Source organism: Coenobita brevimanus, chromosome 77, assembly GCF_032717465.1.
Source record: "Coenobita brevimanus isolate Jiangsu-jjx chromosome 77, ASM3271746v2, whole genome shotgun sequence".
In the NCBI taxonomy this organism is placed as follows: Eukaryota; Metazoa; Arthropoda; class Malacostraca; order Decapoda; family Coenobitidae; genus Coenobita; species Coenobita brevimanus.
In genome coordinates, this window is record NC_137030.1 from 2,241,812 (window position 1) to 2,385,990 (window position 144,179).

The window sequence follows — 144,179 nt, forward strand, 5'->3', positions numbered from 1 at the left end:
TTTATTGATCAGTCTTTACACTGAACCACTGTATGACTGTGGGGTGGGTTAATAAATTATAGCAGGGAGACAGTGATTACTAAATCCAATACAGAGAAGGTGGTTCTATGAATACTGGTATACAGTTGCTGGTAATGATACAAAATTCCAATTTTCAGTTTTAAAAAAAATCAAAATCTGAACACACTTTCTGATCCTTTCCCAGTTTAGGGTGACTGCACTGTACAAATTTACCCAATATAAATCCCATGGCTAATATAAAAATTCTCATACTCTGCAGATAATAACCCTGGTGTAAATGGCTCAACAGATACATCATAAAGCCGACGTGTATCATTCCGCACTGAATGACTCACTGATATTCCCTGAAGCATCATTCATGACTTATCTAGTGGGTTCTACCGGTACTTCTTTAATCATGGGCATGACAGTGAGGCATAAAACCTATAACAAATACGATCTAATTTCCATAATAACCGGAAATAACTATTTTTAAGCACAGATTTAGACATTCCAATAACAGTCAACAGTGATCCGCCCAATGGGTGATTTTTAGGAAGCATGATACTTGACATTTTTGAAGCTCTTTCGACAATTCGACGAAGACGAAGATTATGCTTACCTCAATAGCCCCACCGGTATGTTGATGAGCCATAGCCAGGAACATACCGTCAAACTTTTCTTCATTGTCGGTCATTTTGCAGATTTCTCTGGAAATTCTTGCCCTGACCACTCAATCACCCACCGCAGACGTAAACAAACACTGTATCCACGTGATCAAAAACAAAAAGTCACGAACATGTAAGGATAGTTCATACATTTATAGTTATGAAAACTAGTTCATTGTCAATTCTACTTGAATTAGTTACATTCCTTTTGCATTTACATTTTTTTAAATCACAGAAGCAACAATCTAACTATTGATGCGCATAGGCGCCTTCAAATGAACCATATGGGTTACGAGCGCAATATCTTGCCAAACTTTGATTATCTTCTACTGTATTATTTTCTTTTATCAAATTGGGATGGTTGATAAGAAAATTGTTAAGCAGCTATGCCAGCTATGAAAATATGAGCAATAACCACTACCATGACGTAACTATGGACGCGTTGCTAGGGATTCTTAGCGGGAAATTTGAACACGTTACAGCTTCTGTACCACCTACGTTCATATTGCAGTTACTGTTTTTAAGAAAATTTGAACAAGAAAATACAATCTACCAATAGTATGACTTAGCTTATTATCTCTTTGATACTATATTTCCTCTGTTGGCTATAATTCCATATCTAGATGGCATAGTTTCAAAACACCTCATCCTTAGTGAACTGTTCGCAAATCACACATTAACATTCTCTTCCATGCTAATTATATCATTTTAATATTGACAATTTGCATCAGTAACATGCATGAGGATAATGAGGTATGATGTGTGAAACAAACTGCAAAGAAAGAGGTGTTAGCAAAACTCTGGACACTTACAACATAACCATAATTCAGCTGCTAGATGGCTGGCTACATAGTGTGCATTATATCTTGGACTCTTGCAGAATCCCCCCACACCTCAAGGCTGTGTGATAGGGTGTGTTGCCAGGGATAAGGGAAAGAATGAGAAGTTGCTACAGACTGAGCAGCATGAAGAACCACCAGCAAATAACAATGATCAAAGCATGCATGTTGGAACCTTTATAAACAATATAGTACAATATACAACCCAACCACTGTGTTGTTTTGTGGTGCTCTTGGTATCATGTTGTACTATCACAGGCAAAGTTCCCTAACATCCTATCAACATTGTTATATCTTCCACATATCTCATTCTTCCCCAAATATCAGGGTGTACTGTATTCCTCCTGCTCATACCTTTTTGTTGTACATGTTATATCATTACCTATCATCTATCTATAGCCAGACGTCTAAATCCCACTAGGGGTGGCCACAAGCAAATCACTTTCATATTGCACTATCCTGTGCCATTTGTATCACGAGGATATTAGGTTTCATGTAACACTTTCCATCATCAAAGTTGGGAGGATGCATTGGTGAACTCTTGACCTTCACAGTACAAGTAAAATGGTAACAGCCAGTCCTATTTTACCCATATATAGGTGTTGAGGCCTGAGATTAGGCTAAGTAATCAAGTACATTTAAGGGCAGATGACCAACCTACCCTCCTTGGTGGCATTACATATTCGGAAAACCCCAGTCACCTCTTGGGATCAATTTGCACAGTTGTCACTCCAGCTGGGGCAGTCTCACCAATAAACCACCAGGCATGATTGTACCATATTTTAATCCGGAAATAATACAGATCAAATTGCTTACATACATGTATTTTGAACATGTAATGTACACGATATTCACTAAAGGTAAATTTTGCTTTCAACCCTGCACATCATAAAAAAAGGAAACTGATATCTGTATATATCATGTCAAAAATATGTACACAACTTCCTTGGCTCTGACAGGATAAAATCATGTACCAGAAACTGCCAAATAACAAATGGCCTCATGCTGACAGAAATTTAATCCATTCACCCTGATGACATACTTTTTGTTCTTAGCATTCTGAGATGACTTTAATCCCTTTAAGACATATTTTTTGAACCACAGAGGTCAGAAATACCCATTACTAACCCGTGGAGTACAATCCACTTCTTCAGCTGTGTTTATGGGCAGGTACGAGCAATAGTTCAGGCTGTGCCCTTGACAGCTGCACTCACAAATTTTCCTGCCACAGCTGAGAAAAACATGGGTTGTGTGATCTTGCAGCAGAAGCCTTCCACTTGTCACAACACTACCCACCAGTGTTTCAATTTCACTCTTGATGCCAAGGAGGGCAAGAACACTCCACCCCTTGTCTGATGATGTCACACCTACTCGTGAAACCTTACTCATGCTCCTACACCCATACAAAACTTTACATTTTTTTTTTTAACTCTCATACAGTATTCTTCTATGTACAGCATACCTTTCACTGAGTTTTTTTTCTTTTACTATCATGCTGTATGTTTCACACGTACAGAACATCTATCACTGCAATGACACAATACCAAAGTATAGAAACGTTAACTTTCAGTCACTTTCTGTGGACTGGGGTGGGTTTTGAGAAGGTAACAGGATCCATAACAAATTCATGTCTTCACCGATGACATGTTCTCTATTTAATTTTGCTATCTCCACACTATTTCTTTACAGTTAGACATTTCTGAATGGATGGTTTAAATTAATACATATTTATACCTGCATTTTTAAAACTTATAAAATATACTTTCTACTTAAACTACTTGGGTTATTTACTTATTCACAGAATAAATACCCACTTAAATCTACCAGGCAAATCTCTTCACCAACACAGGTACTGTACTTGAAAATCATTTTCCCGTTTGATATGATGGCAACTTTCTTTTTTTTTTAATCTTATTCTGGCTAACTGCAAGACAATTTTTAACCCATCTTGGTAGAAACCACAAAGGGTTAGAAAACAAACTCCATTAACCTCACCAATATAATATCAAATATACACTTTATTCTTGTTAATGTCAGTGAAATATAGACATCTTAGGAAAGACCCTTCACAGTCAATTTCAATCAACCACTTTTGCCTTAATCCAGTGAAACAACACTCAAACTGTATGAAAAAAAATCATCACACCACATAGTAGAACAGCACTATATACACGCACCTTTACTGGTATACATAGTCATGATCTACTGTTTCTGCCCACCTTCTCCCCCTATCCACAGCTGGAGGAAGTTACAATCAGGCTTTAACACCAAATGAAGACCTGTTGTTCACGAGGCAGTAGTTTGAAGCATTACCAAACTACACAAGGAACAGTTTGCAGTAACACATAGCTGCTCATGGCATGTGGAAAAGCTTATAACTACTGGCAACAGGTATTTGTTTGATATGCAGGTATGGTAGTACAATAGCAATTGTAGCCCCAGGTTCATCTCAACTCAGTGAACTGCAGGCTGCAGAAGCCCTTCTCCTGCAGTCCATCCTCCTCCTTTTGGGAGACACAAGGGAAATTAGAGACATTTGTATAACTGGGCAGCTTCACTACCTTGTTATACTGGTGCCACCACATGAAGGCATCCTTCTCTTTTCAGCAAGAAACAGAAGAGGATGAGCAGAAACCATACCTCATGACTGTACAACTGTGAAACAATGAACACCAGAAGCCTTGTGAATAAAGTGTTTTCTCTGAGTCCCATTATCTGAATTATCTACACAACTACTTCCTAATATCAATCACATCTGAAAGCACATACTTCATAATCTTTGTTGCAACATTTTCCTGATGTGATATTTCCCTGATAAAGCTATTAGCTAAATAAATAAACTTCTGAACCACATATTTCACACTGTTTGTTGCAACATTTTCCTGAAGTGATGTTTCCCTGATAAAGCTGATAACTATATAAATTAATGTATACTGTATTATATTGTATTTAGCAGCATACAAGTTGAAGTGGAGGTCACTGTGAAAGTTTTAGAGTTTGGAAGCATTTATAAAACAATTATACAAAATGTCATTTTATATTAATATATTACAGTTATCTGTAAAAACTGTTGCAAGCAAATCCACCATTATACCAGCAAGACCATCTAATTCTTTCAGTTCACTTTTTTGTTCACACAGGTTTGCAGTTCTGGCTTAGAGATCCACTGGGTTGATGGAATTAGAACACCTCCACTAACCCACCCAGAGTGAGGCTGTCTCTTCACCTATGGTATGACATTAACCCACTAATATAACACTCATTACCCTTGTGGTGTGATACAGTATGACATAGAGACCTAAGATTCTGAACAACTACCAGTACCAAATGAGCATAGTTTCATTTTTACAAACCATTTCAGAGTTCATCACACCCAGGGTGTAACAAATATTTTTTTTTTGTGGGTGTACACTGAATTTTATTTTTTGCTACTTCCCGACAACTGTGTTATGCTTTGGGGAGACCATACATAATAAGGGTTAGAAACAGTCCATTAACCTCTTCATACCTTGATGTCTCTCCCTAAGTTTAATACAACTGTCTGAAGGCACCACGATTACTATCCTCTCAAACTTCAACTTACAGCAGCTCATGTCCAACTGTTATAGATTTTTTATGAACAGAGGACACCTATAATCTGGTGTATGGATTTTTTTTTTTTTCTTTTTCCTTCCTCTGTTCATCTTCTGTTTATAATAATAATAATAATAATAATAATAATATATGACATAATGGCTCTGATGGGGTTAAATGTTACTTTGGCAACTGTTAATTTTTCCTGCTTAAGAACAAACCCTTGAGTTGATGGGGTCAGTTAGTTATTAACATACAAATAGTTTAGTATGAGACAGAGATTAAATAAATTCCTTATGACATGGTAAACAGTCTAAAATAGTTTCATTTCTGCCAGGTAAAATAAGTCTGTATCACAAGAATATCTGCCTAATTACATTTAAGTACCTGTGAAAATACAGACACATGGACAAAATATGAATGATTCCTATTAATGTGTATGAGAAAAAGGGAGGAGGTGGTGGCAGTAAGTTGGCAAAGGCTTTATGGTAAAAACTCACAACTTAAATATCTAAAAACTAAATGAAGTGCAATACAATGAACTACAATAAGCAAATTCCAAAATAATATCTGGATATATCCTCAAAAGGTGAATTAAAAAGGAGATAAGAATACATGGCATAGAGAGAGGGAAGGAGAAAAAAGAAAATGTCAAGACGGAAATGAGATAAGAGAAAGGAAATAAAAATAAAGACATGACATCTGTGCATAATATACCATCTTTCTCATGATATAAAACAGAGATACACTGACTGTAAAACTGAGGAAATACCAACCGTTCTCACAATACCAACCGGGGCAGCAATGTCATCTGTAAAACTGAAAACATGCCGCTACTCTTAACAACAAAACCAGGAGGCATGACTTGTGTAAATCTGAAAACATAATACTACTTCTCTCAGATACAGTGGCAAATTGGTGCTTAAACAGCAGGCACATCTATTTCACTCAGCCAAAAACTGGAGAGCATAAAAGGGAAACTTCATCATCCCAACCTCTTTTCCCACTCAAGGATGGGGTGAGGAAAAAAAAAGAAGCCATTATTTCTTCCATGCTTCTGGGATGCATTCCAAGACCCGGCAAATGGGAAGTCCTATCTTACATGGGCAACTTAGTAATGAAGTGGTAAGGCATAACTGTAAAACTGAAAGCATACCACCCAAGTTTTGACAGAAAACAGAGAAATGTCATTCATAACAAGAAAACATGCCACTTCATCTCCCTCTCATCCATGAACCTAACTGTGATTTATTGCACTTCTGACTTTGAGCATTTGTGGCGATTCTACAATAGGGTGAGCTTTAGAAGGCAGAACAATAGTATATAAGAAGCATCAAGAAAAATAGTACAGCTGTAACCCCTTCAATACGATGACATCTACATTATACCATACTTTCTTTACCATCAGATATTTTTATACAGTTTAGGGGAGACCTTACAATGCAAGAGGGTTAGCAACTGCCTCCACTAACTCCTTCCACACAATTAAATTACTGCATGAACTTTGTTCTTCCTACCAGTACATGGTTTCCTTCAGCTTAAGGAAACACTCCTGTACTGGAGGTACATACCATTAAACTCTTCAGCACAAGGATGTCATATCTATTTTATTCTTGCTTCCTTCATGCATTTCAAATCAGCTTAAGTGGGAGGGGAAGGATCTCCAATTACCTCTTCAGTATGAGTAGTCTCTCTCATGCAGCTACAAAATAAACTGGAGCCAAAAAGATAACATAAATAATGTGTAACTGACACAGTCCAGTGCGATTAAGAACAGTGCTATACTGCAAGTTTGAAGTGAGTTTAAAAAGCTGCTGCATCATCATTACTATCATCCTAATCCAACCACTACCTACTTCTGTGGGGTGCAGAAGAGAACGCTCAACTGAAATGGTGGTACCTAGAGTACATGTGGATTATCATCTCAGATATACCACACAGTTCATTCCAATATGGACTTAAGAAAAAAACAAATTGCTAAGCAACTCATACATGGTTGCTCTATAACTTTTGTACTGAAGCTTGGCAGCGAGGGGTGAAAAGGGGTAGCAAAAGCATGTAGTGCCAGGTCTGTAATCTCTACATGGGAGGCTTTCTCACAACTCTTCCTTAGCGATTTATTTTGCATACTACGGTTTTACATTCTCCTATATCCTATTTATGGTTTTATAATATCAACAAAGACTGCATAAACAGTACATAAAAGATTACTGTCGTGCAGATATAAACGGGTAAGAAAGAGGTGCTGGGGGGCCTCCTTAACTGACAAGAATAAGGATATAAGTCAGGGATGTGTTCACAAAAACAAGACAAATTTTTACACAGAAATAGTACTGTAAATTAGGGGATACTTGCAAAGCACTTTTTTTAATTTACTGTGGATTTCTTGGGGAGACCTCTTGTACTGAAAGACTTAACAATGCAACCCCTCCATTGTAAACCTTTCTCCTAAGCTGAATAAAGTCCCCTGCAATTAGCAAGAATCAAGTGGAAATATATTCATTGATGGACTGCAGGTACACTGTCAATGAAACAATACTGCTCTCAGCGCAGGAAATTAAAACTGTACGAAGTTGCAGTACTTAAGTGTGAATGTAAATAATTCCCTTTGAGGTGTAGGACCATATGGCTGTTATCCTAGTCCAGTATTGTTTTTTAAGGATAGATGACAAGTGTACCCTCATATAAATCTACTACAGCAGCCTAGTCTTGATCCTTTCCATCTCAAAGGAATAATATGAGACTGGCTGTTACCTGACGACAATAATAATAATAATAATAATAATAATAATAATAATAATAATACATACATACATACATACATCATCTAATCCTGCGTTGCCCTACGAGGAGTACACGAACCCTGGGACAGGCAAGTTGGTCTTGACATTTAGCTAATACGTGAGTGACCAGCCTCACACACATCCCTGAGTGGCATTATGAGAGCAATAAACCCCAACCACCCCTTGGATATAGATCTACACAGGCTCAATTCAGTTGGAGCACCTTAATTACCCACTAAACCACCAGGCGTCATAGTTTGGTTGTATGGTTACCACCCAGTGCAGTAAATGATTTCCTGGTGTACAAGAAACCATTTGGCTTGTCATTCAGCGTACAGTCACCCATAGACAGATGGAAGGGGAAAGAAATAAGGAAAGAAAGACAGAAGAGGAAGGAAGGAAAGAAGAAAAAGAGGAAAGGGCAGTCACCCGATAGTTGCGCTACATCAAGTGAGTGGATGGTAAGTGCCCCCACCTACCACCGAATGATAATAATAATAACAATACAGGTATTAATAATAATAATAATAGTAATAATAATGCTCTGGTCTTTTATTTCTGAAAGGCAGCAGATCTTCTTAAGGAATTCGCTAGCATATAAAACACACATGCACCCCCTGCTGTCCTTACCTGTGATGGTATCTGGCACAGCAAAACATTCAGGGCTGTGCACTGAAATCTGATTCACCTCTTGGCAACTTTAACATAGATGACTGTAATATCAAGGCCAGTTAACCCCTCCAGTCATGTTATGTAGCAATTCTTAACCCCTTCAATCTGATGGAGGAAGTTCAGGGAGCTACTGCCTCTTCTAACACTGAAAGGACCCTCCCTCTGTGTTTTGCGATCTTTTTATGCGGCATGTCTCGCTGTATGGTAGCAAAACCTGTGCAGTAAAGGAAGAGGATATTGTAGACTTGAATGTACCGTACAGAAATGACAATGGTTAGATGAATGCGTAGCGTGTCCTTGAATGTGAGGCCTGGGGGAGGGAGGCTGGAGGAGCTAAGATTGTGTTTGAAAAGTTGAGAGGAAGAATGGGACTTGAATGGTGTTATGATGAGGAGGGGTAGACTGAGATGGTCTGGGCATGCTGAAAGGCTAGAGGATGACAACTAGGTGCAGGTTAGAGGTGTGAATGTGGTAGGGCTGTGTGAGGCAGACCAAAAAAGACCCAGGATAAGGTAATAAAGTGTGACCTCTGGAATAAGGGACTGAATAGGGAGGCTGCCAGAGGTCAAGTACTGTGGAGAATCACCATTAGGTGACAAAGACCAATGTCAGCAACCATGTTGAAGCCTTCATAAATGACATGATATGATAACAGGAGGAGAAGGAGGAGGATCATGATCCTGGAAAATATCTAGAGAAACTGAGAAACAACTTCAAAATCATGTCATCGAATTAAGGGGTTAAGGCCTTACTCCTTCAACCAGTCTTTGCTAGCTATACCATTCTCACTCATTTCGGTAATCGGTAAAACTCACTCACATCACATAACTGTAATTCACTTTTCATACTACACAACAGGCTTCTTCTTATATTCGGTTACAACACTTCCTCTGTCAACACTGGGAAACCTTACATAACACTCAACAAATTCTTACAGACTAGATTACATTACTGTACTTCATAATTAACGTGTGAACCACTATCAAAGTTAATCCACTTATCCTGTACTTCGTCATCAGGTTTTGAATTCCTGACCAGCCTATTGTCTTTTCCAATTCCTCCATCATCATCTACAGGTATAATTCAAAACTTTTCTATAATATTCTTCTACACAAATAACACTTCAGAATTTTATTGCATTCTTATTTAGTTCTTAGGGACTAGTCCTCATCATTAGCCATATATGTCACTCATCAAGTCAACCTGATCATTTATCTTCTTCGTCAAGAAGGAGTTTTGCCTCCAATCATTACTATTACACTCTCCTCAAAACACATTTTCGAACACTATCATTCTTATAATGTTCTTATACACTAGTCCTCATCACTAACCAATTTCCTACATATGCATGATCGACCCCTCTCCAAGTCTGCCAGATTTGTTCACTTCTTTGTCCTGGAGAGTTCTGACTTCTAATGTGTTCTACTACCGTCTCCTAAACACACACTTCTGAACGTTCTAACATTCTCACAAAGTTCTTACGCATTAATCCTCATCACTAGCCATTATCCTATAATAACGGTCACTCTCCAACTTCACTGCGTCTCTTCTCCTCTTTTTCCTGGAGAGTTTAGCCCGCAAGTCCAACCGGCTTTTGATGTCCTGGTTCCCCTTGCGATGAGAGAGGCGATCTTTAATGCCTCTTCTGCTCCTCTCCTCCTGTCGCCCCCTCCCTCCCTCTGACAATCTGCTTCGGAGGTCACCTGATTTCCTGCGCTTTGTCTTCTTCTGTTCAGCATCAGCATACATCTTCATCCGTGGAAACTGTGAGGGTGAGGGACAGGTGAGAATACTCGGACAAGCCATTTGTTTGTCATCCATCCATCCATCATCCAATCCTATGTCACCCCATGAGGAACGTAGGAGCCCAGGACTAGGCAAGTTGGTCCTGACATTTAAGATGAGAGTGACCAGCCTCACTCATTCCTGAGTGGCATTACGTGAGCAATAAACCCCAACCATCCCTTGGACATAAACCTACACAAGCCCAACCCAACTGGTGCACCTTAATTACCCACTAAACCACTAGGCACCATAATTTGGTTATATGGTTACCACCCAGTGCCATAAATGGTTTCCAGGTGTACAGGAAACCATTTGGCTTGTCACTCAGTGTAGAGTCACCCATAGACAGAAGGAAGAGGAAAGAGGGAAGGAAAGAATGACAGAAGAGGGAATGTAGTCACCCACAGGCAGAAGAGGAAAGAATGAAGGAAAGAATGACAGAAGAGGAAAGAAGGTAGAGAGGAAAAGGCAGACACCCAAAGCAGCACCACATCGAGTGAGTGGATGGTTTGTAAGTTCAAAAATAAAACACGTATGAATATCACTGTGGAAAAGAAAAAAAATTACAGATATTACAGATGTTATCCCCTTCGGTAGCTACAAAGCAGCATTTTTTATTTGCTATGATTACCTCTGGATGATTTGATAAATTTCAAGAATGACTCCTACAGTTAAAATAAAAAGGGTAAAAGAATGGTAACAGCCAATCTTTACTGCTCCTTTGGGGTTCTGGAGGGCTTGGAGAACAGGAGTGCTCAAGGCCAGGCTACCACACTCCACAGCTAAACATTTAATCTGTGGATGACCATCTTACGTCCTTGGCAGTGTTAGATACTGAGCAGCCTAACCCCAAGCCCTTATGCTCCTGATTGGGGGGATGGAATGGAAAAATCTCTCCTCACCAAATGCTTGGTGATGCAAGTGGGAGTTCTGCATCACTGTCATTCACAGAAGCTCTTGTCCACACTTGCTCATGCCTACTGGGGACACAGTGATGCCAAATAGCCACTCACAACACTCAAGCACCTGGTGGATGCTGCATTAATCTTACCAATCCTACCTCCATATTACTCTTCCTCTTACCTTAATCTCATCCCTTCTACCTTACCATTACTCCTCCTACCTTTATCTTGCTCTTCCAGGGAACCACATCACTATCATCACTGTCCTGTTCCTCCTCCCACTGGTCGTTGCCTCGCCTACCACCACCACCACTTCCTCTGTAGTACTCATCCTCGCTCATGTACTGGTCAGATGCACTGTTCTCACGCTTTCTTTTAAGCCCCATGCCTGTGAGGTGGAGATTTACATTAAGGTAATTCATCCATCAATCTATCACCCAATCCTCTGCCACCCCATGAGGAGTGCAGAAGCCCGGGGCTAGGCAAGTTAGTCCTGACATTTAAGATGAGAGTGGCCAGCCTCACTCATCCCTGAGAGGCTTTACGTGAGCAATAAACCCCAACCATCCCTTGGATATAAACCTGCACAGGCTCAAACCGATTGGAGCACTTTAATTAGCCTACACACTAAACCACCTGGTGCCATAATTTGGTTATGTGGTTACCGCCCAGCTTAATAAATGGTTTCCTGGTGTACAGAAAACCATTTGGCTTGTCACTCAGTGTAGAGTCACCCACAGGCAGAAGGAAGAGGAAAGAATGAAGGAAAGAAAGACAGAAGAGGAAGTGTAAAGTCACCCGTAGCCAGAAGGATGAGGAATGAAGGAAAGAAAGACACAAGAGGAAGAAAGAAAGAGAGGAATGGACAGACTCCTAAAGCAGCACCACACAGAGTGGATGGAGAGTGGCCCCACCTAGCACCACACAGAGTGGATGGAGAGTGGCCCCACCTACCATTTAAGGTAATCATGATCAGTAAAGAACAAACACTGTGGTCACAATACACAATCATCCAAAATATAAACACTGTGGTCATCATAATCATTAAAATATAAGCAGTGACAATCATTATCACTTGGATCACCATAATCGTTAAACAATAAATGGTAACAGTCAATCTTCATCATCATCACCATAGTATATTTCTCAGCTATTTGATTCACTGTCCTCCCAATTTCAGCTGGTGATATTAACATTTAATTGTCATTATCATCATAAAAACCATTAACCCCTTAACCGCTGGGCGTCATTTTTGTGACGCTCGCGAGCAAGGGATCATACCGCGGGGGGTTACTTTTGTGATTCTGTGTTATTTTGAATTTGTCCGGGCTTTCAAGTGGTGGCTTGTATCATCTGTCAGTACTGCCAATGTCCAGCTATAGTCAGTGCTGCTAATGTCATCTGTACTCCCATCCATTGTTGACAATTTAGCCATTTTTCCCCTGTCCTTGACTCCCCTCCTTACCTCCCCTCTATTACCCTCTCCTCCCACCTGCCCAGCAGCACCGAGCTAAACAAATACTGCCTGGATTTTTCCACTCATTTCATCCATTGAAATGTGCCCTATGCCCTATTCTTATACAAAATAATATATAAAAAAAAAGAGAATAGGTAATTGATACTGCCATACACCTGGAATGGGCTAATTATCACCTGGCAACACCCCACGTACACTCATTCACTAATTTTCCCTGTTTATTTCCCCTTGAAATATGCCGTAAGACTTATTCTCGTAATAAAAATATATACAAGAAAGGAAGGGAGAAGCCTAAGTGATATTTACATTCACCTGGAACTACCTAATTTATTATGTATTGTTTAGATTTCCTGCCAATCATTTCACAGCATATATATTAGCAGCTGTCACCAAGCTGACATTGTCAACCCTTCCCTGCCCATAATACGCCACATCATTCAGTTTACTGTTGTCTTTCGAGGTGAAACCATGTTGGATTCGCGCCCCTCCATTTCCGCCGTTTCTGAGCCCACTGCAAAGGGCCCTATGACCTCTACCCCTACTAAACCTCATGTGGAAAGGGATAAAGGACTAAGTGACTCTGCTGTGGAATGTGAACTGGCTAATTTATCCATGATAATGATGGACAGTGACTATGATCTTTCTGGTGAATCATGTAATGAGCCAGTGGAGGAAATGGTGACAGAAATTCCCAGTACGAGTGCTTCAGTGTCCCGAGTTCGTCCTGGCTCCAAGGGAAAGGAGCCCATAGTTACTGCAAGTGACAGTGCATAACATAGTGAGAATAAAATAGAAATGTAAATAATGTATATAAAATAGAAAATGTAAAAATATAAGAATATGAGTATAAATACTTGGAGTAATGAGAGTGAAAGTGAATGCTTCGCTCTCTACGCTAGTTTACTGAACGAGAAAGTGAATGCCTGGAGTGAAAATAAACTACTAATCGTGATGGAAACTTATGAATAAATATTGTATATATAAATAAGAGTAATAAAGTACAGTAAACTCGCCCCGAACACGTTCTTGCCGAACGCGCTCGCAATTATACGCGGTTAGTGCTGGAATACGTATAAGAAAACGTAAGATTAAAGAACCATTACGAAAACTATAAATTTACACAAGGGAGGTCTTTGAAAGGCCAAATCCTCGAACATCAGCTCAGCACGCACGGTTTGTTTTGATCACGTGATGTGATTCGCTGTACTGCTTTTCCTCAGTGCTGTATTTGTAAGTTAAATATTTACAGTACTGTTCTGGTAAGTTTATGTACAAGTTAAAGTATTATTGAATAACGTTCAAGCAAGAAGTAAATAAGTCTTATAACCAGTTTTCTGATAGGTGTCAGAATATTACCTTTTTTATTTGTCTGTTAAATATTTGCTGTACTGCTTTTCCACAGTACTGTATTTGTAAGTTAAATATTTACTATTCTGGTATGCACTTGTAATTTAAAGCACTTAAAGAAAGTTGAAACATTAAATAAAGCCTTTGTAACCAGTTAACCTGATTTATAGATTACACACGATCGGTGGGTTCCAAGACAATTCGCCATCATGTCAATTCCCTGTCAAAACATAGACGATTCCCCGTCAGGACAATTCGCACCCTGGATGATTCCCCGTCATTCTATAAATATACTTATATTAATTAATCAATACTTTTATAAATAAACTTATTAATTAATCAATACTTTTATAAATAAACTTATTAATTAATCAATACTTTAATAACTATATTTCAGGGGGATCCATCAAAGTCTATGTTGTCTTGTTATTGTTGTGACGGCGAACTGGCTTGACAGTGAATAGTCCCGAAACCATTTTCCTCCCTAGACTCCCTAAACATGGTATTTTCCTGTTATCTGCCATTGGTAATCAATATGAAGCCCTTTAAGTGGTTAGAAGGTTTATTTAATGTTATAACTTACAACTACAATACTGCACAGCAAAACTTCAACATACAAATACCTAAACACAAGGCAACATTCCGACGCTAATTGGTTTTGGCATCGGAATGTTGCCTTGTGTTTATGTATTTGTATGTTAAAGTTTTGCTGTGCAGTACTCTATTTGTAAGTTATAACATTAAATAAACCTAACCACTTAAAGTGCTTCATATTGATTACCAATGGCAGATAACAGCAAAAGACCACGTTTAGGAGATCTAGGGAGCAAAATAAGGAGTAGTTGAAACTTACGCGGTTTCGCGCTGAACGCGCCACGTTAGGAACGAAACCTACGCGTTGGGGGCGAGCTTGCTGTACTAGGAATATAAAGTAAAAGTGTGTTTATAATAAATGACAGCTCCGCCTCAGAATACCAGCGGGGAACGAGCGCAGGTGGAAAGCTCATACGCGCTCGTAATTTACATGGATTTCAGTTTTTTTTTTTTTTCCCCCCAGTATGGATTCCACACTGCTTTAAATTCATAGAATAGTGTTTGTAGTGATAATACCAGGCTGTGGTAACCATACTACGAGACTTTGTTACCCAACTTCAGAAGTCTCCACAAGTCCTACAGTAGTTGATGAAGGCTCAACAAACATCCCAAAAGAAAGCTGGAGGTATGTGCCATATGCATATAAAATTATAATATTCTAGGACTAATAACTGATATTTGGCAAATATTTTTTAAAAATCAGTCGGAGCGCAATTATCCCTGCAGGATAGGCACAGCACACTTCCGACATCCCCGCAGTTAAGGGATTAAACAGTCCCTTATAAATCTCTTGTCGTTATTATCTTCTGTTCTCCCACCTCCTCTTGACATCCATACCTGTGATATGAATAAATGGATTGTTATTTCCAACTAAAATAAGGAGTAGGGAAGGTTTTCAAAAGGGCAAAGAGAGAAGATAACATTAGGAGAAGCAGAGAGTATGTACTAAATGTTCAGCTACTACTACTACTTAATGTGGTCCCACGTTCATCTGGACATCTATCTATCTATTGCCAGACGCCTTAATCCCGTAAGGGATGGCCACAGACAAATTGCCTCCATGTTGTCCCGTCCCCCTGCCACTTCACTGCCCTGCTCCCAGCTCACACCCTCCTCTCTCATATACTGGTACTTCTCCACTCCATCCCTTCATCTCATCCTTGGCCTCCCTCTCCCTCTCCACCCCTCCACCTCACTCACATACACTCTCCTTGTCAGTCTCTTGCTCTCCATCCTCTCCACATGGCCAAACTTCCTAGGTGTTTCTCCTAACGGTTCCTATCACATCCACATCCACATCACAATGCTCCTTCACTTCCTCACTTGTCAGTCTGTCTCTCCATGTGATTCCAAAGGCTCCTCTCAAATAGCTCATTTCTACTGCCCTCGCTCTTGACTTGTGTTCCTCCAACAAGGTCCAAGCTTCACTTCCATATGTTAGAGTTGGTATCACAATACTCTCAAGCAGTAACTATTTCACTTCCATGCTCACTTACCTGTTTCTTATCACTGCTTCAGTGAACCAGCAGCCTCTCTTCCTTGTTGTACCCTTTCAAGCACTTCATCCTCTAAACTTCCATCCTTACTCATCACACTACCCAAGTACATAAATGCACTCACATTTTCCATTTCCTCCTCATCCAACCACACTGTACATTCAGTGACTTCATTTCTCTCGAAGATCATAACTTTACCCTTCCCCACATTCGCCTTTAGACTCTGTTTCTCACACACTCTCCCAGACTCATTCACCAAGCCCTGCAACTCCCCTTTGTCTTCACTTAACAACACAGTATCATCTGAAAACAACAGTACAGGTAGTTTCCACAAACTGCCCTCTCTCATTAGGGCCACTCCAACATCCACTGCCCTATCTTGTATCTCTTTTATAACCCTAACCATATGCAGGTTGAACAACCATCGAGACATAACACATCCCTGTTCCAATCCAACCTTCAATCAGAAAAATTCACTCAGTTCACTATCCACATGCACTGCAGCCTTAACACCCTCTTACATACTCTTCACGGCAATCAACAAATTCCCATTTACTCCATATATTCTTAATACTTTCCACAATCCTCATCTATCCACCCTGTCATATGCTTTCTCCAAATCCAATATGGCCACATACAACTTCCTTCCTTTCTCTAGAAACTTCTCCATTAAAGACCTAAGAATCAGTATCTGATATACACAACCTTTTCCCTTCCTAAAACCTCCCTGTTCTTCTCCAACTAATTTCTCTTATTTCCCTAACTCTGTCAATAAGTATCCTACTATATATTTTTCCTATTACATTAGGAAGACAAATGCCCATATGATTACCACACACTTTTTTTTCCCCTTTTCCTTTGTACACGGGAATAATTATACCTGACTTCCAATTCTCCAGAACTTTACCTTCCTCCCACAAACTGCAAATCTTCCACATCCATTCTACTACTACCTCCCCCACATGCTTCAGCATTTCACCACACACTCCATCAATTCCTGGGGCTTTCCCCATTTTGACACTCTTCATTGCTTTCACAACTTCCATCCTACTGATTTCTTCCTCTCTTCTCACATCTCTCCTCCTCCCAGCCACTTTTGTACTTGCATTACTTTCATTCTCTATGTTCAACAATTCCTTAAAGTGTTCTCTTCATCTGTTCACTTTTTCTCTCTTCTCCACTAGTAATCTACCATTTTTATCTTTCATTCCCCGACTAACTTCTTTAACACCCTCTCTAACTCTCTTTACCTCTTTCCAGAACATTTTCTTATGTTCCCTCCACTTTACACTCAAATTCATCTGGACATGATCCCAGGATATTACAGGCTAAAGATGCTCTTTTCTATAGTCCACCATCCTTCTTTTGGGGGACAGGGAAGAAACTGAGGGACATCTGTATACCCAATTTCTACCACACTACAAAAACTACTCACTTCTCTGACGATGCTGCTGCAAGAGGGCAAGGTAGTTAAACTCATCGTCCTCCTGACTCTCCTTGCGCCCCCAGTTTTGAGCCAGTGCGCCCCAGGGGTTCTTTGGGTTGTCCAGGTCACCCCTCCAGTCCTCAGGACCCCCTACATCGTCCAGGTCCCCAATGCCCTCCACCGCCCCAATCCGGTTGGCCAAGCGCATTCGTTGACGTGCGCTCTCACTCAGCAGTCCTTTACCACCTATGGGAAACAGAAAATACATCTTTATTACATTTTCATCTAGCTATCTATTGCCATGTGCATTAATCTGATAATGGATGGTTGTGAATGAACTGCTCCCATGTACGTCTGTCCTCTGCTAACAGGTTGTCATCTATCATTTTCAAATCTTTGTTTTTGCCATTAATCCCTTGAACAACTAGCTAAACACACTCACTGACAAGTCATTAAAAAACCACACTAACAATGGTCCTGAGTGGGACAGTCCTGCCATGTTAAGTATTCAGTGTGGGCTGGTGGATACCAGTTTCAAAGTACTGTAGTGACATATAAAGGTACGTGACAATCATGAGGACAGCTGCACCCCAGGAAACTGTCCAATCTATTTAAAAAAGAAAATCTAGAAGCCACTGTATAAAATATTAAAGTGCAGCAGCTGCCACCGAATAACAGCAAATGCATAAAATCTACAGAATACCCAGAACGAGGCTGAGAAAGCCTTACCATATGGAGGGTTGTAGTGGTTGCGGTAGGGATCAATGATCCTTTCCGGCAGTCTCTCTGGCCCCTGCGGGTCCTTTCGGTCGGAGTGTGACGAGTATCGCATCAGAACGGCCTTGGTTCGTTGGCATGGCACTCCCAATCTCCATCGTCCGGAAGGCACCTTAATGTTTACCTCCTCTTCTCTTACGCTGCCCTAGAGTGAAAAAGAAAAAAGTAAGACATTATTACAAGGAACAGTACTTGCAGCCCCAGGCTCATTTGAATGTGAACCAATTGGACTGCAGGCTGAAGCTGCCCTCCTCCTACAGCCAACCATTCTCCCTCCAAGGGATAGGGAGGGAGCTGACAGGCAACACTGGATTAAATGATGCATGTATGTATGTATGTATGAATGAATGATATGGTTGGCGAACAGAACTAAGGTAAAGACAAGTATTTTTTAATGCATTTTCTTCTCTGTTGTTAATTTAATATTTATCTAAACAGCATCAACTTAAAGCACAATAAACCCACACAAAATTTAAATGAAAGTGTGAACCTGTATATTTCTGTTAAGTATCCGTCAAACAAGAGTTAGCATATACTGAATCTGGTGTCGTTAAGGTCACCCCAACAAACATCCCCTATATCGAACTATTAGCTATATCATCAAACTTTCCCCCCTTTTGCTCCATATATCTGTACCAGTATTGCATATGCTTCTGTAACTGCTCAAGAATAAGAGGTCTTTCTTTAGCGAACTAAACAAGAAAAAAATAAAAAAAATAAAACGTCAACGTACTGTTACCAGTAGGTTTAACTTTCACAGTACTAAACTTTAATTAAAAAGTCACTGAAGCAGCAATAGTCAACAGAAAAAATGGATGAACTTTACTGGAAAAAAAAAAAAAAGTAGACAAAATATATATGGCCAGAGACAGTCACTAATCCTTAATTCACTCCTATTACAGTAAGAAGATCAGATGAACTGGAGTTAAGCAAGAACAGTACAAGGAGGAAGACTTGTTTTTTTGTTAGTTTTTTTTTTTTAAGATGCAGTGTTCCACGCTTATAAAAACAAAATAGAACAGTAATGTGTAAGGACAAATGATGTGGAGGCTGTTCTGTCATGGGCATCCTGTCACTGAGTTCATAAAAGGAAGTAAGGTGTTGAAGTGATGATGATGATGATGATGATGATGATGATGATACTGAAAGTGAAAATAAAGACAAAGATTAAGATGTTAACAGCAATGATGATCATGACTGAAGGCAAAGATGAAGACGAAAACAACAATGATGATGATGATGATAAGCTCTTACCTCATCATCCTCCCCTGGCACTTTTTTCGGAGCTGGCATATCTTCATCCATCTTCTCAACCTTTACCTTCGGTTTCTTCTTTTTTTTCTTTCCCTTCTTTTCTTTCTTCCCCCCTTCACTCTCACTCCCACTGTCACTGCTACTACTACTGCTACTGCTACTGCTGGACTGTGAGGACGACGATGATGATGATGATGACCCTTCACTATCACTGCTGCTACTATCGCTACTACTGCTGTCACTGCCACTACTGCTGCTGCTGCTGCTGCTACTGTCGCCTTTACTGCTGGACTTTTTGGACTTCGATGAATCCTTCTTCTCCTTCTTAACCCTGACCTTGGCTCCACCTCTGCCCTCACCATGGCCTTGTGTCTGTAAAAGTAACTACAAATTAATTACCTCATTGCGTAGGCTGATGGCAATTCTTCCTATATTGTGCTTTCTCTTTCCTTGCTTTATGGACCTACCTCACCCCATCCTTAAATAAGAAAGAGGTCAGAATGATGATGATGATGATGATACCTGTAACCTAACTACTTATACCAACACTTTTCTTTTATCACTATTAGAGGTAAAGCAGAAAATAATACAAACCACAGTGTTACCACACAGTACTCTTGTTATACTAGTGCCCAAACAGTGGCACATTAGGATGTGGCATAATCTGCTTGTGTCTAGAATAGCTAGGCCTCTTTAACTAGACAGACAGAGGGGGTGGGGGAAGGGAAGGCAGGTGAAGATGGAATACAATGACCATAGACAGATATGAAAAACTAAAGCAATATATCATAAAATATACTCATGAACTAATGTATGAGGAACACTGACATTCAAATGCCCTCCTCTAAACCCTTCATAAAGTGGAGGATTCCCACAGGTGAATACTTTATTAGAAAGTCATCTGATCCATATACTACCAGCTTGTACTACAGCACTAACACTTTCCAATACTACCCAAAGGGAAGGACTTTCAGAATGAAAATCAGATACACACAAAAACATACAGTACTTACAAATACCTGCACTTCCAGCCCTAAACAAGTGACAATCTGTGCTATTTGAAAAGAATACACAGTATATTTTTACAGTAAACATGACTTAAACATTTACACTGACATACAGTAATCATCACAACTTAACCCTTCCTGATTTTTACTAAATGCTAGCATCAAAAGATTTCATTCAAGTCCATAAGAACCACTATTAGAAGGAGCTGAGAAGGCCGAGTAAATCATTTGAAGATATAGTAACAAGAGAAAAAATTGTTACTGTAGTTAAGCAGCTAAAAGGGGATAAATAATGACAACTAGTACCGTAGTCCTTCAAACCATACACATTACCTTTCTGCCGTTGGTTGATCTGGAAGATGTGTCTTTTCGTCGAGGTATGATGGGGCAGGACAGGCCTATGAGGGCTCGTGTAGCACCAACCTTGTCCAGCCATATCACATTACCTGCAACATAAGGCTTGAAATAGATATCTTCACCACTTCACCTAAAGCTTTAAGACAACATCTTTTGATTTCATTTTTTTTTTAAATTCTTGCAACAACTAATGATCTTGCACACTCACACGTATTCTTGTCTATCCACTCTACACTGGAGGGGTGGTACTCCTGGAAGTATTTAAGCACATCTCTGGAGCTAAGCTGTCCCATCCCCCTCACCACCAGAGCATCACCAAGATAGTGCCCTCGTGCAAAGTCTTCCGAAGTTACTCCCAGGCTGCAACAGGTATGGATGATAGAAACAGTGCCAGAGATAATTAAAAATGATTATTCCTACATGCAAGAGGTATATTAGGGTGAAGTGTTCAAAATTAGTCACTACAGAACTATATCCTGTTTATTCTAACCTGACAGAGATCCCTATCTCATTTCAGCTCAGCTGATGACCAAGTGTAGGAAGATTGGAGGGTTGATTTGACTGGTAACCAAGGGGACTTTATTCCTATTCATAAATGAGGTGCATCAAATTTTATATAACCATGATACACTACTCAAGCTTGGAGAGTGGCCCATTTCCCTCGGATGAAAACAAACTAACTACGTACTACAGCATTACAAAATCCAAGCTACTAAGAATAGGACCCACAATTTCACCTCTACATGTAAACTACAACAAGGATAACACACCTGCGATAAAGTTTGATGACAGCTTCAGGGGAGGGCATGTCCTTTGGAGGGTCAGTAGTGCCGAACCTTCGCGCCCGCTCACTCAAAACTTTGGGGTTTGGCTGATGGGGTTAATATTTCAGTCAGTCCATTATTACAGAATTATCATTCAGTACACAATGCACTTTTACATGTTGGATCTTACCACCTTTTTAAATTCATGGAGTACAGTACTGTATTACCTGCTTTAGAACCATCCTCTGTACACAAAAAATTATCTTACATGAATTTTTTTAAAATTCAAGTTGTGTCATCACTGCAATGCTAGAGATCCTGCTACGCATACAACATTAAAATAAATAAATAGATAAATAAAAGGTAAAAACAATAAATCAATACAAACCTAGTCTTCACTACAGCAGCATGTGGCGACATTACAGAATTTAAAACTTTCAAACCATTTCCTGGAGTTCAGAATCAATGTTCGCAAGACCTATGGCCATCACTCTCACAAGTGTTATCAAACCACTAGACCTAGCAGAAAATCTGGGTGTGTAGGTGTTTCTCTCTCACTTATAGAGCCATTTATGACATGCATCCTCACCTCAAACACACTGCTACTCCTGCTTTCATAAGTTTTCTCTGGCCACTTCACCACTGCCTGTAATATTAAATACAACAAAATTACTAACCAACAACTAAAGTAGAAGTCTGAAACTACAAACATGTACCTGAAAATGAAACAAGCAAAAATCTAAAAGAACAAATTTTCTTCAGCATTATAGAAAAGTACTATACCAAAAAAATATTGTATCTAATATGAAATAATATACTACAGTAATACTGGCAGCACAAAATAAATAATTGTATATATATCTGTAACTCATAAATTAATTCTGCTTTCATTATTTTTTTTTTACACTTCACAGTACAGTACGGTGATAAAAATCGTACTGGCACTTATTTATGCTGCATCTCAAGTTCTGGCCTAAGGAAAATGATATTCTTAGTGGCATTACAGAACTATAAATCATGGCAGTACAATGTGAGTACAGTAGCAGGGCAAGCAAGCAGCAGACCACATGTAAAAACACACTTATATTCTTTCCTCACTAGCAACCTAAAATTTCTTCCAATAACAGAGAGCACAGGACGGATGTCTCTAAGTTCACCAAAACATTCCCTCAGACACAGGCAATGTAAACATCCTCCCAACGTAAACATCCTCCCATTTACAGGCAGCACAAAAAGGATGTCTCTCGTTTCACCAAACATTCTGTCAGACACAACATAAAAAGTTTTCCTATTTAAAGACAACACAATAGGAATGTTTCTAAATTTACTATATATTCATTCAGTCAGAGGAAATGCAAACAATCTCCCATTACAAGCAACACAAACAAGATATTTCTAAATTAACTAAACATCAAACCAATACACTCACACAAAACATCAGTAAATAAAATGCACATCTTACCATTCACATACTCTATGTACACTAATTTTCATTTTTTATGGCAAGCATTCATTTTTTTCCCCTTTTGGTAAGATGATACGCAATTACTGTGCCCCCCCATCCGAAAAAAAGACATCTTTTATATTTAGCACTTCCTGTCCTCAAACAGCTGTTACCAACTTATGGCATAACTTTCATACTGAACTGATTAGTGACAGTACCTGTTAACCCCTTCATTATAATAAAAGTTACTTCCCCTCTTCCCCACATTTTCATGTCACTAGTAAATTAGTTAAGCTTAAGACTGATTCCTTGTAAAATAAAAATGGAAGGGGGATAATCCTAACAAAGGAGATGAAAATAGTATCATCATTTTAATTACAGGAGTTGTATACAAACAGCATTAATATGTATCATACATCTTTCAGCACAAATACATTTCTCATATGAGAACTTTAATGTCCTTCTCTTTACCCACTGAGAAGTTTCTTTCCTGTATTATGACAGTATCACATGTCTGTATACTCTAGATCTCTTAGCACAACTAAACCTCTTTTGCATGCAATCTATTAGTTAATTTCATTTATCAATGGCAACAGATGGTGGTTCCCTTCCTATATGCTGGGAATCACAGTACAGTATCTGTGCAACATTTCAGAATATTAATATGACTGTAAGCCTGCAGCATGTTTAATTTTCTTTCATGTAGCAATGCAGAGGAAAGGTTATACTTTAAAAATGATCATACTGTATATGGAAATTCCTGATTATGCTGTATTCAAAATTTGATTAAAACTATTCACAAGCATCCTATCATGATTCATTCACAGAGTAACCTGTATGATTAATGACGTACATAAAATGCTTAAACTTAATGTTCAGTGGAAAGGTTTAATGCATACAAAGAACAAATTACACTCTACATGGTTACATACTAACACATGCACACAGTATCACATACCATAGCCAGTTACTAGTGTACCAGTACATTTTCTAAACCGCCACATGCATACCACATACCATTAACTTACAAATACTGTACAGCTGCATTTTAATATGAGCCAGAATCTGCAGTGAGCATAGCCATATCAAGACACTGCAAAAATACTAACATCACTGTTTAAGAAAGGAAGGCTGGGACCCTCCACCACACCCAACCTGCGGACCCGACTGTGTGGTTCCGCATGTTGAAGCTGCTGCAACTGAAGTGGCAAGGTGAGGAGAGCACAAAACACATACCATACTCTTTTCATTACAACCTGGCCTAAAAGTGTCACCTCTCCACCTTCAATACTGAGTTGTAACATTTTAACAGCAAAATATTATGCTAGCCACAAACATATGCTATGAAAAGATGTAGAAGCATACTACAGTATTATCGTCTTCCCCCACTGACCTATGTGAAATAAGTTGCAAAAGGAAGAAAATCTAGGCCAGGTTAAGGTAAAAAGAGTATAGCTATACAGGTAATTATGGTACATAACTAGGAACTACATTATACAGGTGCTCCACACTTACTGGTATTTCATTTATCAAGTAGCTACATTAGCAGACACTTTTTCACTTAAAGTTGTTCATGACCCACTATAGTTATTCTGTATATAAAAATTACTGTAGTTTATTTTTCTTCACCCGCAGATCTCAGAAAATTTCCTAGTGGCAAGATGTAAAATTTACCAAAGTAAAACAGATATTGGTCAGTTGGTCCTGAGGTTAAGTATTTGACTGAGATAGTCTCCAAACCCCCTGACCTTGAGAATTTCCTTGTGGCAAATTAAATAATTTTGCATTCACCACAGCAAAACAGGCGAGTCCTTCCCCAAGGCTGAAGGGCTAATAATACAGTAGCAAATCTTCAAAAAATAAGTTTCAAGCATTACAATTACTATCTATCTATTGCCAGACGCCATAATCCCATAAGGGGTGGCCATTTGACTTTGCATAAACCCTTAATAAATATGATCTTTTTTATTCTTGCAGCTGCCACATATTTATACTGTACTCAGCTTCAGTGAAGACCCTTCATGGTGAAGAGGTTAGAAACACCCTCCCATAACATGTCTACCATACCATGATGTTTATTCTTCTGTTTTACTCTGACTCCAGATGTTATTATTCAGCTTAAGAAAGACCTATTACAGCAATGGGGTTGAGTTATTTTAAGTATCCCTCTCATCATCAGGCTTCTCGCCTAAGCAAAGGAAATTCATCTAGCATTGCCGTAATAGTAAAATATATAAAGTAGTAAAAAAGTACTGTACATAAGTCTTAGAAAGATACAGGAACATTTGGGTCTTAACATGAGTGCAGCACTTCAAACAAGTGAAAATCTTTATGGAGCTAAAGTGAACCACAATATGAACAAAGGCCCTTGCATGTAAATATCCTTACGATAAAACTGACTGACTGGGGCACTCACATATATGCCCCTACATCTAAAACGACATTCTCAGGCTTACAAAGCTAATGGAAATTGTTATCTACCATTTTTTATTTTTAAGCTGACACTTTGAAATGACTCACCTAGCAGTTGTGGGATTAAAATAAAATCTGAAAACACTCTGTCGAAGTGAGTAACAATGAATATACGTTTCATGTATCCCTCTCATTAAGTGTGGAGTTCCTGAAGCTACCAACTTCATACCATACTGCCAGAAGGCAAGGAGAAACTACAGTAATATATAGGCAAAATATCTACGAAAAATAAATCACCCATAAAGAAAATCAAGGAACACAGATGACATTTAAAGCACATTAGGCTACAATACTATATAGGAAAAAAAAAAAAGGCACAAAAAATAAAATCATAGTTAACCAAAACTGGAGGACATCTTTTTATTTATTTATTTTTACTCTTGTATCTCCTGAAACGTTATTCAGCCTAAGACAGACCTTACAAACTGGAGGGAGTAGGTACAGTATTAATAATCCCTTCAATATTAGATGCCTCACCTAAGTTCAATAAAAATTACCTAGCAAAAGTATTTAAAAAAAAAAAAATCACATGGTTAATTATTTCAAGGAACCACGGTAAAATTTAAAGTATTCAGTACTGTAATAAAAAACATTTCAGTAAAAACTAGTTACTTGAAATTGGCCATTCTTTGCATTCATGATCTTTCTGAGAGATAAGTATAAAATAAATGAGAATGAAGTAGAGGTAACAACAGTAATTCCATGCCTTAACTACAGTATGTGTACAGTGTACAGTGTGTACAGTAATAACAATATGTGTACAATAATGTGCATGCATAACACCAAATTTCCTAAAGTAAAAGTTTATGCAATGCCCTCTTCTGTTGTCAGGACATAAAGCAAATAGCAACAAGACACACACATCATTGAGAGAGAGAGAGAGAGAGAGAGAGAGAGAGAGAATAGTCAAAATACAGGAGACCCTCCATTCACTCAATGCCACTGAAAAATTCAACGAGAATCATTTCACTGCAGTATAATGTTTAAGCTGACATCCAAATTCTGCAGAAATAACTAGGGTAATATTGTTGCAAGATTAGGGCCAGAGTACGTTGCTTCCATGGTTAGGCTATATCCAGGTAGGCTTGCTTCATGTTTTAAATTCGTAGTTCTATAATCACCGTAATATTTTCACACTTCCACATTTCCAAAAATTTTACAACTATTACTTTAAAAAGGAATATCTAAAGAGGAAGTACCGTAATACAATATGCTATTACAGGAATGGGAGCTTTTCTAGATATTCACTAGAAAAAGGAAACAAATCAGAAAAAAGCAACCAATTTCAATCTGCTACAAAACCTCTACTGGCAGGTATTTCGAAGGTAATTAGTATTCAGCAAAGGTTAGGGCGGGGTATATATCAACTAATATTGAGAAAACAGCACACAACCTATCACTGTTGGAAGACCTATTAAGCCAATCTAACCCAAAGAGGCAGTGTTGCTCCGAACAGTTACCGTTTATAGGCATGTACGACTCAGGCAGCCTACAAAATACAACATAAACTAAAACTGCCATAAAGGGGAATGACTGGCCTGACCTACCTCATCCTACCATACAAATATTCACACCCTAAGTCATACAGCTCAAACATGGGTGTTAAAATGCATAAACCTTTGATATTACAATACCATGACAGCATATAAGCATAGCAATAGGAGATATAAAGGAATATATGGTGGGTTGAGTGAACTTACTGCGTCCCCGGTGTCTATGGCGTCAGGTGGCCTCAGTATTACATTGACCTCTACCTCGTCATCTGAGGCCTCACCCTCTTCCATCTCGTCGTCCTCCATCCTCGTCTCTCCTGGCTCCTCCTCCAACTCACCCTCCTCAGGCTGCGAGCTGTTAACCACCTCAATTTTGAGGTTTGTAAATGGTTTTCCTGCGTCTACTCCCGCCATGTTTGTTGTTTACTAATCTTCAAAACATTGTTTTGTTATGGTCGTTCTTTCTGAGAACTGGTAATCTTTTGTGTCCAATAAATATTTCAAATATATTTTGAAGTGTATGGTGTATGTCTATCATATATAACTTAATTACCAAAACTAAACAGAATTTAGGGAGTACGGTGGCAAGATACTACGGAACTAAAACTATTTTATAAATTTTTAATTACTATATATCTATCTATAGCCCGACGCCCTAATCCCGCAAAGGGTGGCCGCAGACAAAACGCCTCCAAGTCACTCTGTCACCCACCATTTGACTCCCCTCCCCCCAACTCACCCCCCCCCTCCCTCATATACCTCTCAACTCCATCCCTCCACCTCATCCTTGGTCTACCCCTCCCTCTCCCTCCCTCCACCTCACCTACATACACCCTCTTAGTCAGTCTTTCATTCTCCATTCTCTCCACATGTCCAAACCACCTCAGTGTATTTCTCCTAATCTTTTCAACCACATCCACATCTACCCCACAACGTTCCTTCACTTCTTCATTCGTCAACCTGTCCCTCCACGTCACTCCACATGCTCCTCTCAAGTAACTCATTTCCACTGCTCTCACTCTTGACTTGTTCCCCTCTTGCAAGGTCCACGCCTCGCTTCCATACGTCAGGGTAGGGATCACAATACCATCATGCAGTGACTTCTTAACTTCCATACTCACTTCCCTATTTCTCATCACTGCTTTCAGTGTACCAACAACCTTTCTTCCCTGCTGTACCCTTTCACGTACTTCATCCCCCAAAGTTCCATCCTTACTCATCACATTTTAATTACGAATTATATATGTATATATATATATATATATATATATATATATATAAAAGAGAGAGAGAGAGAGAGAGAGAATTAATTACATGATACACGTTTATTTCTATTGTTACCATTTTGTATTAACCCTACATAAAAATCTACATCTACTTTCCATACTGTTTCATCTTTATTCTGTACATCCTTCTGAAGGCATCTTCCGGCCATTTTCTGCATATCTTCCACTCTTGCTGTGTACCTTTTCATCTAAGCTCCTGTGATTAACGAAGGATACATAGCATAGTGGATGATGTTATCGTATACTGTAAATCAAAATTTATGTTTCTCATGCAAGTTTTTAAGATCCATCATGTTTCTTCCAGGCATACAAAAGAAAATCCTATTATAAATCTGAACATTAATCCACTACTCTGTTAATAGGTTACTGAACACATTATAACAATATACAATACTAATACTGTACTGTCTATATATCTAGCTAGCTAGCTACTGCCAGATGCCTCAATCCCATAAGAGGTGGCCACAAACGGAGCACCTCCACATCGCCCTATCCAATGCCACTTCACTGCCTTGCTCCTAGCTCACATCCCCCTCTCACGTACCTCTCCACTCCATTCCTCCCTTTCCTTCCCACCACCTCATTTGCATACACTCTCCTCGTTAATCTTTCGCTCTCTATCCTCTCCATGTGGCCAAACTAATACGTGGAGCCTTTTTCCATGATCACTTCCACTCTGTGTATCATCATCATCTCAGCACTATGTCCCACCTAAAAGCTGAGGTGAGTTGGGATCAGGAAACACTGAAAAAAGAACACACAGGAGCGGGAGAATAATCAAATAGCAAGTCCAGTGAAATGGCATACATATTCATTCATACTGGTACCTTCATATTCCTGGTTCTATCTCACAAATAAAACCATCCGTAGTATTAGGGGCTTACAGGAGCCATGATTTGTATACAAAAAAGTGCGAATAAATCAATCTTTCCACTCACTACAGTACTCGGGCAGTATGAATACAGTATAGCAGGCAGGCAAGGATGGCTTCAGCAATGTGAAATGGAAGTACAGTACCAGTAATATCTTTCACTTTCAGTTCTTTTACAGTTTATACATTATTAATGGATGGAAGGATGCGAAGATGTGTAATGGATGCAAGAGCTTATAGAGGTTGGGGGAGTGGACTTTCTGACCACTACTTGGTGGTGGCCAGAATTAGGATACAAGTAAGATGGAGGAATAGAAGAAGGGAAAGACAAGAGGAAGGAGTAGTTGCAAGGAGAGTGGAAAGGTTACAAGAGGATGAGAAAAAGGCAGAGTATAAGAGAGAAGTGGAGGAACGATTGGGCAAATATGAATTGGAGCAGATGGGGGACATGGAAGGTGTGTGCAGGATATTTACAGAAGAAATATGTGCAGCAGGTGATGTGGTGTGTGGGAAAAAGAGAAGACGGAGGGGGTGCAAGGAACAGCGTGGTGGACTGAAGAGGTGAGACAGGCTGTGGCACAAAAGAAGAAAGCATACAATGAATGGATGAGAAATAGGGGCATGGAAGAAGTTGAGAGGCGGAAGAGAGAGTTATAAGCAGAAAGAAAGACAGAGGTGAAAAGATTAGTAAGAGAGAGTAAGAAGAGAGTGGATGAGGAATTTGGAAGGAATTTGAGTGTAAAGTGGAGAGAATGTAAGAAAATGTTCTGGAAAGAGGTGAAGAGAGTAAGACAGGGAGGAAGTGAGGTTAGCAGGGGAGTGAAAGATAAAAATGGTAGATTACTAGTGGAGAAGGGAGAAAAAGTGAGCAGATGGAGAGAACACTTTAAGGAATTGTTGAACATACAGGATGGAAGTAATGCGAGTATAAGTGGCTGGGGAATGGCTGGGAGAAGGAGGGAGGTGAGATGACAGGAAGAAATCAGTAGGATAGAAGTTGTGGAAGCAATGAAGAAAGTTAAATTGGGGAAAGCCCCAGGAATTGATGGAGTGTGTGATGAAATGCTGAAGCATGGGGGAGAGATAGTAGTAGAATGGATGTGGAAGATGTGCAGATTGGCCTGGGAGGAAGGTAGAGTCCCAGAGGATTGGAAGTCAGGTATAATTATTCCCTTGTACAGTACAAAGGAAAAGGGGAAAAAGAAGTGTGTGGTAATCATAGGGGCATTTGTCTTCTTAGTATAATATGAAAAGTGTGTGGTAGGATACTTATTGACAGAGTTAGAGAAAGAACAGAGGAATTAGTTGGAGAAGAACAGGGAGGCTTTAGGAAGGGAAGAGGTTGTGCAGATCAGATATTCATTCTTAGATCTTTAGTGGAAAAGTTTCTAGAGAAGGGAAAGAAGTTGTATACGGCTTTCATGGATTTGGAGAAAGCATATGACAGGGTGGATAGACAAGGATTGTGGAAAGTATTAAGAATATATGGAGTAGATGGAAAGTTGTTGAATGCTGTGAAGAGTATGTATGATGGTGCTATGGCTGCAGTGCGTGTGGATGGTGAACTAAGTGAATTTTTCTCTTTGAAGGTTGGGTTGAAACAGAGATGTGTCATGTCTCCATGGTTGTTCAATCTGTTCATGGATGGGGTAATAAAAGAGGTACAAGGTAGGGTAGTGGATGTTGGAGTGGCCCTGGTGAGAGAGGATAGTGTTTGGAAACACCCTATACTGCTGTTTGCAGATGATACTGTGTTGTTGAGTGAAGACGAAGGGGAGCTGCAAGGCTTGGTGGATGAGTTTGGGAGAGTGTGTATGAAACGGAGTCTAAAGGTGAATGTAGGGAAGAGTAAAGTGATGGTCTTTGAGACAGGTGAAGTTAGTGAATGTACAGCGAGGTTGGATGGTGAGGAATTGGAAAATGTGAGTACGTTTCAGTACTTGGGTAGTGTGATGAGTAAGGATGGAGGTTTGGAGGGTGAAGTGCTTGAAAGGGTACAGCAGGGAAGAAAGGTTGCTGGTTCTTTGAAAGCAGTGATAAGAAACAGGGAAGTGAGCATGGAAGTGAAAAAGTTACTACATGACAGTATTGTGATACCAACTCTAACATATGGAAGTGAAGCTTGGACATTGTTGGAAGGACACAAGTCAAGAGTGAGAGCAGTGGAAATGAGTTATTTAAGAGGAGCCTGTGGAGTCACATGGAGAGACAGGCTGACAAATAAGGATATAAAGGAGCGTTGTGGTGTGGATGTGGATTTGATAGGAAGCGTTATGAGGAACACACTGAGGTGGTTTGGCCATGTGGAGAGGATGGAGGGTGAAAGACTGATGAAGAGAGTGTATGTGAGTGAGGTGGAGGGGGGAAGAGGGAGGGGGAGGCCGAGGATGAGATGAAGGGATGGGGTGGAGAGGTATATGAGAGAGGGGGGTGCGAGTAGGAAGCAGGGCAGTGAAATGGCGGGGGACAGGGCGACGTGGAGGCGATTTGTTTGTGGCCACCCCAAACGGGATTGAGGCGTCTGGCAATAGACAGATAGACATTATTAAGGGAGGTATCCGCTATGATGTTCTTTAGTAAAAACACTGAAGAAGGGGAAGTTTCTTGGCAGACGCATCCCAAACTCTGTAATATACGTACACCCAAAAACTTTTATCTAGTTTCCCAAGTTGGCAATGCCTGTTACTAACTAATGATTACTGTCAGGTCCCACTTTTCACGGGGGTTCTGTACCAGAACACCCCATGAATAACGAAATCTGCGAATAGCCCGAGCCCACCAGAGAAGTCATTGATTTCAATGTCTTAGCTATTCCTATTACCTACAAACCCATTATAACACCTGTAAATGCATTTTATGGCACATTAATACAGTACTTCCTGAAAAGACAGTACAGGAAGATACACAAGCCCTTCTGGGTACAGTGTACTGCACTCACCATGCAATGATGACGATGAGTGTTTGCCATGTGCTGAACAGCATATACCTATACAGGGTAAATGCACAATTTAACTGTATAGGACAGCTTTACTCACAGAAAACATGCAAAAAAAATCACTTATGAACCACTAGGAACAGCTGATGCTATGGGAAAAGCAAGAAATATCTTGAAATAATTTCCCTGAAAAATCCATGAATGTGACCTCGCGAATAGTGGGGGTTGACTATACATTAAGGACAGAGCTTTAGCATTAGTGGGCAGAACTCATTATGCCTCCGAAATATAAATTTACAAGAGACAAACCTTATCACCATAAACTGTAATCTTAGATTCTGTTTCACCATGCATAAAATTATTACACTGTATTCACATTCACTTGAGAAGTGTGATCTTATACCTTGTAACAACTACCAGTAGCAAAACTTGGAAAGTTAATCGCAGTTAGAAAAGGAGAAATGAACTCCAGCTCGGAAGGATGTTGGTTCACAACATATCCAAGTGAGACAAGATGTGTAAACATTCCTATCAGGATACACATGCTTTGATACATCTCACCACAATCTTATCATGGAAATAAACAAATAACATGTGTGCACTATAACACTGTTTGATATCATAGGGTCACAATCATTAAAAAAAAAGAAAAAAAAAAAAATCAGGTCTGGGATTTATGTAGACTACATATATAAAACACAAGAAACCCATCATTTTGTCTATCTTGCTATCATCTAATCCTCTGCCCCAGTTGGAGTGTATTAGTCCAGAGCTTGGCTACTCAGTGCAGACATTTGACCACTCACTCACCTCTGAATGGCATTACATAAGCAATAAACCCCACCTACCCATCAAATGTAAACCCTTATGGGCCACATCTACATGAAATGTTTTCAACCATCCAACCATCAAGCATCCACTTATCATTTACAGTATATGGTCACCACCCAATAAATATGTCTCTTTTTCTTGTTCCTTTATCTTCCACTCACACTGAGAACTCTTACTTAGTGATGTGTCTTGTTGCATTATGCCATGATTAATTGAATGGATGAATTATACCAAATATTGAAAATGTGTTTATTGTGGAGGTACAATAGCTTCAGCCTAACTATGGAGCAAGTAGAGGAGCTCTCCATCAAAAATAATTTGTGGCTCAGAACTTCATTATAATCAGTTTAAAATAATTCATGATCAGCTATCATTATAAAATTATTTTGGTATAATGTCCACAGTAAATTATATAAAAGTTGACTGCTAGTTTGTCTTGGTTACATTATCAATAATGCTGAATAAAATGTGATACTATAGAACACATCTCTGACTTAAAATGAAGACTGTATTACCTTGCTTGATCAGACAGTGGTAGTAGAGTTAGGAGACTGGCTTTCTCAGACACCATGACTGTTGGAGAATAAGACTAAAGACCCATGTGTCTGATGATTGATCCAGCCTACTTAAAGATTATTTTATATGTATATCATTATCATCATCATCATCACCATCCTGCTTCTTTTTCACAAACAAAGGTCAGGTCAGGTAGAGACCAGAAAGCAAGGAAAAGAAATAAAAATATTGTGGGAGAACTAATCACCAGCATGCCCAATGAAATACGTCACACACTCATTCACTCACCATTCATACTTCCTGAATCTTGGTTCCATCTCACAGTCACACCTTTCACATGTAGCTTCAATATCAACAATCAAATAAGGGTCACATTTAAATACATATACCTGGTAACATTTGTCAGTGGAAAATACCATTAGGATGATGAAGACGATGAAAGATGATGGGTATAATTCATCTAGCTATTCTGTGACCTATTCTGCCCATTTCCCATGACCTGGCGAGATTTAGGTGTGCTGAAGGAGACGATTGAAGGCATTGTAAGCAGACTCCAGGTCAAATATCATCTGCCGCACCTCAGTCTCAGAGAGGGTTTCATCTGCGGTCATTCCCTCCAGGGTACTGATCCATTCTCGCACCTTGGCTCGTCCATCGAAGTCCTGCGATGGTGCAAAAAGTGTGGTAATAGACAGTACACCTTAACTAAGCAGTTTTCATCCTGTACCCCAATGGCAGCCTAATATAAAATTGTGGCTCTCCAGTCTTCCCATAATATCATATTCTAGGGTTAATCTCTTCTTACAGCTCAATGACAAAATTTGATCAAGCTACAACTCTGCACTCACCCCACAGAACTTCTCTGTGACTAACATCATATTCTAGTGTTAATCTCTTGTTACTTCTCAGCATTTAAGATGAAGAAATGCTAAATTCAGGCCAAGTTAAAGCTGTGTGCAATGATATGTACACAAAATGAAATTAGAAATAGTAGCAGCCAGTCCCATAGTATTCCTCTACATAGGGTATAAGGGCCAGAGGGTGGGCAAACCAAGATAAAATATTTTTAAAGGCACAGTATATGACCAGATTATGTCCTTGGCAGTATTACAGGCAGCCAAGGATGCAGTTTTAAATACTGTAACACTTTCCATACAACTGGTACCCCATCAACTGGGGGAAACTGGCAAATCAACTTTATAAAATGCACTGAAACTTCAATCAGCAATTTTTCTATAATTTCCTGGGGACTTATTAACAAAAAAAGAATGCCCCTACAGCAAGGGGTGACTTATTTACAAAGGAGCTAATAACTGGATTACCCTGTTCAGTGTCATCATGACTTGGCTTATTTTGCTGGCACTACTGTTCAGTATGATGATGCCTTATTACTTGTTAAAACTAATTCCAAACAAAATACAGTTCTTTCAAAACAGAAATCCAATATAACCATCACTAACCTCCTCACTTCAAGATGTCTCCCTTAAGCTGAATAAAACAGGATTACTAGCAAAAATAAATAAAATAATTATACTGAAAGAGTTAAAGTGAAACTGACCTGTGGTATAAGAGAGAGTCGGGTCATGTTCTCATGCAGATCTTTCAGATCAGGCTGCAGCTCATCATTAGCATTGATACCCAACCTCAGTTTATCCATTAATGTGATGAACAACTGCAAAACACAAGATTAATTAGTACTGTCTTTTGTACAGTTGGAAATTCAAGTTGCCATCTTCATCATTATCTCCAGTGTCTTGCTTCCTCACAGGATCCCCTCATATGCTATCATATGCTATGAAAAGATTGTTCCCTGGCTACTATATCCTTACATACTGTATATCTCTCAGTTACCCTTTCTGTTCTTTTTTCTTTTTTTCCCACCTCTCTTTCTCTCCAATATCTGTTCTACTCTTTTCTTCCACAAGTACAGACAATATCATTAAAAAATGGCTTAAAATATTTCACAAGTATTTGATAATTTTACTTACTTTTGGTAGGAGATAAAGTCTGGACGATCATACAGATACAAAAAAAATGGAGTTTGCTTTTTTTTTTTTTTTTTTTTTTTTTTTTAATGAATCTGAGCATACGCTAGACACTCCATTCCCTGATACCCAGCCACCCTTCTATCTGCAACACACAGCACCACACACCCTCCATGTCACTATTCATGCAAAGGGGATCAAAAGACCCTTCAACAGCAACAACATCAACAAAGTAGGATCAACTCACAGACACAATGTCAGCAATACACTTGCTGGTGTTGCCCTTATCATCCTTGATGGTGATTGGTCGATCTTCACGGATTCTGTCTAGGGCTGCTGGACAGTCAAGCTGGAAGGTCAGAAGAATTAGACTCAAAAGATTTTTTTTATCACCACCAACACCATTATTCTCATCCTCATCACTGTCATTCATTAGCTATATGGTTACAACCCAACACAGTACATGGTTTTCTTTCCAAAAACTCACAAGATTTTGCACCAACCTTATACTTTTTGACAAATGCCTCAACACTAGGGAACTCATCACACTGCACCAACTTGAAGGCTGCCTTATACTGCACCAGGAGCTTGCTGCACCATGCTGTGTACTCCTTTGGGGCTACCACATCCTGCAAAACAAAGTTTTACAATAAGTCCTTGTTATGTCTTGATATCAGTGCCATTCAACTGTTCAAAATGAAGAATTATACAGGTAGTGAAAAGGTTAACTAATGTTGTACCTGTATTTAGCCACAAACAACTTTGCTCAACTTAGCACAGACCTCTACCAGTAAGATGAAAACTGAATATAGCTCCTCCATTGCAAGAAGTCTCTTAAATTAAAATAAAACCATATGGTGATAGTATTACCACATAATACAATATGTCCTTGGAGTGAAGTGGCTAATCTTCAGTCAACTCTTGGGGACTGAACCTGTACAAGGCCATAGCTTCAACTGGGGCATTCTAACCACTAAACCACCCAGCACCAGGACACTTAACATCAGTCACTAACCTTGATGTACATCTTCTCCAGAGACTGAAGAGTATTTATCACAGCGTACAATTCAGCCAGATTGTCATACCTGTAAGAAGGAAGTGATGTGAGGTAAAACTATTCATCTTCTTCATCATCATCATCATCATCAACATCCTAACCCAACTCCTGTTATGAATGAAATGGGTAGGTTCCCTAAATGGTCACATATGGTAAAACTACCTTATCATCATCACCATCATATCACTTTATCCCAACATTAATTCCCACTAATGACATTAATGTTAACTTAAGATGCAGGAACATGCTAACATACAGAGTGCCTTAGTATGCAGCAAGCTCGCCTAACCAACAAATGAAAAGAATTTAAACTTACTATAAACTGGGATCTCTTAATTCAAAATACTACAGTATATTGTGTTTGTTATAAATACCAGGCTAAACATTATTAACTTCAAAATGTGTAAGCACACAAGTCAAGAGTGAGGGCAGTGGAAATGAGTTATTTCAGAAGAGAATGTGGTTACATGGAGAGACAGACTGATAAATGAGGAAGTGAAGGAGCATTGTGATGTGGATGTGAGAGAGTGTTAGGAGAAATACATTAAGGTGGTTTGGCCATGTGGAGGGAATAGAGATCGAGAGATTAACGAGGAGAGTGTAAGTGAGAGAGGTGGAGGGGGTGGAAAGGGAGGGGGAGGCTGAGGCTGAGATACAGGGATGGAGTGGACAGGAATTTCAGAGAGGGTGGTATGAGTAGGGGGGAGGGTAGTGAAATGGCGGGGGACAAGGCGACATGGATTAAATTTGTTTGTGGCCGTCCCTTACAGGATTAAGGCATCTGGCAATAGATATAGAAATTGTGTAATACAGCACAGGTATGTAGCAGAGTACCAGTATATTTAATACTTTATTTACTGCTCTTTTACTGTATGGGTTAAGAAAACATTAAAAGGACAGTACCTTAATGCACTTACTTCTCTCTCTCCCGAGCATTGGTGTACAACTTCACTTCCTCATACAGCTCAGGCCGATTATGGTCTAGGCGAAAAGAAAAAAATGAAGAAAAAATTGGGCATACACCAGCTCAGTGATTCTGCTACTGTTATACAAGTATTTACATAAATTTCCACTATAGTTTCTCTACATAAAGTTCTCATTATACCAAGGAACTTTTCCAAGCACAATTTCTTCCTAAGAACTGACACTGTAAATTGGTGGGAACTGGTAAATCAGCTTTACACACAGCACCAAAACTTTAACAGACAATGTCTCTGTAATTTACAGCAGAATTATTGGTAAAAATAAACATCAAATTAGGGACTTTGGCGAAAGCTTTGCCATTGCACTTGACATCTCAAAGGCTTTCGATCGAGTCTGGCATAAATCTTTAATTTCCAAACTGCCCTCCTACGGTTTCTATCCTTCTATCTGTACCTTCATCGCTAGCTTCCTTTCTGGTCGTTCTATAGCTGCTGTCGTAGACGGCCATCGTTCTTCTCCTAGATCTATCAACAGTGGTGTTCCTCAGGGCTCTGTCCTATCACCAACTCTCTTCCTTTTATTCATCAATGATCTTCTAAGCTGTACATCTAACTCTATCCACTCATACGCTGATGACTCCACCCTTCACCTTTCCATTCGGTTCCCGCAACGCCCATCTCAACAGTTACTTCAAGAAACAAGGGATGAGGCTATGGCACACCTAATGTCTGACTTGGCTCATATCTCTGACTGGGGTAAAAATAATATGGTTGTCTTTAATGCTTCTAAGACTCAGTTCTTACACCTATCAACCCGACAAAATCTTCCACAGGTATACCCACTAATGTTTAATAATATTCAGATTAATCCTGCATCATCCTTGAACATGCTTGGGGTTTCATTTACTCGGGATTTATCTTGGAAAGATCATATTGCATCTCTTGTAAAATCTGCTTCCAAGAGATTGGGTGTGCTAAGCCGACTCCGCTCTTTCTTTACCCCTGCACAATTGTTGACTCTATACAGGGGTTTTATCCGCCCCTGTGTGGAGTACAACTCTCATGTGTGGGGAGGCTCCCCACATACAGCTCTTCTCAATAGGGTGGAGTCAAAGGCTTTTCGTCTCATTAACTCTCCTCCTCTTACTGACTCCCTTCAACCTCTGTCTCTTCGCCGCACTGTTGCATCTTTATCTCTTTTCTATCGCTACTTTAATGGTCACTGCTCCTCTGAACTGTCTGCTTGCATTCCTCCACCTCTACGACGGGCGCGTAGCACCCGTCTGGCAGCAAACTCTCATCCCTTTTCTGTCCAACTCTCTAATGCAAGAGTTAACCGTTACTCCCAGTCTTTCATTCATGCAACGGGTCAGCTCTGGAACTGTCTCCCTCTGTCTGTATTTCCTCCTGCCTATGATCTCCAGTCTTTCAAACGCAGTGTGTCCAGGCATCTCAAAATGATCGGATCTTGAATTTGGCTCTCTATTGTATTTTGTTTTTCTCTTGGAGGGAACTGTTACTGCGGGCTCATGGCCTTTGGTTCCTTCTTCCTCGCATAAAAAAAAAAAAAAAAAAAAGGTGACATATACCAGGTTTACTGTATCTTTTCAGGTAAAATGAGAATTAAGAATTTCAATATTGTTAAACACTTAAAAAAAAAAAAAATACTGAGAGCCTGCAAAACCTGACAATTCTATTCTGATGGCCTAAAAGATTAACATAACTCCTTCAATCCACCCTTTATTGGAATATGACGTTTATCTTGCTGTGGCTACTGCTAGACTGATAAATTACATCCTTTGGTGAGACATCTTTCTGGGACTATTATTGCAATCTCCACAAAACTTTCTTCTGCTCAGGGGATACTTTTGGGACTGGAGGTGTAAGGTAAAACCAATTCAACATGGGTTCCTAAATGAATAAAACTGGGTGGCAGTAGCAAGACTATAAAGGACATCACCTGGATTCATGAAGTTATGCATATAACTTACTGACATACTCTGACAGGTGCTGGCATCATGTGATCATCATCCACTCACTTGATGTAGTGCTGCTTACTTCTGCCTTCACCTGTATCAATTTTTCAGCATCTGCCCTCCTCTCTTCCTATTGCTCCCATCTTTTCTGTCACTTTTTAATACTTTTTAGGTGACATTATATTGTATAACATGCCTATTGGTTTCCTGTAAGCCAAGAAACCACTTACAACACTGGGTGGTAACCATATATATAATCAACCCACACATGTTCCCTACATGTCAACAAGTGGGTTGGCAGAGGGTTGACATCCCTCCCCATAAAACAACTCAAAGACAAACAGCCATCCCTTACAGGATTATGGTATCTGGCTATAGACAGACTGTCTGAAACTGCAAATTTACATATGATACAACCTAACCTGACTTTGGGGGAGGAATGAAAATTGTTGGGGACACTAAAAACTGATCAATATATCACTGGAAGCAAATTAAGACAAAATGAGTAAAATATAAATCTGGCTGAAAAATAAAAGGGCATTTACCCAAGTTCTACAACGATTCTGAGGTGCACTGTCATGACTGGGGGGAAAAAAAATGAAAACTGGAGCAACAGAACATTATAATGCTGGCCTACATTATACAAAGAATAATAAATAGTGTACTTTTCTACAAAAATCAATAATATACCGTGACAGCTGACACGTTCCTCCTATCTATATTGTTCTATATATCTTAATGCCTTCAAAAAAAAAAAAAAAAAATGAAAACCTTATCATATTATGCTTATAGTTTTCACATTCCCCAACAATAATTTAACACATGTGGATATATAACTGAGTCTCAATAATTCACATTCTCACCCTGTGTATTATTTGAAGATAAACCAGCAAACATGGTGATATATGACGTCAGAACAAAAATTTCTTCCCGTGATGAAAAATGACGTTTCCTCCGAGGTGCGTGTTCGAAATGCATAACATTCGGCAATAATTCCGTGACATATTGATACACACAAAATCGGTCACTTATTTTTAGCTCAAAAGACTGCCCTTATCATAAACGGAATGAGGTGCAGCAGTAATACTATATAATAAAAATTTGATTTTAAGAAAACCCCTCAGGCCGAACTTAGCGAAAATCTCTCTCTCTCTCTCTCTCTCTCTCTCTCTCTCTCTCTCTCTCTCTCTCTCTCTCTCTCTCTCCTACAGATCGTACTACAAATCTGAGATTATACTGCTGAGAGAAATCAATATATTAATAACCGATATTTATGAGTACATTTATTGCAAATGAAGCAACAAAATTTTTTTATCAACATTATCCCTAAAACATAAACGAAATTATGGCTATTCCTGACTACTATTTAGTTAGAAAGGTCACACATTATTTACAGCATAAAAATCTTGCTCATTTTTAAATCACTGTTGAAAAACGAAATTAACTTCTTCCCGGAAGAGCAATTTTCGTTCTCACTCGTTCCTGAACCACCCACGAAGGAGATGGCGACGTCAAGGTGAGAATTTAATCTTACTTCATCCATTTCTTTTTGGTATAAATTTCCATATATTCTATGCACATTACTCCAGAGCTTTAAAGTATTCTAGAGTGTTTTACGTAATTCAGAATTTTATTAATACATTTATCCAAGCGAGTTGGGATAAAACATGCTTTTGATACTTTACACATTTCGGTAAATTTCATTTCTTATGTTGGCATATTAAATCGTAGTAATTACTGTCAGTGCGTCTGTAAAACTAAATAGTTTTCAGTATTAGTGGTGACCTTGATCGCAGACATAATTTTCATTACCCCATCTAGCCTCCCTTATATTTCCACTGCCTCTCATTTCCCCATTCATTGCCCAATTTCCCTTCCAAATTTTGCACATCATAATTCGTACCATACTGTACTGTATATATTTTAACCTGCCCTTGCCGGTCCTTTCTCCCATTTTTCCCCTCGACATTCCTTCCCATTTTTTAATAAAAAAAACTCGGTTCCTCCCAGACAGTAACCTGCTTCTGAGATAGTCATTAGTCAGTTATTGGAGGATTTTTCTTCCCAACTGTAAATGTTCCTATGATGGGTCTTGAATGATGGGTGAATGTGTGACTCATTTTCACTACGGCATTGGGAATGCGAATACAGTCCTAAACCGATACTTCACCCCACGTGTGTGCACGGAGGTGAGGTAGAATGAGATTAATGATTTTCACATCAGTAATATGAAGCAGGAAAATTACTTCTGGCAGTCACTTAATTCTATGTGTGTTTTATTATTTTGATTGGAACAGTTTACTGTACATGTAAAGAAGTACTGCACTGTACATTAGAGTTATACAAGAATCAGACAAACACAGTAGTTTAGTTTTATTGCTAATGAATGATAAAAAGTAAAAACTGATAAATCAGCAAGAGAAATGCTGATGCTAGGGCAATTATCACCTATCAACTGAACTGATTGCTCTAGACATTCCTCATCAATAAGGGAGATCTAAGGCAGTTTCAGATTTTTTCTAGGGTTGGGCCAATAAGCAAATTTGCCGATTACAGATTACTGATTTATCAGTAGTCAATAATTGGCTGACACTGATTAATGGGCCAGTTATTAAGAAATTTTAAATGTAATTAATCTTCCTGAAATTATTGGTAGCACAGAGTTAAAGACATCACCCTAATGTTATTTTTGACTGTACTGCCCAACTGCTATCTGTATGGAGAGCAAATAGTTTGTCATTTGCCACTCTTCTGTACAGTACAGCAGTTTTGCTTTTGCAATACCTTGTTCTGTGCATCATGGTTGTAAATGTTACAATTTGTTATTTTTCTTGTTCTTGAGGTGATCCTAGATGCTACTGGAAATGGTAGTGTACAAACTAATATACATTTGTATAGGAACTTCCATGAAATAAATGCTTTGGAGAGATGTCAGAGTTTTGGTAACATCACCATACTCACATACTGACATAAGTTATGCAGGTTAGTAGAAAAGACAGAAATAGGGATCTTCAGCTAATCGACAAAGTGGCCGACGAGGCAGGTTACCTGCCGATTAATCGGCCTAACTCTAATTTGTTCCTCTGTGTTTATAATGGTTATCAAAAAGGGTTCCTTATAACAATGATTCCCTGCACTTTGCAACATTTATTTATGTGAAGCCCAGAGTCACCGTTATGGCTGTGTGCCTGATTGGTGCTAGGGTGTTCACAAAGTATTTCCTTGTCCTTATGCCCTGGCACTGCCCTATGTGTTGCCGGTCACAAGACAATGAACAGAATATTTAACTGCTGGCATTTCTCATATCGTACCATATCGGAAGATTTCTTTTCAATGCTTAGGCTATATTACCCGGAGTTTTTTTACAGAGATGGGTGTCTACAGTTTTGTAAGAGAACCAGATATGTCCAAGCATTCAGAGCCATGAAAGTGAGAGCCATCTGATACACAACTGAAAATAATGGAAGCAGGATCACAATTTGTCATAAACAGGTATATATATTATTATTATTATTTAGTAGCTTTGTATAATGTGTTAATAATAAACATAAGTGAATTCCCTAGTTGCTAGGTAAGGCTATTTATGGATATTAGGGTGTTCACAGATTAATCATGTTGTCCAGTGGCCCTGGCAGCACTGAATGTGTTGCTGGTCACAGAGATGATGTACAGTTCAGTATAACATCCATTGATCTTTCCTTTAACATGACTAATGTATTTTCTGCCGATCAGTTTTGGCATTTTGTATGACATATAAATGAGATACAGCATTCTGAAGATTTTTTACTGGGGTGTAGGATCAGTGATAAAATGTTATGCCTAATTAAGGTATGACAGACATCTGTTTGGGAATGGCGGCCAGTGATAAGTTGGGATCAAGGTAATTGTACACATAAGTACCTGTACACGAGCTTCACTCTTGCAGCTTATTTTACTAACCAGTTGGAGAGAGAATGCTGTGGCTTTGTTGTATACTTTGCATGTCACTTTATTGTGACTGGCACCATATCGTATACTGTTGTAACAACCAAACATTCAAGATGGAGAGCACTGGTTTCAGGACAAGTCAGAAAATGAAGGAAAAAAATGGGGGGAGGGGTAAGGTTGGTAATATCATACCCAGATTCCCACAGAGGTTCTGAAAAAAGCCGTTTAGATCTCAGTACTTTGAGCATGGAGGATTACATAGCCTTCATTAATCCATTCAGGCTCTTTTCAGAGCTAAATAAGTACAGTGGAGGCTGTAAGAAAAACTATACTGAAAAGGTTAGGGATGCTACAGACACTTCTTAGTCTTGTATCTGTGCTGGATGGTGGGGTTGTAATTTCCTTTAATGGCATTATAGAAGTATTGCCTATAAATTTCCATAATTGCCAAATTGATATTACAGTACTGTACTAAAAAGCGTGGCCTGGGAGAGCTAGGATTACAGAGTTGAGAGGAAGGATGGGACTGAAGTGTATTGGTGCTGTAATGAGGAAGGGTAGATTGAGATTATTTGAGCATGCCAAGAGGATGGAACTTCAGTAAACAAGTTGACCCATGCAAGGGGGCTCCTACAAGAGTGACTAAACTACCATACTTGAATAAGACATGGTTAGCAAAGAAGAATATTTATGTATGTATATTAGATGAACTGTATACAGTATGTAGCACAAAAGTACACAAAGAACAGTTTGCTGAACATGAACATGCAAGAAAGTAGATACGTAGTGCATGGGCGCCATGAGGGGAATGGTATTTATGCTTGACCTACGTGATTTACACCTGGGAGCAAAGGGGATAATTTAAAATTAAATGTAAGTAATATTCATATTCTAATTTCCCATGAATGAAATATCTATATTGTTAATAGTTTGTTATAAACAATTGAAGCCCAGAGTCACCGTTATGGTTCTGTGCCTGACTGGTGCTAGGGTGTTCATAGATTATTATGTTGTCTTATGCCCTGGCAGTGCCCTATGCATTGCTGGTCACAAAACAATGCACAGAACATTGTAACACAATCCTGACTTTGACAGCCTAATTAATTGTGGCCAAGTTCCTTCATTTCCTTTCCCCTTTCTGGTTGTTTTTCCCGAGCTGAGAAGGTCTTAGCGTATTTCTTTGGCTGCCCATGGGTGAATTTTACAATTGGCATGACCAGTGTAAAGATGCATTGAACTAATAGCTGAGGTTTTGACCCAACTTGCAGTCTGATTTTTGCTTGGAAATATGCGGAGTTCAGCACTGCACTGTTCTGTGTCTTATTTTTATTTATTTATTTATTTATTTTTACAGGGATGCATGGTGTGTGAATTGCATTGTGTAAAAGAGAACAGCAAATATGATGTCCAGAAAAGAGCTTGATATGCAGCACAGAAAATGACTACCAGCCAACCACCAAAGATAAGGTAATGTGAATGCTGCCGAGAGGTATAACAGTTTTACATTAATTTAAGTTACAGCTGGGTTGTTAGTGATTTGTATTTATCTACCTCTTCCTGGTTACCTTATGTTCTGACTAGCTGAGTATGTAGGTTAATTAAGTGATATTTAAGGTACTTAAATGAGACTGCCTGTACTGTACTGAATGAGCTATAGTAGAACTTTTGTAATGACTTGCATACCTGGGACCATGTTCATTAAAGTTTATGATGCAGACAAGAATGTATGGTTTTGCTTTTATCTTTGCTCAGTCGGTAGAGAGGCGGCCTGCAATCCTGATGGACCCAGGTTCGAATCCCGGCTGGGGCAGGGAACAGTTTAAGGATTTGAATTTCACAGAAGCAGACTTTCCTGATCTACCAGACGACCCGCCGACATGTCATAAAAGTACCCCCGCTAATACCAATACACAGTCCTGTATGAGACAGCCCTAGCATGTATTCAATATGGACAGTGGGTGTTAGCACCGAAGTGGTGACATGTGGAGGTGTAGGAGGACTACTGGGCCTTGGGATAAGCTACTGCCCCCGAGATATAGGCCCTGAAGCCTTTGCCCAGAGTTGGACACATAAAAAAAATAATAATAATAATAATAACACGGACTTTGACATGGGAACTTGGAACTTGTTATAAGATCCAGAGTTTGTTACCATAAGCATGTGAAGCCCAGAGTCACCATTACGGCTGTGTGTCTGACTGGTGCTAGGGTGTTCATAGAGTATTATATTGTCCTATGCCCTGGCAGCGCCCTATGCATTGCTGGTCACAAGACAACGCACAGCTGATTTTACAGTCCCTGTCGTAGGTTGCTTTATTTTTTAATTTAATATTTCCAGTGTCCACAGTAAAAACATGCATATAGAATTTCTATTTGTAGCTGAAGTGTCACATTCCATGAGTTTACAGTTTCATTCGTACACAGTTTCAGTTGTATGGGTGAAATTGATATTTTGGAGCACATCCTTAACCTATAATGGGGACTGTCTTTAAATACTTGTTTTAACATCCATGTAATCATTTTCATTTTTAGCAGTATTCTTCTGTGATTTATCCCTCTGCTGTGCTTTCTTGCTTTCTGAACCCTAAGGTACCTAAATCTGTCCTTAAGTGTGAAAAAGATGTCACGATGATGGTCACTAGCATTTTAAAATATGCATTTTTACAGGGCTGTAGCATATGGCACAGAAAGGAAGAGGGGAGATGCTATATCCAGAAGACAGTGGGATATATGATGTGTCAATAAGCCAATCTTCTGAAAACCAGAAAATCTTATCACTGCTGAAAAGGTATGGTGTAATATTTGTGACGAGTCAGTTCGATAGGTACAGCTGTATAGCCATTGATAATTTATTTTTATCCTGCCTCATTCGTAGGATCTCTGGTATCTTTTTATAGCTTTTAAGGAATGAATACAGGCATTTATGTATTGCAGCAATACGGAATATGTTTAGTGCAGGCAGTGGGGACAAGTCAGCTTATTACGTGACTGAACAGGGCCATGCCTACAGCTTGAATACACAGTTGTGCTTGATTGAAATTCAGTGAGCCTTTGTTATTAGGTGGGCATAAGTTTCCTTTGTTATTATACAAATTGACCTTCAAATCTAACCACTTAACCATCATCTAAGCTGAAAGGGGTTAAGGATCATCATCAGGTGAAAACTGGATATTGATATGAAGGGTTTGATGCCATCTGCAGTTACTACATGGATCAAGTATCAGACCTTAACAGTCTTAATGCCAGTTCAGGAGTAAAACAAATCTGGAGCTGTATTGCAAATTAGCAGTGAGGATCTTTATAGTTAGCTTTCTCCTCTGAGATGAACACCTAGGCTGCAGCTGGAAGTAGATATTGTATTGTAATGTGTGTACTTGAGGTGGTGATTGTAAGCAAGTGAAGCCCAGAGTCACCGTTAAGGCTGTGTGCCTGGCTGGTGCTAGGGTGTTCGCAGATCATTTTTGTTGTCGACTGCTCTGGTAGCACTCTGTGTTGCTGGTTACTTGACAACATACACTTATGTATATGCTACTTTTATTATATGTATATGCTACCAATCCAATGCCATCCACATTTCTCAAGTCCTCGTCAAGCATTTAATGAATTTTCGGTTATCTCATAGGTTTGCCAGCTTTCTCATGGCCTTCATAGTTCTCATTTATCCTTGAACATCAGACTTTCCTTCTGAGTTTGTCCAAATCATATTGCTATCACACAACTATCTTGAGTAACTCCTACCATTGCCACAGCCTGCTGGAAAGTGTCAGTGAATTTTAATCATTGGGGGTACAGTAAGTGACACAGGGTTGCCTAATATTTCTTTCTGTATACATTTCCCTGCAAGTTAATATTCCCAGAGTGAGCAAGGCTTGGTATGTTTCAGTGCTCGTAGGTGATTCATATGACATGCCCCAAGTAGGCAGTGGTAGACAAACTTTTTTTCCCCTGGCTGTACCACTTATGAAATTAATGAGTAATGACCAGTTACATAATAGGAGAATTGTACCAGTATTTGCAAGATAGTCTCTCTTTTTTAATACTGTTTAGGTTCATTCAGATTGTAATAAACCTGTATTTCATTTCTAGATACTGTATGCAGAATCCAACAAGAAGCAATGATGTCAGTTGGATAAAGGTAAAATAACTTATAGTACTCCCCCCCCCCCCCCCCTGTTACGACTAGTCTGACCTGTCCTTCAAAGTTATGGGGTAACCTTAGTGTAGGCCCATATACTGCACTACATTTTATGTAGTGGCTGGGGAATTATGTTCGGTATGATGAGGCATAGTAGCCCTACAGCAAATTTCACAACAAACTCTCCACATTTTGGCGTTAGTTTGCAGACTGCACTCTGTGACAGTTCTGCATGTGAACTGGATTACTTTATATGTCTGCTATAATAGAGGCAGAGGCATCAACTGTGTAGTGGAAATTTACACTAGCACATTGCGGTTATTGCTACATGACTAAATTATATTGAGTACATGAACATCATTAGAAGTTCTTAGTGTAGCTGCTGCCAGACTATCTTGCCTATTACGAGATCACCTGTGAAGGTGTAAGAAACTACAAGAAATCTTGCATCCTGTTTTCAAATATATAAGTGCAGTAAATTACAGAATGATAACCTGTAAAACACCATTGGTACCAATGAAGCTGAATTTCCAGCCGACATTGTGGAACAGATATACTTTGTTACCTCTTGGTAACCCTGCTCCATTTAAAATTTAGTTGAAATACACATCAGACATGTTTGGGGGTTCAGCATATTAAGGGTAGACTTGTTGCAGGTGATGTGAATGTTTCCTGTGGTTAGTTGCTGTTATTTTGTACTGCTTTATATTCATTGAATGTTAATATAGCAGTATTTGAATTATTTAAACTTTATGGGACAACACAGGATTAGATGAAGAATGAATGAAATGAGAATTACCGTACATAAGCTGTTAGATACTTTTCTCATTTGTGACATGCATTTTTTGCTATGAAATTCAGAGTAATCACAATGGTTCACTTTTTTATTTAACTTGCTGTGTATAAAAGTAATTCCACGAATCCTGGTGATTATAGTTTATTCTAGCATACTGACAGGTATATTAACTTAAAAGGGTACTCATACTGAAGGTTTGTGTAGGCCATATCTACTGTAAGCCCTGTAGCCTGAAGAGTAGTTAAGTTGAAGAATCTTACAATGTGAAATTGAGACAATGAAAACCTACCAAACCCTCAATCTTCTGACAATTTTCTTGGCTTTAGCTATAACTTCTAACTGATATCTGGTATAATATCAATCCATTGCAGGAACAACATCCCTGCATGTCTGTCGGCTATCCACATACAGATGAACCTTGGTGGCAGTTTTCATCATTATTGCATAAAGGTAAGAAAGCATTATGAAGTATAACAGGCAATCATCAGTGTAAGGGATGTTCCAAATTATCAATAAGCTTTTCCCATGCATTTGTAAATTTGGGTAAAAGGCAAATTAGCATATTATGAAGCAGTAGAACTAAGATAATTTAATATTTTACTGCAAGTATGATTTAACCAGTACTGTAAATATGTAATGATTGTAATATGTAACTTGTCCCTTTACGTCAGAGACTAGTTTTATTCTTGTTCCCTCATTTATGTAGGCGATGTCCTTTCCTTTTTCTGCAATTAGTCTTAATTAGGTTGAATGGGTGAAGGACACCTGCCACACATGATGATAGAACTTTATTTTGAAAGACAGTGAGAAATCTTATGGCTTAATCTTTTCTGACATTATTGGCTTTTAGATAAATTATTTTATAGATGTATGTGGTTATTTGCGTAATTTTCATCTTTCTCAGGCATGATAAGACACTGATGCCATAATAGGACTGCCTGTGATGTCCATCCAGTCCAGATATTCAAGATGAGAGCGACCAGTCACATGCCTCAGCAGTAGTGTGTGGACAAGAAACTCGGTATTATAGAATTAAACTTTATGGACCACATCCATAATAAATAAAATCCAGTTGTATGCAGATTTTACTAACCTATCCATTGTATAAACAGGTTATTTCATGAACTTCCACAATTTTAGCATTTGATGCTGAATGCTTGTAGGTTTACGATAAATTTCAAGTTATCTCTAGCTTTGGGATGAATAAGAATATCGATTCCCCTCTTTGACACTGAAATACACGTTCTTGGGGATACTGAAGAAAGCAATGCAATAGATATTCTGAATTTGTACAGATCATGATTTAAAGGTAGAACCACAGTGAATGTGTTAATGATAACTTGTACTGTCAGTTGCAGTACAGTAATTAACATGTTGACTGGGAGGAGACACCCAGTTCTGTCATCTGAAGGAATATGGGATGAAGTGGGGAAAACAGGGTACCACTGAAAAATTATGGATGACGGATTGAGACAATAGGTGAGGGTGTAACGTGCGAGAGGATTAAGCAGACTGTGTAAGGGGTGCTGTAGGATTGATAGGAAGGAATGATGGGCAAGTAGGGGGTATGACAATAATGAGAGACTACAAAATGGACTGGCAACGACAAAATAAATCTGATTAAGGGGGCAAATGCACGGTAAATATGATGGGATGTTCAGTAACATGGATGGTAGATGATGCTGAGTGGGTGACTACAAAGGAATGTGAGGGATGGCAAGATGGAACTTGACAGAAGAGAAGGGGTGGGTCAGTATGGTAGGGGAGAAATTACGTAGCCCACTGAAAGACCTAAGAGACTGGGAACGGATAAACTTCATCGTACAGAAGGGAGTGATGGAATGAAGCAATGGATGTATGAGATTTAAATTTGTAGCTTCATTTTAGCCTAAAACTGCAATCTCTTCATCTTAAACACTGATAACAACACTAGAAATAATGTTGGTCACGAAGTACTGCTATCAGGAAGCAGAAATAGGACAGAAATCTGGGTGAGATTAAAGTGAAAGGGCTAAACTAAAATCAAGTAAAGCAATGAGTCGTTCCCCGTTGCCTTGTGTGGGTGGCAGTGGGATTGTTGATGTAGCCGACCCCGCCCTAGACCCGCCACCTTCCAGACGTACGAATCAAAGTGCCACTCCTTGGGCCGCATCTTCGAGGAGTTAGGACTGAGCACCTCCTCCTTAGCAACTTATTTTTTTTTTATATTATACTCTGTAATTCACTCTTCTGCAGCTTATGTCTTTCCGATGTAGATGTAGTGGTCTGATTTTTTTTTTTCGCCCTTTGACGCATAGAGGCTTTGAGCTACGTTTCTCAGTTCCAACATTTAAGACGAGAGTGATCAGGCTCACTCATCCCTGAGAGGCATTATATTAACCATAAAACCCAGCATCCTTCGGGCGTAAACCCTTATGGGCCCCATCCCGTTGGAGCACCGGAGGATTTGGTTATACGGTTACCACCCAACATAGTAAAGTTTCCCGAGTTACAGGAAACTATTTCGCTGGTCACTCCTTTACTGTAGAGTCGCCTGGTGGCATAACTACATCAAGTGAAGGGATGGAATACTAATATAGCTACCATATTGATGATGATGATGAGGTGCAAGCAGCTAAGGGAACAACTCAGGTGGCCCATGTGGAATAAGGACCCTTGCACAGTTGTGATAAATACACACATACCTTTCACTACACCAATGCAGTTTATTCTTGCTACATCTTTTTTTTTTTTTTTCCAGTCTGGAGATGTTAGATATAACCTTCATTAACTTCTTCACTACTCTTACAGTAACTTTTTGAAGAAAATCGCGTGGTAATAGCTTTAATAACGTTTCTGTGGTACTCCAACGCAGTGAAGCTGTTGAGAAGGTAGGGCGATGTACTCGTATATAATTCTAATCAGTGGGGTAGCTGGGTGGTGCTTTCCCCTCTTTTGAAATTTTGGATTTTGTGTGAACCCCCCGAAAATAGGACTTGGCCCTACCTTCCCCATCCTAAGCCCTGCAATCAGAGGACCTAGCAAATTTATGCACGTGTGGCTTTTTCCATTTTCTTGATGCTGCATCCAACTCTGGACACAAGTTGCCTAATCCGTTCTCGAAGTCTACTGAATGAACAAACGCGAGGCTGATCCTGTGCAGCCCTCAAGTCTATAGAGGAAATTTTTCCTTTTGCAGGTTATTCAAGTAGCTCAGTGGCAGAATAAGACAACACAACGTCTTATTATCCTTTCCATTGAACTTCGTAACCTGCATCGTATTCTAGTAGTGCTAATCTCTTTTACAGATCAGCTTTCAGGATGGAGATTACAATTTTAGGCCGTGAAAGTGAACCGAGTATAGCAAGGCATATGGATATTAAGATACCCAATGTCAAATGTGTGTAAGTGGATGTGTTGCCTCTCTTTACTGTCAGACGATTTTACTCAGTATAGGACAGCTCGGAGGGGGAAGAGGGAGGGGGAGACTGAGGATGAGATGGAGGGATGCAGTATCTCGAGAGAGGGGGGTGTAAGTTGGGGGAAGGGCAGCGAAATGACAGGGGACAGGGTGACATGGAGTCGATTTGGTTGTGGCCACCCCTTACGAGATTAAGGCATCTGGCTAAAGACTGATAGACAAATAGATTGATGGGTAAATAGATAAGAGAGCTGAGCTGTGTGCCCCTTTGCTCAGCGGTAGGGCAGTTTGGGCCGGGATAAGCTTGGGTAGTGGGTGGGTAGGGACCAGGGCAGCTGGTCAGACGAGCGTGAGGCAACATGGTGCGAAGGGCCCTGTGGGGGCTGACCGTGGCCCTCCTGTTGGCCCTGGCGGCGGGGCTTGACATCCAGTGTGGCCAGTGTGACAGGTGGGTCCACGTTTTTTTCATTCCAGGTAACACTGACCAATATTTCGTGGGTATGTGAGTCTGTCATTTCAGAGGGAGAGTGGGAGTCAAATTAACCTTTTCAACTGCTGGTGAGCATGGAAGTAAGTCGCTTCATGGCAGTACTATGATCCCCACTCTAAAGTATGGAAATGAAGCTTGGACCTTGTTGGAAGGACACAAGTCAAAGAGCGAAAGCAGTGAAAATAAGTTATCTGAGAGGAGAATGTGGAGTTACATGGAGAGACACTGACAAATAAGGAAGTGAAGAAGCGTTGTGGTGTGGATGTGGCTGTGATAGAATGCGTTAGGAGAAATACACTGAGGTGGTTTGGCTGGAGAGGATAAAGAGTAAGACTAACTATGAGAATGTAGGTTATGTCAGTGAGGTGGAGGGGGAAGAGGAAGGGGGTGACCGAGGATGAGATGGAGGGATGGAGGTATGGTATACGTGAAGGGGGATGTAAGCTGGGGGGAGGGCATCGAATTAGTAGGGGACAGGGTGACATGGAGGCGATTTGTTTGTGACCACCCCTTACGGAATTAAGGCGTCTGGCTATAAACAGATAGTTCTTTTTTTTTTTTTTTCCACGGACTGAAGGAATAAGGAAAGGACTCAATGGAGAGTACAAAGTCGGGAAATGCTTCCTCTCTCTCCTACAGAAGCAAATCCTAATTACCGTACGAAAAAAAAAAAAAATGTACCGGGTATGTAAATTATATCTGATTGTAAAATGTACGTCAGTTATAACAGATTTCAAAGTGTACGTAAATTATGTTTTATTTCTGCAGGAAGAAATAAGTACCATGTGTAAGAACCATGAATAAAGAGTACCATACGGAAAGTAGAGTCTATCTATCTATTGCCAGACGCCTTAATCCCCGTAAGGGGTGGCCACAAATAAATCGCCTCCATGTCGCCCTGTCCCCCGCCATTTCATGAGTAAAGAGTACCATGAGTAAGAACCATGAGTAAATAATCTTCCCGTCTTTAGTCCCGACCTGAAACTGTTACTCTTTGCACTATCAAGGCTGGATCTGGTATTTATCATCACTATACTCCTTTTACTCTAACTTGGCCAAAAATTACCATCTCACAAACTTGAATGCTGAGTCTGTAACAAGATACTAGCACTACAACACAACGCTAGTCATGAAGAAGAGCTGGGGAAGCGATGCAGAGCAGTACGGTAGCATTTTCTGCCAATGAGGCTTGTAATATAAGCTGCAAAAAGACGAAGACCCGACACTGAATTCAACTGAAGGAAAAAAAGTCATCGCTGGTCACAAAGAAGTGCTATGGAAACGATGTAGAGCCGAAGCATTTTCTACCACTGAGCTGCATGATAGCTGCAAAAAGACGAAATCTGCGCCAAATTATTGATATGAGATCAGACGATGGAATTCAGCTGAATGAAAAAAACCTTCAAAATAATCCCCATCGCTGTAATGATTTAAATGCAATCTGATGGCCTTTATTCTGCTCGCAAAGAACTCGTACTGAAGGGGCTAACACACTCTCTCTCTCTCAACACCCACCCACACTTGCCCCCTCTCGCTTTTTTTTATCTTTATTTTCTTTACTTTTTTTTTTGTTATGTGATACACAAGGCGGGGTTTGTTATAGTTACACGTGGCCTTCACAAACCTCCTCTCTCTCTCTCTCTCTCTCTTTCTCTCTGCGGTATCTGTCTACCAACCTACTCACCTATGCCAATTTACATATCTATCTGTCAGTTTATCTATCTATCTATCTATCTATCTATATATACGTCTGTGTATATCCATCCATCCATCTATTTATCTATCTATCTATCTACATATCTGTCTGTGTATATCAATCCATCTATCTATCTATCTATCTATCCACCTAAAACATCAGTCAGATATGTAAAGCAAATTATACACAGCCACAACGAACCACATAATATCAAACCCAAACTAAATTAATCACAGCAATTAACATATAAAAATCCAGCATGTTTTCTCTTGCAAATTTAATAAGGTCAGACTAAATTGCCTTGTTAATTACATCTGAAAGAGCCCTTGTTAAATATTCTCATGGGCTTGGGAGACACGTTATAGTACCGTACCGTACCACCTTTTCCTAAGCGATTTTTTTTATTATTACACCGTACCCATTTCACTTTTCCAAAGCGATGTATTTTACTTATTACACTTTACTTTTTTCACCTTAAGCGATTTTTTTTTATTACGCCTTACTCTTTTCATCTTTTCCTAAGCGATTTATTTTGCTCATTACACCTTTCTGTTCTGTTACATAGGCTAAATCCTTACAATATCACCATACTCTGCATAAATAACACAGACAAGAATATTAACCAGCCATATCCAAAAATAAATAAAAGTAAATAACGTACAAAAGAATACTGACCAGTCATATCCAAAAATAAATCGCTATGGATGAGGTGTTGCCACTCCCGCAACTTGAATACCAAAGCCCGTATTCTCGTCGGTTGAGAAAGCTCCCTAACACCATTTCCTAAGCGACTTATTTTGTTTATTACACCGTACTGTCCTCTTCTGTGTCACGTGTCATGTGTCCTTCCCTTGGGGTCACGTGTCATGTCTCCCCTTGGGGTCACGTGTCATGTGTCCTTCCCTTGGGTCACGTATACAGTATGTGTCCTTCCCTTGGGTCATGTGTCCTTCCCTTGGGTCACGTATCATGTGTCCTTCCCTTGGGTCACGTGTTATGTGTCCTTCCCTTGGGTCACGTGTCATGTGTCCTTCCCTTGGGTCATGTGTCATGTGTTCTTCCCTTGGGTCACGTGCCATGTGTCCTTCCCTTGGGTCACGTGTCATGTGTCCTTCCCTTGGGTCATGTGTCATGTGTCCTTCCCTTGGGGTCACGTGTCATGTGTCCTTCCCTTGGGTCACGTGTCATGTGTCCTCCCTTCCCCAGGTCACACGTCTGGGGAGAATGGTCTAAATAACTACAAATTACGCTGATGCCCTTCCCTGTCCTTCCCATGACTCATTTGCCCTTCCCTGGCCTTTGTGGAGAGAGAGAGAGAGAGAGAGAGAGAGAGAGAGAGAGAGAATTTTAAATATCCAGTCACTTATATTCCTGTTTAACCAGATCGTGTGAGAATTTTGGAGTCTTCTATCCTCAAAACCTAAAAAACAAAACAAACAAAAAAAGACCTACTCTTAATTCTCCTCTTCTCTTTTTCAGGTCGTCACGTGAGGATATAGGGGGTCTTCTATCTATCTATCTATCTACCTATTGCCAGACGCCTTAATCCCGTACGGGGTGGCCACAAACAAATCGTCTCCATGTCGCCCTGTCCCCCGCCATTTCATTTTCTTCTATCCTCAAAAAAATTCCTCAAAAACTAAACTGTACCTTCATTTTCTCTGGTTGAGGTCATGTGAGGATTTTCGAGTTTTCTATCCTCAAAAAAAAAAACAAAAAAAACAAAAAAAATTAAGCTATCCTCCTATTCTCTCCCTCAGGTCGCCATATGAGGATACATGGCCGTCTATCCTCAAAAACCCTCATAATCTACACTACATCTTCCTATTCTTTCTGTTCTCTTCCTCACGTCATTATGTGAGGATTTTGTGGTCTTGTATCCTCAAAAAATCTCTCCTAACTTAAGCTCTATCTTTTCTCTTTCTCTGGTCGTCGTGTGAGGATGTGTCGCTCTTCTATCCTCAAAAAGACAACAGAAAAATCCCCCATAACTTCCTGCTTCTAGATCATGTTGTGAGGATTTGGTGTCTCCTAACCTAAAAAAAAAAAATAATAATAATAATAATAATAATAATAATAATAGTATATCCCTCGTAATCTAGTCTAAATCCTTCTCATCTTTTGCTCAGGTAAATCCCTCGTAACCGACTCTAAATCCATCTCATCTTTTGCTCAGGTAATCCCCCGTAACCAACTATAAATCCTTCTCATCTTTTGCTCAGGTAAATCCCTCGTAACCGACTCTAAATCCTTCTCATCTTTTGCACAGGTATATCCCTCGTAACCTAGTCTAAATCCTTCTCATCTTTTGCTCAGGTAAATCCCTCGTAACTGACTCTAAATCCTTCTCATCTTTTGCACAGGTATATCCCTCGTAACCTACTGTAGTCTAAATCCTTCTCATCTTTTGCTCAGGTAAATCCCTCGTAACTGACTCTAAATCCTTCTCATCTTTTGCTCAGGTAATCCCCCGTAACCAACTATAAATCCTTCTCATCTTTTGCTCAGGTAAATCCCTCGTAACCGACTCTAAATCCTTCTCATCTTTTGCACAGGTATATCCCTCGTAACCTAGTCTAAATCCTTCTCATCTTTTGCTCACGTAAATCCCTCGTAACCGACTCTAAATCCTTCTCATCTTTTGCTCAGGTAAATCCCTTGTAACTTAGTTTAAATCCTTCTCATCTTTTGCTCAGGTAAATCCCTCGTAACTGACTCTAAATCCTTCTCATCTTTTGCTCAGGTAAATCCCTCGTAACCGACTCTAAATCCTTCTCATCTTCTGGTCAGGTCGTCATGTGAGGATGTGGGGTCGTGTCCTATGGGGGTGGTGATGGACGCGTGTGGGTGCTGCCAGGTGTGTGCCCGTGGATTAGGACAAAGGTGTGACATGCCGGACGAACTCACCGTGTACGGGGGATGTGGAGAGTACTTAGAATGCACCGCTAGGACTGACATTGGCGTGAGTATGGATATTTTTCAGTATTTTTCATCATATCGGTATTTTTCACCTTCTTCGTTATCATCATCATCAGCGAATTCAACGTGTACGGGGGATGTGGCGAATACTTAGAATGCACCGCTAGGACTGACATTGGCGTGAGTATGGATATTTATTAGTATTTTTCATCTTCTTCATTATCATCATTATTATCTTCATCATCATCATCATTAACGAATCCAACGTGTACGGGGAATGGGGAAACTATCTAGAGCGCAACGCCAGGACTAACATTCGCGTGAGTACCAGCATTCAGTGGCATTTTTCATCATATCAATATTCTACATCTTCACTACCATCATCATCATTATTATCTTCATCATCATCATCATAAACGAACCCACCTTATTCGAGGCATGTAGAGATTAACATTGACGTGAGTACAGTTTATCATCAACATTATCAACAATCCCAGCATGTAAGGGCGTTGTGGAGAGGACTGACAATGGTGTATGATTATAAAATTATAGTTTATTTCAATCTGACAGAACTGGTCCACTTATAGACTGAATGCTACGTCTTGGTTACAAAGACTGCTGTTCTCATTCACCCCTGGCCCTCCCATCTTCTAATAATGATAATAATAATAATAATAACAACAAGAAGACGAAGAAGAAGACAAAGAATAACAAAGTGATTACGATAGCCTGAGAGAGAGAGAGAGAGAGAGAGAGAGAGAGAGAGAGAGAGAGAGAGAGAGAGAGAGAGAGAGAGAGAGAGAGAGCACGTGGAACCATTTGAGATAATTCCTTGACCATTTGACCGTAAAGTTGAGGCTAGATTCTAGAGATGTGTGTGTGTGTGTGTGTGTGTGTGTGTGTGTGTGTGTGTGTGTGTGTGTGTGTGTGTGTGTGTGTGTGTAAGAAAGAAAGAGAGAAATCGCCTAGCAACACAAAACATCTCGCCTCCCAGTCGCCATCTCCCATCTCTCTCAATTACCCCTCGTCTGGGAAACTGCTCAACATTTCCAACAATGTTACAACGCGTTATTAGACCTCATGATCAACTTTAATTATGACATGCTTTATTTGAATCTCCATATATAATTAACCCCTCCCCCAACTCCCTCCCTATCCCCCGAAAAGATGATGTTGGTTTGTTGAAGTGAAGTTGGGTTGTTTCAGTGACCATAGTGTTTTTATTTATTCATTTATTATATCTACTGGGAAACTTTTAACTGTGAGGTAATTCTTCACGTATTCTTAGGGTCTCTCTCTCTCTCTCCCTTATTATGTAGCTTGATACTCCTTTGTGTTTATAAGACATTTTTTTGCACAAAGGGCTGTTAATGATTCCTATGCAAAAATAAATCGCTGAGATAGAGGTGTTAGGGGGTTCTCCAGCTAACCTAGATCACTGAACGCCATGGCCATCCATTTTTTTTTTTCACACGACAGTACTGGGTCATTCTTAAATACTGAATAACAAATGGTGACTGCATGAAATTCGAACCTTAGGAGTAAGAAATGAGTCTCCTCGGTTACTAGGTTAAATCCTCCCGTCTGACTACACCTGGCCATCAACAGAGCTAAAAGGGACATTGGCTGGGAGGTGGAAATGAGTCTCCTTGGTTACTAGGTTAAATCCTCCCGTCTGACTACACCTGGCCATCAACAGAGCTAAAAGGGGTTATGGATCTTTAAGCTAGAGCAGTGGGTAGATGGTGAAACATGCAGCTCACAAAAACCACCTCTAATGTCATTCTCGTCGGGTACGGAGGTTCCCTAACACCTTTTCCTAAGCGAGTTATTTTGCTTCTTACTACTTAACCATTCTTTTCTGGCTATATGATCTAATAAGGTCTAGCTTGGGAGAACATTTCCCTTTCCCTTTCTGTGTCATTTAAATCATTCAAATGCCACCAAACTCAGCCTGAACGACATAGCCTACATATTGACTAGCCGTATCCAAAAATGAATCAAATAAAGAAGGGGTGTTGGGGAGATTCCCGATGAGAATACGGCCATAAGGCCCAAGTGCATCTTCAAGGTTATTTGGAGGGAATCTGCGCAGCTGAAGTCTGCTAACACGAGACAGTGGTTTAGAAAATGTTACAGTGTTCTTTACTCAGACTTGGCTTCTAACTACCTTCTCCCCAACTTGAATGTTGAATTGTTACCAGCTGACGATGGCCACGAAAAAACTGATATGGAAAGGATGTCCAACAGTACCTTTTTTTTATTTTGTGTTACTGAACTGTGAAATAATCTTGAAAAGGACAAAAATTTGCATCAAAGGTGAAATAGCTTTAATGGTTGCAAGGAATTCTCTATCCTGTCTATCTGTGGCTTTGTCTATTGTGCATCGTGCTAACAGTGCTACTTTAAGCATTCCCGGTGCTATTGCTAGACTCCTATCACCCTCTGTATGCATTTAATACTTATTTTTACGGTTTTTTGATGTTATTAGTTGCCGGCCCGACAGAGACAGGGCTCGATTCTTAGTGGGGGGAGTTTGATCCCACTTTTACCCATAATTTTTTACAGATTATAGACGACCCAATTACTTCTTCATGGAAAGAGGTATTATTATTATTATTATTATTATTATTATACGGTTAAGATGATAAAACACTATTCTATTTGGTCAGTAAATAGCAGATAACAGGGACGGTAACTTTCACGAATCGGATGAGACCACTTTAATAATATAAAAACGAAAGGAAAGTGGTATGGGATCTTTATAATGTACACAAATCCGCCATCTTGTTTATGGTAAGAGGGTTGGATCCTGTTTCTGGGTTGATTTTTGTTCATTATGATCGTTTAATTTGGACATGGCTTACAGTTGGCTTGTATTAAGGGTAGGCAGAGAGTGAGGAAGGAGACAGCCGGATTTGGCAGATCGAGAGAGAGGGTTAGGCAGAAAGAGAGTGAGGGTGAAGCAGAAAGTAAGGCAGAGTGAGGCAGAGAGTGAGTGAGGGTGAGGCAGAAGAGGGTGAGGCAGGGTGTAGGTTATCATAACATACCCTGCCTACACTCCTTCCTGCCTTGCACCCCTTGTTTACTCTCTCTCTCTCTCTCTCTCTCTCTCTCTCTCTCTCTCTCTCTCTCTCACACACACACACACACACATTCACTTGGTTATCTCACTTTCACATTCACTTACCCTTTCCTTCACTTTTCTCCCACTTACCGCTTCTCTAAACAATGAGAGAGAGAAAGAGAGAGAGAGAGAGAGAGAGAGAGAGAGAGTCAAAACAGAAAGGGTAAAATGTGTAAGGAGAAAGGCAAGGAATGAGACGGGGGGGGGAGTCAAATTTCTTTATAATTGCTTCCTTACTGTATGTTAGACAGACTCTTCATTCTCTTTCCCTCCCTCCCTCCCTCTCTCTCTCTCTCTCTCTCTCTCTCTCTCTCTCTCTTACATGTTTCATTTTTCTTCCTTTCCTCCCTTTCCTTTCTCTCCATTTTTCCTTTTTTTCCCATCCCTCCTCTCCATTTCCCTTTGCTTTTCTTTTTCTTTCTTACTTTCATTTTTTTCCTCTTTCCTAACGCTGTTCTCCTCTTCATGTACATTATTTACCCTCCCCCCCACATGTCTGGTTGGTATGCCCTTTGTCCTTCAGTCTGTCTGTCATTTAGCACCCTCTCTCCCTTTCTACCCTCCCTCCCTCCCTCCCTCTCATAACTCTCCCTTCCTCACAACTCTTCCTCCCTCTTTTAACTCTCCATCTCTCACAACCCTTCCTCCCTCTTCTAACTCTCATCTACTGCTGACTCTCCCTCCTAACTCTCCATTCCTCCCCTAACCCTCCCTTCTTATAACTCTCCCTCCTCCCTCTCTCTCTCTCTCTCTCTCTTATAACTCTCCCTCCTCCCTCTCTCTCTCTCTCTCTCTCTCTCTCTCTCTCTCTCTCATAACGCTCTCTCTCTCTTTTAAGTCACTCCCTCTCCCTCTTTACCCTTCCTCCCTCTCAAACTCTCCTTTCTTCTTCTATCTCTCCCTCCTTCTTCTAACTTCCTCCTTCCCTCTCGTAACTCTACAACTCTCTCCTTCCCTCTTCTAAATCTCCTTCCCCCTCCTAACTCTCCCTCTTTCTCCCAACTCTCCTTCCCTCTCACGAGACGCCCTTCCTCTCAAGTCGCTCAATCTTCTCTCCCTTCATCATAACTCACTATTTCTCCTACCCCTCCCTCTCCAAACTCTCCCTGTTTCATCTGACTCCCTCCCTATCCTAACTCTCCACTGCTTTTCCTACTTCCTATGCCTTCCCTGTTTCTCCTGACTCTCCCTATCCTAACTCTTCTCCACTCCTCCTTTTCCCACCTCCCTCCCCCTCCTTACCCCCTCCCTCTTAACTCTCCCTCCACTCATCCCCTCCTTCCAACACCCCTCCCTTCTAACCCTCCTTCCACTCCTCTTCCTACCTCCTATTCCCCTCCTTCCAACACCCCTCCCTTCTAACTCTCCCTCCTCTCCTCTTCCTACCTCCTACTCTCCTCCTTCCAACAGCCTCCCTTCTAACTCTCCCTTCACTCCTCTTCCTACCTCCTACTCCCCTTCTTCTAACATCCCTTCCTTCTAACTCTCCCTTCACTCCTCTTCCTACCTCCTACTCCCCTACTTCCCCTTACCCTCTCCCTCTCCTTTCACCCTTTCCTGGCGATTTTCATATGCTTTGGAGAGACGATTTATAGTGATACGGTAATAAACAGCCTCCCTTAACCCCTTCACAGCCCGGATTTCTCTCCTTAAATTGAAGAAAATCGTATAATGAAAAAATAGAGAGAAAAAAAAGAAAAAAGAAAAAAGTCATCGGGTTCAAGAGGCTACAGCAGTGTCGTGATAACTCTCAGGGCGCTTTAAAAAAATATATATATCTTGTTTTATCCTAGCTATGATGCGTGATTTTACTCTCTCTCTCTCTCTCTCTCTCTCTCTCTCTCTCTCTCTCTCTCTCTCTCTCTCTCGTGGGGATGACACACAAGGCGGGGTTTGTTATGGTTCCACGTGGCCTTCACTAGCCTCTCTCTCTCTCTCTCTCTCTCTCTCTCTCTCTCTCTCTCTCTCTCAAATTATGATGGCAAAAAGTCAGAAAAATTAATATCCACAATTTCAGTTTCGGTGTGTGTGTGTGTGTGTGTGTGTGTGTGTGTGTGTGTGTGTGTGTGTGTGTGTGTGTGTGTGTGTGTGTGTGTTTCTCATCGCCTGCCAGGATATGTGTAGGTGTATGCGTGGGTGTAGGCAAGTTGGGGAGAGAGTAGTAATGTAGGTGATGAGCATATAGGAAGCTGCTGTGAATAATACACTCTACTCCTTTCATCTTAACTTGGCCTAAAATTTCCATCTCTCCATCTTGAATACTTGGCTGTAACAAGAGACCGACACTACAATATGATGCTATAGTCACGAAGAAGTGCTACGTAAGGGATGTAGAGCCATTGTGTTGTCTTATTCTGAGCTACGTGAACTTAAATGCCAAATAACGAAAATCTGGGCCAAGTTAAGGTAAAAGGACTATAGATTTTCAAATGTAAATACCATAAGCCAGAAAGGGGATGTGACATGTGAATGAAAAGTGAAGTGAGTGTAGTGAATAATGTAGTGATGATGTGAATCTGACTACAGACAGTAAGATAGGTGTAGGGGAGATAGGATGTTGTAGTGAGTGTAGCCAAAGTGTGGGAAGTGTAGTTAAGATGTAGTGTGTTGTAGTGAGTGTAGCTAAGATGGTGTGTGTGTGTGTGTGTGTGTGTGTGTGTGTGTGTGTGTGTGTGTGTGTGTGTGTGTGTGTGTGTGTGTGTGTAATGGTATCTGTGACCACTACAAAACAACATAGGAAACATGAGGATAAAATGAATGTAGGTTAATAAAATTGGTGTAGTCAGGATGTATGGAGATAATGAAGGCTTAGTATGTGTAATGTAGGTGTAGTGTAGTGAGGTGTAGTGTAGTGTAGTGAAGGTGTAGATTAGTGTAGTGTATATCCTAGCTGTTGTGATGCCAGTGTAAACAAACTGCTATGTTGAGATCAGTGTTTACCTTCTCCTACGGTATACCAACCATCTGGCAGCCCCCCCTCCACACACACACACACACACACACACACAGGTCCAGGGGTCTACGCAGTAACATGACGGGGGGGAAATAAGAATTAACACACACACACACACACACACACACACACACACACACACACACACACACACACACTTTTAAACCACGACATCGCATAAATAGCTGGCAGTGGTCAATATATATCACTGTGCATTAAAACTTGAAATTCGAATAAAGCAATAAATACCGTAGTAAAAATGCAACAGTCCAAATATCAACTGGTTTGCTTCTTACCTTTTCTATATCGACACTAGCAAGCATAAAACACAAGAATATAGTAACGAAGCAGAATCATAAATAAATCGGTAAGGAAGAGGTGTTTGTAACTTTCCTAACCGTATTAGAATATCGCCCAAATCAAACCGCCAGCACATAACGAAAAACTAAACAATTACTTCCAAACTACAATAAACAAAATAATTAGGCTCTACTTACCTTCCAGTCGGCTCATTACGGCATACATGAAATAATTACTTCACACTTACAAATCACTTAAGGTTGGTCGTCCCTTATTGCAGTACATGGCAAAGTTAATCTCTCTCTCTCTCTCTCTGTTTTTATTAACTTGTTTCATTCGTATTTGCAATTTTTCCTTGGTTTTCCACTTGCCCACGATTTACCATTTCCAAATATTTGATGAAACTGACTAGGGTAAATTTTTAGGTCAGTACATTCTTGGATTTCTTTTTTAAATAGGCTGGTGCGTAAACAACTCGCCGACAGATTAAACTACACCTCCTTAGTTTGAATCAGTTTTTCGTACTTTTGTAATTTAAATTTTGTAGCACGGTGGCAAAATAAGACAATACTATGACATAACATCCTTTCCATAGTATTTTTTTTGTAACCTGCATCACTTCCTAGTATTATCAACCGTTACAACTCACTATTCAAGACGGGGAGATGGTAAAAGTATGCCAAGTTGGAGTAATGGGAGTATGACTACTTTACATATATTTGTCAGAGAAAAGCAGATCTAACCACATGGGTCTTGAAGGTAAACAAACATTCTGCTGACATATATTTGAGTTGACGGAGAAGCTTGTAGAAGAAAAGGCGGTGATTTTAGTTGGCAAATACTGTACACTGCTGAGAATAAAAACTACGATATCCATGGCTATACTGTCCTTAAAGGTTTTCCCAGGCGAAATGGACGTCGAGATCCACGTAACCATTTCAAAAGTTACTAAGCTTCATGCACGACTAATCCATCTAAACAACTTCATGTTATCTTGCATGACAAATATAAATAATTTCATGGACGGCTTTCATCACGTTTCGATAATTACACGTTAATTTTTCGAACATGTTACATCCACGCCTTCCTTGTTTACTTTCCAGCAGCATCCACGACTTTCATTAAGTCCAGATTATTTCACACTGGCTTTTAGAACAACTGTCAAGTTTTATCCCTCAATTTAATCCACAGTGGAATACTGTGAGTTAATTGCAGATTAACGTGTCAACATTTTCCATTTTACAATAATAAATATTTAAATTCAATTCATTTTTTTGCACAGCACACTCACGCTCTCATGTCTGGGGGGAAACTGGCGATTTCAGTGGTCCCAAGTGAACTCGGCTAAATTTCCCTTACTATGCTCTTGAAATTTCCCTTTTTGCCATGAAATTTCCCTTTATTGTCTGCTAAGTAACTGAGCTCACTAAAGTACTGACAGCTCCATATTTTACAAAATATGTGGTTAAAGTATTGACAGCGCCATACGTTACAAAATGCGGTTAAAATATTGGCAGCACCATATTTTATAAAATACATGGTTATAAAGTACATTATGCATTCTGAACACCATTTTAATCATAAGGGATACAGTACAAAACTTAAGAGTCTAATAATCCGAGTCCTCAGTTCCGTAGATTTCATCCTCTTGAGATGGCTAGACAGATATTCTTGATATAGCAGATATTATCGTTAAAAGCTGTTTTTGCATGCAATACCCAATTGAGTGTAATTTTTAACTGGTTCGTCAGTTTGGTTTTTATTAATCCAAAACATCTACAGTATTCAAATACATCTTCCTCTACTCGTGTTGAGAGGTAAACGCCACTTAGTGTCAATTAGTCCATTTAAATCCTCCACTGGAACCATGATTGGAAAGTGAGTTGCATGAGGTATGACAGAGAGGACAGTCATATTCACGATGCTGGAAGGGTCCATGGCATCGAAATTCCGCAGGACTGGAATTGATAATTTATACTTCTTCATTATCTGCTCCACTCCTTCAGTATTGAAATCGATCGACATCATAAGCTGAAATTGTGAACTAACTGGTGGTCACGGTCAGGACAGACATAAAGGGAGGCTGTTACTCAACCACCATGACAGAGTTCCTCCAATGGGAGAAAGTTGGAAATGTCTGAACTGTACGCTATGGACACTGGTGTCGCTTCTGGCTTGATGCAACATTCCATGATGGTATAAAAAAACTGCCTTGATTCGTCTGTGAAGTACGTGAGGCTTTGGTTCTTCTGCCTGAATTTCTTTGTTCATCAATATGAAGTGGTAGGATAGACGAAAATTGCACTGGGGAGGGGGAGTGATCACCTTGGTAACTCTTGCCATGAGTGTCGGCGCCGTAAAACGAAAAAATGCAAGAGGGATAGGCTCACCAGTGCCATAGGGAAACTGTGCTCTTGTGCTTCCGGTCCTAAGACTCAGTAACCACACTGGACTGCAAGAGCGCTAATATAACACTGGTAAACATTCACGGAGGGAGCTCGGAAATAGATCTCTCATAAAGGACCTGCTCAGAACGTCCATTCTCTGTGCAAAATATTGTTCTTAGCCAAAATTTCCCTAGATTCCAATTGGATTTATTTTCTTCCCTTTTTCCCTTTCGGGGACACAAATTTCCAACCTAAGTTGGATTAAAGTGGCACTTTAATTCAACTTAAGTTGGACTGATGTGGCACTTTAATCCAACTTAAGTTTGCTAAAGTTTCACTTTAGTTGGATTAAATGAAGTCTGCAGTGTGAATGACTAACACACACACACACACACACACACACACACACACACACACACACACACACACACACACACACATTCCTTCCATCCATACACAAAACACGAAATACGAGTACATCCAGCGCACAAATATATAGGCTTGCACATATATAAAATTAATACTGTACGTGTGTCTGTGCGTACTAAAAAGAAGTTTGCGTGGGTGTAGCCTACTGTACAGGAGTGTATGAACATTTGTATAATTATGTATTTGTGAGTGTGGGGGTGAAAAGTTAAGGAGGACAGTGAATGTGTGGTTGAGTCAAGCTATGTCTGGGGGTGACGTCATTACAACAGCCATCTCTCTCTCTCTCTCTCTCTCTCTCTCTCTCTCTCTCTCTCTCTCTCTCTCTCCTGGTTATGTTATATAGAGCGTTGACCCCCTAATAGGCCAGAGATGGTGAAGTAGATAGGGTAGGGTAGGGTAGGATAGACCCACGATATATAGACCCCTCTTATTACAGGGTCTCAAAGGTAGGATAGGGTAGGGTAGGATAGGGTAGGGTAGGGTAAGGTAGGGTAGTGTAGGGTAGGATGGGATAGGACGGGGATGGGCTTGACCGCGATATATCGTGGGCTTGACAGGACAGGGAAAGGAGAAGGGTAGGGCAGGGAAGGACCAACACACACACACACACACACACACACACACACACACACACACACACACACACACACACACACACACACACACACACACACACACACAGCACATGAGACTGTTTATTGATGTAAGGAGCCCGCTCGTCTCTCTCTCTCTCTCTCTCTCTCTCTCTCTCTCTCTCTTCTTTTCTTCTCGTCCTCCTCCTTTCTCCACTTTTCCCTCACTTTCTCCTTCCATCATGCCACCCCTCCTTGCCCCTACCAGCTGTCTTCTTTCTTTCTCAAGGTTTCATATTTCACTAGTGAGCTCTCTCTCTCTCTCTCTCTCTCTCTCTCTCTCTCTCTCTTTCTCATTGGCCTCTTGCATCACACCATTCTCCTTCCACTCCCTCTCAATTCCATTTTTCTTTCTTCACTGCCCCCCAGTTCCCCCTCATACTCCACAATTCTTCTCCCTCTACTCCGTCTATTTCTCACATATCTCACTATCTTCCTCTGTCACTCCCTCCATTTCCCTTTCTCTACTCCCTGTCTGTTTTCTCCTCTGTCTCCCTTCCTTTCACTCTCACATTCACACTCTTCCCTTCTCTTTTCCCACTCCTCTCTCAGTTTTCTCCTTCACGTGGTGGCACTGATGTAACTGGGCAGCTCCACTGCCTGGTTATACAAACGTCCCTTAGTTCCCTCCCTATCTCCCGGAACGAGGATGGTGAACTGTAAGAGATGGGCAACTTGATCCTCTAGTCCACTGGGTTCACGTCTAGAAGAGGTTGGGGTTAAATACTACTACTACTACTACTACTACTACTTCTTACTACTACTACTACTACAACTATTGCTGCTGCTACTACTACTACTATTACTACTACTACTACCACTACTACTACTATTACTATCATTACTACTGTGTTCACCATTTTTTCCCTTTTATTTCCCCACTTCTTGAATATTTTCTCATATCTCAACTACCTCCCTTCCTTCTACTCCCTCCCTGTTTTGTTTCGTACCCTCCAACCCTCCAGTCAAACCCAGCTGCAAATGAGATACCCCTTGTGTCCAGAAGAGGAGACTTATTCAGCTAGGAAGTGGGTGGGGAGGCAGAGGAGGGGTGAGAACATAGGGAGGGAGAGGGGGGTGAGAGAGGAGAGGGTTGGGAGGGAGAGGAGGGATGAGAGATGAGAGAGTTGGGAGGGAGAGGATGGGTGAGAGAGGAGAGGGTTGGGAGGGAGAGGAGGGGTGAGTGAGGAGATGCTTAGGACTGGGAGGGAGAGGAGGGGTGAGTGAGGAGAGGCTTGGGTGGAAGAGGAGGGGTGAGAGAGACGAGGGTACGAGGGTGAAATGAGTTCGAGGGAGAGGAGGGGTGAGAGAGGAGAGGGTTTGGGGAAGAGGAGGGATGAGAGGAGAGACTGTGTCCTAGATTCTGGATCACTGAAAGGAAACACTCATGGGACTCTCCTCGATGTAAATCGTATGCTTTTAGCTTGAGCTAAAAATCAGAATGCGTTCTGACTTGATTAAAAATTATATGGTGGTAACAATAAGTAAAATAAATAAACAAACAAGGTTCCCATAAAAGCCTTAATGGACTCTGCTTCTAATCTCATACCTTTGGGGAAGGGAGGATTGGGGGTTCTCTTAAGGAGATTACAGCTTTCTGTTGGTAGTAAGAATAACAAAAAGATGTCCCTGGATAGGTTAATAAAAAGTATTCCTAAAGCACTGATTACAGAGGGGTCTCCTAAGCAAAATAAAATCATCTGGCATTAGCGGAAGACATTAATGCATAACAACTTCCCTTCTCAGTGCACAGGATTCTGAAGTGATCTGTACATGGGATGAGGAAGGCACATTGTCCTAACCTAAATATAATCTGGCAGCAGCAAGGCTTAAACAAAGACATCATTATGATGAAGAGATTAATAGATAATTCCCTCACTATGTGGGTGAAAGGGTCTCCTAAGCTAAGGAAAATTATTAGTGATTGCAAGAAATTTAAAAGATCATCATACAATAAAGTTTCTTCCCTTCCCCTTGTCCAGGACTCTGATGAAACGATCTGTACTTGCGGTGAGGAGGGTGCTGTGTGTGGCTCAGATGGTGTCACCTACGAGACTCTCTGCCACCTTCTGCAAAAGACAGCTGAAAATCCTGAACTGTTTGTCTCCATTCGGGGCCCATGCAAAGCAGGTGGGTACAGAGCAGGGTGGGTTATGTTGTTCACCAATCAAAAGTTAAGACAATTATGTATTTTGATCTTCCAATGATGTACTGTATTTTTCTACAGTATCTTGATGTTCATTTGGTCTATATAAAAGTAACCCACAATGAATTGTAAAGCACACAAAACCATATTTGAGGATCAGATAAAAGTGTTATACATTTTTGTATTGTGGGGTTTATATTTAAAAAGGAATATCCCTTCCTAAACACTGCCTCTGCTAAATTTTCCTCGTAGAGACAAAAGTTTGCCTTCTATTCCACAGCATCTACATTGTACTTTGGGCATGTGCATCCTATTCTCCCTTATGCATCATCTGTGGGCATTGAAATTCAACAAGCCTCTCAGCTTAGGAATACTGACCAGCAGAGAAGAGTGAGAAACATAAAAGATGAATAATTATAGATACCAAGCCTCTCTTAACTGACATATATTAGCCAGCAGAGGAAAGCAAGAGGTAGAGGAGACTGACTGTCGAACTTTTGACCCCAGCTCTACTTTATTTGTGCCAGAGCCAAAGATCAACACCCGTCCCGAGGACAAGGTGCGACCACTAGGCAGCATCCTAGTGCTGGACTGCGAAGCAAAGGGTTACCCCGTCCCTGAGATTAGCTGGGAACTAAACCGACCTGATGGATCTTCTCTCAAACTGCCAAGTATGTAGTCAGTTGTCTTCACTGAAAATGCCAAGAATGTAAAACCAGTTGTCTTTACGCATGTAATGTATATTAAATAATTTATCTTCATGCAAACTGTCAAATAAGTGAGGCTCAGCAAGAATGTCCATGTACAGCTAGTCTGCCTTATAAATCAGGGATATGTTTCAATATGCCTCAGCTTTACCCTAAAACTTGCATTGTTAATTGGGAAAAAATGGCAAATCAGCATCACACGTGGCACTAGTAGTTTAACATGCATTCTTTCTCCAATTTATTGTGGACTTAGGGCAGAGTAACAAAAAAAGGTGAGTCATAACAAGGACTTAACTGTATGTAAGCTAAAGGCAGTTAAAAGTCCAAGTGAGTATAGTTAGCCAACTGGTCCCTGTATTAACTGTGCATGCTCACAAGTTCTACTTTGGCCATAGCTAAATAAATTTGAATAACGTCATTATAAATTCTACTCTGCACTCTTCAATATTTGCACTAGTCACTACATTACATAGTGTACCTGTATAAATACAACCAACTTACCGATACTTTATTCAGTGATAACTAAATACTGTCATCTATTTTGCTGCCTGCAGTACTGTACTGTGCTGATACGCAAGAGCTTTCACTGTGTATTTCAACATGGCATGTAGCTGTTTCAGATTCCTATGTCATGCATTGTTAGAACTTGTCCATGAAATGTTTCACTTACTGCAGAAAACTTTCCACTCACTAAACTCTGGTATCCACAGGTGACGACCCCTCCATTGCCGTCCAAGTGCGTGGTGGACCCGAGCCCTACATGGTAACTGGCTGGGTGCAGATCATGCGTATTTCCAAACAAAGCCTCGGTGTCTACACCTGTGTGGCCACAAACTCTGAGGGAGAAACTCGGGCATCGGCTACTGTTTCACTGGAAAGGACTGGTAAGGGGTGGCCACTATGATGATGTCCTACTATTGCTTACTTCCGAAATTATCAGCATATACTTTGCCTAGTTGAGTACTCTTGTAAGACAGGGGTCGATGAGGACTATATTTAATTTCTTAGGCCCAGTAAAACTATCTGGGAGTTAAAAGATTAATATAGTAATTACTTCTCTACTTTTTCATTTCAGGTGAAAAAGAGGAGTCCACCAACGAAGTTTAAGGGAGCACCTTTTGGTATCTTTGAACTACACCACACCCATGGCAACCTACTATGACAACCCTAGATGCATTTGCTTTTCTTGAATTACTTTTCTTTTTCAACCCAAACACCTAATGGCTTTGGATAGCACCTGTTTTTTATAACTAGTTCTGACCACCACAACTATAACACCTTTGCACCAAGAGTCACTAGACTAGACTATGAGAAAAATGTTTACACTGGTATCACTATTATTAGTTAAGTGAGCTTTATGTTAGGTTAAGGCTTTGTTAAAATAAACTTGTAGGTTTAACACCCAAACTGTGGCCTTTGATTTTTGTAACCCGTGTGGATACTGTACTGATAACTTGTCTCATCAAAAACAGCAACGGCATCTCAACCCAATTTCCACCCAAGCAATGTGGTCTGGTGTACTGGACTTACCCTGTTTTTACCACTTTTAGCACTGTGTATACTGGTTTGAGGAATGAATAATCTCAGAGATCTTAGTTGTACTTTAACACAATCATTTTAGTAGTAATGATTGGGCACTGTACACAAGTGTAAACATAATCACTTGTATCCAGGTAAACTACAGTAATCTTTTCAGTGACATGATATTCTGTTTATTCTCACATCCATCGTTCCCATATCTTTAAAAACTTTATAAAAAGCCTGTAACTGTACTTATGTACAAGAGTAATGGTGATTGAAATGACTGCAAAAATTACTGTGGACTACATCTGTTGAGTGCAACACGAAATATAAGGCAAACACTAGAAAAAATATAAAATAGTCTAGCTACTGTTACCATTCACAGTGATAATATACTTTTTACTCTTACTATTACCAGATGATTTTATTTAGCTTACAAAACCCCCTGAACATAAGGGGTTTAGTAAAGGGTATACCTATCCCTCAAAAATTCTCCAAAGCTCAATATACCTGTTTAGAGGGGAAAAAAAAAAAAAAAAAAAAAAAAAAAAGTGACATCACATCCACCTAGATGTGAACCCAGTGAACCGCAAGATCAAGCTATCCTGCATCCATAACCATCCTTCTGGGGAACAGGAAGTTGAGGGATACAAGTGTATCAACACCACCACATGAAGGCACCCCACTCCAGTACCTACCCTTATCTTCAAAACAAAGGACACAAAAACTTCACAGAATCAATTCCAAATGGTTTATTTGTAACTCCCTCCATAAATACCAAACGTTTTCTCAAATCATCAGGTATTATCACACTTTAAATGAAGACAAATTATCTCCGCAATCAACATGGCAGCTACAATTAATTTCACCAGCCAGTGAGTGTGGCCGAACTGTAAATATATATGACTTAGCCCTTTCAATACGATAATGCCTTTTATATTAAATCTTGCTGATGACTGACTATTTTGTTCAGCTCAGAGACACCGCACAGGGAATGGGACTGATACAATATTTCTCCCTTTACATCTACACGTCTTTCAAAAGCTGAATAAAGCTGTCAACAGGCACCAAGAGTTTAATATAAAATGTGTCATCATCAACCCCTTCAACATGATGTCTTAACTATATTCTTGCAACCACCAGACACACTTAATTTTCCCACGAAAAAGTTTGTGGATATGGGGGTCAATGTGAGTTAGTTCTACCATACCTCCTACAGTGAGAGGTCTCAAATAAGGTAAATACTGTTAAAACATCTGGTAGCAGCAAGAATACACGAGAAAAGGGCATTAACGAGCTGAATGGATTTGCCGCTTCAATCTGATTAAAGTCTTTTGCAGTCTATTCTTGCTACACCAGAGGATTTTATTCAGCACAGTGGAGATCTACTGTAGTGAAGAGGGTTTTTGAAGGCTACATCTAAACCCCTGCAGTCTAAAAGTCTCCCTTAAACATAAGTCTGGTACCAGCAAGAATTAAATATGACATCCTTGGGTTTATGGGGTCAAAGGGGTAAAAGTAGCTACTGTCCATCTGGCTTATCACCGAACGTCTGTCTGAGGCAGCAGAAACTGAGAAAATCATGGAAATACTATGACGCTTTGGATTAAACTGATTTCTTTTGTACAAAAATAATGCTTTATATCCTCGGTTCAACTAATGTACTACTGGTATTCAACAGATATCGGGCTACGTGTTTCTACTGCATCAGACAGTCAGTAATGCTACAGTGAGTCCTTGTTCAAAGTTGCCTAATTCACAGTAGTATCTCATTACAAGTCGCCCATTTAGACTGTTTTTGCTGTTCCTTGAGTCCAAGTGATGTCCTTGTTGTTCATTTAAGCTGCCACCATATAATTTTATTCAACCTAGGAAGGATCTAGCCTAGATGAAGAAGTTAGGAGCAATCCTCACCATGTAGGTCTTCCCAAAGCTAAATAAAATCATCAGGTGGCAGCAATACAGTAAGTCCTTGTTATAAGCTGGCTTTTTACAATGTTCTTTTTTGCTAATAACTCCTACACAACAATGATTCATTTTTATTTTTATTCTTGCTATCTCCAGACTACTTCATTCAGCTTAAGGAGGTTCTTTTAGAGTGGTGGGACATGATACAGCTTTCAATAATCCCTCTTCACTACTGGGGTGCTCTCTCAGGCTGAATAATACACGTCTGGAAGCAGCAAGCGTAAAAGAGCAATGAAGTCAAGCTGAAGGGGTGAAGTCCACACTATATTACAGAAAAATCATCTAGTACAGTTTGAATGCTACCTATAAAGCTAATATGCCAGTTTCCCCTAATTAAGAGTATCAACTGTACAAGAAATGTTAACAGTATCAAATGTATGGAAAATGCTGAAGGTGTGATATATTTAAGAGCATATCCCCAAAGTACCAAGCAAATGGAAAAAATGAAAAGATACTATAATATATTGGTGGAATACATCCCTACAGTATTGTACCAAGTGACTGGACAAAGTTTGTCATGATAGTTTGGTACATATCCCCAGCTTGTAACAAGGAGTGCCTGTACTCTGCACCCACACATCCAAAAACACAGCAGGTGATGCAGGACAGCAGGGTTACCATGGGGTCGGCCAAAAATACACCACTGTCACCTCCCTGCCCAAGCACTCACAGTCAGCAGAAGGCTTCTGAACTCTTGAAAGGTTTCCATTAAGAACCCTGACTTCACAGTGCCTAAAGATTTTCAAACAGAAATCTTACACCATCAATTAATAATGTGGTTATAATTTATTCCACTTGCTCAACATAAAGCTTTCTCAAATTCTACAATATTCACACAATAAACTTCGATTAATGTTTTCTTGCAAAGCTTACACAGTTTGTTGGTACTTACATTTCTTTAGATTTCTCAGTTTATTCTGGCTATCTCCCGACTCCTACACAGCTTTAGAGAAACTTTTCCAACAGGAAGGTTAGGTTTACCCTTCATTAATTCCTCCATTATGAAGAGTTTCCCCAAGCTGATTAAAATCAAAGATGAAGCAATGCAATAATACTATAAGACATCACCATCTTGATAGTATTTTCTTTTTTACTGTAATGCTTCACCCTCTTTTTTGTTCCAAAATTACAAATATTCTCAAATTTACATATTCTACTTATTCTTGGCGGACCTCAAGGTAACGCAGAACTGGCAACTTTGCTCGACTGTGTGAATGGTAACCAAGGAACCCTATGTGTTAACCTCTTCAGCCGGAGGATGATCATTCCCATTACATCCTTACCACCACTAGACGATTTTATTCTGCATCGGGGAGGGCAGGTTTTCAAACTGGATGGGAGGGATATTTTATTAACTAACCCCTCAACTGCTAATAGACATAATAATTAGCCCCTCAGCTACTAAAGGTCTGCTTCGTCATCATAACATATTTTCCCTCCTAGTCCCCCCAACCAAGTCCTTGCTATATTGAATTAAACAGTCTGGCAGCAGTGAGAAAAGACTACAAAATCCAATCCTCATGCTGAAGAGGTTAACTATTGCCCCAACTAGAATTCTAAGTTTCATTTTTTGTCGTCAGGCACACACCATATTGTAAAAAAAAAAAAAAAAATTAACAAAGATGACTCACACTGTCTTGGTGGATTACATTTACACTTGGTCTCTGAGCCCGTTAAGACCAAGCCATAACCCACTTTAACCCTCTCAGTGCGGTGATGGCTTCTTAACTTTAGGCTTGTTATCTCCAGGCAATTTTAATTCCTTGAATCCACCACCATGTATTTCTAATCTATTTCCGCAACTTTACCCATAATTCCATTGCACTTAGGAAAGAGTTCTTGTACTGAAAGGATTACTAAAGGCTACATCTAACCATGTCAGTAAAAAAAAAAAAAAAAAGGCTCCCCAAATAAAAAAAATGAAAAAAATTGCTAACTTAATGAACTGGATCCTTGATTATATCAGTCATTTTATTCTTTCTACCTTCAATTTTATTCAGTTTTAAGGGAGATGTCTAGTGGAGGGGGTTAATGAAGGCTAAATCTAACCCAGCCAGTACAAAGTCTCTCCTAAGTTGAATAAAATCATCTGATAGTAGCTACCTTCAATAAAATTAAACACGTTCTCATACTGAAGATTAATACAGCCTGAAGGTAGCAAGAGTAAAGCCAAAAAGATCACCAAGCTGGAAAAAAGGACTAAAGGAAAAAAATCTTTAAAAAAACAAAGACTTTGAACTAAGCCTATAATAAAAATAAGAAATAGTAGCTAAATACACATTACATACTGTAGGAAAAACTTACAGTAGTAGTCTGAGGCAGTTATATTCAGAAGCTCATACAAATATTAGTTTACATTTTTTTTTACTGTACCAACATTTTATTTTCACTACAGGTTAAATGTTATATGAGATGCAATAGGAAAAAAAAAATTTGGAAGTGGACAAAATTATAAAACTCTGAGGATGGAGAAAATTATAAGAAAGGTAGTGAAACAAATGGACCCAATGGAACGCCACCCTTTACGGCCAAGTGAGTTCTTTTTCCATTCTGTTCTTGCTGCTTCAAGATTATTTTATTCACATTTGGAAAGTCCTCTCATGCTGAATGGGTAAATGAAGGATCTATCTGACTTCTCCATGTAATAATAATAATAGCAATAGTAGTAGTAGTAATAATAATAATAATAATAATAACATCAATAATTCATTCATTCATCATCTAATCCTGTGTTGCCACATAACAAGTGTAGGAGCCTGAGACTAGGGAAGTTGGTCCTGACATTTAAGATGAGAGTCACCAGCCTCACTATTCCGAGTGGCATTACGTGAGCAATAAACCACAACAATAATAATAATGAGTAAAAGTTATCTGAAGGTAGCAAGAATAAAATGAAAAAATTATGTCACTGGGCTGATGTGACTGAAGGAATCAATGCACTCCCTTCAATGACATACTTATTATTCTTATTTATTATTCTTACTTGCTACCACCAGGCAAATATTTCTGATTAGGAGAGACGTTTCAAACTGAAGGAGGTAGATAGAGCCTTAATAAACAATATATATGACTCTAAGAAGCCCTTCCAAACTTGAATCAAATCATCTGGCAGCCACAAGAACAAATTTTAAAAACATCACTTGGAGTCAAGGGGTTAAATACTGTACTGTACTGCAACCTAGTTAATAATTTCTAGTAGACATGACATGAAATAATAATAAAAAAGAAAATAACTCTGAGATGACTGGAATCAGATGATGTTTTGTGTTAAAAGGAAAAATCTCTAATAACATGAAAAAAATGAAAGGGAAACTCTTAGACCTTGTAAACTGGAAGCATACCAAGTGGGAACCCGAAATTATGTAAACTTGCAAGTCAAAGTTTGTCCTCACCCTCACTTGGATGCAGGCCAGGTACTCTCATTGAACTAAGACCTATCTTTATCATATTTTGCAGTTTAAAGAATTTTCACACAGCATAAGTAAAAGTATCATCACAAACTGTTCCACAAACAGTTTAATGGAGCTTCATACTACCAGCTTAGCATTAAACTATACTGTAGTTCATTCAGTGGACCTGTTACATTTTGCAGCTTGAAGCTTTTCCACACTGCAAAAGCAGTGAAATGAAGCCTCAAACTACTACTTGGACCCTACAATAGAGTCCTCTGTTCAGTGTTGAACTCCAGAGGAAACCAACTGAGCTTTGAACTACACTACCACCTTTTAAGCACTGAATTATAATCTTAGTTCAGTGTAAAATTCTGTAGTACTTCAACTGAGGTTCAAATTACCACCTTAACAATAAACTAAAGGGCTTTGTTCAATGTGAAATCCTGGCCTGGACTTCTCTCCTGTCAATGGTAGAGGCTAAGGTGAGCATAAACTACAGCCAACAAGTGTACACAGGATACACAGGCCTTATTGGCAAGGTTGGGATGGGAGGATTTGTAAACCCTTCAATACAATGATATCTTGCTTTATTCTGTTCTTGCTACCACTAGACCCTTTATGCACTGGAGGAGTAAGATGTAGGCTTCATGAATGGCTTCACTGCAAAAGACCTCCCCAAAAGTTTAAGAAAATTGACTGTTGAATGCATGATTCAGATACTGTACATGAGATGTCGTTTTATATTTTACTCTTGCTATTACTATGTTGTTTTACTCGGTTGGGGGAGACCTCTTGTGATGATGACATTTAAGGAAATTCATTCTTATTCCCAGAGTGTCACAAATCTTTCCTAAATCTACTCAAAATGGTCTTGCAGTAACTGGAATAGAAAAATCAGACACCACAGTGAACTGGGTTAAAGGAAATGTAAGCTGGATGTGAAGGTTTGAGGACAAGGCTTTGGGAGGTCAGGATGGGCTGGAATGAGCAAACCTTTCCAATATTACAGCCTACGCTTGAGTCTGGGGTCGGATGAGGTTGACGTGGGGACAACAAGATTTCAGGTGGGGAACATAGCCTGCCATTGCTTGAAATACAGGGCATATTAACAAGGTGTGGAGGGTTGAGAGAGGGGCGAGAGGGGCTGTGGGTATATAACTGGGATAAGGGCACAGGTATGGGACAAGGAAGGATATGGAAAGGAGAGTTTAAGGTAGTACAAGAGAATTTTATTAAGGAATGGAATGGGAGGAGGGTATAGGAAAACAGACACAGAAGAGACATGGGACTGTAAATTGGATATCAAGAAAGTCGAAGGGGTATGGACAGTGGCTGAAAATTTATATATGGGGGGGGGGGGTTAAGGTAAGAACACAATGAAAGTATGGACAAATGGGAGGGATTAAATGGACAGGACAGTGATAGGCAAAATACAAACAAGAGGCAATGATAACAAGGAACAAGGAGAGGTACTGTATGAAGAGAAAGCAAGGTTAATGAACAACAAGACAAGGAGAGGTCAATGAGGGAACATGAAAGGTATGGAGAACACAATGAAGGTTGGGGTGAAAGGAAAAATACAGGCAGGACAAGAATACGTATCACACAAAGAGAAGGTAAGGTTAATGAAGGACTAGGGAGGGAATGGAAAAGACAAGGACAGGTCAATGAGAAGGACATGACAGGCAACGGTGCATCGTGGAACAGGAGGTTGTGCGAGACGTCTTATCAACAACGCACAAGACAGCCCTTCCACCCACAGTCTACAAGATTCTTGTGCTTATAGGGGGATTTTCTTTGATATAACTTTTCCCCTTGAGGAGTACAGCCCCAAAAAGCTGCAACTGTATTATTTTTCATTTTTTTAAAAGCTTCACTCACCCACAATTAAATACAAACTTTGGCATCTTCCTTCATATACACCACCAGGACACCATCAAAATACATATAAAAAACTGACATGCATTCCTATAACAATTGACAAGTTATCCAGTTTTTAAAGGCATTGCGACTCCACTAGACACCCACCAACCTCACTCTTGAAGGCAATCCTCCTGAATGCTCTCTGGGATCCTTGAAGGAAATCCTCATACCTTGGATATTTTGGGGCTCCTCCTCTACTCCTGAACCCTACAGGACCACACACTTCCTCCGTTTCTGTGGCTCTGGGGGTTCTAAGGCCGCCAGGATCGCTTCGTCAAAAACATTCTTGAGCCCCTTTTGCGTGAGGGCTGAACATTCCACGTACTTGACTGCCTTAAGCTCGCGGCTTAGTTTGTCTCCCTGTTCATATGTTATGGGCTTCTGTTTGTTTTTGGCCAATTTCTCCACAGTTGCCGCATCATCCCGCAAGTCAATCTGTGTCCCCACCAAGAGGAATGGTGTCTTCTGGCAGTGATGGGTTATTTCTGGCACCCACTGTGGACAAATTTTAAAAATTAGTTTTTAAATACAGTACTGGACTTCAGTAATTAATGATGTACAATGAGAAAGATGCACGTAAAAGGATGGCAGCGTCACTATCACAAGTCCTCATTATACATCACAAATTTGTTCCATATTATCTGTTTTTTCACACAACCAGTATCAAATGAGAATTTGGGGAAACAAACAAATCAGCTTTTTATTTAACTTGCAACAGAACTTCAACTGGCAATCTCTTTATAATGTAGTATATAATGTACTTCAGAACACGCAAGGGGAATATTCTATTTTGAAACTGAATTTCTTTTGTTATTTTTGCTAAACCACATCCACAGTAAACTAAGAAAAATGCTGATTCAAGTTCCACTGGTATTTATCATGATGATCTGCCAGTTTTCACCAGTTTATAAACCAAGTGTATGGAAAAATTTGTGAGAGTTTGGTAAACACCCTTGGCTTCATGAGACTGTATTTGATTTACATATAACAAGATCTGCCTGAAAAGTTCATATACATCTCCCTATCTCACTACGCTTACCTTTTCCTTGACATTCTCAAATGATGAAGGTGAGACTACAGAGAAACAGACTAGGAAAACGTCGGTCTGGGGGTAACTGAGCGGTCGAAGTCTATCATAGTCCTCTTGTCCTGAAATGTATGGAAGTTTTAAAGCACAGTGCACAAAATAATGTTTCTTCACTACTCCTGTCCTGAATACAACATGAACAATTTTCAAAAAATAATTCCAGAAACCTTCTCAAGTAAACTCATGCTGAGGATAGGGTGGTAAAGAGGTAAGATTACTAAGTCCCAAGATCAATTCCAAGCTTTAAGGACTTGTATTTAGTTAAAACAGCCTTAAATGGCCTTTCACAATCACCCATCATCTCATAAAAACATCCCTTTTTGTTATACCATTAAGACACAAGGAAGCCATGAGGCCATGCGCTGTATCTTAATCCCTCTTTCAACACTAAATGTAATATTCTAAGGGGAGGAAGGAGTAATGCTTCATACAATAAAATATGCCAGACAAAAGAAAACACAATAATACTTAGTACTGTATTGTAATAAGAAGACTAATATTCATAATGTAAATGTAACTTGTTTTATAGTTTCTTCCACAATATGACTGTACTAAGTCAGGGTACTTTTCTCACAGTGACAAAGTAAAACATTACAGTAAACACAATCAAAGAGTTTACCTGCTGTATCAAAAAGGCCTAATGTGTAAGGTTCTCCACCAATCATCACTGTGACAGCATAGTTGTCAAATACCTGAAATAAAATACAATGGTTCAGTTGTACAAGAGTGGCTCGTCAAATTGTAAATACTATACACAAAATATCTCCATTATACCAAGCTTCACAATATTTTTCCACTGCCCCAAGCCCACACTGCGGGATTATCTTAAAATGGGTGGTTTCAAGCACTTTTTATCATAACCTGCATCACAATACAGAACTTCAGTATCACAATACAGTATGGTCCCACACAAAGGCACCTAAACACATGAGATGCAGGACTAAGAAGAGGAAACAAGTAATCACCGGTACTCTAACATTATCTCTAGGGACTGGAGAAAAGAAGAAAAGAGTAACAGAAGAAAGTGGAGGGAAAAATGAAAAGAATGCAAAAGCATGTAAGACATCATTACCGTAGGTACATATTCTGAAGGGAACTTGTTGGTTGTGTAGGAGATGAGCAGGCAGGTTTTACCTACCGCTCCATCCCCTACCACCACGCACTTGATTGTCTGCATCTTACACTATTCCCAGCTACCTGAAAGACAAAATACACATTAATTTTTAGGTGGCATTACATGACGTTACAAGGCTCCCTAACTACATACAGTATACACTCAAAAAAGGAGTTAATCAATTTATGGGTCTGAGCCAATAATAAGGAGACAAAGAGCATAAAGACATGCCACACCCTGCAGGATTGTGCAAAAATCAAACACACAAATCAAAATCACTGTGGCACAGCCCAATATCCTTGGAGGTTACGGTACTTGTTCAACACATCTGGCAGCAATAACGTTACCCATCCTATCAGTGCAGGAGGCTTTGTGATGTCACTTCTCCAGTAGCCACTGTGGCAGACGTTAACCCACAACCTTGAAACATGATGGCTCTCGGTATTACTTTAATACACCATTAGCATCATTCTCACCCCAATTCCCATTTAACAATAGGGTTAGGTAGGATCCAGACACAAGAAACAGGAAAGTATAGCTGTGGGTGAACTATCAACATCCTACCCAGTGAAATGGGTGCCACAATCATTCCAGCCCTTAAAATTGTGACTCCACCTCAAAAACACAAACACAACCATAAACAACTTTTCTTATACTGTATTTCAAACTGGATGCATTAACCTGATCATTACTATGGTGGTACCATTCTTAAGTGGCGGTTTGGGTGGGGCACGAACCTCTGTACAGTGTTGCCACGTGTTCCATACCCGCTATGTGAACGGCTCTGGTATATGTAATAGGCATCACAATAAGAAAAACACATAAAAATATGCTAGTAACGTGTGTATTATAATATATGAAAGAACAATACACTTCTTATGCGTAAAATATTTATACAGCAATACAGAAACGTGGCATAAATATTTTACAGTGTGCTTAAAAAAAAAAAGTAGTCACTTTTATTGGCTGTTACCGTATTTCTGGGGTTGGTAATAATGTCACAATTATGATTATAAGATAATGTGCAGGAATATAAGTAAAAATATGTCAATTTCTTAGTAAAAAAAAATAATAATACATCAAACCCTCGTGAGCGGCAACACTCACACACACCCAGTCCCACCTGGCCAGAGCTTCCTCTATCCTAGGCCTGTTTGGGGACACCTCTTAAAAAAAAACGCGCCAAGACTTTTACCTCCTGGGTGGTGCGGAAATAAAGTCAAATTTACAATATGTACATTATAACGTAAAAGAAAATAACCAAAATGTATCCTAAAATACCACAGATGAGAGAGAGAGAGAGAGAGAGAGAGGGGGGGGGGCAGACCAGGGGCAGTGTTGAGTGAAGCTGAGTGAGAGATGGAGGAAGGGAGGGAACGAAGGAGGGAGAGAGTGATTGAATGAAAACAAATCATGGCGTCACAATAGTGAGGTCATCTGGCGCCATATGTAAAACAATAATATTTTTAAATATAATTAGATAGAATATAAAACAAAATAAAGAAATGAAAGCACAAGTTTATAAGACATAAAAGAAACAAAATTCCCTAGGGTGACGCACATCTCCCCCCAGGAGAGAGAGAGAGAGAGAGAGAGAGAGAGAGAGAGAGAGAGAGAGAGAGAGAGAGGCATCGCGGGTATGGAAAACGCGGCAACACTGTACAGTACAGAGGTTCGTGCCCCACCCAAACCGCCACTTAAGAATGGTACCACCATAGATGTGTGTCCTATATTGAATAAGGTCATCTGGTAGCAGAATGGATCAAATTCCATAATGTCATCACAATGAAAAATGAACTCTTCAGTCCAACGATGTAGTTTTATTTTTACTATCTTCAGGCAATTCAATTCAATTTTACAATGATGTTCAGCAATGAAAGGGCTTATCTCGGCCATCTCTAACCCCTCTAGTTTGAAAACTAATCTGTAACCTTCTTAAGTGTCTGGTAGCAGCAAGAATAAATTGCTAAATATGTCATCAGGCTGATGGGGTTAATGCATAAATCAATTTCTGTTCCATTCATGCCCTCTACATCCCATTCATAACATCATCAACCTTAAGGTATTTGTCCAATGGTGAATAAAAGACTTACAGTACAAGGGATATTAAGGGTTTGAATACAATGCACTGCAAATCCTTTTTACATCCACTGACTCTTTACTGTACCCTTTACTGGCATGTAAAATGGGCTTAAAATAGAAAGGGTGGGGGGTGGGGGGGCTAAAATGTCATAAAAATCTCTTAGTAATGAAAACTGAGGAATAAATTTATTTAAGCCTACACATTAATATCTGACACTATACACAGTGTACAGTACTAGTGATCACATTTATACTGCACTGTTATGTGAGATGGATGATTTCTTTATAAATGTTAAATTAATTACTGGGTACCAGTAATTAATAAATGGATGATGATGTAACACTGAAACACTTCCTGTGACTCACATAACAGGAAACTACCCAAGCCAAACCTAACAGGATCTAACTAAGCTGTGAAAGTTGCAACCTTCCTACTGTCCTTCAAACATCATTGCAAATCTCCACTACCATTTCATAAAGGCATCCCTTGTTACACAACTGATGAAGATACAATAGTCTGGATACAATGGCTCTTCTCTGCAATATCATGGAACTGTTCAGACTTACAATTGCAAGTCTTAACCTTCAAGTGATAAATTATACACTGCTCACGGAGTGCTGCTTATTCATTTAATCATTCGTTCATCATCTAATTCAGTGTGGCCACATGAGGAGTGCTTCTCCTCCAATCAGCTGATTATTATTATCATTATCATTATTATTATTAATATTATTTGACAACTGACACACGTACAAAGTTTCCTAAACCTCTGCTGCTTTTATAGCTATGTTTTTAACTCCAACAGCTATCAAACACTTCAAAGGACAAAACTATATTGAATACGGTATGAAAAATTTTACAGTAAACCAAATCATCTGACTTATTTCATTGCTGTGGCAATTATTAAAGTTAGAAACCATTGTGAGCATGGCATGGGTCAAAGTCTTCTGCCACTTGTAATTTTCCTATTGTACTGTATGTCTACAACATACAATACTCTGCCAATGTTGAAGTTACATCCTTGAAAACGTTCATGCAGGGGGAATTCCACACACTGGGGAAGTACTGTGTTTGGTGGAAATCCCAAGAAAAAATTACATCAGCAAACAAGTAAAATACTGGGAAACATGTCACTTTGGCACATAGTTCTTCCAGCACTAATCACTCTGGCCCCTACTTTTACCAGTCCTATTCACTGGGGTCTCCCTAATAGTCTGATATAGAAATGTTTCCTACAAGAGTGTTTGTTTAGGTTAGTTAGGCTGGAGTGACTAGGGTGTGGGGCTGGTGTGACTAGGGTGGACTGCCAGAGTGACTAGGGCCAGTAAAATTAGGAGCCAGAGTGACCTGAAATTCATCTGGCCATCCAACCCTCAATTAACCTTCCCCCACACCTCTCACTCCTGGGTTTAATTACCAAGAAGGATAAGCTTAATCCTCTCACAACACATCTGTATTTATGCTGTGTATTTTACCCACTGCAATTACTCATGAAAATTTTTTTTTTTTCTTTCCCACTCAATGTCATAGTGACAGGCTAAGCAAGCAGTGATGATTTTTTATAGTTGCATAAAAAAGGCTTCAATTTAGTTATGGACATTAAACTTTTCAAAATATCTCTTTCCTTCAAATAAAAAAAAAAAAAAAAAATTGCTTGCATCAGAGGAAAGAAGCATTATCTCACAACTGGTTTTAAAAGGCTGACAAGCTATATCATTCATTCATTGCCAGCCATGTATCCCAAAAGGGGTGGTCAAGGGCTTAGAGTTAATTGTTTTACAGGGAGGGGCACTAATCCTCCACCAACCCCACTTGACACGTAGGGAGAACGTTATGCCAATAGCATCTGGTGTTCCCAGGCGGTCACCCATCCAAGTACTAACCAGACCCAACGTTATGATAGGCATATATAAGAAAACTCGAAGCAGGAAATAATAACCTCAGAGATAAGTGATAGCCCATGCAAATTCTCCGTCTATTCAAACATCCTCACAATCAGAAGGATTATATATCTCACTGCAGCCCAATGAACTTAGGAATTATTACCATTGCACAGCCTTATTACTGTAATGAATATGGCACAAACAACCTGTCAAGACCTATCCGAAAGCAGGACTTGTTTCACTAATCCTCAAGTTGTGCAAACCTTCATAATGACATACTAAACAAACCTACCGGTAATTATGTTACACCTGTATGTGAAAGCTATGTTCTTTGGTCCTAACCTTGGCATCATTTGGTCTTAAGTTACAAAAAAAAGTTTTCCTGCTTAGTTCAGATGTTCTTTGGTATGATTTGTGTTGTATTAAATGGAGAGAGATGAATCAATACTCTCAATAACTACTCAAATCCTCCCTAGCCTGGTTGCCTATGAATGAAAGCTTGTTGTCATATGAGTCACCCCTTTACCCACTTGACTACCCTGCCCACAAACTCTACTAAAAACCAAGCCAACTATTCCATACCCATACATACTTCCTACAATCATCATTCAAAATAAACATGAATAGACATCCTTCTTTTACGAACCAAAATTGGGCGTCAGTAAAGAAAATTAGATGTCAAAATTACCGATGAAAGTAAAACTCCGAGCAGACGAGAGCTGCAAGTACTTTCAAACTTTTTCTAAACAAATAACTTTTCCTCGACTTTATATACACCTTCCAAAATATTCATGGTTCACATATCTTCATTTCCAAATATGCCAACAACGACAAGAGCCCCTACTATCACTTATGACATTTATTTTCTCGGTTAGTTGATATTATTCAGCCATCTTGAGGAGCCCCGCCTATCGTATTTCCAAACTCAGGGCTCGAACATCACTTTAAATTATGTCCACTAACTCGCAGGACATAGCCAATGGACACCGTAGTTCCTCTGGGGGCCGGGAGTAGGGTGAAAAGCGTAATAAAAGAGATAATAAGGGGAATGCCTCACCAGCTGGGCGTAGTTCATCAATATACAACTACGGTAGCTACTGCCCTCTAGCCACCATCAGACACAACACTACACCGTCTGCCACCCAACTGGATTGGATCCACAATTTAATTTTATTTTATATATACTTCCCACTCATCATCTCAATTTATCTCTAATATATTCATAAAAATGTCTAAGCCACAGCTAGTAAATTGTGAAATCATCCTGGCATTGAAATTACGATAATCATTCAATTTTAATATGCAGACGAATCTTCGCCTTCGTAAAGAGCTGTTCATTGCTTACTATACACTCTGTTTACTCAAGGTAGGTGTAAAATTCCCATCCCTGTATCTTGAATGCTGAGCCGTGATGATAGATCAACACTAGAAATATGGTGCTAGTTACGAAAAAGTGCCACACACAATATGCAGACCGAGAGTGTTGTTCTGTCATTTGAGCTGAGGGGGGGAGGGGGACAGGGTAGGCACGTACGAGAAAGTGCTTCCTCTACCACGTCTGCATTCCGGATGATAACCACTGTTCTTATAGGCCAGTGTATCTGCATGGGCTACCACCTTCGAAAGTGACGGCCCTCTTTGGTGGGTTTGGGGGTGGAGGGGTGGGAAAGGCGAGCCAAGATGGATGCTGTAAGCCTCCTCCGGTAAATACTTTAAGGCCAATATGTGGTCATATGCAGTGAGTAGTAGATATCACAGCACTATTTCGAGATTCAGGATGCAATATTCCCAACACACAGACCCCCCCCCCGATCCCACCCCCTAATGACACAGTCCCTCCCCTAATGACACAATCCCACCCATAATGATGCGATCCCACCCATAATGACACAATTCCACCTCCAATGACACAGTCCCACTCCAAATGACACAATCCCACCCCAAATGACCCGATCCCACCCCTGATGACCCGATCCTACTCCTAATTACCCGATCCCACCCCTAATGACACAATCCCACCCCTAATGACACAATCCCAACCATGTAGTATTGCGCTGATTAGAGTATAGCATACAGTACTTTGGACTGAATAATCTGTAGTCAATGTTGATGGATGTATCGACATTTAGTGTATTTTCTGAGAGAGAGAGAGAGAGAGAGAGAGAGAGAGAGAGAGAGAGAGAGAGAGAGAGAGAGAGAGAAAGGCTTTTAAATCTCGCGGTTCAACTCTTCTATTCTCAACCTCGGTGTTTTATTTGTTCTCGTATATCGATTGGTTTCTTAACATTTCCGTATAGGCAGGAAATAAGTATGAAAACTATACTACCAAAATTTAAGGAAAAGAAACAGTTGTTGCGTGATAAACATTTTTTTCCTTTACATTTACGACCAGCGCTCTCACTTTTAGGGATTTTGTCCCTAGATTGGAACTTTTCAGTACATTTAGTGACAAACTTAGGGATTTTGTATTTTTAGGGATTTTTTGGTGATTTTTGGTCATATTTAGTGATTATTTGGGGATTTTTGCTTATTATGTGTTATAATTGACATAGAATGCCCTCAATAATTATTTATATGGATTACATATATTTTTATACATATACAGAATATCATACTATATACAATATATTGCTGAAAATTAGTGCCAGGAGCATATTACACGTTACAGTATTATTTTTGTTAAACTGATGCTTTAATTTGGATTAAATCAACCAGTTCCTGGGTTGTACCTGAAACTGTGATTCTTTTAGTCATATGGAGTGAAAGTAAACCAGCCTTTTTCAACTTGTTCTCCATAACTGATCCCCTTCCTTCAATCATTCCTCTCTCTCTCTCTCTCTCTCTCTCTCTCTCTTTGTTTATATCTTTATTCCCTCTCCCTTATCTTTCTCTCCCATTCAGTTAGCCATAATTTCCTCTCATTTACATTCCTGCCTTGTGTGAAGCAATTGGTCTTCTTCAGCTTCCTTATTTCTTCTGTTCTTACACTATGATGATAATAGTCTGTATACTTACTTCTCGCCTTCATTCCCCCCTTCTCTTCATTAATTTATATCTATGCAGCCTATTTATTAGTGTTTTCTTCCTTCATATCTCCTTCAGCTATTTATATCTATGTCTTTCTTTTTACTCTGTTCCCTTACTCTTTTTCTTCTCTTACTCCTATCTTCCTACTTTTTTTTATCCATCTTTCTTCTTCACCTCTCCATTCATTCTTTACTTCTGCTGCCTTTATTTTAACTCTCATGCTTTTCTTCATTTTTATCTTTCAGCCGTCTAGTCAGAAATAGGATTTCATTTCATTTTAGTAGGTCTATGCTGCAAGTTCCTAGACCCAGAGGTTTCACTTTGGTAAAACAATACTGAGTGAGGGCTTTTTGAATTTATATTTATCAATTTGCAGACTGTCTCCTGTAACCAAAGCAGAGCTATAATTTATACTCTTCATTGGTTCATTGATTAAATTTACGTAACTGATGCTTGATACTGAAAAAAATATACCTCATGTGTATTAAAAAAATTGTGTTATTATTTCATAAAATAGTATTTTTCTATGTGTAAGTACATTTATATTGGTATTTTATATTTGGGGATTTTTTGTCCAATCTGGGGATTTTTTGCACCAAACCTAGGGATTTTCATATCAACTGTTGTGAGAGCCCTGTTTACGACATACTATAAACACAGGCACGTGAGATAGAAGCTTGTCCCGAAAGCGAGATATTGCGTTTCGGTGTTGAAATATGAAGTATATTTTGTATGTTGATTTTGATATTTACGGATAAACGACGATACATTATGAGTGTATTCGCCACCTAGCCTGCCCTGGCACCATCTTCGCCTAGCAAAACGCTCCAGGTGAGTATATAGGGACATTAGAGCTAAGTAACTGAGTACCTGGGTGACCAAACTGATCATGTGCGGTTTGTTTTCGTCTGATAGATGTGGGCCACCTCTGTAGGAACAAAGCCACTCATGGAGGTTAAATATTGTCCTGACTGCATTAAATAGGATCAGCTTTAGCTCGGAGGTACGACTGAATATCCTTGGTTACTCTTTGTATCAGCCCACCAGTTTGAATAGGCTGTCGGTACACCTCTAGCCTAAGCCGAAAACGAATTCGGTATCTTTGTCATAAGTAGACCTACTAGAGAATGTTGGCGAGAGTTGGAAGGGAAGGGGAGGGTGAGACCAAGGAATATTTTTTTTCCTTTGGTTCATAATGCCTGTCCCCCCTCCTTTTTTTGCATTTTCTCAAAAAAATATGGATTTTTAAACAATCTCCATTACTCATAGTTTGCCTTTTTTTTGTCTGATGGTTTTTCTTGTGGTTTTAATTATTTTGAGGCTTTATTGAAACTGCCGTATTTTGCCAGTTTCTTCATCGCCACCACAGCAAAGGATTTCAGACAAAAATAAGGGTATTAGTTAAAGGGTCAGGGCATCACCTTTTTTTTTTTTTTGTCTACCAGTGCCCTTGAAGATTTTTTGTTTTATAGTTTGTATTTTAAATTTTTGGCTTGTGTCATCGTTTGTTTTAGCGTATATATATAATGACTCTTTTGTAAAAATTGTCCTTTGTTTAAAAGTGCAATTCCTAATACACCAAAAGCAGATGGTTGCATTTTGGATGCTCTAATTTAACTTCTTGTGGTAATTGATCCTAACCAAGCCTAATTTATCCTAATTTGATCTCATTTATCCTAATCTAACCTAATTTATCATAACCTAACCAAATTTAACATATCCTAACCTAAATTATCCAAATCTAACAATTTATCCTAATCTCGTTTTTTTTTTTTTCCTTAATTTTTCAAGGCTCCAACATGCTTGCATGCATTGCTCTTGGTCATCCAATGGCAGCTCTCCATGATGCTTAATCTCTAGCAGCCTCCTTATTCAGTCCCTTATCCCTGATGTCATGCTCAGTGACCTCATCCCAGGCCTTTTTCAGTCTGCCTCATGCAATCCTATCCCTAACATTAACACTTCTCATTTTTTACACTCAGTTATCATCCCCCATCCTCTCCACATGCCCAGACCACCCCAATCTACCTCTCCTCCTCACAACACTAATACACTCCAGTCCCATCCTGTCTCTCAACTCTTCCATCATAGACCTACCCCCCCCCCCAGGGCCTTGCACTCAGGGACACTCTGCACTTGCACCTAATAATTTTCATTTCTGTACGTTTGAGCCTGCGAATATCCTCTTCCTCTACTGCCCAGGTTTCACTATCACATAGCATTACCGTACACTCCTAACACATGCTGCATACAGAGATCCTGTAGCACACAGGGAGAGTCCTCTCAGTGTCAGAGGAGGCAACAACTTCCAGAACTTCTTCCATGCACTCCTCACTCGAGCCACAGAGCTACCTCCAGCCCCACCTCCAGTACATAACATGTCTCCCAAATCACAAAACTCTTCCACACATTCAAGAGACTCACCAGCAAGTTCAGTTCTTTCATGCCAGACAGACTGCACATGCTCTCCCTAACACACCACACACACGTGAAATCAGCATTTTCTCGCAGTCAGTCTCTAATACCACCACATCCCTTATGCACCCACTTATCACAGACACTGCATCAGATGGAATTACTTCCCATGCCCTTGTGGCAAATTGTGCATGGCCACTCTCCCTCTTCTTTGACAGTACTGCTACCTCCAGTGTTGCGGTGTCCTAAATCTGCTCGTCATTGCAGTAAAATTTTCTTTTGCGATATTAGGGGACTTCACTCTAACATCAGCTCTGTTCAAAATTTCCTCCAGTTTGAATCCCCTGATCTGCTATTTTTGACAGAGATGCAAGTAAGTTCCACCTCTGATTTAACTAGATTTAATTTTCCTGGTTATATGATGATTCAAAATTTCAGACCCAAAGGAGGCGTATGTTGCCTTGCTAAATCAGAAATTGCCCTGGAGATAACTAAATTTAATTGTCCTTATTTTGACTGTTCCATATACAAATTAAATTCTTTTGGTAAAATTAAGTATTTCTGTTGTGTTTATCGTTCCCCTAATGACCCTCCAGAGCTGCGTTTATTTGACTCTCTGTCATCACAACTAAGTGTCCTCAACATTAATACTGCATCAGAAATTAATGTTGTGGGTGATTTTAATGTCCATAATGTTGAATGGCTCACTTATTCAGCCAGAACTGATGACTCTGGTCTTGAATTTGTGCTATTTGCAGACTCATTTAATCTCACCCAGTTAGTCAGTCAACCCACCCGTGTACCAGACAACCCCGATAAAAATCCCCACCTATTGGACTTGTTTCTGACAACCAATTCAGATAATTATAATGTCGAAGTGAAGGGCCCTCTCGGATTCTCTGATCATTGTCTGATTCAAGCCACCAGTTTAACACCTACCACACCCTCCTGCTCTGAACCTGTCATGGTGACTAAATGGCACTATGACAGGGCAGACTGGGAGGGACTCCATAATTTTTTCATGGATGTTCCTTGGACCTCCTTTTTCTCCTAAGATGCAAATTCCACATTGGGCTACATACAGGATTTCATTAAAGTCGGCATTGAAACATTCATTCCCCGTCATAGTTACAGAAAAAGATGTAATTCTCCTAAATGGTTTGACCACAGTTGTGCTAGAGTAACGGAACATAAAATGATAGCCTATAACACTTATACAAGGACCAAAACCAAAGAAGCCTTTAACTATTATAAAAATATCAGAAACCATGCCAAAACTATTATCAGTCTTTCTAAATCAAACTTTCTACATAGACAGGCTAACAAACTACTAAACAACCCAAAGATAACAAAATATTCTGCTCAACCCATAATTCATTCAAAACTAACTTCACTACCACCACTTCTGTTCCACCTTTACAGTCCCCCAATGGAAATCTAGTTCACTTTCATCTTAAATGTCGAGACCAACTGCCCTGCCCCAGGCTTCTATGCTCCTCATGGGGCAATGTAGGATTGGATGCCGGATGGATGGATGGACCCATGTGGAAAAGCCAAACTTCTTGTTGACATTTTTTCAACAAACTCAACCCTAAATACAGAAAATCACAATATTCCTGTACTTGATTTTGATTCCCCTCAAATACCTCCTTTCATGATTCACACTAGACACGTACAAGCTGTATGACAGAATCTCTCAGCAGACAAAGCTACTGGTCCAGATGAAGTTCCTTCAATAGTACTTAAAAATTGTTCCTCAGTGTTGGCTCCTGTATTGGCAAAATTTTTCCACTTATGCATCCGTACCTCAATTTTTCCAGCTGCTTGGAAAGAAGCAAATATCCATCCTGTTCCTAAAAAGGGGGCAACTTCTGATCCATCAAACTATAGACCAATTGCAATAACTTCCGTTCTCGGTAAAATTTTTGAGACACTAATTAACAAACACATAGTCAAGCATCTAGAAATCGATAAAGTGATCAGTGATCGGCAGTATGGATTTAGACAGGAACGTTCAACTGTAGATATTCTTTGCCTTCTTACCCATCAGATTAACAGAACAATAGACCAACATGGTAAAACACACACAGTAGCACTTGATATATCAAAAACATTTGACAGAATATGGCACCAGGCCTTATTGTCTAAGATGTCACACTATGGCCTTGCATCACTGGTTCCTCTAATTTCTTCTTACCTTCATAATAGAAAAATACAGGTCATGGTAGATGGAATTTATTCTCAGTTTCATTCCATAGATGCTTGCGTACCTCAGGGATCAGTTTTGGCGCCAACCCTCTTTCTCATTCATAGAAATGCTCTATCTGTCACCCACAACCCAATACACTCTTATGCTTATGACTTGACCCTTCATAGTTCTTTCACATTTAGTACCTCCTTTACACAATGTGATATAAATTCCCAAATAAACACAGCAATTTCTCTAAACCAGGACCTTTCTAAAATTAATCAATGGGGACAAACACATCTGGTCTCATTTAATGCTCAGAAAACTAAATACATTAATTTCTCCAACAGAAAGAATCCCTCAGACTCTCACATAATTTTAAATTATTTCAATATTCCCTTATCCACTACAATTGATATCCTAGGTGTTACTCTAAACCCCAACCTAAGCTGGACAGCTTATGTTAAATCCCTTGCTAAAAATGTTTCCAAAAAATTGGGACTTACGCACAGAGTTCGTGAGTTCTTCACTGATGAGCAGATGGCCACAATATACAAAAGTCTTGTGCGTTCTCAGATCGAATACTGTTCACTACTGTGGAGTGGATGTGGAGTGGTTGCATTGAGGCAGTTGGACAAAATTCAAAATAAAGCCATTATCAGTAGATAGAGATGTTGTTTCTTTAGCATTATTTTATCGATATTTTTACCGTAAGTGCTCTGACGAACTGGCTTCAATTGTGCCTCCCCTTCACATTTTCTCCTGAAATACTCGGGCAGCTGGGATCGCCAATGAACTTACACTTTCTCCTCCGCAATGCAGAACCTCTGCTTATCACAATTCATTTATCCCCAGAACTACTACTTTCTGGAATTCATTTCCTGGGAGTGGTTTCCCACAAACATTTAATCCACTTCAATTTAAATCCAGTTGTTATAAATATTTTATGAATGGAGGATGCCTTTAGGCACATGGACTTATTTTTTTTTTCCTTGTTTTTCCTTCCTCCATTCATTATCTATTTAGAAAAAAAAGAATCTACATTTACTCTTAAGCACTTGCACCCCATACCATCTCTCTACTTCCTAAATCTTTGCTCCACTTCCCTTTCCTTCTCTGCAATCAACACCAAATCATCAGCATACAACATCTCCCTCAGGAGTCCATTTCTGAAGTCATGTGAGAGGGCCTCAAGTACTGTGATAAACAACAAGGAGCTTAAGACTGACCCCTGATGCACACCAACATTCACGGAAAACTACCTATCTATCTATCTGTTGCCAGATGTCATAATCCCGTAAGGGGTGGCTATTTGACTTTGAGTTATATGTTTTACGGGGAGGGGCACTGTGGTCCTTCCAATTTATCCAGATCGTTTGGGCGTTGTCCCTCACGGGACTTCCCCTACGTGCGACGTTGCCACAGTTTCTACTGGGCCAATTATCGGATTAGAGACAAGGGTTAACCCTCACTCCCAGCTCTCTCTCTCTCTGCATATAAAATCTACAGTTTATGGTGATTTATTTCTATAAAAAGTCTATACGGTTTTATGAATTATTATAGTTTGTTCTGGTGACTTTTGTGTAATGCAGGCTTGATTGAAGGAAGAGCAAATTCGTCTGACTGTTACTTCACTCACGTTGGTGGCCTTTGCTGTTCGAGCAACAGCTTTTGAGGGATCAATTATAGGTCCCCTGTTTGCCTTCTCTTCTAAAAAATACTTATTTACGCTGTAAATAAGTTCTTTTTCTCGACTGTGGAGCAGACGAGGGCGAGTAGTAAGGGTAGGAGCTTATCTTTTAATGGCGGTCAGAGAAAGTGACCTGCGGATTGACACCTGACCTACCCTCACTGACTCACCTACAAGCGCGACAACGTTGGAAAGCAACGGTGCCAAGTGTTGAGGTATTTATAAAAAGTCATTGTTATTATTAAAAACAATAGGCATTTTCTTACACTATATAGCCATATTAGAGAATTGTGTATATATATATATATATATATATATATATATATATATATATACACTGTAAATAAATTTCATTTAGAAGTAGTAAATAGCTGACATGAGACAAAGAGGTGTGTTTTGGTACAGATTCGGCAGCGTCGCTCAAAGGGAAACTTCCATGAGGGACAGTGCCCAAACGATCTGGATAAATTGGAAGGACCATAACCCTCCACCAACCCACTTGTTGACACATAGGGAGCACGTATGGTTTGGTTATATGGTTACCATCCAGCATTGTAAATGGTTTCTTGGCTTACAGGAAACCATTTGGTTTGTCACTCAATGTAAAGCCACCTGTAATGGAAAGAAAAGCAATTAGAAGTGACAGGAAAGATGGGAAAAATAGGAAGAGAGGAGAGCAGGCACAGAAAAAGAATGATAAAGGCTAAGGAAGAAGTAGGCAGCACCACATCAAGTGAGTGGATGATGGTCCTCACCACCTACCTCCGCGGAAAACACATCGCTCAAATCTCCATTCATCCTTACCGGGGTACAAGCACCCACATAGGCTACATAGCCATAACCACTCACATCAGCCACTTCTTGATCTCAAGCTTTTTCATTGCCCGCCTCACCATCTCTCTAGGGACTCTGTCAAGGCCTTCTCGAAATCAACAAAAACAAAGTACAGGTCCCATTTCTTTTCTGTATATTTTTCCTGAAGCTGTTGAACATTGAATATGGCATCAGTTGTCCCTTTGCCTGACATAAACCCAAACTGCATCTCATCAGTATTCACTCTTTCTTTAATCATACCTTCTAGAACTCTCTCCATTACCTTCATCATCTGGTCCAAAAGCTTTATGCCTCAATATTTTCCCCTTTCCAGGGCATCACCCTTCCCCTTGTACACATTTACAGTTACACTCTTCAGTCTCTACACTGTGCTTCAGCCAGTCATATGGGACAACACACTTATATATACCATAATCGTGTTTATCAAGTCAGTGATTAACCCCACTCCTTTATCTCCTGAGGCCTTCAACATTTCAGCTGTCGACCCAGACACACCTGCTGCCTTTCCCACCTGCATCCTGCCTATTGTCCTGCTCAGGGTAGTGGCATCAATCAAAGGCCAATGGCCTAACACTGCATCTGCAGGCTCCAAACCTTCCCTGTCACAATCGAATTCATCACTCAGCAACTGGTTGTAATGCTCTTTCCTGGCGTCTTCAGTATCCTCACTGTTCACCACTACCTTTCCTTCATTATTCTTTCCACACTGCTCACTTATGGTATCCCTACAGTATTCTCCGTGTTCATCTGATTTGCCACCTTAAGTATCATATTCATCTTTCCACACTATTTAGGTTGTCAAGTAGAAGTCTGTGAGACTCAGACTTTGCCCTGTAAGCCTATTTTCTAGCCCTACAGTTGGCAGCCAAGTATTCTCTTTGTTACCACTCTTTTTCCATTCCTGGAAAAGACTTCTTTTCTCATTAACTTTAGCTTCTACACCCTCATCCCATCACCAAGTTACTTTATGTCTCTGGGGGGCCCCTCATCCATCCACACACTGAATCAGTAACTCTGAAGAGGTTGTTCGTGAGGGCTCTTACACTGTTCATTAACACTTCTGTCAGCATCTTCCTATTAAGCCACCACTTTGCTGGTCTCGCTGTAGAAGGCATCCCTTGCTGCTAGGTGTTTCAGTCTAATCTAATTTATCCTAGCCTAGCCTAATTTATCATAACCTAACCTAATTTAACTTTACCTGACCTCAGATTGGCTATCTTGGAACCAGTTTGTCACACACCTATCCTCATCTATGTTAATTCATCCCAACCCATCATAATGTATCAAAACCTAACTTAATTTCATTTATTGTAATATAACCAAACCTCATTTATAATAATCTAACCTAGCATCACTTATATCCTAACCTAACCTAACTTCTTATAACCCAACCTAACCTCCCATTTCACTTATATCCTAACCTAACCTAACCTCTCATAACCTAACCTAACCTAACCTCTCGTTACCTAAACTAACAACCTTTCATAACTTAAACTAACCTAACCCAATTTCACATAACCTAAACTAACCAAACCTACCCTAATCTCAGGTCTCCTGGTCAAACCTAAGTTCACCAAACCTAACCTATTGTGGAGAATATAACGTCATGATTTGTAATAGTAGCCTTGGCAAACTCCTATTCTCAAATTTCAGATCTACCACATTGATTCTGTTGTAAAAAAGAAATGGAAAGCACATGCAGAAAGACCAAGAAATGTGATTAAAAATAAGATTGTATGTGTAGTTTCAAATGCCATAAAGTAATAGTATCCAATCTTACAAGACTGACTGGTTTTGAAATCGAGAAAAGCTCTTAAAAACAAAAGAGTATCATAAGTGTAGTTTCAAACACCATAAAGTAAGAGTTTCCAATCTTACGAGACTGACTGGTTTTTGACTCAAGAAAAGCTCTTAAAAATTAAAGAGTATCAAAATGTACTGTAGTTTCAGATGCCATAACGTTGAGTACAGGCTGGTTCTGTTATACAAGAAACCCATGATAGGAGAAAGGGCAATTTAGACCTAAGTTCAGTGAGGCCAGCAGGGTCAGTTAACATAACCCTATTTTTTCCCGTACATTATGTATTCTGTTTTACGAATTTTGCCATATTATTATTTTGTTTGGTGGTGGATGGGGGTGCCCATCATCCACACACTCAGTGTAGAGATGTCATATGATCTCTACACTGAATGACAAGCCAAATGGTTTCCTGTACCCAGGAAACCATTTACAATGCTTGGTGGTAACCATATAACCGGGGTTTCTGGCAGGGTTAAGTGTCCCCCAGATTCCCCTATCCAGAATCACCTAATCAGGGCTGTCGTTTCAGAGAGCCTCGGAAGGCCCAATACCAGCCCAGGGACCCAACCAAATGGGCAGATTTGCATGGCCATGTGGAATGTGAGAGATGTGAATGAGGAGAGCAAGAGGGTGGAAGTGGTGTGTGTTCAAGAGTGCAAGATATGCCGTGATGGCATTGTGTGAAACAAAGATGAAAGGGTGTGAAGTGGAGGAGTGGGAGGGTGTGAAATGTGTAAGATCGGGAATGAATGGGTGAGGAAGATGCGAGGAAGGAGTTGCTTTGTTGATGAATGAGGTGTGGCAGGGTAGAATGAGAAACTATGTATGCTTCAGCTCGAGGTGTATGTATGTCAAGTTCAAGTTTGAGAAGGTGATAGTGGCAGTGATTGTAGCATATGCATTGTGTGAGGACAGGTGTGAGAGAGAGAAAGACAGGTTTTGGGATGAGGTGGCTGAAGGAGTGGGAGAAACTCCCAGGAGCTATAAAGTGATTGTAATGGGGGACATGAATGGAAGAGTAGGCACTGGTCCTGAGGATAACATAGTGGGTTGTTATGGAGTACCAGAAGAAAATGATAATGGGAAGCGACTAAGGATATGTGTCAGGAGAGGAGGGTGTGCATTTGTAACTTGTATTTCAAACACAATGATGCACATAGATATACATGATACTGTATTGAGGGAACGGGGATCGTGTTGAAAGAAGCCTGATTGATTACATGAGAGGTCGATGATGGGAATGGTTGCTGATACGAGGGCCGTGAGAGGACGATGTGAAGGTCTGTCAGATCATGTGAGCGTGGTATGCAAGATGAAGCTGAGAGGAGTGAGGTGGATCAGGAGAGAGAGGAGCAGTCAGGGAGAAAGACCGAAAGTTGAGATGGTGAAGATCAAAGAAATGGCAGATAATTACAGGACCAAAGTAGAGGAGGAGTTAGAATCAGTGAATTGGAATGAAATGGATCTGGACAGTCTGTGAAATGCATATAGGGATTGCTTAGTTAGGATTGCTAAAGCGGTGTGTGGTGTGGCAAGAGTAACAACAAAGAAGAAAGGTACGGCATGGTGGGATGAAGAGGTTAAGAGAGCGGTGGAGAAAAAGAGAAAGAAGTGGCAAAAGTGGTTACAGGAAAGGGGTTAAGTTGAAATAAGAACTGAATATATTGAGAGCAAGACGCATATAAAGAGACTAATGACGAGGAAAAAGGAGGAGGTAAATGATCATCTAGGAAGAAAAATGAATGCAAATTACTTTGAAAATAGGAAGTTATTCTGGGAAGCGGTGTGGAAATGTAGAAGTAAAAGTGGAAAGAAATGTGATGGTGTGAAGGAGGTAGGCGGTAGATTATTAACTCATGGGGATGAAGTAAGGACTAGCTGGAAAGAATATTTTGAAAGCCTGATGAATGGGAATAGAGAGAGCAGAGCGGCTGTAAACAGGATTGGTTTTGGGGGTGTGCAGAGAAAGAATGCAGTGCCGGGAGATGTGACACTCACACAGGTGAAGAGTGCTGTGAAGCAGCTGAGAAATGGGAAAACAGCTGGGGTTGTTGAGGTTTATGCAGAAATGCATAAGTGTAGTGGAGAGAATGGAGTGAAGTGCTTATTGGAGATACGTAAGAAGGCATGGATGAGTGAAACTGTGCCTGCAGAATGGAAAAAGGCTGTGATTGTAACCCAGTACAAAAATAAAGGTGAGTGAAGTGAGTGCAAGAATTGTCGTGGCATAAATTTATTGAGTGTGGTAGGGAAGGTATATGGAAGAATTATTATAGAGAAAGTAAGAGAGATATCAGAAGTCCTAGTGAGTGATGAACAGGGTGGCTTTAGGAATGGCAGAGGATGTGTGGATCAAATATTTGCAGTGAGACAGATAGTAGAGAAGGCTTGTGAGAAAAGCCATAAGTTGTTTATGGCATTCATGGATCTGGAAAAAGCATATTACAAAGCTGACAGAGAAGGATTGTGGAAAGTTTTGTGCATGTACGATGTAGATGGTAAGCTGCTAGGTGCCGTCAAGAGCTTTTGTGGTGATAGTGAAGCATGTGTAAGGGTTAATGGGCATCTAAGTGAATGGTTCACGATCATTGTGGGCATGCGACAAGGTTAGGTAATGTCCCCATGGCTGTTCAATATATATATGTGGATGGGGTGATGAGAGAAGTAAAAATACCAGTAATGGAGAGAGGGATGGAGTTGGTAATGAATGGTGATGGATGGAATATCTCAAATTTGTTGTATGCTGATGATGCAGTACTGCTTGCAAGTACTGTACCAGACAAGAACTTGGTAGGCTAGTGCAGAGTTTTGCTGAGGTTTGTGAGTGTCGTGCCTTGAGAGTAAATGTAGGAAAGAGTAAAGTGATGGTTATTGAGAGAGAAGGTGACTCCCAGTGTGGTGTTACAGTGAATGGAGAGAGACTGGAATTGGTGAGAGAGTTCAAATACCTTTGCAAAAGAAGTGGAAAGCAGAGTGACACAAGGAAGGAAGGTAGCAGGTGCAATGAAGGCCTTGATAAGAAACAGAGGCTTGAATGTTGCAGCTTCACGAGATTTACATGAGGGAGCGTTAGTGCCAACGGATGTGAGACTATGGTGTGGCATGAAAATGAAAAGTCAAGAGTAAGAACAGTGGAGATGGGACTGCAGAGGAATGTATGTGGGGTACAGAGGGTGGATAGGATACGAAATAATGTGATTCGTGAAAGATGTGGAGTGAGGAAGTCTGTGGACACCAGAATCGAGAGAGTGTACTGAGATGGTATGGTCATGTGGAGAGAATGGATAACAATAGAGTGGTGAAAATGGTATGTCTGAGCAAATTTGAAGGAGGGAGGAGGTGAGGTAGGCCAAGAAGGTGGAGAGATATGGTGGATGAGTGTGTGAGAAAGAGAGGTTTGGAAGTTGGTGAGGCGAGGGAACTGACAAGAGACCGAGCTGGCTGGATGAATGTTGTGAGGAGAAGTGAATAGTCAGGGATTTGGCACCCCTATTTAACGTGGCAGCGTCCGGATTGACTCAATCGGATATGCTTATGTGAAGCTACAGATTGTGGTGAATGTTTTTGGCATATCCGATAGAGCCAGGACTCCAGGAGCTTAAATGATGAATGAATGGAAGCATGGCCCATTGGATATAGCAGATTTGGGCTGTCTGGACATTGCTACTCCTCACCCTGCCCCAGGATGGGAAAGGATGTACGGATGATGATGATGATGATTATTATTACTGTATTATTTTTTATTTAATCCATTATATGAGTATCCATTATCTAAGGAGTCCTCCAATCACCCAGTGATACATGAGGGCTCTTAAAAAAAACAACCTTTCGTGCTTTTTTGACACAGGTTGCGTCCAAGTGAAATCCAGTCACTCACACTTTATCGATGCAGGTTGTATCCAACCCTATAGGTTGCTGTATTTTTTTGCCACGATTTTTGGTTGTGTCATTCAACTTTCTCCCGTGCCCTTATTTATAACTGTACTGTTATGAAATTGCTACATGTTACAAATGAAGAAATGATCTTCCTAATGAACACAAAAAAAAAAAAAGAAAAGAAAATAGAAATATTACTATATTTTATCATTCACTCATTTATTCAATGCTGATTTCTCACAGATATATAAACATTTTGTCAGTGCTAGTTGAAAGTTTTAGAACATTCATCAAGCATTGATGAAGTGTATATATATCTCTAAAAAATCGGCGTTGAATAAATGGTTGAACGAAAAAATACAGTATTGTAATTTATTTTTTCTTTTTTTTCATCTTTCATTAGGAAGATCATTTATTCATCTATAACATGTAGTAATTTTATAACAATACAGTTACAAATAAGGGCAGGGGAATGAAATGATTGGAAACATTTTACAATGTTGAGCCAGCCACTATTAGAGCAGCCGGGTGTGATCAAAGACCGTAAGGTATTTCTGTTCCATGCGCCATAAAAATCTTTTTAATAGAGCTAGAAGTGTTATTTTTTTTATGAAAGTCATTGCAAATAAATGCTCTACATTTTTATCTCAACAAATATTGATGAGAATATGTGAGTGAATGATAAAATATAGTAGTTTATTTTCCTTTTTTTTTTTTCCATACATTAGGAAGATCATTTATTCATTTATAACATGTAGGAATTTCATAACAACACATTATAAATAAGGGCAGGGGAGAAAGTTGGACGGAAACATTTCCGATGTCGCACACATCGCTGAGTGAGGGGTGTGTGGCATGTAAGGCCTGGGCCAGCCGGCTGGCCATGGTGGTCATGCAGTACTCGGAAACGTGGACGCAGGTTGCATGGAAAGAATTCGAGAGGGTTTAACATATCTCACTCATATAATGGGACCCACCTGTATACAGTCTTACCATATGAGACTGAGTGGGTTTGGAATCATAATTCTGACATCATCACAACATTGGCAAGAGTGGGAAGCAAGCATTTGAAATGGTTCCAATAATTTATTTTAAATATACAGTAAGACCTCACTATAATGGACTAATTGGAGCCAAACCATTCCGAAAAATGCGAATTTCCAATAAAAGCGACATCCGGACTTTCCCCTGCTATTCCGGACTTATTCCGATACATCAGACATTTGTCCAGGTTGCTTGAACGGTTTTTAAACTGTTTTGAATACCATTATGGTACTGTAATGTGTTATAACTTCACTACATTAACCCGTTGAGATTCTTATAACTATTTTGTTCGTCATTTCAAATCCAACCTCAGAGATTCTGATGACAGTTTTCTTTGTCAATTTACGAAACTTTTGTAAAATATTCACCATAAATTGTATTTACTCATCATAACAGAGGCTCGAGCATGATGTCACAGAATGGTTGCTCATTGCGTGGTGGTACTGCACAGCTGGTCAGACTCATGGCTTTGTTTCTGTATATTCTCGGTGAGTATTTTTCTGCAGCAAGGTATAAAATTTTTGGTTTTTGCCTAACTTCAACTCATCGCTTTGACTTTTTATTTTCCTTGTTTTCCTTTTATGAACATACTATGATAAAGTACAACTATTCAACTTCAAAATAACACCACAACCAGCATCCTGTCATAAAAAGTATATTTACACTGATCGATCAAAGAAAAACCGTGAAGCGAATATGCGGCTGAGACTAAAATAAAATTGTGCATCTCTTTCCTTTCGCTTTACTGCACAATGAAATGCAAGTATTACCTTAATCTATATATCATTGTAAAGGTAATTTATTGTATTTTTGCATGGTTTAAACCAAATTTACATATCTTTACTCGTTATTTTTTGCCGAATATTTTTCTACTGCAAGGTATACAATTTTTGCTTCTCGCCTAACTTCAGCTTGTCATTTTGACATTTTATTTTCTTTGTTCTCCTTTTTTGAACATACTGCGATAAAGTACAACTATTCAGCTTTAAAGTGACACCAAAACCAACATTCTATCATGAAAAGCGTATTTATACAGAGCGATCAAAGTAAAATATCAGGCCGCGAAGATGTGGGTCAGCTTGAGTGGCTGACTAGCACAGATATAATCTGCCCTGCCCAAAAATCTGATAGGGTTAATCAACTGGTATAATATGTATAATAATAGTGTACTGTACAATGATAAACATGTCTTTTATTTACCTTATTGTGGTGAACATAGCTGAAGTGGTCAGGCAGCCCTGACTGCTTCAGGCTTTATCGAACATTTTCCGATATACAGTATATAGGATTTTAGTCCGGTAGCTCCTTGAGTCCAAGAAAAGTGAATTCCAGTCTATTGAAGTCCGCTATATCAAGGTTTTACTGTACTGTATTTTGTGTGTTTATGGACAGATTTTCTCCATACCAAAAAGTGTACTGTACTTATTTAAGCATTCATAAAACCTCCTAAATAGTCAGAAGATATGCATTCGTAAAACCTCCTAATTAGTCAGATGAATGATTTTTTTATTATTATAATTTTTATTGTTACTGTGTATATGTAGATTATTATTATTGTTACTATTATTATTATTATTATTATTATTATATGAGGGAGGGGGGGTGAGTTGGGGGGAGGGGAGTCAAATGGTGGGTGACAGAATGACTTGGAGGCGTTTTGTCTGCGGCCACCCTTTGCGGGATTAGGGCGTCGGGCTATAGATAGATAGATAGATAGATTTTTTTTATTATTTTTATTTATTTATTTTTTTATGTAGCTAGTGTATAAGAGATGGTTAGTTGTCTCATTAGGCTAACATACAGTGTACTTTTTTGACTTGTGGAAGCCTCTCTCTCAATCTCCCTTTAGAATACTTGTGTTTGTTTATACTGTAGTGCTGTTTTTGCCTCAGCACCCACATGTGGAGAGGATGGAGGGTGAAAGACTGACGAAGAGAATGTATGTGAGTGAGGTGGAGGGGGGAAGAGGGAGGGGGAGGCCGAGGATGAGATGGAGGGATGGGGTGGAGAGGTATATGAGAGAGGGGGGTGTGAGTTGGGAGCAGGGCAGTGAAATGGCGGGGGACAGGGCGACTTGGAGGCGATTTGTTTGTGGCCACCCCAAACGGGATTGAGACGTCTGGCAATAGATAGATAGATAGACCCACATGTTAGGTTTGATGAGGCTAAGTATTGATCTGCATGAAAAATGTATAAAGTTTCATCTCAGTTATTTGTGCATCAGTTGTAAAAAAATGTGAAATATGTGAATGGAGGAATGTGCTAAAAATGCATTTATTTATTTATTATTTATTTATTCACTTCATTTCTTTACTTATGAAATTTGAGAGGCAGTCCTGTGTCTTGTTAATTATTCAATCCATGGGCATATTTTTTATTTTTTTTTTATTTTTTTTTGTTTCAAACCTGGATTCAGGTTGAGTGAAATTTTTCAAGTTAGAGAGGTTAGGGGATAGATACTGACTTAAACCCTTCACAACTGCAGAATCATTGTTAAGGAGAATAAAATGAACTGGTAGAAGCAGGAGTAAACAGTTTATATAACCATTTGCTTTGATATTTTACCTTCACAGATGGAGCTGACCAGACATGCCTGCTGTTACACCTTCCTTCCTACCATCAAAATGCAGCAGGAAGTCAGCAGAGTCAGCAGGAAATCATCAAGGAGTCAGCAAAAAATCAACTTGGAGTCAGTAGGATATCATCAAGGAGTCAGCAAAAAATCAGCTTGGAGTCAGCAGGAAATCACCAAGGAGTCAAGAGGAAGGCAGCAGTATCAGCAGGCCAGGAAATCAGCAGAGACATCAGGCATAGTTCTTTCACCATAACTTGGACCAGATGTTCATTCTTTTGCAGTTTATTTCCTGTAGTGGCAGAAAAAGATAGTACTAGTGCTCTACATCCTTTCCATAGGCATAGCACTTCTTTGTGACTAGCATTGTACTGGTATCCTTGCATTACTCTTTTTTTTACAACTCTAAATTGTAGTTGGAGAGAGAGTAAGTTTGACCCAAATTAGAGTAAAAAGGGTCTAGTGTTTCTGACTTCCCCAGGGTCTTGTAATCTTGTCAGTTAATCCATAAACTGTGACTTATCTCAGTTAATATCTGAGTTAGGATTTACCTCATGTTATTTTGCCTTTACAGATGGATGTGACTGGACGTGGCTGGTTTTACCCGAGGGAGACCTAATGTTTCTGCCATCATTGTGTCAGAACTCATTAGGAAGTCAAGGAGAAATCAGCAGCAAGTCAAGAGTCATCAGGGAGAGCAGGAGAAAGTCTAGAGAGTCATCAGGGAGTCAGCAGGAGGTCAACAGAGAATCCTCATGGAGTCAGCAGAGTTGGCAAGCCTGGGGGTCTGCAGAGTCATCAGGGAGTATATGCTGTACAGTTGTGATTCATTCCTCATCCCTCTCACCAAGTACAGTAAGTGTGTCCATGTGTTTATCAGTGTGTTGTTGCCTTTTGAATGTTTGGTTATTCTAAGGCCAGACTTTGGAGAGTCATTAGGGTGGCTCTGGGTAGGATGCTGATTGTATTGCTTTTCCCCCACTAGCTATGTGTCTTGTACAGCATTTTTATTGTTTTTGCTCTTCCCTGGTCTGTGTGGCTGAGCAGACCCATCAGCCACAAAAAAGCAGCTGCATTTATGTGTCAGATGCACTTTGCTAGGGTTGGAACATGGCAAGGTGGAGGGAAAATGGAGGAGGCCCAAACCCCAAGATGATGATGTGTTTATAGGAGATATGTAGAAGTCTCAACCTGGACTTTGACTACTTGACCCCAACCATTTTTGATTTTTGGAATTAGACCATTTTGAAGTTTAGTGGTTACAGTCTTAATACACTGTACCCATCCTGAATTGAATAAAATTAATAGCAACAACCATCTGTCCATCCATCATTCACTTCTATGTTGCCGAACGAGGAGCTTAGGAGCCTGGGGCTAGGCAAGTTGGTCCTGATATTTAAGATGAGAGTGACCAGCCTCTCTCATCCCTGAGTGACATTACGTGAGCGATAAACCCCAACCACCCCTTGGATATGAAGGTGCACCGGCTCAGTCCGATTGGAGCACCTTAATTACCCACTAAACCACCAGGTGCCATGATCTGGTTATATGGTTACCACCCATTGTAGTAAATGGTTTCTTGGTGTACAGGAAACCATTTGGCCTGTCACTCAGTGTAGAGTCACCCATAGGCAGAAGGAAGAGGAAAGAATGAAGGAGAAATACAGAAGAAGGGATGTAAAGTCACCCTTAGGCAGAAGGAAGAGGAAAGAATGAAGGAGAAATACAGAAGAAGGGATGTAAAGTCACCCTTAGGCAGAAGGAAGAGGAAAGAAAGACAGGAGTGGAAGGAAGGAAGAGAGGAAAGGGCAGACACCCAAAGCAGCACTACATCAAATGAGTGGATGGTGAGCATCCCCACCACAACCATAAAGTAAAAATGTTCAAATGTTGCCTGCAACCCTGATCGTAGATGTTAAATATATATAAGTTTATGATTGAAGAGTTGAAAGGAAGGCTGGTGGGGGAGTAAGGATTGTGAATGAAGTTGAGAAGAAAGATGGGACTGAAGTGTATTGGTGTTGTGACAAGTAGGTATAGATTGCGATGGTTTAAGAGGAAGGATGGGCCTGGAGTGTATTGGTGTTGTGACGAGCAGGGATAGATTGAGATGGTTTGGGAAGAAGGATGGGACTGGAGTGTATTGGTGTTGTGATGAGGAGGAGTAGATTGAGATGGTTTGGGAGGAAGGATGGGACTGGAGTTTATTGGTGTTGTGATGAGGATGGGTAGATTATGGTTTGAGAGGAAGGATGGGACTGGAGTGTATTGGTGCTGTGATGAGGAAGTGTAGATTGAGATGGTTTGGGAGGAAGGATGGGACTGGAGTGTATTGGTGTTGTGATGAAAAGGGGTAGATTGAGATGGTTTGCCATGTGGAGAGAATGGATGATTACAGTTGGGTGCGGAAAGTGAGTAGGGTTGTGAGGGGCAGACTGAAATAGACCTGGGACGAGGTCATAGAGTATGACCTCAGGATAAGGGATTGAATAGGGAGGCTGCTAGAAATTGAGCAGTGTGGAGAGCTGCCATTAAGTGACCAAGACAGACACATGGAAGCACATTGGAGTCCTTATAAATCATATGAACATTAAGGAGAAAATTTAGGTGCAATATGCAAAATACTGTATATCACTAGATGAGTTTATTTTTTTTTTTTTTTTTTTTTTTTTTTCCAGAACACCAGCAGGAGAGAGGTTTTGAAGAGAGATGGAGAGAGATGTGAATGAAGATGAATGGAGGGTGGGCAGCTTGATAGCAGAGGGAAGGTTGATGCAGAGGAAGTGGTTGGAGGTTGGATTGCCTGATTGCAGAGGAAGTTTCTTCGTGGCCTCCTGCTGTGGGATTAAAGCATCTGGCCGAAGATAAATAGATAGATAGAGATAAAGTGAGTAGACAAAAAAAAAAAAAAACTATTATAGTCTATTTGAATTTGTGGTGTTAATTCGCTACTTTTGCAAATTTTATATTGGTTATATGTAAAGTGATATGGCAAGTTGTTGTTAGTCTTTTATGAATATTATTATTGTTATTATTATTATTATTAGTGGTAGATGGGGAGCTCACCATCCACTCACTCGATGTGATGCTGCTCTCAGGTGACTGCACTTTTCTCTCTTCTTGCCTTTTTTCCTTCCTTCCTCTTCTTTCTTTCTTTCCTTCATTCTTTCCTCTTCTTTTTGTCTACGGGTGACTCTGCACTGAGTGACAAGCCAAATGGTTTCTTTTACACCAGGAAAACATCATCTGCGCTGGGTGGTAACAGTATAACCTGATTGTGGTGTCTGGTGGGTTAATTGGTAAATAAGGCGTTCCAGTCGGGTTGAGCCTGTGCAGGTATATATCCAACGGGTGGTTGGGACTAATTGCTCATGTAATGGCACTCAGGGATGAGTGAGGCTGGTCACTCTTATCTTAAATGTCAGGACCTACCTGCCTAGCCCTGGGCACCTTGGAGCAACACAGGATTAGATGAGAAATGAATGAATGAATTATTATTATTATTATTATTGTTACTGTCTGGTTAGTACTTGGATGGGTGACCGCCTGGGAACACCAGATGCTGTTGGCATCCCTATGTCAAGTGGGGTTGGTGGAGGATTAGTGCCCCTCCCTGTAAAACAATTAACTCTAAGCCCTTGGCCACCCCATTTGGGATACATGGCGTCTGGCAATGGATGGATGGATGGATTGTTACTGTATAATTATGGGTAGTAGTAGCAGTACAGAGAACTCTCACATTTGGCGATTTTTTTTTTTTCCGAATTCACTTTTGGCAGTGGGATAGGATTGTACACAACACACTAATTTGGCGACAGATATCTCATATTTGGCGAGTTGTTTATAATAAAAATACACTGTAACTGTATTCTATAATTTTATGCCAATTAATTTCAACAAGGCTTAGTTTGTATTGTGAAATTCAAGTCTCGTCTTCTTGACAACAAACAAGAAGATAAACCCACACAAACTCCCAAGCAACTGACAACAACGAAACTGGCACACACTGAGTGATTGTTCCAGTCTCCAAGAAGAAATAGAGACTGTTGTAGCCAGTGAGACTGATTGTGTTCAGCTGGTACAGAAAATGAATGAAATATCACTTTTCTTCTTGAAGAAATTCATTAAGAAATGAACAACAACAAGCACTCATCACTCGTTACCTGGGCCGACAACAGAGTGAAGATCTGGCCCAGTTGATGACAACATAAACATTGCAAGCATTCCAGATGACTTAGTTTTTGAAGGATTTGGCTCAGATGAAGATCCACAAGAGGGAGGGACAGCATAGGCTACAGGGAGTGAGGCCTCAGGGCCCATATTTACAATGATTCTCAAAATGTTTCTAAATTTAATACTTAGCTTGTCGTCTTCACATAGCTGAGAAGAGCTTAAGAATATTTCACAAAGGACTTAAGTCATATTCCCAGCTAAGGTTAAGTGAAATCTTGTGACAAATTACCAAGTATGAAACACCTCACGTACCAAAATTTACAGTATGAAAATATATGGTTTAAAAGCAATAACAACCATAATACATAAAGAAAATATTACTGAAATTTTTAAGTTTATTATTCTACTGACTATCCTGTGATGAAATGTAATAAAATTTTATTTTCATCGATTATCTATTTTCCAATATCGAAAAATGTGCAGACAAATCCTCAGTGCCCTGTATGTAAACAGTCACGCCAACAAAGGCATCCATGCATCATGCACCACGTGTACATCGAGCCTGTTATTATTATTTTCTTTTCTTATGTGAGTTTTTCTGTTTTGTATTGTTTCTTGGCTAAAATAAATTGAATCATGTCATGTGTGTTTATCACATGATTTACACCTAGTAATGTTATAAAATAGGTGGAAAATCAGTCTAGTCATGCATCCACAGAACCAATTTATTTTTTTCCCATTAGTTATTCAGTTCAGATTTGACAAATTCCAGTTTGATGAGTTTTTTTTTTCACACCTATTACCTACCAAATGTGAGAGTTCACTGTAGAAGTACGGGTGGAGCTGGAATCAGTGAATTTGAATGAAATAGATCTGAACGGGGAATGCATATAAGGATTGCCTAGTTAAGATTGCTAAAGCTGTGTGTGGTGTGGCAAGTAAGAACAATGAAGAAAGGTACGGCATGGTGAGATGAAGAGGTTGAGAGAGCAGTGGAGGAAAATAGGAAGAAGTGGCTAGAGTGGTTGCACAGCAGGGGTTCAATTGAAATAGGAACTGAATATATTGAGAGCAAGAAACACATAAAGAGGCTAGTGAAGAGGAAAAAGGAGGAGGTAAATGATGATCCAGGAAGAAAAATGAATGCAAACCACTGAAAATAAGAAATTATTCTGCAAAGAGATGCGGAAATGTAGAAGTGACAGCAGAAAGAAATGTGAAAGTGTGAAGGATGTAAGTGGTAGATTATTAACCCATGGGGATGAAGTAAGGACCAGATGGGAATATTTTGAAGACCTGATGAATGGGAATAGAGAGAGCAGAGCCACTGTAAACGTGATTGGTTTTGGGGGTGTGCAGAGAAGGAAGGCAGTACCAGGAAACATGACACTTGCACAGGTGAAGAGTGCTGTGAAGTCGCTGAAAAATTGGAAAGCTGCTGGGGTTGATTAGGTGACTCCCAGTGTTATGTTACAGTGAATGGAGAGAGACTGGAATTGGTGAGAGAGTTCAAATACCTGGGTACAGTGAGATAAAAGAGGAAAATGTGCAAAAGAAGTAGAAAGTAGTGTGACACAAGGAAGGAAAGTAGCAGGTGCAATGAAGGCCATGATAAGAAACAGACTTCAGTGTTGCAGCTGCACGAGGCTTATATGAAGGAGTGTTAGTGCCAGCTTTAACATATGGATGTGAGACTCTGGTGTGGCATGAAAATGAAAGTCATGAGTGAGAGCAGTGGATATGGGACTGCTGAGGATTGTTTGTGGAGTATAGAGAGTGGGTAGGATACAAAATATTGTGGTTCACGAAAGATGTGGAGTGAGGAAGTCTGTGGATACCAGAATCGAGCAGTGTAGTAGTAGTAGTAGTAGTTGTTCCCTAGGCAGTCTGACCGAACAGTCCCAGGTCCCTAAGGAAGGCCATGGCTGAGACCAGGCTTCCCCACAGAGCTCTCAAGGAGTGTATGTTGTGTTGTTGGCAAAGGTGATTGTGTGCAGTGCAGTCTTCCATAATGTGCTTAATAGTATGGGGTGCTGTGTTACATCCTGGACAGGCATCAGCAACAGAGTCATCCAGCCTCTTCTGATAACTTAAGAGGGTTGGATGATGCCCACATCTCAGCTTGGCCAGGTGGACCCTGTCCTCACAAGGGAGATAGGATTCAGAAGGGTGGACATCAGGAGGCTGTGCATGCAGCTGTGTGTTGTCTGTAAGTGACTGAATGGAGTGGCTAGTGATTTGAGTATGGATATGCTTCTGGAAGCTGGTCTGAGGTGGCATGGGGGGAGAGATGGCAATATTTGTGTATGATATCATGTGCTGGGTGTTGTTTTGATGTTCCTTGGTATGTGTGGATGTGCCGCCATGTAGTGTGGTGGATGTTGTGGGTTTGTGGAGGCTGCTGCGAGAATTTGGGTGCCTCTCATTTCTAGATGATCCTTGACTTTGAGGACTTTGGTTTCTTGATGTAGGTGGTCTGTGGGTGTAGTAGCTGTGCAGCCAGTGATTATTTTTAGTGCCTTGTTCTGTATGATCTGTAGAGTGCTTTAGTGTGTTTCATTGAGGTTAGGAGCCCAAGCAGGGCTTGCATAATTCACCACTGAACGTATATATTGTTTGTATATGGTGGTGGTGGTTTCTTTGTTGTCTCCAAATGTTGTGTGGGCAAGTGACATCAAGGCATTGAGCCTTGGTGTTAATTTATCTTTAATGTTTGTAATGTGTTGTTTAAATGACATTGATGTATCGTATGTTACACCAAGGATTTTGTGTGTGTGTGTGTGGTAGGGGAGTGTTGTTTATGGTGAGGTGTGGTATGTGACTGTGTTCTGCTGTCCAGTTTGTGAGAAGGGTCACCGTAGATTTGGCTGGGGCTATTTTGAGCCTGTGGTGAACCATTCATTTAGTGTGTTGAGGTAAAGTTGGAGGATGCGTTCGGCTGTGTTTGCGTTTTGGTGTGTATATGTGTTATGTCATCTGTATAGGAAGCTAAGTGTATGTGTGGGGTGTGGGTATGTTATGCATGTGTAGGTTAAAGAGTGTAGGGGACAAAACAGATCCTTGGGGGACGCCATTGTGAAGTTTCTGATGTTCGAAGACTGACTGGCAAATGCTACATATGCACATCTGCCTTCTAAGTAGTTTACTAGCCATCTTGTTGTGTTATTGTGCATGTTTGTGTTGAATATTTTGTTTGTGAGGTTGTGGTGGGGGATGGCATCAAAAGCTTTGCTAATGTCTAGTGTGACTAGGAGTGTTCTGTGTGGTGGCCTAGCTGAATTCATGCCATCAAAAACTCTCTGTGTAAGGTCTGTAAGAAGAGGGTTTGTGGAGTGTAGTGTTAGGTCTAAAACCATGTTGTGATGGGGCTAGGGGGATGTGAGGTCTAACTAGTTGTAGTATCAGTCGTTCAGTGACTTTGGAGAGGTGCAGAGGAGTGTGGTGGGGCGGTGTGAGGAAGGTAACATGGGATCTCTGTTGGGTTTGGGGATAGTGGTGATAATACTATGCTTCCAGATGTTGGGTATTATGTTGTGTGAGTAGCTGTAGTTTAATATGTTGGTGAGTGCTTGTATGCCCTGTGGTCCAAGGTGTTTAAGGTGTATGTTGCTTATGTCGTCTGGTCCACAGGCAGATGAGTGCTTAAGGTTGCTAGTGATGTGCTTCATCTGGTTGTAAGTGAAAGATGTGAAGTCTGGGTCTGTGGGGAACTGTCTCATATGTCGGATGATACATAAGTCATCACGATGGGGGTTTAGATGGCTGACATGTGAAAAGTGATTGATGAGAGTGTTTGCTTGTTGTTTGTTTGAAGGTATGGTGTGTGTTGTTGTGATGGCAGTGTGTGATTGTGTAGTGTTGCTGTTGGAGAGGGTGATGCTGTTTAGTGTTTTGTAGAGTTTGCTGGTGTTTGCTTTGTGGTCAGGTGTTTGGAGATAATTATTCCAGTTTAGTGTTTGCTGTTCTGATATTTTATTGTTTATTTGAGTGTTGAGTTTTTGTATTTTTTGTACGGTGTCCTGTGTATGGGGTGTTGAGAGTGTCGTAGTGTGTCCCGTTGACTGATGAGGCCTTGAATTTCTGGTGTGAAGTTGAGGTTGTGTCTATTTCTGTTGCCTCTAGGGATGTCTTTTGTCAGTGTTTTGTATAATTGTATTGAACGTGTGCACAGCGGTGTTGATGTTTGTGATGGATGTACTGTTTAATGTTTCAAAGTGTTGTTCTGTTTCTGTTGTGAAACCCCCCTAGTTGGCTGTCTTATAATTAGTGTATGTGTGTGTGTGGCCAGCTGGGGTGATATTGGTTTTGGTAGTGATGATGACTGGGAAGTGATCAGAACCCAGGGTTTTGACCACTCTCCAGGATGTTGTGGGGGCGAGCTTTGGTGAGCAAAAGGTGATGTCTGGGGATAACGGGAGGAAGAGGGCTTGGTGTGGGATATGGGTATGGTGATGAAGATTATTGAGTATGAAAAGACTATCTGTTTGGAATTGTAGTACCAGCCCTCCATCTGTGTCAGGGTTGTTTACATGCCAGGCCAATGCCTTGGCGTTGAAATCACCATCCAGGATGAAAGTGTACTGAGATGATATGGTCATGTGGAGAAAATTTATAACAATGAAGTGGTGAAAAAGTATATTGGAGCTAATTTGAAGGAGGGAGGAGGTGAGGTAGGCCAAGGAGAGGGTGGAAGGATATGGTGGATGAACGTGTGAGGAAGAGAGGTATGTAAGTCGGTGAGGATGGGGGACGTACCTGAGATCAAGCTGGCTGGATGAATATTGTGAGAAAGAGTGCATGATCAGGGATCTGTTACCCCTTTTTAATGTGACAGCATTCAGAGTGAGTCTATCAGATATGTTTACGTGAAGCTACAGAATGTGGTGAAAGTTTTTGGCATATCAGATGGAGTCAGGATTCTGTGGACTTGAATGATGATTGAATGGATGCATGGCCCATTGGATTGTGTAAACCTGGGCTGTCTGGACATTGCTACTCCTCACCTTGCCCTTGGTTGGGAAATTAGGTCTGGATGATAATGGTGATGATGATCATGATCATGATTATTTTTAATATTTTTATTATTATTATTATTATTATTATTGATATTATTATTATTGTTGTTGTCATTAGTATCAGTATTAATTTCCTTAATATTGTGGTGGTAGGTGAGGGCGCTCATCATCCTCTCACTCAGTGTAGTGCTTCTCTCGGGTGACTGCCCTTTCTTCTCTTCGTTCCATCTTTCCCTTCTTTCTCTTCCGTCTTTCCTTCTTTCTCTCCTCTTCCTTCTGTCTGTGGGTGACTTTGAGTGAAAAGCTAAATGGTTTCCTGTACACCAGGAAACCATTTTCTTCGCCCAGTGGTAACCATATAATCAGATTATGGCGCCATGTGGTTTAGTGGGTAATTAAGGTGCTCCAGTTAGATTGAGCTAGTGCAGGTTTATGTCCAAGGGGTGGTTGGGGTTTATTGCTCATGTAATGCCACTCAGGGATGTGTGAGGCTGGTCACTCTCATCTTAAATGTCAGGACCACCTTGCCTGGTGCCGTGCTCCTATGTTCCTTATGGGGAAGCACAGGATTAGATGATGATGATGATGGTGATGATTGTTATTATTGTTATTATTATTATTATTATTATTATAAGTTTTGCCATTGTTATTACTATCCTTCTCCTCCTCCTCCATCTTCTTATTTTGCACTTTCCCTCTTCTTCCACCTCCTCCTCCTCTATTATATACTCTTCCTTCTCCTCATGATCATCTTCCTCCTTATTCTTATTCTCTTTTTTTCTGTCACAGGTGAAGTGAAGTGAAGTGAAGTAAGGTATAGAAAACAAGGAAAAAGACAAGAGTGAGAAGTGAGAAATAATCAAGATCATGCCTAATGAAATGGGCCAGACACTCATCCTCTTACCAGTCAAGCCCCTGGAATCATGAACTCAAAAACATTACCACCCTGTCTATGTGCCTTTTGCTACCTGTGAGACTGCTGGTATTACTGTACTATTACTGTGAAAGATACTGTGCCTAATGTGATGAATTAGTTTATCTCGACTACTGTGAAGATGTGATTGCTGGTCCTGTACTACTGGTGTGACATCTATTACTATGACTACAGGTATGATCCCAACTACTGCTAGCGTACTACTACAGAAAGTGTGAGTACCCCCCTTGTGATGAGGACAATTTTTTTTAGTTCACTTTAACTTGGCCAGTTTTCATCCTTTTCCTGCCTATTTTGCTTAGGCTAGTTCATTGGCAGAAAAAACATACTGTGACTCTGTATCCTTTCTGTGGCACTTATTCAGACAAACTCAGTCGATGCTATGGCTCTAAAATCCTTTCCATGGCACTTAGAACAGTACTATGGGTTTACATCCATTCCATATCACTTACCTAGACAGTACAATGGCTCTACATCCTTTCTATACGGTAGCACTTATTTATGATTAGCACCACAAATGTTAATCCACAATTCAAAATCGAAGCTGGAAGGTTGATGATTTTAGGCCAAACTAAAGTGAGCTTCCCATAGTCGAACCTCCTTGATTGCTGGTTTGGTTATTGCGCTATTTCATTTTCTTAGTCGTATAAGGAAAAATCCAGTATTGTCAGTATATTCGTAAAATCATCGTAAGTGAAGTTAGGGTGTGAGGAAAGTTGAGGAAAATCAAAGTGGTTTCATTATTGCTTTATTTCTGTATCGTAGTGTATCTATTCTACAGCCAGATGCCATAATCCTGGAAGGGTGGCCATTTGTCTTTTGAGGTAGTTGTTTTACAGGGAGGGGCACTAACCCTTCACCAGTCCACTTGTAGACATGTAGGGAAAACTGATGGGTTGGTTATATGGTTACCACCCAGCGTTATAAATGGTTTCTTGGTGTACGGGAAACCATTAGGCTAGTCACTCAATGTAAAGCCACCTGTAAAGGAAAGAAGGGTAATAAAAAGTGACAGATAAGATGGGAGAAATAGGAAGAGAGGAGGGTAGACACAGAAGAAGAATGATAAAGGTGAAGCAAGAAGTAGGCAGCACTACGTCAAGTGAGTGGATGATGGTTGCCACCCCCTACCACATTGATCTTAGTCTTATAAGGAATTCAGTACCTTCAGTATTGTCACTGATAATTGTATGGTAATTGTGTTTAGGCCATGAGGAAAATCAAAGGAATTTTCAGGAATAGTGTCCCTCCTTGTTGTGAAAGTGCCAAGAAAACAAGTAAAATATAGACCCCACTTCTAGGATTGTAAGCAGCATTTAGTACCGGGTAATTGATAAGTGGTTTCAGATACTGCATTTGATACTCACAAAAGCCACAAAGCTAGGATACTTTATTGTAGTTCGTCCAACATGCTTGCATGCGTCAGCCTTGGTTGCCTGACGGTGGCTCTCCATGCTGCTCGATCTCTGGCAGCCTCCGTGTTCAGTTCCTTATCCATGGGGTCATACTCTGTGACCTTGTCCCAGATCTTTTTTGGTCTCTCACAGCTCCACCCCCGACGTTCAATCTTCTCACTCTCTGCATCTGATTGTCATCCTCCATCTTCTCCACATGCTCAATTAATATAGTAAAAATCTCATGCTGCATTAATTTCCCCCAAATACTGTAAAGTAGTACTCAGTTTTACAATGCATGAGATGAGAGGAAGGATGGGACTGGAATGTATTGGTGTTGTGATGATGAGGGACAGATTGAGATGGTTTGGAAGGAAGGATGGGACTGGAATGTATTGATGCTGTGATGAGGAGGGGTAGATTGAACTGGTTTAGGCATGTGGAGAGGTTGGAGGATGACAATTTGGTGCAGAAAGTGAGAAGTGTGAACGTCAGGGGGTAGGATTACAAGAGACAGACTGAAAAAAACTGGGACAGGGTCATTGGGTGTGGCCTCAGGGATCAGGGACTGAATAGGGAGACTGCCAAAGATCAGGCAGTGTGGAGAGCTGCTGTTAGGTGACCAAGGCTGACACATACAAGCTTGTTGAAGCCTTTATAAACTGTATGATAAGATATGACGACCATATTAGTGAAAATTATATGGTACCATAGGATAATGGAGCTAACATTGGAGTCAATGAGTACACATTATTTTTGTTGTTGTCTGTCTGGCCTAGCAGACCTGTGAACCACAAGTAAGCAACTGCATCTGTGGCCCTAGGCACAGTTAAACACAAATGGCATGTATCTTAGGTAGACAGCGCCTCACCAGCGTTGGACTAAGGCCTTCCCACGGCGAAGTGCAGGGAAAGATGAGGTGGTTTGGCTCTCAGATAGACATGACAGCAGTTCCGTGTAGGATGCACACTGCCACGATTGTAAGCTTGTCCATGCCTTATTGCAGGAGTTTAGTGGACCAGTTAACCGTGATCGAAGTAGAAAGGTGCGCAGTGCCACAATCATAACTTGCTCATTATTGTGTAATTGCAGATGTTAAGTGGACCAATTAACCATGATCAAAGAGGTTAGGGTGGTAGCTTAGTGGACCAAGTAACCATGATCAAGGAGGTTTGACTATATATACTGTTTGAATTATTGTACCCCCTGTGATATAAAGATAATGTTTTATTTTCATGTGTTTATAAGGTAGGTAGGGTGTGTTATCGAGATGTGGGACCACCTTACTCATATCGTGTGTACCAAAAAAATTATCCTTTGCCTTTGGACTAATTCAGAAGCATTATAAAGATGTAATGAAGAGTATTTTTTCGTATGGAGTCAATAAAATCACTGTTAACATAGCATAGATGAGCCTCAGTTAATGCCAATTTGGAGTTCCAAGATGGTGTCATTTTGAATTTAAATGTATGACAGTCTTCTAAAAGCCAAAACAAACGTCAGCTTCAGTGAATTGGACATCTTTAAAATCTAATGGACTAAACAAACCAGTAAACATATATATATATATATATATATATATATATATATATAAACATGTAAAAATTATCAAGTTGAGAATGCACACAAGTAATTCAGACAGGTCAAGAAAAGTTGTTTAGAATATTGTTGAGAATAAACATGAAAGAATTGAAAATCAAGGTAATCCCCATTCTTGGTAACAGGTGCCTTATTTAGATAGGATTTATTATCTTTATTTGTCTGTGTTTATGTGGTCTGTTTTTTTTGTGAAGGTTTGGGTTTTGTTGTGTTGCTCTTTTGTCCTTTTGTTGTCCTCCATCTTTCCTCTTTGCTTCCCACCTTCTTTCATCCTTTTCCTTCCTTCCCCCCTCCTTTACCCTTCCTTATCATACTTCCCCCCATCTCTCCCTTGACCCCCTCCCTCTCCATACCACAATCACCATACCACCATACTATCCTACCATCATACACCATCACAACCAGACCACCACCACCACCACTAGTCATTCATATGGGATGTGAAGTCTCTCCCCCATACACTTAAATGGACCTTGGGAGTGTTTTGAGTGTAATGTTCCCTCATGTTACTTGGGCTGTACATCTAAAGCAGGTTAAGTCTTCCTGCCTTAAGATCATGAACTTTTTTAAGGTCCATACTAGATTTGGTGCTAACATATGTACCCTCCCACTTCTCCATCAAGCTTTGGTTTTATCCAAGTTGGAGTTGTTGGTGGTGGTGTTGCTTCACTTCAACCTGTCAGTCTGAGCATATCTGACAGTCATGGGTAAGCAACTGTTTCCATTGGGCCGCCCTACAGATACAGTACTGTGTAGGGATGTGGACCCCTCATGTGATAGACAGTACCTCACCGGGGTTGGTCCAAGCTTGGATATGGTTATGAGGTGAATTCTGCAGCCACCCTTGCCCAGTTATACACCTTGGACACTGCCCGATCTATGCAGGTCCTTGTTTGGCTACAGGAGCATTTCACACCTGAGTCCCAAGCCTGCTTGTGGATGTGAGGATAATGAGGCTGAAGCTGTGATGTCAGTCTCATATTATGAAGTGCTGGTACCAGTACAGAGTGCAGAGTCCTCATGGGGCTCTTTAACAAATGACTGTTTTCAGTTTTGCCTAAGACCCATTTTATGACTGATTTCCACGCCACTGGTGATACATGGCAAAGGAAATCTTGACTGACCTCAGTCTCCTGTATTGTTGTTGAGTAACCCCAGTCTGTCTGACTGAGCAGACTCATCATCTGCAGGCAAGCAGTCACCCCTGCAGGGGCATCCCGTGCAGTGAACTGATGTTCCATTTGGTTGACAGTGGCATAACCTACCACAGCAGGGTGAAGGGAAAAGTGTGGATGTTTGGTTCCTGGATGGATGCTGCATTAGTGTCTCCACCCAGTTAACTGGGGCACCATAGTAAGCTCTGCATCATCTATATTTGGTTATATGGTCACCACTCAGCATTGCAAATGGTTCCCTGGATTCCAGAAAATCGTAAGGCTCATTACTTAGTTTAGAGCCACCTGAATTGGAAAGAGGAGCAATAAGTGACAAAAAGGAAAGGGAGGATTAGGAAGAGAGGAGGGCAGACACAGAAAAAGAAAAAGTAAGGTGAAGGAAGCAGTAGGCAGCATTACATTGAGTGGATGATGGTCACCACCACTTACCAAGAGCTTTGTGTGTATTCCAGCCCTGTGCATGGGGACAACTCCACCCTGGGTGTTACCTGAGGTCAGGTATTGGTGGTATGTCATGGCCTCTAAGGCAGTGGCATTGGATGCTGTGATTCACACCCAGTTTTAAGCTCATGCTGCCCTACATACTTGGGTCCTTTATGTTGCTGTTTTTACCACTGAGCTGTCAGCCAGCAGTTCTGATGGCTCTCCACCTTGTACTTACCCCTAAGGGTAAGAATTCCAGTGGAGCCTTGCCTGCCCATGAGTATTTCAACTCTCTCCACCCTGTAGCTTGGGAATTTATATAAAGCTCCTCCTGCTGGACCATCTGAAGATAGTGTTGAATTGACATCTAAAGGGGAATGAATCTGCAGGTGAGATGATGAGGGCAGTGACTACCTTGCTGCCGCTGTCACACCTCTTCCCTTTAATGATTACTTGCCAGTGATGAGAGTAGCTGTTTGGACCTCTTGGCAGTGTGCTTGGGATTCACTTTCTCTTCCCAACAAGGTGTGGGAAGCGACAGTGGTTGTTTGTTCATTGCCATTTTCACCCATGCCCCTGATGTGACCCCTTTACAAATAGGTCATATGCATCACTATCACCAGACAACTGCCATACCACCACCACCATCATACAACTGCCTTATCACCACCATTGTTGTATCATCGTACTACCTTCACCATACCACCACCATTAAGATATCACCACATACCAAGCCATAAAAACACAACACCACCATCATACCACAAACCTACCAGCCCGTTTTTTTTTTTTTTTTTTTTTTTATTTTTTTTTTTTACACATTGATATGATGTACAAATACAGATGAAACTAGTGATTTCAAAACATTATTGTTCCATGTTATTTTTACTTTACTGCTAAAAGGTACAAAAGTTGATCAGGAAAGCCTTTGACAGCATGCTGTGATGTGCAGCAATAGTCTGCTTGTTTCCATCTGACATCACTAACTCATTGAACTCTGTTGATGGTCATGTGACTTTAGAGAGGAGGATTGATATGATTAATAGTAGAAGTCAATCAACCCTGGGGTGTGTTGCCGAGCAGACAAAGGCAAGCATTCACCCCTACAGGGCCATCCTGTGCAGTAAACAAATGTTCCCATTCAGTGGACAGTACCTTACCTTGCCTTTGTGAGGTGTGGGGAAGAGTGTAGAAGTTTAGTTCTTGGATGGATGCCACAATTGTATAAATCTCACCAGCCAGTTAACAGGGGCACCGTAGTAGTCTCCACATCACTCTGTTAGTAGGTTATATGGTTACCACCCAGTATTGCCAGTGGTTTCCTGGGTTACAGGCTTGTCACTGAGCACAGTCACCTAAGGTAGAAGTAGGCAGCACTACTTCAAGTGAGTGGATGATTTGATCAGTAACTGTCTATCTATCTATTGCCAGACTCCATAATCCCGTGAGAGGTGGCCATTTGACGTTGAGTTATTTGTTTTACAGAGAGGGGCACTAACCCTCCACCAACCCACTTGTTGACATGTAGGGAGCACATATGGTTTGGTTGTATGGTTACCACCCAGCATTGTAAATGGTTTCTTGGCTTACAGGAAACCATTTGACTTGTCACTCAATGTAAAGCCACCTGTAAAGGAAAGAAAAGCAACAAGAAGTGACAGGAAAGATGGGAGAAATAGGAAGAGAGGAGGGGAGGCACAGAAAAAGAACGATAAAGGCAATTGAAGAAGTCGGCAGCACTGCATCAAGTGAGTGGATGATGGTCGCCACCACCTACTGCTAGGAGTAACTAAGGAGACTTAAGCCTCATAACTAAGGCTTTCTCAATTTCATGCACTCACAGCTTCTTATTCAACTTATACAAGTGGCCCAGTTCTGTCAGATGAAAGCAAACCTATTATGCAATAATGAATGTCCTGCATGTCTTGCCTTAGAGAAATGATTTAAAACAGATAAGTAACATGGATTTAACAGTGATACCACCACCACAACAACCACTACCATACCACCACCACCACCACCACAACAACAACCACTACCATACCACAACAACCACTACCATACCACCACCACCACCACCACAACAACAACCACTACCATACCACAACAACCACTACCATACCACAACAACCACTACCATACCACCACCACCACCACCACAACAACCACTACCATACCACCACCACCACCACAACAACCACTACCATACCACAACAACCACTACCATACCACCACCACCACAACAACAACCACTACCATACCACCACCACCACCACCACAACAACCACTACCATACCACCACCACCACCACCACTACAACAGCCACAACCATACCACCACCACCACAACAACAACCACTACCATACCATCACCACCACAGCAACAACCACTACCATACCATCACCACCACCACAACAACCACTATCATACTACCACCACCACCACCACCACCACACAACACCCAGTGCCATACTACCAGCACAGCACCCACTACCATATTGCCATTATCAGCACCATAGTACTACCACCAGCACTACCATACCACCACCACCATACCACCACCAAAGCACCCTCTTCCATACTGCCATTATCAGCACCATAATACTACCACCATCACCATACCAACATGCGTCCACCCCACCACCCCCACCTTGCCTCTCCTTCCTCCCCCCACCCTGCCTCACCTGTCACCTCCCCTACCGTATCACCTGCCCCCCCCCTACCCTGCTTCACCTTCCACCTCCCCCCACCTGCACCCTGCCTCACCTGCCAACCTCCCGTACCCTGCCTCACCTGCCACCCCCCTCTACCCAGCCTCACCTGCCACCCCCCTCTACCCAGCCTCACCTGCCACCCCCCCTCTACCCAGCCTCACCTGCCACCCCCCCCCTCTACCCAGCCTCACCTGCCACCCCCCCCTCTACCCAGCCTCACCTGCCACCCCCCTCTACCCAGCCTCACCTGCCACCCCCCTCTACCCAGCCTCACCTGCCACCCCCCCTCTACCCAGCCTCACCTGCCACCCCCTCTGCTTCCACCACCCTCACCTGCCACCCCCTCTGCTGCCACCCCCCCATTACCCTGCCTCACCTGCCACCCCCCCATTACCCTGCCTCACCTCCCCCCCCATTACCCTGCCTCACCTCCCCCCCCATTACCCTGCCTCACCTGCCCCCCCCATTACCCTGCCTCACCTGCCACCCCCCATTACCCTGCCTCACCTGCCACCCCCCCATTACCCTGCCTCACCTGCCACCCCCCCATTACCCTGCCTCACCTGCCACCCCCCCATTACCCTGCCTCACCTGCCACCCCCCCTACCCTGCCTCACCTGCCACCCCCCCCATTACCCTGCCTCACCTGCCACCCCCCCTACCCTGCCTCACCTGCCACCCCCCCCTACCCTGCCTCACCTGCCACCCCCACCTTACCCTGCCTCACCTGCCACCATCCCCCCTACCCTGCCTCACCTGCCACCCCCCATTACCCTGCCTCACCTGCCACCCCCATTACCCTGCCTCACCTGCCACCCCCCCACTACCCTGCCTCACCCCCCCCCCCTTTACCCTGCCTCACCTGCCACCCCCCCCCCATTACCCTGCCTCACCTGCCACCCCCCCCATTACCCTGCCTCACCTGCCACCCCCCCCTCTCCTGCCACCCCCCCTCTCCTGCCCCACCTGCCACCCCCCCTTTCCTGCACCACCTGCCACCCCCCCTTTCCTGCACCACCTGCCACCCCCCCTTTCCTGCACCACCTGCCACCCCCCCTCTCCTGCCTCACCTACTTAGTCCTGTCTCTTGTCCTATGCTTTGCCATGCTTGTCTCATTCATGATGCTTTGCCATGCTTGTCTCATTCATGATGCTTTGCCATGCTTGTCTCATTCATGATGCTTTGCCATGCTTGTCTCATTCATGATGCTTTGCCATGCTTGTCTCATTCATGATGCTTTGCCATGCTTGTCTCATTCATGATGCTTTTGCCATGCTTGTCTCATTCATGATGCTTTTGCCATGCTTGTCTCATTCATGATGCTTTTGCCATGCTTGTCTCATTCATGATGCTTTTGCCATGCTTGTCTCATTCATGATGCTTTGCCATGCTTGTCTCATTCATGATGCTTTGCCATGCTTGTCTCATTCATGATGCTTTTGCCATGCTTGTCTCATTCATGATGCTTTTGCCATGCTTGTCTCATTCATGATGCTTTTGCCATGCTTGTCTCATTCATGATGCTTTTGCCATGCTTGTCTCATTCATGATGCTTTTGCCATGCTTGTCTCATTCATGATGCTTTTGCCATGCTTGTCTCATTCATGATGCTTTTGCCATGCTTGTCTCATTCATGATGCTTTGCCATGCTTGTCTCATTCATGATGCTTTTGCCATGCTTGTCTCATTCATGATGCATTGCCTTGCTTGTCCCATGATGTCCTTTTGTGTGATCTGAGTTTCAGAAAAAAAATACTAAGTTTTAGAGAAGCATCAATTCATCTCGCCGATGATGCTCTGTCTTCCCGTTTTTTATGATGCCCTGCTGTCTTCCCATTTTTTATGATGCCTTAATTTGAGCTTCCATAAACTAAGTTTTAGAGAAGCATCCTTTCATCTCGTTTATGATGCTCTTTGCTCTGTTTATTTTATATGATGCTTTCCATTGTATGTCTTGTATAATGCTCTTTCACTGTCTTATGATGCATTTGCCCTAATTTTATCCAGTCATCTCATTGTCAGGTGTATTGAAAGTATCAGGTTTATGATGCAGTTTATTTGAGTTGCTGTCACATGTCATATCCATTTCAGTCACTTACCTTTTATAAGTTCTTTTGTAATGTCCTTCCAAAGTCTCCTCTTAGTGACATAGCACTAAGATGAGATGTCTCCTCTTAGTGCGATGTCACTAAGAGGAGGCTTTGGAAGGACATTACAAAAGAACTTATAAAATTTAAGACATTGTAAAAACATAAGGCGTAATAAAGACAGTGTTCAATCAACTTAGTTTTATTATAACAGCATGGTATACAGGAGAGGCCATAAGGGTCAAAATGGCTGACCATCGAGATAGGTCGGGCCCGGGCCCCGGGTACCTCGAGGTGAGCCCGGAGCCCGATCTCCCATTATTCCCTGTCTATGTCTTAAAATACCCCATACTGCTGACACCAAATGACACTCGAGCAGTAAAGGAGTACCAAGACATAGGCAGGAATTCGAGGATGAACAGAGCTCCACAGAAGTTATGCATTGCAAGAACAAACAATGCATAAATATACATCAACCAAAAATGACTGCCATAGATCAAACCATCATTGGGAGGAACACATTTCACTTAATTTACATACTGTAATTTCCCAATTAACTGGTCTTAATGCAGTCATTTTTGCTTGGAAATTATAACACCTAGCTAAAACTACCTATGTTAACTCATTATAGCAAGACTGATTTCTGTACTGACGGCTGTAACAAATTTAATATTAACATGGGGCAAGGCATTCCTTCAGCAGACTGATAACGCCGATTAATCTCTGAAAAACTGGCATAGGAACGTTTTTACACGCTCAGGACATGCATAATCGGCGGGTGGAGGAGGGGGGTGATGGGTGTCTGGGTAGGGGTGGGGGGGGGGCTTGACAATATGAGGACAGTCTTTTAGGGGTTAAGATTCAAATGTCTGACATAAAACTATTTTCTCTTTATTTTCATCCCTTATCCACACTATCACCAGGAAACCTTAGCTAGGTAAAATTCTCTTGTATTAAAATATAACTATCAAATAATCCAGAACTTAATACAAGCTCTAAAATCCGATGTATTATTTTCAAGTACCTCCTATTTACCAGTATTTTTTCTTGCAATATGTTATGTTAATCTTATACCCATTGTCCTCAAATCTGTTATAAATTACTGTTAACCTTTAACCTGCAGCATTAAACTTTTAACCATGAAATTACAGCTTATTTGCCAGTTTTTTAGTATACAGTGTCTGCAATGATGAATGGGAGTCAAATGATTTTCAAAGGGGACTGCACCCATGATTAAATCACGTGGGGAAAGATCTCAAGTAGGTGGCAGACAGTGATCAATAACAACCATTACCACCAATAAATACTTCAGTTACTCAAAAGCAATGAAGACCGATCTTGTTTAAGTGTTCCCAGGTTAACAGTACTTACAATATACTCATTCCCTTAGTTCATTTCAAAACTATTTTGTTAATCCTTTACATCCACGCATTTCGGATTTCAGAGTTTGCACTGTAGGAATTTATCATCAGTTTACTAATGTATGCATGCATTTATTGAGCACCTACATTTTTCATTAATCCTTAAGAGTTTGCACTGTAGAAAGTAATTTATCGGGAATCTACTAATGCACGTATGTAACTGTCAAGAGAACCAATACAGTATACGTGTGAATGCCTTTGTAAAAATACCTTGCCTCATGCAATTAAATTCTCAAAAATAGCAAATGGCCATATCTATAAAACTGAGAAGGCAGAGATGGACAAGCACCAAATGCAATAAAATCAGAGAAGCCATGTGTGATGTATTACCTTTGCTTCATTCTACTAACATGTAGCAATATCAAAATATCTTCAATTAAATGCCCACCTTTGCTCAATCAGTTCCATTAATATAGCCATAAGCAGGTTACAGGAACAAGCATATTTCTCGCCTTCAAGACTTTCCATTAAACATTTTGCAAGTCTTTGAAAACCATTTAACACATCTGGGGTTACCTCCAGTTCTGAAGAAATCTCTTATAAAAGATAATTTCCTTCAACAAATCCAATTACTATATTTAATTTAGGCACTGAATATGCATTAACTGCCAATGACATTTGTTTTAAACTCTGACAAGATTAAAAGACCGACTAGTTCTTACCACTTTCCAATCCCTAGTTTAAAGACAAACATTAACATTATTCAAGATAGTCCTTCCAGATTCATTCTTTCCATAAAGCAGTTTTATCAATGATCATTTACTGTGCAGAGTATTTTTCTAGGGATCTCTAACATTACTGCATTTTACAACCATTCTTCCACAATAGAGGATCTTAAAATCCATAGCCATGATTCCTCAAGATATTTTAAAATGCCAAAAGTTAAGATATATTTCAAAAGATCAAAACAGCCGTTCCAAAAATCAAGGTGGCTATCTCACAATGCAGTCCTGTAAAGGCGAAAAATATAGTACCATTCTGTACCTCACCTAACCAATACATTATTCAAATACGTTATTATAATCAAAGTACTTATTGGAAAATTCTTAAGCTTGGTAAATGATGATATTTAATTATACAGCATGTCCTCATATAGTTATAAAAGCTATACAGCAAGACATCCTATAATAATCTTGCACACCTAGCTTCAAATCTTATTAACCTATTATTAGGGCTAATATTTTACGTTGTCAAAGTGAGAATATTGAACATCACCAATATTTGTAGATGAAACTTGTTCTGGCAGTCTTCAACCAAACTTCATTGATGACACCTGCAAAGCAGAAAAAATATTAGTGTATGGGTGGGAGGGTTACAGATTTAGAAACTGTGGGAGAAGGTTACAGTTAAATAGAAACTTATGCTTCAGTGTGGGAAGGTGACTACAGTTTACATATGAACTCCCTTGATACCTCAGTCTAGTGAATTCTTGCTGCCACTACACATTATTCAGTCTGGTAATTATGTAACCACTGGAAGGGTTTTATGTATACTTTAAACTCATTCTCTGGCATATAAACAGCCAAGGGGGTGTAGAGTGTGAAGACCACATACTGACGGGTGACGCAGGACCCTACAAAAAGGGATCTAACCCCCTATAAAACCCTGTATCTGTACGGTAACTTGTTTTAATACTGTAATAAGCATAGTCTTACAGTACAGCTGCCACAAAATTGTTTGGGGTGGAGACAAATAGTACAGATTTAAGCTTCTGGTCTTCCTGAGGAAATTTTAGCTACATCATGTCTGGTTTAATAATTAAGCCAGAAGATTCTGAGAACCAAATTTACTGTATCCTAAAACTCACTCCAAACTAGTCTGTAGAATACAACTGAAGGTACCATGAATGAAACTGAGTCACTCGTCTTAAGGGATCTGAAGGGGTTAACTTCACCACAACAGACAGCAATGGCTTCCAGAACCCAGTTATGCAGTCTAAATTAAACCTGGAGGTATGATTGGCTAAGCACCATGGCCTTTGCCTTACAGTTCAAGAGGCTACAGGAGGCTACGTCAACACTATGAGGAGCATAACTATCCTTACATGTTCTCTTCTAGCCTTGGGCCATGTGTTCCAAAGGGGGGCAAAATGGGAAGAAATATACCGATTTCCAATGTGGCTATGGAACTACGTACTTCTGAAAATTTTCTGTTCATATATATCCGCACACCATCCTGCAACGAGTGGCCACAGAACTGAAGAAATGAACACAAAACATCCATTTTAACCAACACTCACTTCCAGGTTAGAAGCTTTCCTAGCTAGATCATTACAGTGGGGGAAAAAAAAAAAAAAATACTGAGACACTACAGGCACTGCTAACATTACCCCCCTTCCGAAAATCAGCAAAATAACACCTTGTATGACGAACCAAAACTACACATTTATGTAGAGTTGGGCAAAACATTTACAAAAAACAGGGCAAAACAGACATTTATAAAGAACAGGGCAGAACAGAAATTTACAAAGAACAGGGCAAAACAGACATTTACAAAGAACAGGGCAAAACAGACATTTACAAAGAACAGGGCAAAACAGACATTTACAAAGAACAGGGCAAAAACAGACATTTACAAAGAAACGAGACCATGTAGAAATCGTCCGGCATTAAAAGACTGATGTTGCTAGAGAGTCGTGCGGAAGATTTTTATTTGGGGGACATGTTATGTGCTGAAGATAGCTCTGGCTAGGGTAAGGAGTGGCAGAAGGAAGTTCAGGGAGACATTGCTTCTACTGAGAGGGCTCTCCCTTCCGTGCTAGGGTATCTCAACTTGTCATGTGTTAGGAGTGTAATGCTGTATGGCAGTGAGACCTGGTCAGTAAGGGAAAAGTATATGTGTAGGCTCAAGCATACAGAAATGACAATGACGAGATAGATGTGTAGTGTATCCTCAAATGAGAGACCTGGTGAGCCAAGGATTGCAAATGCAAAGTTAAGGGGACGGATGGGACTTGAATGTATTGGTGTTGTGACACGAAAGGGTAGAATGACATTGTTTGGGAATATTGAGAGGATAGAGAATTACAACTGTGTTTGGGTGAGAAGTGTGAACATCTGAAGTAGGACTGCAAGATGCACCAAAAAATCCTGGGACGAGGTCGTAAGAGTAATCTCAGGGATATGGGACAATGGGAGGCTGTCAGAGATTAATCAATATGGAGAGATGCCATTAGGTGCCCAAGGCTGATGCATGCAAGCATGATGGAGCCTTTATAAAGGCTATGATACACAGAGGCATAAGTGACATTTACAAAGAACAGGGCAAAAGTAACTACAAAATATAAGATGGGGAGGGGAGGGAGGACCAAGCTATTTACAAGAAATAGCAAAACCAAGACATGGCAAAATGGACATTTACGATAAACAGGGTGAATGATGAAACAAACTGCAGAACAGGCACCTTTACCACAGATCAAAGTTCCTCCTTACAAACAGGGAAATGTCAAGACAAGTATCTTCCCAAAGTCTAATACATAGTGATAAAATTTAACCATCTGAAACAGGCCGTAGTAGACAGTTTTCATAGTACAGTATTTTGCTAGTTTTAAATTTTCTTGACAAAAGTGGACTGCATAGACATTTCTTTGACTATATTATACAGCCAGAGCAAAACTTTTGAGCAAAATTTACCTTTCACAAACAGCCCAAAATATAACAGATCAAAACGAACCTTCATGACACCAAAACTGGCCTGGACTAATATTTACCACCTTACGAGGAATGTCTGTGCTTTAGCCACAGTTACCTCAACATGGCAAAACTAACCGCAAAACTGCAACACGTTAAACAGCAATAATGACCTCTACGAACACTGCAAACAAGGCAGAATTTACCTCAATAAACAAGGCAAAATTTAACTTATGAACAGGGCAGAATTGTCTCAACGAACATGGTAAAATTGATCTCCAATTAAAGATATTTCAGGAATCCATTACAAAGCAGCTAACAGACTAAACGTAACACTGACAAGCCAAACATCCCCCATACAGAATGATTAAGACCACGAAATATCCTACACCAGGTCCAAGAAAATACTGCAGCTCCGTTAAAATACTAGAGCACACCACAACTCCAAACCTCAACTAAAATATAGCACCATACCAACACTAAAATACCACACCATACCACACACCACAGCACCAAACCTTAACTAAAATACATCACCATACCTACACACCATAGTTCCACACCTGAACTAAAATACACCACCATACCAACACCAACATAACACAACATACCACACACCACAGCCCACACCAAACCTAAAATACAGTACCATATCTACACAAATACCATGGCATACACCACCATTCCAAATCACCTACACTAGATATACCACATAATACCCAACACCACACCTATACACCATAACCCTCCCCCATCTGAATTAATTGAACATATGCAATGTTATTTTAAATGATCTATCTAAGTACAGTATTCTGGGCTACAGTAACCTTGCCTGTAACACATTCTCACTGTCATCAAGTAAGGAAGCTCAGTAACACCTCTTCCCAAGCAATTTATTTTTGTATGTGGGTGATTAATATGCTTCATTTATTTATTTTTTATTTATTTAATGCAAGGAAGGAATCAAAGGCCACATGCCAGCAAGACTGTTCCCTCCAGAAAAAATAAAGCAATGAACAAAATCAATCCATTAATTTCAAGATGCCTGGACACTTTAAAAGACGAGGTCATAAGCAAAAGGAAACCAAATACAGAGGACAGCAGCAGAGTTGACTTGTTGCATACAAAGACTGGTATTAACTCTTGCATTAGACAGTGACTGAAAAGGGATTAGAGTTTGCTGCCTGATGGTTGTCACGCACCCATCAAGGCGAAGGGATGTAAGGAGACAGTTGAGACTAGCAGTGTCTATTGAAGTAGCGATGTAATGAGACAGATTCAACAGTACAGCAAAGAGAGGTCAAAGGGTAGTAAGAGGGGTTAACGAGAAAATGCCAGCAAGAGGAGCATTAGTGAGACGAAAAGCCAGCAAGGCGAGTTAATGAGAGAGCCAGCGAAGGAGAGTTAGTGAGACTCCACCTTGTTGAGAAAGGCTGGATGTTGGGAGTCTCCCCACATGAGCTGTACTCTACCCATGGGCAAATAAAAGCAGTGTATAAAGTCAGCAACTGTGCAGGGGTAAGGAAGGCACAGTTGGCTTAACACACCTAATCTCTTGGAAGCAGATTTTACAAGAAAGGTAAAATGATCTTTGAGATAACGCTTGAAAGAATAAAACCCCAAATTGAGATTAAGTGCGATATTAAAAATTAGAACGGGAGGTGGCAATTATAGATAAATTACTGTGGGGTAATTAAGTTTTCTGAGGAAACGAGACCCATTCGGCTTTCAGTAGTTATTATGAATGCAACTCATGCCCAGAAAATGACAATCCAGTTTTTGTCGGCTGATGGCACGTCCCTCACCCGCTACCTTCCAGACAATTCAAGATGAAGCAACAACCCATCCCATCTTTAATTAGATTCTGTTAACCTCATCTGCTGGCTGGTATTTAACTATGCACATATATATATTTTTTTCTGCTACCACTTTATCATAACATCAGGAGGGCAGAGATTAGTAGATTATGTAGTTTTAATCCGTCTTGTATGTAAATTTATAGAAAACATCTTTGTTTGTCAAGTTATAACTAAAAACCGAGTATTTCCTATAGGTAAGGGTAACAGCAATATTCCAAGCTCCTGACACGGGGTATTAGTCTAACTGCCACCCACTGAGTTAGAGGATACTCCTGCGGGATGATTCTGACAGGTCGAAAGATGTCAGAACTTTAAGGCACATTAAAAATATTCCTTTTACCCCAATCAGACGAGCCAAGTCAGACATTAAGTGTGCCACAGCCTCAATCCTGTTTGAAAATGCTGAGATGGACGCTGCGAGAAGCAGATAGGTGATGAGTGTAGTCAACGTGCAAATGAACAGGGTTAGATGTAAAGCTTAGGTCACTGATGATATAACGATGAGTTGGTGAGAGGACAGACCGCCACCACTGACAGCTCTAGGGGATTAACAGCCGTCTAAACAGCACCTATAGGATGGACCACTGAGGAAGCTAGATAAAGCAGAAACTAAGATGGCAGTTTGGATATTGCTTTATGCCAGAACTGATCAAAAGGCTTTGAGATAAACAATTTATGCAGGGTTTGGCAATGTTAGATGGATTTATGTAACAGTAAGGTGTAACAGGCAAAATAAATCTCTTGGGAAAAGATGTCATGAAGCTTCCTTAACCAACAAGAATACAGCCCCTAGTCTTGGGAGGGGGGGGGGGGAAATAGTGTACTATAGCCTTGTAAAAATTCTCAAAAGTTAAGCTTCAAATATAACAATACTGGGTTTTGGAAGTCATGCTCATTGTTCATCTGAAGTCTGCCATGGGGTCAGCTTGAACACTGAAATCTTAGCTCATGCATCCTGAGGCTATTGTTTGTAATCTAATATTGCCCAGATTTTTTTTTACCCCCCTACCACAGCTAATTTCAAACTATCCTATGGCTTTACATCCTCTTCACAGCACTAAAGGATTTTCCAGTGAGTAATGCTACAGCTCAGCATTAAAGATGGAGATTGTAATTTTAGGCCAAATTACAGATAAAAGAATACAGTATTACAATAACCATGGCCACTGCAGCTCGACAGACCTACAGTCCTTGAGTCATGGCTTGTGAAGCACTGTCAAAATGGCACATTACTGGTAGTCTAAGGTTACTAATATAAAACTCCATAAATATCCTTCATGAAAAATAAACCTAGATCTCCATCCCCTTCTATGTATAATTTCTCTAAATCTTGAGTTAGAGACATCTGGGGAAATATTTCAGCCTAATTTTTATTACACAAACTACTGGTAATTTTAGCACCAATGACACTTGAAATAAAACTTTAAATTCATGGGTCCTTAAGCAGAAATTCTTGTGGTTTGCTTAACACCTTTTCAAGCAAGTTTTTGGCAGCAAATAGGACATAACAGTGCCATGATTGAAGACCAGAGTGTCCTCACCTTTTTAGTAGCCAGACCACCTCCCTGGAACGTGGACAGCGGCTATGGTAGTTGCAGTCTTGGGAGGCTGAAATACAGTAAATCTTATTAGTCACCTATTTTTATGCTATCAGATACAAAATTCAGTTTCCATATCAGTACTAACCTTGTTATAAAAGTTAAACGCTACGCACATCTAAACTAAATATTTCTAACTTATAAGTGCTTGAATACTGCCAAAATGCAGTGCTGCCTACCTCTTCCCCGTTATCATTGTTTTCCTACTTTTCCCCCCATCCTTTCTAGCACATTTACCACTTCATGTACCTCTACTGTTTCCTGTAACCCGTGAAACCAGTGACGATGCTGGGTGGCAACCACATAACCAAACTACAAGGTTTTATGTGTAGCCTGGTATGGACTGGTGCCGCTGTTAACTGGGTGGAGACCCATATGCCATCCATCCAGGAACCAAAACCACTTTTCCCTGTGTCTCTGTCATAAGGCAGCCAACCACAAAGGAACATCACTGCATGCAACAGCCATGCAGGGTTGGTTTACTTGCCTGCAGTTGATGGTCTGCTCGGCCTGACAAATTGTTCTAGATCCCTAATAATCTGCTGCTAAACAGAAACCTGATCTACCTATAAAGTAAATCTGCTAAGAGATAATTTGCTGGGCAGTATTCTAACCATATTCCTTGTATGGTAGCTGACATTTGGGCGCGTTAAGAGGATAGAGGATAACTGGCTGCACATGGTGAGAAGTATGAATATCAGGGGTAGGGTTGTGAGAGGCAGACCAAAAAAAACCTGGGATGAGGTCAGTGACCTCAGGGATAACTGACAGCAGGGAGGTTTCCAGAGACTGAGCATCGTGGAGTGCCGCCATTAAGTGGCCAAGGCCAATCCATGCAAGAATGTTAGAGCCTTTATGAACAATACGAATTATGAGTAAGGATGGTTGAGTTGGTATGTGAGGAAACCTTACTCCCAAATTATCCCTTCGGTTACTTAGGGTGGCAGTGCAAAAGTCACACGCTCATACTGGATGACGAAGGCTGCGCTAAACCTAATTTCACCCGCTCGTTACTGGATGACACAAGCTGCGTCAAACAAAATCGCCCCTTGAATTTTTGCTTTGTGGAAAGAAAAACCAACGTAAATTAGCGCATAATTTATATTCGCCGAACGTTTTTACCAACACCATAAGCAAGTACAACTATTCGGTTACGTGAATAAAAAATCAGGCAGATAAGAGGCATAAATAAAGGCAGGGGAAAAAATTTAGCAACAACTTCGGCCATGCAAAACACCACTCCCGCACTGCAGCGCGATAGTAAGATAATTTCCTTTCGTGGTATGTAAAACCGACCCAAATTGACCAACAGCAAATGTTTATATACTAAAATGTAGCTAATGAAATTAACTAAAACGTTTTCAGTAACAATTACCATAGAACATTTTATGCAAAAACAAGAAAAAAAACATTGTAAATTAGCACAAAATTTATATTCTCCAAAAGTTTTTATCAACACCATATGCAAGTACAACTATTCGAGATTACGAGGAATAAAAAATCACGGGGATAAAAGGAAAACTAAGGGTGTGAGGATGTTTAAGAAGTACCACGGGCGCAGAAACGGGGTTCTCCCAGCACTCAGACAAGGCCTAGCCAGCCCACATCATGAGAACTTGCCCGCAGTTGGACGCAGCCTGCGTCGACAAGTAACTAGAGGGTTAATAGGCAAGTATTGACAGGTAGGCATATTTAAATAAATGATGCTGTTTACTCTTATGCATTCCCTAGCCTCAAATGGGAGTTTTCTATGGAATGGAGGTAAAACAAGTGTGAAAACTAAATACAGGTGGGTGCTGTTATACAACCATCCACTATGAGAAACCAAGGATACAAGAATGGGTGATTCTCACCCAAATTCAGTGATGCCAACACGGTAAGTTAACCTAACCCTACTTCTCCCTCAAGTCAAAAACTGTTGTAAGAGTTTCACCATACTTTTTTTTTCAGACCACTGTAATGGTACCCACTATCCAAGGAGTACTCCATTAATATCCCAATTGTATAACAACCCGCCCGGGCAATTACAAGTACGTAAGTTGCTAGAACAGAACATCCCTAAACGAAATGATTTCTAACTCTGATATAGTCTAGGCATCTATAATAATTTCCCTATTCAAGGCTGCAAAGCAATGTGAACAAGTAAACTCTTTAGTTAAGGAAGTTCCCCAACACCTTTCCCTTAGCAATTTATTTTTGTTGTGGCTGGTTAATATCCTTTTACAAGTTATTCAGAGTATGGCAATATTGGAAGGATTTATATAACAGGACATTATGATGTAAAAAAAAGTTACTTGGGAAAAGGGGTTAGGGAGCTGTGGTTAATATCCTTTTGGAAGTTATTTATGCAGAGTATGGCAATGTTGGAAGGATTTATGTGGCAAGGACAGTAAGAATAAACCAAATTATTTAAGCAACGTTGGGTCTGGTTAGTACTTGGATGGGTGACCGCCTGGGAACACCAGATGCTGTTGGCATAACGTTCTCCCTACGTGTGAAGTGAGGCTGGTGGAGGATTAGTGCCCCTCCCTGTAAAACAATTAACTCTAAGCCCTTGGCCACCCCGTTAGGGATACATGGCGTCTGGCAATGAATGAATGGATGAACTTAGGAAAAGGTGTTAGGAAGCTTCAATCGTCAATATGGACCTTGCTACTACAAAGATTAATTTACATGGCCTATTCTGGTGGTGGAGGTTTAAAGCTACCTATCCAGTCTCCCTGGGCTGAATAAAATACATTGGTTTAAAGGTTCCCTACGTGTCAAGTAGGTTGGCAGAGGGTTAGTGCCCCTCCTTGTATAAAAACAAAACAACCACCCCTTATGGGATTATGACGTCTGGCTATAGACAGTTTACAGGTACTGTAGGAATAAAGAAAAAAAATATCTGGGGAAGACATTAACACAAAATGCTATCAGTCAAGCCTCAATTTAACATACCTATAGAGTGGACATGGGATTTAATAATGCTACGAACCCACCGAGCTTCACTTGGCCAAAATGAACAATGTCAAATGGGGCGTAATACATGTGTTTTATGAAGTGCAATGCCAAGGAGGTGAAACATTTATGGGCAAAACTATGGGCCAAGTTTGTGTGAAGTGGGTATAGTTTTCAATTTTACAACTAGAATATACTGTCAAATGGGGTGCAGAATGTTTTATATAATACAGCATGTGAAAACTCCAAAAGGCAAAATTATGGGCCAGGTTCTGTGAAATGGGTACAATTTTCATTTTTAGTACTAGGATATGCTATAATACTCCTTTTCAAACATTTAAAATTCGACCTTTGGGGGGGGATAGGATATAATTGATTTTTCGACTACTGGATATGGCCTCTCCTCCCAACTGTTATATCAGTTTTACTATAATATTCCTGCTCTTTCCTGTTACTAGATAACCTGAAAAATAATTTGTTCACTACAGCACATTATCTAAAAACTTCATTCTCAACTGAACCTTTTTCCATTTCAGTGCTAACCCAGTGGACTGCAGGCTGGCTTCTCTCCACTACCCTCCATTCAGGGGATAAGGAGCACAACTAATTAAAACTAGTCCACTAATTGTTTTTATCTCCTATCTATACTATCCATTTAGATACTTAAACCAGGGACCATATTTAAATTTTTTTTTTTTTTTTTTTTTTTTACTTATGGTCGCACGAAACTAGCGTCTTAAAACTGATACTTTACTACCATTAATACTAACTTACGATAACAAGAAATTTACGCTTTAAGAGGAATGAGTCTCCTTGGTTATTAGTCAAAATCCTCGTCTCCAATAGAGCTGAAATAAAAAAAAAATAATACTTAACTGAAAAGCCTTCATTCCTTGAATTCCAACCCCCGTCTTCTTGGTCCCTTGAATTCCAACCCCCGTCTTCTTGGTCGCTTGAATTCTAACCCCCGTCGTCTTGGTCGCTTGAATTCCATCCAGTCTTCTTGGTCGCTTGATTTCAGACTTCGTCGGTTAAAATTATGCACTGGAAAAGAAACAGTTGTCTTATTCATCTGTAGGTTGACCCACGGAATTAAGCAAAATATTCAAACCTAGCCTAAATCTCAAAATCGTCCTTTAATTTTGCGCTTTCATATACTATGCATGAGTTTTGGAAAGTTATTACCTCAATTATGAGTAAAATTTGACGTGAAACATCGAACTAAATGAAAAAAAGCATAATTTCATAACTACCAAACTACGCTTCACCAAATGCCGGATGTTGCTACCTAACGCCATCTTTAAATGCCGATATAACACCAGAATACCATCAAACAGGCAGCTAGTCACGCAAAAATGCAATGGAATGTATGAAGGGTAATGCTACAGTCTTACTCTTGCACTGAGGTACGGAAAATAAAGTTGCAGAGGAAGAAAAATCAAAGTGACGACATGTTGGGCGAAGGCCTTTAAAAAACCCAACGACGCTGCCTGTTAAATACCCCAGAAAATCTAACTTAAGGGACTTTCATCAACTTCACACAAATTCAGAAGTCTAAAAAGTATCCAGTAGCATCAATGGAAGCCAAAATAAAAATTATAGGGGGAATTAAAGAAGCGAAAGCGGAAATAATGCTTACCCAACGACGCAGAACTCCCACCACCAGCTCAGCCCGACTCAAAAATGAGTTGGCGACCACGGGAGATCTACCTCCCTCCACCCTCCCTCCCCATCTCTCCATTCCTCAAGTCCCCCCCTCCCCTCCACTTCGGCCCTTCCACTCATATTATGCATTTGCATATATATTTTTTTTTAATATACATGAATTTATATGGATGTATGTAAGGGATGTGTTCATGTATATGTGTATAGGTTGAATGTATATATTTCCGTTTCTCTTGATTCATAACTGCCTGCACCATCTCCCTTTTGGGATATAATGAATATGTACATATTTACGAATAACAGGTGTGTGCATAGGTATGTAAAGGATTATTTTAATTTGAATCTCAGTCTAATGAAAGTCGGCAGTTTCCTCCAAACCCCTCCTCTCCATCCCCCACTTTCTTCCCTCCTCCTCCCTCTCTCCGTCCCCCACTTCCTTCCCTTCTCCTCCGCCTCTCCGATCCCCACCTTTCCTCCATCCCCCTTCCTCCTCCCCACCTTCTCCCTCCCCCTTCCTCCTCCCTCCTCTCCATCCCCCACCTCTTTCCTTCCCTCCTCCATCCCTCGTTCCCTCCATCCCCTCGTTATTCCTCCTCTCCTCCCTCCCCCCTTCTTTCTCTCCACAAAAAGCCGGCACAAATTCCTCCCTCCCCCCTCCTCCACCCCCAACCATTCCTCCACTTCCATCCACGCATATATATATATATATTTTTTCTTTTTAGCCCCCCCCCCCATTGCAGGTGACGTGCATATAGGTTTATCTTCACTGATACTAAACAATTTAACTGAGCAAGGATTTATTTTGGAGATTTATTAAGGCTATTATCTATTTCCTATGTCTGAAAATTTAATAACTGCATGGTCATATTTTTTTTGGAATGAAACGGAAATTACATAACTGGTCTTCGTACTTCTACTACTACTACTACTGCTATTGATGATGATCCTACTACGGCTACCATACGACTACTACTGCTACTGCTACTGATAATAAAATAATAATTTATCTACATCTACTGCCAGACGCCTCAATCCCGTAAGGGGTGGCACAAACAAATCGCTTCCTTGTCGCCCTGTCCCCCACTATTTCACTGCCCTCCCCCCAGCTCACACCCCTCCATATACCTCTCCACTCCATTCCTCCATCTCATCCTCGGCCTCCCCCTCCCTCTCCCCCCTCCACCTCGCTCACTATTTCTTATCACTGCTTTCAATGAACCAGCAACATTTCTTCCTTGTTGTATCCTTTCAAGTACTTCATCCTTCAAACTTCCATCCTTACTCATCACACTACCCAAGTACTTAGCCTCGATGCACTCACATTTTCCATTTCCTCTTCATCCAGCATCACTGTACAGTACATTCAGTAACTTCATTTCTCTCAAAGACCATAACTTTATTCTTCCCTACATTCACCTTTAGATTCCCTTTCTTACTCTCTCTAACTCATTCACCAAGCCTTGCAGCTCCCCTTCGTCTTCACAGTGTCATCTGCAAACAACAGTACAGGAAGTTTCCACACACTGCCCCCTCATTAGGGCCGCTCCAACATCCACTACCCTACTTTGTATCTCTTATAACCCCATCCATACACAGACTGAACAACCATGGAGACATGACACATCCCTGTTTCAATCCAACCTTCAAGTAGAAAAATTCACTCAATTCACTATCCACACGCACTGCAGCCTTAGCACCCTCATACATACTCTTCACGGCATTCACCAACTTCCCATCTACTCCATATATTCTTAATACTTTCCACAATCCTTGTCTAAAGTAATAATAATAATAATAATAATGATAACAATGCTCTACTACTACTACTACTACTACTCAACGAAGCACTGGAATTCGCGCTGCACCTGTACATTACCGATTTATTCTGAAATTTTCACCTTTTTCTCCTCTTCCCCCACACTGAACCAAAGTATATACCTGATCCCCCCATCTTGTTGCTAGTCACGAAGAAGTGTTCAATAAAAAGAGGATGTGGAGCCGTAGCATTGATGAAATTTTTTTTGCTAACGTAAAAGAACTAAGGAATATCATGCTAGTCACGAAGAAGTGCCAAAGAAATTATGTAGAGCCACTGTATTGTATTTTTCTGGCACTGAGCCACGGGGAGGATGCTGCAAAAGGTCTGTTAATTCCTCTTCCTTAGCGATTTATTTTTCCACGTGACAAATATTCACGTACATCTTTATACTCTCCTTTCCCTGTTAATTTCACATAGCTCAGTGGCAGAAAAAGACACTGCTATGCCTCTACACCCTTCCCATAGCACTTCTTCGTGACTAGCATCATATTCTACTGTTAATCTAGGCACCGATATATTCATGGGGTGTAGTGGGGTTGTGGATGGGTTGGGTGGGGTGTAATGAGGTTGTGGGTGAATTGGGTGGGGTGTAGTGGGGTTGTGGGTGGTTGGGTGGGGTGTAGTGGGGTTGTGGGTGGTTGGGTGGGGTGTAGAGGGGTTGTGGGTGAGTTAGGTGGAGTGTAGTGGAGTTGTGGGCGGGTTGGGTGGGGTGTAATGGGGTTGTGAGTGAGTTGGGTAGGGTGTAGTGGGGTTGGGTGGGGCTTAATTGGGTTGTTGGTGGGCTGGGTGGGGTGTAGTGGGGTTCTGGTTGGATTGGGGGGATAAGCTATGAATGAAAGGACTTAATTTTGAGGACAACCAAAATCCAGGGTCAAGGAAAAGGTTAAAGGTCGAGCTGTATGTCTTCGAGTGTACTAATAACTATATAATTGTCATCAGCCATTGTTTACATTTGGAGTAGCTTTCAGTTTAGTCCGCGTTCAAAATTTTAAAGAGAATGGAATTAATGAGAGAAAACGGTTAGGCTTTGCTATTTTTAAGGGTATACGAAAACAGTTTACCCTTAAGATATGCAATTTTGTTTTTTTTTTCATCTTAGCGTTAAACTGCGGTCTCCCCATCTTCAATGCTGAGTGCTGGATGGAGATTTACACCAGATTATGCTGCTAGATGTGTAGAAATGCTATGGAAATGGAAATAATCGGTAAAAGGACGAAAATCTCGGCCTTGTTAATGAAGTATAGGTGATAAAGAAAATAATATACTGTATGTGCGAGAGCTTGAGGGTTGAGAAGGTGGATGGTTATGAATGTAGTAGTAGTAGTAGTAGTAGTAACTAGTAGTAGTAGTAGTAGTAGAAGTAGTAGTAGTAGTAGTAGTAGCAGTAGTAGTAGTTGCAGCAGTAGTAGTAGTGCAATTTCAGGCTCCTATGAAACGTGAACCCAGTGGACTGCAGACTAATGCTGTCCTCTTCCTGAAGTCCACCACCGTCCTTTTGGGGGATAGGGAGGGGATGGAGGGACGTTTGTATAACCAGACAGTAGACCCGACCAGTTATATCAGTGCCACCACGTGAAGGCGTCCCTCCCCTCCCTTCCCCTCACTCTCTTCTCTCCCCTCCCCTCTCTTCCTCTCACTCTCTTCTCCTCCCCTCTCTCCCTTCACTCTCTTCTTCCCTCTCCTCCCCACCCCCTCGCTCTCCTCCTCTCTCCTCCCCTCCCCTCCCCTCACTCTTCTCTTGTCTCTCCTCCACTCCCCTCCCCTCACATTTCCTCTTAATTTACGGCCAGGTGCAATCAGATTGGAGAGTAAATTTGACTAGTAACCAAAGAGACTCATTACCACCTCATACCTAATAGCTGAATGAGGAGAGAGAGAGAGAGAGAGGGGGGGGGGCAATGAAGATAGAAAGGAAGGGAGGGAGGAGGAAGGGGATGAAGAGACTGGAAAGGGAAGGAAGGGAGACGAAAAATGAGGAGGAAAGGGAGAAGAGGAGGGAAAAAGGGAGGAGGAAAGGGAGGACAGGAGTAAGAAAGGAAGTGAGGAATGGAAAAGGAAGGAAAGAAATAAGGAAAAGGATAGATAGGAAAAAGGATGTGAGAAGAGAACAGTGAAGGGAAGGGAAGGGAGGAGGGAGAAGAGTGAGAGATGAAGGAGAGAAAAGGAATGGAAAAGGGATGGGAGTGAGAAGAGAGAGAGAGAGAGAGAGAGAGAGAGAGAGAGAGAGGAGGGGGAAAGGAAGGGTAGAGGGGAGATGGGGGAAGGGAAAAGAGGGAGGGAAAGGGAGTGTGTGAAAGATAAAGGGGGGGTGTTGGGGTAAGGCAGTGGGGCTATTGTGTGTGTGGGACGGTGCAACTGAACCAATCATTTTATTGCAGGATCACCCATTCAACCCCACCCCACCCCACACCCCGCCCCTGACACTGAGTGATTGATGGGGTGTAAGGGGTGGTGAGGGATGGTCGGGAAAGGATATATATATATATATATATATATATATATATATATATATATATATATATATATATATATATGAGGGAGGGGGTGAGTTGGGGGAGGGTAGTCAACTGGTGGGTGACAGAGCGACTTGGAGGCGTTTTGTCTGCGGCCACCCTTTGCGGGATTAGGGCGTCGGGCTATATATATATATATATATATATATATATATGTATATATATTTATATATATATATATATATATATATATATATACTGAGAAGGATACTTGGGGTAAAGTGGCAAGACAGAGTAACAAATGAAATAGTAAGGGATATTACGAGAGTGGAACCAGTTGATGAATATGTGAGACGGTCTCGCTGGAAGTGGCTGGGGCACATATATAGAAAAGAAGGCAGTTTAATACAGGATGTGCCAGAGTGGACTACTAGAGGAAGAAGAGGTAGAGGTAGGCCGAGGGAAACCTGGTTAAGGACAATGAAAAGAGAAGCAGGAGAGGAGTGTTGGTGGGGGCTGAAGGAGATGGCAAGAGACACATATTGATGGAGAGTTCATCGAGGCCCTATGCATCCCGTGGGGTGCCACAGGAAATGACTGATATATATAAGACAAATATGGATGGAGATGACCCCTGCCAGCATCTTCGTTTGATATATTTCTCGGGATTTTCGGTTGGGTCCCACACCTGTAGATGACGGCCACGTGAAGAGGCCGAAAACTGGGAGAAATATAGCAAACGAAAATGCTGGCGGGTGTTATCTGCATCACTATTTGTCTTTTATGGAAATTTCGGTGCCATGGGTCCAAACACGCTGCCCTTGGTCCATTGCTGAGGTGATGATTCTATATATCCCAACAAACATTTTTATCACTTGAATCTGCAGCTGAAATTCATTTATCAATCATCGATTTTATTTTCTCACTAGAGTTCCAAACCTTGAATCCATCTTCAGAGTATTCTTCAATAAATTAAAATATATACTGACTTTAACTAAGCCCTAGAGAGATTTATTATTTTTTTAATCCGCTAATCAAGTAAACTTCAAGGGTTCTCAACAGTGTCCCTTCGTCTGAAGCTAACAAGAATAAATTACAGACAACATCCTCGTGGAGAAGAGGTCCGTAAAACCTCTTAGAAAAACACATTCTTTAAATTTAAACTCTTAAATTTGCCTCCTGCCTCAAAAATTAGGGCTCAAATCAGCCTCCCTGCTGTCCTGCCGGCCCATATCTCACTTGGTCGGCGCTCTAAAAGGAACTCTTGAGTGTCCTAGCACGCGTATTCAAATGAGCCGCGGCCAGAGAGCAGCACGGGCCGAACACGCGAGTCAAAGGGTTCACAGGCGGCCCGCGCGTATTCAAATGAGGAGGAGCATGCAAATTACCCCTTACAAAGACGATATTCCTTTTTTTTTTTTATGTGTGTGTGTGTGTGTAGGCTGCCTGCGTCACTCTCTCTTCCCCTCCCTCCCCCTCTTTCTCTCCTCGCTGGCTTGCTTTCTCCCTTTCATTTCGGCCCGGCACGCGATTCGGTTTTGTTGTGGTGGTGGCGCGCGGGTCCTGTTGATGATGATGATGTGTTTTGGGTGCGTGGGTGTGGGTGGGTGTGTTTGTGGGCGCGTGTGGGTGGGTGTGGGTGATTTTGAGAGTATGTGGGTGAATTCTGAGGCACGTGCGGTGGTTTGTGAGTTTGTTAAAAGCTTGTGGGCGATAAAAATAAGCTTGTGGGTTGATCTGAAGGACTTGGGTGGCTTGTGAATGTATTACGTGTGTACTGGTGGGTAAAAGAAGACAGGCTTGGGTTTATTGGCTTGTGTGTGTGTGTGTGTGTGTGTGTGTGTGTGTGTGTGTGTGTGTGTGTGTGTGTGTGTGTGTATGGGAGGGTGGGTGAGTGGGTGGATGGATGGATGGATGAATGGATGGACGGATGGATGGATGGATGGATGGATGGATGGATGGATGGATGGACGGATGGATGGATGGATGAATGAATGGGTGACAAAATGGATGGATGGATGGATGGATGGATGACAAGATGGATGGACGGATGGATGGATGGATGGATGGATGAATGGGTGACAAGATGGATGGACGGATGGATGAATGGATGGATGGATGGATGGATGGATGGATGAATGAATGGGTGACAAGATGGATAGAAGGATGGATGGATGGATGGATGGATGAATGGGTGACAAGATGGATAGACGGATGGATGGATGGATGGATGGACGGATGGATGGATGGATGGATGGATGAATGGGTGACAAGATGGATGGATGGATGGATGGATGGACGGATGGATGAATGAATGGGTGACGAGATGGATAGACGGATGGATGGATGGATGGATGGACGGATGGATGAATGAATGGGTGACAAAATGGATGGATGGATGGATGGATGGATGGGTACGTGGATGTATAAGGTGGACTGTTGGATGGAGAGTCAGATATGGATAGGTGGAGGGTGGGCGGTGGGTGGGTGGGCGGTGGGTGGGTAGGCGGGGATGTGAAATATGGGCGGAAAAGGGTGTGTGGGTGGGGCACAAGGGGCAAATGAGGAACAGGGTGGGTAGGGTAGGGTAGGGTAGGGTGGGATGGAGTAGGGTGGGGTGGGGAAGAGTGGGCGGTGTTGTGAGTGGGGTATGGGTGGGTGGGCGTGGTGGGCGTGGAGGGTGGGCTGACAGCAAATAAATGATAATGGGCGGCGGAGAGAATGCCAGAAAAGTGTGCAGAGGGGGAGGGGGAGGGGAAGAGGAGGAAGGGGAAAGGGAGGGGAAAGCGAAGGGAAGGAGGAAGGGAAGGGGAAGGGGCGGGGGAAGGGGAAGGGGCGGGGGAAGGGGAAGGGGAAGGGAAGGGGGAAAGGGAAGGGGTAGGGGATGGGGAGGAGGAGGGAAGGGGGAGGGGGGAAAACGAAGAGGAAGGGGCGAGGGAAGGGAAAATAGAAGAGGAGGGGGATGGGAAGGGGAAAAGAGAAGGGGAAGGGAAGGGAAGGGGAGGGGAAAGGGAAGGGAAAGAGGAAAGGGGAAGGGGGAGGGTAAGAGGAAGGGGAGGAGGAATGGGAAGTGGAGGGGGAAGAGGAAGGGAAGGGGAAGGGGAGGGGGGAGGGGAGAGGGAAGGAGAAAGGGAAGAGGAGGGGAAGGGAAGAGGTAGGGTAAGGGTAAGGGGAGGGGGATAACAGAGAGAGAGGACGAGGGGAGAGGGAGAGAGGAGAAGGAAGAGAGAGAGGAAGAGGGGAGGGATGGAAGGAAGAGATGAGGGTAAGATATGAAGGACTGAAGAAGGGGGAGGGGGAAGAGAAGAG

General features: G+C 40.7%; 5 protein-coding genes and 1 long non-coding RNA gene across 6 annotated transcripts in view; 2 read left to right on the top strand and 4 right to left on the bottom strand.

Moving 5' to 3' along the window:
• nudC (nuclear distribution C, dynein complex regulator) overlaps positions 1-741 on the bottom strand; it is a 165,766-nt gene extending 165,025 nt beyond the window's left edge. Inside the window, exon 1 of the mRNA XM_080279108.1 lies at positions 623-741. Coding sequence (XP_080135234.1) covers positions 623-697 — 75 coding nt within the window. The 5' untranslated portion in view covers positions 698-741. The remainder of the gene's footprint in view (positions 1-622) is intronic.
• A 9,137-nt stretch (positions 742-9,878) lies between these two features.
• Positions 9,879-27,544, bottom strand: LOC145408423 (uncharacterized). The gene is made up of 10 exons (XM_080279151.1): positions 27,338-27,544; positions 22,311-22,367; positions 21,728-21,828; positions 21,166-21,317; positions 20,934-21,046; positions 19,594-19,965; positions 18,292-18,484; positions 17,572-17,808; positions 11,444-11,610; positions 9,879-10,299 (listed from the first exon to the last, which is right to left on the bottom strand). The coding sequence occupies exons 1-10, from the start codon at positions 27,542-27,544 to the stop codon at positions 10,021-10,023; spliced, it is 1,878 nt and encodes a 625-aa protein (XP_080135277.1). The 3' UTR covers positions 9,879-10,020.
• Positions 27,545-32,982: 5,438 nt separating this feature from the next.
• Positions 32,983-40,470, bottom strand: Vps28 (vacuolar protein sorting 28). The gene is made up of 7 exons (XM_080279260.1): positions 40,374-40,470; positions 37,529-37,592; positions 36,570-36,639; positions 36,058-36,183; positions 35,802-35,903; positions 35,128-35,241; positions 32,983-34,231 (listed from the first exon to the last, which is right to left on the bottom strand). The coding sequence occupies exons 1-7, from the start codon at positions 40,405-40,407 to the stop codon at positions 34,079-34,081; spliced, it is 663 nt and encodes a 220-aa protein (XP_080135386.1). The 5' UTR covers positions 40,408-40,470; the 3' UTR covers positions 32,983-34,078.
• Positions 40,471-40,993: 523 nt separating this feature from the next.
• On the top strand, positions 40,994-49,434 carry LOC145408453 (uncharacterized). The gene is made up of 7 exons (XR_013898923.1): positions 40,994-41,026; positions 42,879-43,002; positions 44,792-44,904; positions 46,104-46,224; positions 47,523-47,571; positions 48,739-48,817; positions 49,272-49,434. It is a non-coding gene; the product is annotated as an uncharacterized LOC145408453 (long non-coding RNA).
• A 2,642-nt stretch (positions 49,435-52,076) lies between these two features.
• Positions 52,077-70,975, top strand: LOC145408452 (insulin-like growth factor-binding protein-related protein 1). Its single transcript, XM_080279181.1, has 6 exons — positions 52,077-52,215; positions 56,744-56,915; positions 68,683-68,830; positions 69,374-69,517; positions 70,264-70,437; positions 70,629-70,975. The coding sequence occupies exons 1-6, from the start codon at positions 52,127-52,129 to the stop codon at positions 70,658-70,660; spliced, it is 759 nt and encodes a 252-aa protein (XP_080135307.1). The 5' UTR covers positions 52,077-52,126; the 3' UTR covers positions 70,661-70,975.
• An 835-nt stretch (positions 70,976-71,810) lies between these two features.
• Cdc42 (Cell division cycle 42) lies at positions 71,811-85,627 on the bottom strand. The gene is made up of 5 exons (XM_080279109.1): positions 85,582-85,627; positions 80,517-80,641; positions 80,064-80,136; positions 79,397-79,506; positions 71,811-78,852 (listed from the first exon to the last, which is right to left on the bottom strand). The coding sequence occupies exons 2-5, from the start codon at positions 80,619-80,621 to the stop codon at positions 78,565-78,567; spliced, it is 576 nt and encodes a 191-aa protein (XP_080135235.1). The 5' UTR covers positions 80,622-80,641; positions 85,582-85,627; the 3' UTR covers positions 71,811-78,564.
• Positions 85,628-144,179: the final 58,552 nt, after the last annotated feature.

Excerpts from the sequence above, each read along its gene's own strand:
- LOC145408452 (XM_080279181.1), top strand. The coding sequence starts at position 52,127 with ATGGTGCGAAGGGCCCTGTGGGGGCTGACCGTGGCCCTCCTGTTGGCC. Across the intron at positions 69,518-70,263 it reads ATCTTCTCTCAAACTGCCAA|GTGACGACCCCTCCATTGCC; the intron begins GTATGTAGTCAG and ends TGGTATCCACAG. Across the intron at positions 70,438-70,628 it reads TGTTTCACTGGAAAGGACTG|GTGAAAAAGAGGAGTCCACC; the intron begins GTAAGGGGTGGC and ends TTTTCATTTCAG.
- Cdc42 (XM_080279109.1), bottom strand. The coding sequence starts at position 80,621 with ATGCAGACAATCAAGTGCGTGGTGGTAGGGGATGGAGCGGTAGGTAAA. Across the intron at positions 80,137-80,516 it reads CTTCAGAATATGTACCTACG|GTATTTGACAACTATGCTGT; the intron begins GTAATGATGTCT and ends ATTTTATTTCAG. Across the intron at positions 79,507-80,063 it reads AGGCCTTTTTGATACAGCAG|GACAAGAGGACTATGATAGA; the intron begins GTAAACTCTTTG and ends CATACATTTCAG.
- Vps28 (XM_080279260.1), bottom strand. The coding sequence starts at position 40,407 with ATGTTTGCTGGTTTATCTTCAAATAATACACAGG. Across the intron at positions 35,904-36,057 it reads CATTTGTCAAAAAGTATAAG|CTTGACTGTCCAGCAGCCCT; the intron begins GTTGGTGCAAAA and ends CTGACCTTCCAG. Across the intron at positions 35,242-35,801 it reads GTATTGCTGACATTGTGTCT|TTGTTCATCACATTAATGGA; the intron begins GTGAGTTGATCC and ends TGTGTTTTGCAG.
- LOC145408423 (XM_080279151.1), bottom strand. The coding sequence starts at position 27,544 with ATGGCGGGAGTAGACGCAGGAAAACCATTTACAAACCTCAAAATTGAG. Across the intron at positions 18,485-19,593 it reads TGCCAGGGGAGGATGATGAG|GGCAGCGTAAGAGAAGAGGA; the intron begins GTAAGAGCTTAT and ends TTTTCACTCTAG. Across the intron at positions 17,809-18,291 it reads CCACTACAACCCTCCATATG|GTGGTAAAGGACTGCTGAGT; the intron begins GTAAGGCTTTCT and ends TGTTTCCCATAG.